The following is a 144179-nucleotide window of genomic DNA, read 5'->3' on the forward strand; positions in this document are numbered from 1 at the left end:
CATTCACCTTCCTGGGACCTGCTGGCGCTGCCGCGGCCCGTTGTAACGACCATCCTCACCGGGACCTGCTGGCGCTGCCGCGGCCTTCTGCAACCTTCATCTTCCTGGGACCTGCTGGCGCTGCCGCGGCCCGTTGTAACGACCATCCGCACCGGGACCTGCTGGCGCTGCCGCGGACCGTACATCTTCCGGGGACCTGCTGGCGCTGCCGCGGCCCGTTGTATCGACCACCCGCACCGGGACCTGCTGGCGCTGCCGCGGTCCGTACCACCTAACCACCAAGCTCGAGGATTGTGAGCTCATCATCATCTCATCCGAACTACCTGATTGGTAAATAGACTGACCCGCTACCCCCTTCCCTACCTTGCGAGACTCTAATCGAGGGGACCCCTGAGTCCAGACCTCCTTGTACCATTCAACCGTATCTTAAATAAGTGCTTATAAAGAACACTGAACCTTATCCGTGTGTGATATCTGTCTGTGGGGGGGGAAGTTACTTGTCTGTACGATCGCTGGAGACGGCTCTCCCCGGAGACCTCTCCCCCTGACACCGGCCGGCCCTCCCGGTCCGTCTACCTTTTCTAACAGGGCACTGCTGGGAGGACTCTGCACCCACCCCTCCTATGTCTGGGCACTGCTGGGAGGACTCTGCACCCACCCCTCCTATGTCTGGGCACTGCTGGGAGGACTCTGCACCCACCCCTCCTGTGTCTGGGCACTGCTGGGAGGACTCTGCACACACCCCTCCTGTGTCTGGGCACTGCTGGGAGGACTCTCCACCCACCCCTCCTGTGGCTGTGCACTGCTGGGAGTGATAGGCACCCACCCCTCCTGTGTCTGGGCACTGCTGGGAGGACTTTGCACCCACCCCTCCTGTGTCTGGGCACTGCTGGGAGTGATAGGCACCCACCCCTCCTATGTCTGGGCACTGCTGGGAGGACTCTGCAACCACCCCTTCTGTGTCTGGGCACTGCTGGGAGTGATAGGCACCCACCCCTCCTATGTCTGGGCACTGCTAGGAGGACTCTGCACACACCCCTCCTGTGTCTGGGCACTGCTGGGAGTGATAGGCATCCACCCCTCCTGTCTCTGGGCACTGCTGGGGGGACTCTGCACACACCCCTCCTGTCCCTGGGCACTGCTGGGAGAACTCTGCACACACCCCTCCTGTCTCTGGGCACTGCTGGGAGGACTCTGTACCCACCCCTCCTGTGTCTGTGCACTGCTGGGAGGACTCTGCACCCACCCCTCCTATATCTAGGCACTGCTGGGAGGACTCTGCACCCACCCCTCCTATGTCTGGGCACTGCTGGGAGGACTCTGCACACACCCCTCCTGTGTCTGGGCACTGCTGGGAGGACTCTGCACACACCCCTCCTGTGTCTGGGCACTGCATGGGAGGACTCTGCACCCACCCCTCCTGTGTCTGGGCACTGCTGGGAGTGATAGGAACCCACCCCTCCTATGTGTGGGCACTGCTGGGAGGACTCTGCACCCACCCCTCCTATGTCTGGGCACTGCTGGGAGGACTCTGCAACCACCCCTCCTGTGTCTGGGCACTGCTGGGAGTGATAGGCACCCACTCCTCCTATGTCTGGGCACTGCTGGGAGGACTCTGCACCCACCCCTCCTGTGTCTGGGCACTGCTGGGAGGACTCTGCACACACCCCTCCTGTGTCTGGGCACTGCTGGGTGGACTCTGCACACACCCCTCCTGTGTCTGGGCACTGCTGGGAGGACTCTGCACCCACCCCTCCTGTGTCTGGGCACTGCTGGGAGGACTCTGCACACACCCCTCCTATGTCTGGGCACTGCTGGGAGGACTCTGCACCCACCCCTCCTATGTCTGGGCACTGCTGGGAGGACTCTGCACACACCCCTCCTGTGTCTGGGCACTGCTGGGAGGACTCTGCACACACCCCTCCTGTGTCTGGGCACTGCTGGGAGGACTCTGCACACACCCCTCCTGTGTCTGGGCACTGCTGGGAGGACTCTGCACCCACCCCTCCTGTGTCTGGGCACTGCTGGGAGTGATAGGCACCCACCCCTCCTGTGTCTGGGCACTGCTGGGAGGACTCTGCACCCACCCCTCCTGTGTCTGGGCACTGCTGGGAGTGATAGGCACCCACCCCTCCTATGTCTGGGCACTGCTGGGAGGACTCTGCAACCACCCCTCCTGTGTCTGGGCACTGCTGGGAGTGATAGGCACCCACCCCTCCTATGTCTGGGCACTGCTGGGAGGACTCTGCACACACCCCTCCTGTGTCTGGGCACTGCCGGGAGTGATAGGCACCCACCCCTCCTATGTCTGGGCACTGCTGGGAGGACTCTGCACCCACCCCTCCTATGTCTGGGCACTGCTGGGAGGACTCTGCACCCACCCCTCCTATGTCTGGGCACTGCTGGGAGGACTCTGCACCCACCCCTCCTGTGTCTGGGCACTGCTGGGAGGACTCTGCACCCACCCCTCCTATGTCTGGGCACTGCTGGGAGGACTCTGCACCCACCCCTCCTATGTCTGGGCACTGCTGGGAGGACTCTGCACACACCCCTCCTATGTCTGGGCACTGCTGGGAGGACTCTGCGACCACCCCTCCTGTGTCTGGGCACTGCTGGGAGTGATAGGCACCCACCCTTCCTGTGTCTGGGCACTGCTGGGAGTGATAGGCACCCACCCCTCCTGTGTCTGGGCACTGCTGGGAGTGATAGGCACCCACCCCTCCTATGTCTGGGCACTGCTGGGGGGACACTGCACCCACCCCTCCTATGTCTGGGCACTGCTGGGAGGACTCTGCACCCACCCCTCCTATGTCTGGGCACTGCTGGGAGTGATAGGCACCCACCACTCCTATGTCTGGGCACTGCTGGGAGGACTCTGCACACACCCCTCCTATGTCTGGGCACTGCTGGGAGGACTCTGCACCCACCCCTCCTATGTCTGGGCACTGCTGGGAGTGATAGGCACCCACCCCTCCTGTGTCTGGGCACTGCTGGGAGTGATAGGCACCCACCCCTCCTATGTCTGGGCACTGCTGGGAGGACTCTGCAACCACCCCTCCTGTGTCTGGGCACTGCTGGGAGTGATAGGCACCCACCCCTCCTATGTCTGGGCACTGCTGGGAGGACTCTGCACCCACCCCTCCTGTGTCTGGGCACTGCTGGGAGGACTCTGCACCCACCCCTCCTATGTCTGGGCACTGCTGGGAGGACTCTGCACCCACCCCTCCTGTGTCTGGGCACTGCTGGGAGGACTCTGCACCCACCCCTCCTATGTCTGGGCACTGCAGGGAGGACTCTGCACCCACCCCTCATGTGTCTGGACACTGCTGGGAGGACTCTGCACACACCCCTCCTATGTCTGGGCACTGCTGGGAGGAGTCTGCGACCACCCCTCCTGTGTCTGGGCACTGCTGGGAGTGATAGGCACCCACCCCTCCTGTGTCTGGGCACTGCTGGGAGTGATAGGCACCCACCCCTCCTATGTCTGGCACTGCTGGGAGGACTCTGCAAACACCCCTCCTGTGTCTGGGCACTGCTGGGAGTGATAGGCACCCACCCCTCCTATGTCTGGGCACTGCTGGGAGGACTCTGCACCCACCCCTCCTATGTCCGGGCACTGCTGGGAGGACTCTGCAACCACCCCTCCTGTGTCTGGGCACTGCTGGGAGTGATAGGCACCCACCCCTCCTATGTCTGGGCACTGCTGGGAGGACTCTGCACCCACCACTCCTGTGCCTGGGCACTGCTGGGAGGACTCTGCACCCACCCCTCCTATGTCTGGGCACTGCTGGGAGGACTCTGCACCCACCCCTCCTATGTCTGGGCACTGCTGGGAGGACTCTGCAAACACCCCTCCTGTGTCTGGGCACTGCTGGGAGGACTCTGCACACACCCCTCCTGTGTCTGGGCACTGCTGGGAGGACTCTGCACCCACCCCTCCTGTGTCTGGGCACTGCTGGGAGTGATAGGCACCCACCCCTCCTATGTCTGGGCACTGCTGGGAGGACTCTGCACCCACCACACCTATGTCTGGGCACTGCTGGGAGGACTCTGCAACCACCCCTCCTGTGTCTGGGCACTGCTGGGAGTGATAGGCACCCACCCCTCCTATGTCTGGGCACTGCTGGGAGGACTCTGCACACACCCCTCCTGTGTCTGGGCACTGCTGGGAGTGATAGGCACCCACTCCTCCTATGTCTGGGCACTGCTGGGAGGACTCTGCACACACCCCTCCTGTGTCTGGGCACTGGTGGGAGTGATAGGCACCCACTCCTCCTATGTGTGGGCACTGCTGGGAGGACTCTGCACCCACCCCTCCTGTGTCTGGGCACTGCTGGGAGGACTCTGCACACACCCCTCCTGTGTCTGGGCACTGCTGGGTGGACTCTGCACACACCCCTCCTGTGTCTGGGCACTGCTGGGAGGACTCTGCACCCACCCCTCCTGTGTCTGGGCACTGCTGGGAGGACTCTGCACACACCCCTCCTATGTCTGGGCACTGCTGGGAGGACTCTGTGACCACCCCTCCTGTGTCTGGGCACTGCTGGGAGTGATAGGCACCCACCCCTCCTATGTCTGGGCACTGCTGGGAGGACTCTGCACACACCCCTCCTGTGTCTGGGCACTGCTGGGTGGACTCTGCAACCACCCCTCCTGTGTCTGGGCACTGCTGGGAGGACTCTGCAACCACCCCTCCTATGTCTGGGCACTGCTGGGAGTGATAGGCACCCACCCCTCCTGTGTCTGGGCACTGCTGGGAGTGATAGGCACCCACCCCTCCTGTGTCTGGGCACTGCTGGGAGTGATAGGCACCCACCCCTCCTATGTCTGGGCACTGCTGGGGGGACTCTGCACCCACCCCTCCTATGTCTGGGCACTGCTGGGACGACTCTGCACCCACCCCTCCTATGTCTGGGCACTGCTGGGAGTGATAGGCACCCACCACTCCTATGTCTGGGCACTGCTGGGTGGACTCTGCACACACCCCTCCTGTGTCTGGGCACTGCTGGGAGGACTCTGCATACACCCCTCCTGTGTCTGGGCACTGCTGGGAGGACTCTGCACACACCCCTCCTGTGTCTGGCCATGTACACTCCATACATACACGGGTGTGGGTACGGTCCGTACATACACTGGTGGGGTGGGGGTATGCTCCATACATACACTGTTGGGGTGGGGGTACGCTCCATACATACACTGTTGGGGTGGGGGTACGCTCCATACGTACGCGGGTGTGGGTACGGTCTGTACATATACTGGTGGGGTGGGGGTACGCTCCATTCATACACTGGTGGCGGTACGGTCCGTACATGAACTGGTGGGGTGGGGGTACGGTCCGTACATACACTGTTGGGGTGGGGGTACGCTCCATACATGCAATGTTGGGGTGGGGGTACGCTCCAGACGTACGCGGGTGTGGGTAGATTCCGTACATACACTGGTGGGGTGGGGGTACGCTCCATACATACACTGTTAGGGTGGGGGTACGCTCCATACATACACTGTTGGGGTGGGGGTACGCTCCATACGTACGCGGGTGTGGGTACGGTCCGTACATACACTGGTGGGGGTACGGTCCGTACATACACTGTTGGGGTGGGGGTACGCTCCATACATACACTGTTGGGGTGGGGGTACGCTCCATACGTGCGCGGGTGTGGGTACGGTCCGTACATACACTGGTGGGGTGGTGGTACGCTCCATTCATACACGGGTGGCGGTACGGTCCGTACATGAACTGGTGGGGTGGGGGTACGCTCCATACGTACGCGGGTGTGGGTAGGGTCCGTACATACACTGTTGGGGTGGGGGTACGCTCCATACATACACTGTTGGGGTGGGGGTACGCTCCATACATACACTGTTGGGGTGGGGGTACGCTCCATACATACACTGTTGGGGTGGGGGTACGCACCATACGTACGCGGGTGTGGGTACGGTCCGTACATACACTGGTGGGGCTACGGTCCGTACATACACTGTTGGGGTGGGGGTACGCTCCATACATACACTGTTGGGGTGGGGGTACGCTCCATACGTACGCGGGTGTGGGTACGGTCCGTACATACACTGGTGGGGTGGTGGTACGCTCCATTCATACACGGGTGGCGGTACGGTCCGTACATGAACTGGTGGGGTGGGGGTACGCTCCATACATACACTGTTGGGGTGGGGGTACGCTCCATACGTACGCGGGTGTGGGTACGGTCTGTACATATACTGGTGGGGTGGGGGTACGCTCCATTCATACACTGGTGGCGGTACGGTCCGTACATGAACTGGTGGGGTGGGGGTACGGTCCGTACATACACTGTTGGGGTGGGGGTACGCTCCATACATGCAATGTTGGGGTGGGGGTACGCTCCAGACGTACGCGGGTGTGGGTAGATTCCGTACATACACTGGTGGGGTGGGGGTACGCTCCATACATACACTGTTAGGGTGGGGGTATGCTCCATACATACACTGTTGGGGTGGGGGTACGCTCCATACGTACGCGGGTGTGGGTACGGTCCGTACATACACTGGTGGGGGTACGGTCCGTACATACACTGTTGGGGTGGGGGTACGCTCCATACATACACTGTTGGGGTGGGGGTACGCTCCATACGTGCGCGGGTGTGGGTACGGTCCGTACATACACTGGTGGGGTGGTGGTACGCTCCATTCATACACGGGTGGCGGTACGGTCCGTACATGAACTGGTGGGGTGGGGGTACGCTCCATACGTACGCGGGTGTGGGTAGGGTCCGTACATACACTGTTGGGGTGGGGGTACGCTCCATACATACACTGTTGGGGTGGGGGTACGCTCCATACATACACTGTTGGGGTGGGGGTACGCACCATACGTACGCGGGTGTGGGTACGGTCCGTACATACACTGGTGGGGCTACGGTCCGTACATACACTGTTGGGGTGGGGGTACGCTCCATACATACACTGTTGGGGTGGGGGTACGCTCCATACGTACGCGGGTGTGGGTACGGTCCGTACATACACTGGTGGGGTGGTGGTACGCTCCATTCATACACGGGTGGCGGTACGGTCCGTACATGAACTGGTGGGGTGGGGGTACGCTCCATACATACACTGTTGGGGTGGGGGTACGCTCCATACGTACGCGGGTGTGGGTACGGTCCGTACATCCACGAGTGGGGTGGGGGTACGGCCCGTACCCAGGCCTTTGGAACGTGGTTACGGGCCGTACCACCATTATTGGGGTGACGTAGGGTGGGCGTGGTACGACTCGTACCCACGCTCCTAAGGCGTGGGAACGGTACGTACCGGACTTGTAGTGTTTCTGGTTCGCGTCTACATCCACTTCCGTTGCTGGACACGCCCCCACTCCCTCGAAGTGACCAGGCCCTGAAGGTCAGGTATGTCCAGGGCATGTATGATTTGTGACTTGGGTGGGGGTTATGTGTCCTGCCCCTGCCCCCCCCCTTTGCCCCTGGGTGTTGTTCTGACCTTCTGCGGCATCTGCGTCGGTTCCTGTAGAGCAGGTGAACTGCTATGAGGGCTGGGATGACACGTAGGTTCGGGTCTATGTCTGTCCGTCGCGTACAGGTGCTCCTTCTGCGCGTCGTCCTGATTTCCTGGCAGTTTTTGGCAGGCGAAGAATTTAATCCGTGCGGGGTGACGTCGTTGCGGATCGTACTTCCTGGTTCGTGAAACGCAGCCTGCAAGCGTCCCGACATCACGTCGGTGCTTTCCCGGATCACATTTGCATGTTTATTTTCGTCGGTCGGTGATTTGTACGATTCGTACGGAAATGGTGTTTCCGTGCGAATCGTACTTGCATGTTTGTAATGTTTTTTAACCGGGTACGAGTCGGACAGGGAAAACGCTCCGACGGACGGTTCGTACCCGGTTTTTCCCGGATCGGAATCTACACCTATGTGTCTACAACCCTGGGGTGGGCAGCGATGGCCAATAGTTGTTTTAAACACAGCTGTTTGCCTACAACCTAGGGGCCGGCAGCGTTGAGAAATCTCTTTTACGAAAACAAAAGAAAAATATCAAGTTACCAACAAAAATAACTCAAAAACCTTTTACCTCCCCCAACCTCCCCTCCCTCATCTCCCCCGCACCGGCCCTGTGGTGCTTCCGTCATGTAATACGGGTCAATATATCTTATCCGAGTTTAGGGGCTAAGAATAAGTGTATGTCAAGGGTGAACTTCAGTGTCGTTCCCTCAGGGAGGAAGGAGTCGCAGGATTCCTAAGTATTGTGGGCAGGTGAGTTCCCGAAACTCAGTTGACAGTATCTGAATGAACTGCATAGTTCTCCTCTTTATGGTCTGCCACCATGGACATTCATTCCATGGCTAGAGTTAGCCAAAGCCTCTGTAACCATGCCAACTGATCCGGGACAGTTGGTGTGCCCCATCTAGCTAGAATTACTTGTAGCGCAAGGGCCATTTGCCTACCCCTCAGGGAACGCAAGGAAAATGTCAGTGAATTTGGTAGGACTAGGAGTGTATATGCCGGGAAGCGCAGGATTGACGTCTCAAATGCTTTGTCTATGTCATCCAGGACTGTCTCCCAGAAGCGTTCCCGTTTGGGGCAGTGCCATAGTAAGTGAACCAGGAAACCTGTCTGACCACACCCCCACCAGCATTTTTCAGATCGGCTCTTATCCCAGCTGTGAATTCACGCTGGGGTAAGGTACCAATAAGGTAGCACTTTGTATGCCGACTCTGACCCTGCCGTGTTATGTGCTGTGTGCCGTGCTCTGTATTGGATGTCCTCTCATTCTTTGTCGGACATAACGCGACCTAACTCTTTCTCCCATCGCCTCTGCCCCTAAATATTTTCACCCTTCTCCCCACCTGTCAGCCAAACATAAAGTTCTGATATAAGATGTTTGTCGTCCTGTTTTCGTACCAACCATTTCTCAAACCCAGTTAGTTTTCATGAGGCTGCCTCCTGGTATGTTGGCCCCATGACCCAATGACGGAGTTGCAGATATTAAAACTCATCTGTTCAGGGGAGGTCATAGTCCTGTCTTAATGAGCAAATGGGATCCGGCCCTCTGGGTCGTTTAAAGACCATATGCGTTTACAACCTTGTTCCCGCCATCTGTCAAATATTGTTGAGTTATGTCCTGGAGGGAAATCGGGATTCCCCGCAATTGGAGTCATCAGGGATGGTAATGACGTCATATTCTTGGTGCATGCCACTTTATCCCATGCTCTCATTGTAGGTTTTGTCACCAGAGAGGAATATAATCCCCAGGCCCTGTGTTTTCAGGGTAGCCATATCTCTCTCCAGATGTTGACTCCCGCAACAGTCTGATCCATAAAGGACCAATGTTTTTCTGATAATGGTTGGTTCCATTCCAGTATATACCATAAGTGTTCCGCCTGTTGAGACAAATCTGTCAATGGCCAATTGTAAGGAGGTCATTGCTTTTGGGGGCGGAGTTAGAGGCAAGGTCTGGAAGATGTATAGAATGCACTGTAAGACCGTAATTTTAACCGCCGCAATTCTCCCAAACCACGCGAGTCCCAGCAGCCCCATCCGCTCAAGACCTGTACTGTCTGATCCACAAGGGCCGTGTAGTTTTGGGCTACATTCTTAGACACAGTGGGGGCCAGTGCAATGCCTAGATGAGGTATCGACTGCTCAGCCCATGTCAGTGGGAATGATCTTTTCAACGGGTCTCTCTCTCTGGGGAGGAGCAACTGAGAGGTTTAATATCCGTGATTTATTTAGATTTACTTTAAAGTCAGACACCCTTCCAAATCCTTCTAATGCTGCCAAAAGGGTCGGAAGAGACATCTGCAGCTGCGTAAGAGAAAGGATCACGTCATCCGCGTATAGACTGATTGTTAGATGGCGACCTCAGAGGAGCCTGGAAGGGGTTCTGACTACCCTGAGACCCACCCTCGAAGTATCGTAGCCGGGCACTGGCGGAAGACTCCCCAGGGGGAAGAATCTCGTATCTAGGATCGTACTTCTGGCACCACACGACACAGAGTGACCACACCGGGTATTCTTAGAAATCAATCTTTATCAAGTAGGTTATCACTGCAAATATGTACAAGGTGAGCACGGGCTCAATGAGTCTCGGAAGGGGTAGGGGGTAGCGGGACAGTCTCTGGTAAAGGTTCAAGGCAGGGACGTATCCGGCGCACAGCTCACAATCCTCGAGCTGGGGGATACGTTGTTGTAGTCGGGGTCCGGCGGGACCATGAGAGTCTGTTGGAGCCGCGAGTCACTCAGCGGGCTCAGGTACAGGTTCGGAGGTCTTACGAGCTTCAAGGAGCCGCGAGTCACTCAGCAGGCTCAGGCACAAGTTCGGAGGTCTTACGATCTTCAGGGAGCCGCGAGTCACTCAGCAGGCTCAGGTACAAGTTCGGAGGTCTTATGATCTTCAGGGAGCCGCGAGTCACTCAGCAGGCTCAGGTACAAGTTCGGAGGTCTTACGATCTTCAGGGAGCCGCGAGTCACTCAGCAGGGCTCAGGAGGGTCCAAGTTTCAGGAGCCGCGACCACGTCGGCAGGCTCTTGTTGTTCCAGCGTCGAATCTGCGGACAGACCCAGAGCACCCCTTGTTATAGGTCGACCCCTCTTTGATGTCCGGAGTCTGTGCAGGCAGGGGTCTTGTCACCTGGGGGTCGCTTGTCGGGATTTCCTGCTATTGTCTTTTGATCCTTTCAGGGCCGGGTCGGGAGGAGTCCCAGACACCCAGCAGGCACGGAGCCAGCCCTCAGGGAGGCCGGAGGGCCGATCGAAACCCATCGTCCCAGGGGAGTTCAGAGGTGCGATAGAAACTGCTCCTCCCTCTCTCATCCCCTGGAAGCGTGATGTCCTCCAGCCGGAGTGGCGCCTCTAGGCCCGGGTCGCGCTGGGGCCGGGCGGCCATCTTGGGGCATGAAGTGGGCACGCGGGCCCGGGGTGGCCGAAAGGGGAGAGGCCATGGACGGGGATGTCCGGGTCGGTGCGTGTGTCCTGGTGGGGAGGGTCGGCTGGGCCGTGTGCTTGGGGCTGCAGGTACCAGGTTTCGGTGGTGCGGGGGCACGTCGGGCCATTCTACGAGGCCGGGTCCAACACTGATATTATGGGTCTCTGCTCAAAACCGGATGCCTTTGATCTGTGGGTCATCTCGAATGTGTGTGCAAATGGCTCGAGATATAATGCAAAGAGGAGTGGTGATAATGGACAACCCTGACGGGTGCCTCTTGCTATGGGAAATCTGTTAGAGGACACTCCATTAACTGATACAAAGGTTCATGGAGCCTTATATACACAGCTAACCCACTTAATGAAGCCCTCTCCGAACCCAGAGTGCTGTAGCATGTCAAAAAGGTAGGACCTCCGCACCCGATCGAACGCTTTTTCAGCGATAGAGAGGAATATCGCCTCTTTTTGCGATCAGTGTATGACATCCATGAGATGGAACAGCCGCTTTGTGTTGTCTCCTCCTTGTCGGATGGGAAGGAAACCGGACTGATCCGGGTCAATCAGCCCCGCCATCAGTGGGTTTAATCGGCCGCTAGTATCCCCGCAAGTATCTTGGTTTCAATATTTAATAAAGAAATATGGTGGTACAAACCACATTCATTGGATCTTTTGTTTGTTTATGGATGACTGATATCGAGGCCTCTAGCATAGTCAGTTAACGAGCCTGTATCTAGAAAGGAATTAAATAAACGAGTCATTAGAGGTGCTACCTAGAGGTGCTAGAGTGAGCTTGTTGTCAAGGAGCATGGCAGCATCTTTGTGAAGCTCCCATCAATGGCGGGACAGCTGCCCGAGGGTCCCAGCTCTTGGGGCTTTTAAGTTTGCGGCTTGTTGCAGTCCAGGATGCCGATGCCCCAACTACGGCCTAGGATGGTGGCCGATTAATTTTGGGATGCGTAGGCTTTGAGGCCCCAAGGCCTGGGACAGGGGAGGCCTGCACGCAGAGGGTTCCGCCACGGCCGCTGGTGGATTTGCGGTGTGGTACGGTTAATCCACAGTGGGGGTTTCCAAAACCCAGTCAGAACCAGCTGTAACGCTGTATTGGAAAAGTAAAGGAAACAATCCTTAGATAGGTGAACCAATCGCCCTATTAGATCTTTCAGAGCGCGATTACATCAACCCTGAGATGCCGGTTCCTCGCTCCCACCAAGGTACGGCACGAGACTCCACTTTCAGCATGGAAAGGGGAAGGAACGCAAAGCTGGAATGTTGCAGATCAAGGGGGTTCTCCGCATGAAAAAATGTTTTTTCAATAAAAAAAAGTTTTTTGCATGCAAAAACATTCATGTCTATTTTCACACCCAATAATTTATTTCACAAAGGTTTACCAGGAGTACGTTTAAAAACCTGACATATCGCTGGTCCCCATGCACTACCTGAAAATATTCTGTGGATTCCCAAAAGTTAAAAACCTGCACCCTTGTGAAGTCAAACATCTGGGTGCTGATTTCATTTAGAGGTTTTTGAGAATGTAGCCCTGCCTATGGTCACTAAGAATGCTGTCCAGGGGCAGGATGCCCCGGTCCCCCATGGACTCTTGGTTTTCTGAGCTTCATGCTGCGGTGGCAGAATACCTGTTCAACTCTCCGAATGTCAGCAAACTGAAAACAGGAAAAGGTAGAAGATACGCCGAAACCACAGGTCGACCAGGCCCCAATACTAGACAGGAACAGACAACGCCCAACCTTTTCTGAGACAACGTCCTCCCTTCCTCTGCATTACCAGCCCCATCCACCGTCTGTCTCTTGCTGGTCCGTTGGTGTCTCACTGGTCCTTGTCTAATCTGACTCGCCTCCATTCGAATCAAACATGTGCCCTGTTTGTAAAGACCCACAATCCCCACCTTCAGGACTTGTTTTCCAAAACTTTCCCAACCTTAGGAACTTAACAAATTTTACTGAGAGTTGAAAAATAATGGGAATGAAAAATCTAACATAAATAAAGTTTCCTAGATTAAAAAACCATTAGAAACGTTCTCTCTTTCTAGGAAATTTACTCATGGAAGAATTTGTAAAACTTAGAAACCTACCAAATCTGCAAATTTCGAGCAACTTTCCTAGGAGGATTTTGCATACCGAATTTAAATGTGTCTCTGCAAAGGAAATCTATCTGAACAAGATGGGGTACCAGAACTATTTTCATTAGTCTGGCATCCTTTCGGAGACCCGACCAATTTTGAATGTGTGCCCAGGATCAGAAGACCTCGCGCAGGAGCGCCTGGTTCTGGCTCCAAGCCCCCGACATCTAATCTATGGAGCCCCTGCTTCTCCGGCTCTTTAATGAGCCATCTTTGAAGAAACAGCTCAAACCCTGGTTTTTATGATTCGACACTGGGACAGCAATTAAATTCAGTAGATTCATTCAGCTCTGAGAAGTCCTGGTTGGGAGCCATGCGCTCCTTGAAATCATGAGTATATACATAGGTTGGTCACGCTACCACACCATCGGTCTGTCCTATAGACTGCTCAGTGTGGGCTCTGCTTTGTAACTGCTGTGCTTATGCTTGGCAGTATGACGTATAGAGATTACCAGGTCTATCCATGTTGACAAGACACCATGTATCTAGTCCTGGACTATCATTTAACAAATACGTGCATTCTGTGGTTTGCATTCTTCAATTACTTTGAATAAAAACCAGTTTAACACCGGCAACAGCACGAGCTGTAAAGGGAAAGCCTCTCTGGAAACCTTGGTTGGGAGCATGAGAGGTCAGAGGTCACACACACGTGTTAGGGTGGTCTTTGTCCAGTGTGAGGAGAGGCACAGGTCAATGCTACATCACTGACAGCTGTTATTGCAGTGGAGTGCAGCGCCATGGGACAGTTTTTCTACAGTGCATAGAGCAGCCCCGAAGGAGTATTGTTCTGCCACAATAAACCCTTTTTAGTATGCAAGAGCACAGTACCCTTGGTGGCCACTGCTTCACCTGGTGCGGTGTCTGCCTGGGTCATTCATTCTGCTGGGGCTCAGTCTGGCAGACTGAGCCAATATCAGACATCACCAAACAAAAACTGCAAACACTGGTTTCAGTGGGAAACTAACATGTTTTGTGGTCACAGGGGACACCGTGTGTGGGGCTTTCTTGGAAATTGTAACCTTTTAAAAGATTCCATGTGGAATTATCAAATCAAACTTTTTCACATTTTTTTCACATTTTCCTGCTCAGCGAATAGCAGACAAGGAATGTAGTATTCAAAAAGTAGTGGCAGCTGGAGCAAGATGCTGGTGGAGGTGGGCGCGGAGTGTGGGTAATTGCCACAGGAAGTCGCTGGGACAAGTGAGACGGGAGCAGGAGGCAAGCAGCTTCGGGTCCTGGAAGCACATCCCCCAAGGACTGAGTCCAAGGCTGGTGCTGCTTGAAAGCTGATGTCTCTGGTTGTAGAAGCCCAGTGCTGCAGTGTGGTCCAGACCCATGAATGTTACATTTTCTGAGCTACCTAATGAGTGGAGTAGGGGTGAATAACTTATTGAACAAAGCAGGCGGTTTTGAACTCACGCCGACCTTCAGTGGGAGACCAGCTGAACGAGAGCAGAGCCTGGCTGCTATGGTCACGACGGGACATGCTGGCGACGAGGTGGTATGCAATGGAGAGCCCTTGGATGGGGCTTCATGGACCTTGTGCATGCCTGCAAGAAGGGAGTTCCCCTAATGGCTTCTGCACAGGACTAGCGGTTAAACGTTTGTCTTGAAGTAAGTTACAGGAATTTAAGAGACTGTTTAGATCTGGACGGTGGAGTGGCTCTTTAGATCTGGACGGTGGAGTGGCTCTTTAGATCTGGACGGTGGAGTGGCTCTTTAGATCTGGACGGGCCACTCCACCTGGCGCATTTAACGGTGTCCGCATCAGTAGTGGAGTTTTTCTGACAAAAGTGCGTCCACAAACCTGTGCGGAACACTTTTGTGAGAAATGCAGTGGCAGCTGGACACCAGGCGTGGGTTTGTTTGTGAGAAACAAAAAAAACCCATGTCCATGAGGAGCACTGTGTTTTCTTCTGCTCATCAAGAACATGACTCATTTCCTCTGCTCATGGACCCAATGCCTTGCGTGGAGGACCAGGCCTGGGGAAATCTGTGTTGGCAGGACACCTTAAATAGCTCGGGGCGACCAGTGCCGTAAGCGTGGTGGCCATGCGGTATATGAGCCTTCACCTGGGATTGACCACCAGTGGAGCCGGTCAAGGCTCCATTGGCAGCCGCTCAGCAGTTTTCCCATCTCTCATAAAATGGATAGCTCTGTCAATTTATGTGGCAACCCCCTCTGCCAAACCTTAAGTGACTCCCTAAGTGTTTGATGCTCTTGAGTCTGTGAAGAGAACTGCATCTGAGAGAGCAAAGTTTCAGGCTTTTGTTCTGAAGTAAATTTTAGAAAGGGCTATTTTTATTCCGTTCTTTCGGATGGAGCGCTGGTACCATTATTCATTCTTGCTTTTCTTGTGTAGTTTACTTTGCGGAAGAGATTGCTTTGAAGGGTGAATTTGCTGTGAAATGGTGACGCTGCCCAGGTTTGTTTCAGAGAGGTGAGCTTGTGATTTTCTGTCTCTATTGCTGCTTTTGGAGAACCAGGGGGCATTCTGTCGTGGTGAGGTTGATTTTTAGGTAGGTTCTGGACATCCAGTTTGATTGAGGTTGAGGCAGGCTCTACACTGAATAGTGGAGAAAGTGTGTATTTTTTGCCAGTGTTGCGTGTCATCAGCAGCTCATTGCTAGATCTTGATGCTGCTGTCAGTGAGGACGGCCCCAAAAGGGTTCTTGTAGAGGTTTGTACAGTTTGCAGCCGGTCTCATCCAAGGACTTGGCGGTCCCAAGCAAGAAATGTTTGGAGCTCCAGTTCAGAACAACTTTGATTTTTGTTATACATATTTTTCACATATTCAAACCCCATGATGCCAAACCGCATTTACTTACAAAACAAAGCTGGCAACAGAGAAATAGAAAGAAGTGAGATAGAGAAAAGCATCCGCGTCTACAGGGGCCCCTTGGAAGATGGGGCACTGGGCAATTATCCTCTATGCCCATGTCTAAAAGACATCTCTGTATGGAGCCAAGGGGTAACGCACCGGAGACTGGGGGCAGATTTCCAAGCCCTTTGCAACATTTTTGCACTGCCCCAAAAAGCCATGTAGAACTGATGCTGTGAAATTTACATTTCACTGCGTCAAAATCTCTACGCCTGCTCAGACCAGCCGTAAGGAATGACGAATGGGACTCACCTATCTGTTGTGGTGCATTGCTGGAGTTGCGTCACTTTTATGCCAACTCCAGCAATGCTTAATTTTTGCACCAACTTATGCATCAGAAGTTCTGACGCATCTGTCAATTCTTGTACCATAGTGCGCCATATTGTAAATACGGTGATACGGTGCATCCATAGTGGCGCAAGGTTTTCGTATGGAGGCGCAGGGAAACTGAGGCATCTGTCTAGATGCGTCAGTTTCTTGTAAATCTGCCACAAGAAGTTTCTGAACTGCTCGAGTCGGTGGGGGGTTGTTAGGTCGGAGGCAAACCACAGCAGATTTAGCTGTTAGTTATAAACAGTGATTAAGACCTTTCTCTTCTCCAGTTAGAACAATAGGGCAGATTTACAAGACACTGGGGCATCTGTACAGATGTGTCAGTTTCCATGCGCCTCTATATGAAACCCTTGCGCCAGGGATAGGGATAGGCGCCCAAAAAAAATATGACTTACCTGCTGGCCGCCACCTATTTTCCCTTCTGGTCCTGACTCCCAGCAGCACACAGGCTCCCAGACTTCCCTCAATCAATCACAACGCTGCTGTCATGCTGGTAATAGTATTACCAAAATGACTGGCGCATCGTGATTGGTCTGAGCTGCCTGGTTTGTCGCTCAGATAGTGCCTGGGAGCTTGGGACTGTTCTCCACCTGGCTGTGTATCACAACCGGGTGGAGACTGGCTCTACTGAAAAATGACATGCTAACATTGTGTTATTATCATTTCATTTTTCCTTTTTGCACGGCTCAAAGAGCAGTGGGGGACGCTGCCCCGCCTTAACGGAGGAGCCGCTGCTGTACATTACACTAGGGCACATTCATTTGTGGTGGGCACGGGGAGATAACGTGATTTGCCCAGAATCAGAGGATGTTGAGCCTCCAGCCAAGACTCTAACCCGGTCCCCCAGCTTCAAAGTTGGCAGCTCTGACCTTTACGCCACATCCTCTTGTGATGGATTTAGGCCCAGATCTCTGTACTGGGGTGAATGTGTGACATTGTTCTGCATTCTGTTCATCAACTGTTGTTTTTGCATTTGTCACCCCGAGTGGGACGGGTATGCCCAGACGTGGGTCCCGTGCTCTCCGTGCCACTGGAATCAAGCTATCCTGGCTGAAGAGGGGTGAAACCCCGAAACCGGTCCCAGGATGCTTGTTTCCAGTCCAGGGAGGACCTGGCTTGGCAGTTCGGGCTGGACTGTTCCCATGAGGCACAGGGTCAAGACTGATTTGCATATGGCTGGGTTCAAACTGGAATGGCATGGTGAGCAAAAAAACGATGGATTTAGGCCCAGATCTCTGTACTGGGGTGAATGTATGACATTGTTCTGCATTCTGTCCATCAACTGTTGTGTTTGTACATTACACAAGGGCACATTCATTTATGGTAGTAGGCACGGGGAGATTACGTGATTTGCCCAGAATCAGAGGACGTTGAGCCAAAGTTCAGAGAAAAACCTGATTCCCCACTTTCAAAGTTGGCAGCTCTGACCTTTACGCCACATCCTCTTGTGATTTAGATGCACTGATGCCAGCTCGATGGGCAATGTGCTGCCTATCAATGGTGAACTGGTTATTGCCTTGTATCTCTAAAAAGCTACCGCAGCTATTGCGATGCCGACCTGTTCACAGTTTCTTGGTTTCCCCTCTCATCATCAGTTTGTGCGTCCCTTGCTTTCCTGTGCTGTATTACTCTGCCACCTGGTGGACAGTTATATATTTACAAGTTTTAATCACGATACCATTGGCTTCCTACCAACGTGTGACTATTGAAGGAGTAACTAGCAGAAGCGTTTCTAAAGCACTCACTGGCAAAGCCAATAGGTCCCTCCTTTCTATAGTGTTGCCCAACACTTGTGGGGGTGGGTTCAAGCGAGAGGGACTAGGGTAGTCTGCCAGTGTGCTCTAGACAGGGGCAGTTCCAGGGTTTGAGGGGCCCTGGGCAGAAAGGGAATGTTCAAGGCCCCTCTAATTTGCAAATGGGTGACAACCCAGAAAATGGCATCACAGGAAGTGTCATCAATTTACAATTAGTCCACTGGCATCTTGATGCAACTTTGCAAGAAGCTACTTTCCTGGTGCAGTTATAAGTAAAACCATAAGAACATAAATATTAACCCTAATAACATATATTTTCGAACTTTTTTAAGTGGAAATACATTATATTAGTGACAGTATGTGGAAATGTTTAGTTTAGGGTTTCCCAAAACTTATATCTTTAATCAAATGTTAAATTATTTCCAGATTAATGATGTTTCTCATATACCCAGCGCACGATAAGGTTTGTGGGAACAAGAGTTTTGAGCAAGAAAGATGTGATAGGAAACAACAGTTGAAAATATCTTAACTTCTATTATATCACTGAAGTCACTGTAAAATACCAGAAGCTACCAGAATATGATATGTAAGCTAAAAGAGTTGAATGGCATCACACCTTCTGCAGCCTTTAAACGTTTTGATATTAATTGTTAGCATACACATAGGCGGTTCCTTCGAGCATTTCCCTTTGTAAATTATCACAATGCCAGTTCAATTAACAGTTTTGAGATATAGCTCCTTTCACCTGCATACAATGATTTTGCATACTTTTGTAGCACACCTGGAAAGCCCACGTCCGAATGTAAGTAAATGATGCTGCCAGCCTAGGTCACTAACCCACCTGTTTCCTTTGGCCTTACAGTGTTGCACTGTGGCTGCCCTGTGCAGGGGAGCAGCGCTTTAAGTGGGCTGGGTCTCCGCACCGGCAGTTTTTTAAGGGGGCCTCAAAACGGGTCTCTTTCGAGCTCTGTTTCGTGCCCTGGCACATGCCGTTCGTTTTTTTTCGGACTGCAGTGACAGCAGAAACATCGATGTGCGCTGCTCACACTGCTCTCTTCTCACTAGTGGAGAAGTTACAGCATGACGTCATATCAGGTGAGCGTTTTAGGGGAAGGGACATCCTTTAAAGAGAGTCATTTTCTCTCTGGATTTCCCTTCTCTCTTTGAAACTCAGGAGCAGCAACATTGTGGTGGTGTCACCAGGGCTTTAAGTGGAAGCTTTTTCAATATTATATACAAGCCATAGGTGCTGCTTATGTATCTAATGCAACTAACAACCATTGACAAAGCCAATAGTCCTGTCTTGTTGTAGGTATGATGTTACTAGTTGTATCACAGATCTGGATGCAATGACAGAAATCGCAAAATACAGGTCGGGCGGCACGCTATGCTAAGAACAGATTTTTAGCTTGTGTGTTTTTAAGCCACGCCCTTAATTACATTGGCCACGCCCCTTTGAGAGACCCCCCCCCCCAGTTTTTTAATCCTACTTAAAGCCCTGCAGGGTAGGGCTATCAGATTTCTAGGTTGCCACCTGGCCAGTATTCTACCCGTATGGCCAGCATGTTCATGTCGAAACCGGTATTTCTCTGATACAAAAAATAATTGAATCTATCAGCATGGGTATCACATATAGATTTAAAATCGTCAAAACCAGGAAAAGCTTCTTCTCGGATTGTGTTTGCCGCTGTTGAAATAATGATTCCATGTTATATTCGAACTACAATCTGCTTCCGCAGCTACCTTACAACATTTCAAACAACTATGTAATAGTCTTGCTGAAGTCTTCTTCAACAAGAGTAAACAAATATGTGACAACACGCAGACAGAACAAATCCCTACACCTAATACCCTTCCTGTGAAAGCTCGCAATGTCCAAACTGGGATTACTTTAAACTCTTTCATACGGAATGATGGGGCCGATCCTGATACCACCGTTACAAGCTGTCGGCCAGCCAGTTCATGCCCAGCTAAATTCATGAAGCCTCGTTTCAGGAACATGTAAGGCCCCATCTCTGGCCCACAGTCCTTAGCCAGGGCGGCAAGGCCCAAGTGAGGAGCCCTCCAGTGGGCATCGCAAAGGTGGGCCAGCGCTGCGAGGCCAGGATTTGGCCCTCCCTCAAGCCTTGCAGCGCTTAACCATGTCTGTGAGGCCCAGGGGAGGGCCCTTCTTCCGCCAGGCCTCGCAGAGCTGGGCCATGGCTGGGGGTCTTTAATGAGAAGAAGCAGCCCCTACCTTCTGAAAGTGAAGATCTGGCACCACCATCGCCGACCCTATACATATGGCCCCCTTCATAGTATGGAGGTCAACTTTACATTTCACTTCTCAGGCCTCTTGGAGTCAATTCACACCCCTCAATGACATTACCATCCTCAACACTCTCTCAACCATTAAACCCTCAAATCACTTCAATGATCATCAACGCCTCTCTTCGTCAAGGTGATATCCAGGACAGCCTGAAGGCGGGCCTAGTGCTCCCCATTCTTAAAAAACCCTCGATTGACCCTGAAGACCTGCATAATTACAGACCAATTACAAACATTCCTACCCGGGCTAAACTACTTGAGAAATGTGTTCATTATCAACTGCGCAAACACATTGAGCAATTCCAGCTCCTCGACCAATTCCAATCGGGCTGCTGCACTGGCCACAGTACCGAAACGGCCATAACTCACATAGTGGACGACGCTCTCACTTTACTGGAACAGAATGAAGCCTGCCTACTAATTTTTCTTGATCTCTCATCTGCATTCGACACGGTCAAACATGACAATCTTCTCCACCTCCTGGAATGTAGGATGGGGCTCTCTGGCACGGTCCTTAAATAGTTTGCCTCTTTCCTCAACAATAGAACAAAGAGTCAAATCCAATCAGACTCTATCCAACCCCAGTCCCTGCACGCTGGGTGTTCCACAAGGGTCGTCACTCTCCCCCACGCTCTTTAACCTTTTCCTGGAACTACTGACGGTAATTCTTAAAGCCGCCAACATCCAAGATCACATGTATGCTGATGACACCTAACTGTACATGAAAATATCCTTCCCCAAAGACATCAATGCTCTCAATGGAACCCTGCTCAAAACCTTAAACTGGCTTACCTCCAACCATCTCAAACTAAACACCCTCAAGACGGAATTCCTCCTCATTGCACCGGCTAAGTAAACCCCCCCCCTGTTGTGAAATGTCTCTCTAATCTCACCGCGCTCAATTGCACACCACACCTCATTGACTCCACGAAATCACTTGGAATTCTGCTTGATAAGAACCTAAACATGCAAGAGCACATCAGAGCTTCTGTCAAAGGAGCGAACTTCCAACTATGCATCCTAAGAAAACTCAAACCCTACCTCCCCCAAGAGGATTTGAAATCGGCAGTGCAAGCATTGGTCATCTCCAGACTAAAATACGGCAGTGCTACTCTATGCGGACTGCCGATACTTAGTTTAGCCCCCATCAGAGCATCTCTAAATGCTGCTACGCGCTCATCACGGGTTCCAAGAAGACCAACCACATCTCGCCGGACCTGAAATCACTCAACTGGCTTCCTTTTGAGGCAAGGATCTTATTAAAGATTGCCTGTATGACCCATAGAGCTCTTCACTTTAATACCCCACTCTACCCGACAAACAAGCTGGAACTTTCTGGGGGCTCCCGGTCTACAAGGCGCACCGGCACCTTGCTGCACAAGCCAAAGAAATTCAATAAGCTTAAAACCTACAATCGTACATTCTCGGGCATTGCCCCGAGAATCTGGAACTCCCTTCCAGTGGAAACCAGACTGATTCCATCCACACTTGCCTTCAAAGGGGAAGTGAAAGCTCTACTAGTGAACAATGCGCTGATCTAGAAGCTTTGCTCCTTTTTACCTCAAGACTTTTTAGCTATCTTAACTATTACACGTCATTTGTTGCGACCCACTGTCGCCTGCCATAATATCATTTTGTTCTAGATGTGTATTGCCCTCATTTCTCTTTCTACCCGAGCCTTCTCCCATTGTCCACCACTGTGTCATTTTTTCTCTTGCTGCACTCTGTCCTACTTTTACCGTAATTTGTCTCCTTGAGCTGTGCCCCTATGTCTTCTTCAAACGTATGGAAAGCGCTCTGATACCCACTTGGGTCATGTTCGCGTTATATAAAACTTATAAATAAATTACCTCATGGGCTGGCTGGCGCCCATCGTGAACTACAAATTTCACATTGGGTGCCTCCTCGTTGATGTCTGTTTCATTCTCAGGGCCATATTTTCAACGAAGTAACGCAGTGTAGTGCTGCAAGCCATTTGGCTGTGCTGCGCTGTGTTACTTTTGGAGCATAGGGATACGTCATATTTATGCAGAAGGGTAGGGAAGATGGGACATGGAGGTAGGAGAGGTGGACCAGGAGGCTCTTAAACAGGGGGGCAAGGAGGGTGGGACAGCAGGCTCTTATGCAGGGAGGCAGGGGAGTTGGGACAGTAGGCTCTTAGGCAGGGGGCAGGGAGGTGAAACAGCAGACACTTAGGTAGGGAGCAGGGGATGTGAGACAGCAGGCTCGTATGCAGGGAGGCAGGGGAGGTAAGATAGCAGGCTCTTAGGCAGGGGAGGAGGGACAGTAGGCTCTTAGACCGGGACAGGGGAGGTGGGGCAAGAGGCTCTTAGGCAAGGGAGGTGGGGCAGCAGGCTCTTAAGCAGGGGAGGAGGAACAGCAGTCTCTTAGGCAGGGGGCAGGGGAGTTGGAGCAGCAGGCTCCTAGGCAGGGGAGGAGGGACAGCAGGCTCTTAGGCAGGGGCAGGGGAGGAGGGACATCAGGCTCTTATCCTTTATGACTATTCCACAATATAAAAAGAGTCTTCCTGAGTCGTATCTTTGGAATTAATTAAAGTTATGAGCTATATAGGTTTAATTACTCCCAAAGGTCCGGACATAGAAAGACGCTCTTATTGTGACATATCCTTAAGGCAGAAATTCCCTTGCAGGTCCTGCTGATGCAGAAACAGGGCCGTATTACATTAAGTGCCCTGGGGGTGCAGAAACAGGGCCGTATTACATAAAGTGCCCCAGGGGCGCAACAGGCATCAGGACAGTGCACCCTATACCTGCCGCTATTGGTCACCTTGCACTAACCTCTGAGCTTGGGTGGACGGAATCCAATGTCAAACTCAATAGGCCGGACTCCATGTTCTCGCAACCCCATTGTGAAGCATGCTCTGCTACTTCCTTGTACATAGCAATTTACTCGTTAGTGCCGCTGTGTTTAACTGTGGAGTATTTCAGTGTATGACTAGAGCAAAGTAATTTATAATATCTAATATAAAGCACTAGCTAGACCTTGATTTATTATTCTGTTTCACGCAGTCAGAGTTAACAGCCCTGCCACCACCTTGTGTAAGCTTTGAACGGCTCTGCGTTGTTACCATCAGAACCAAGAGTAAAGGGGGTATGCGTTGCTTCTGGAGCTCAGTTGTGGGTTCAACAGTAGGGTGATGCTGGAACATCAAAGTAAAAAAAAACACAATGAATGCAGTTAGAGCCTAGTAGCCTTAAATGGCTCTTTTGCCCCTGAACCAGTTCTCATAAAAAAGGATAGAAAGGAACCTGCAAGAGAGAAATAAGAGGAGAGGAAGTGTAGGGTCATGGGAGGAAGAGGCAATGAGGCAGAATCAACATCAGGCAGCCTTTGTATTCATGAGATAAAGAGACAGGAAGTGTAGGGTGAGGGAAGAAAGAGGCACAAGGTTGAATCAAGAACTGGCAACCGCGTTGTTCATGAGATAAAGAGACAGGAAGTGTACGGGGTGGAAGAAAGAGGCACGAGGTGGAATCAAGACCAGGCAGTCTCGGTATTCATGAGATAAAGAGACAGGAAGTGTAGGGCGGTGAAAGAAAGAGGCATGAGTTGCAATCGAGACCAGGCAGCCTCGGTATTCATGAGATAAAGAGACAGGAAGTGTAGGGCGGTGAAAGAAAGAGGCATGAGGTGCAATCGAGACCAGGCAGCCTCGGTATTCATGAGATAAAGAGACAGGAAGTGTAGGGGGTGGAAAAAAGAGGCATGGGACTGAATCAAGACCAGGCAGCCTTGTTATTGACTGAATAAAAAAAACAGGAAGTGCAGGGTGATTGAAGAACGAGGGAGGAGGTAGAAACTCGATCAGGTCAGCCTTGATATTCATGGGCTAAAGAGACAAGAAGTCTAGGGTGGTGGAAAAAAGAAGGATAAGGTGGTGTCAAGAGTAAGCTGCCTCTGTAGTCATGAGATACAGAGACAAGAAGTGTAGGGTGGTGGAAGGCAGAAGCATGAGGTGGCATCAAGACCAGGAGACAGGAAATGTAGGGTGGTGAAAGAAAAAGGCATGATGTGGAAACAAGACCAGGCTGCCTAGATATTCATGGGATGAAGAGACACGGAGTGTAGGGCGGTGAAAGAAAGAGGTATGAGTTGGAATCAAGACCAGGCAGCGTCGATCAGGCCCGGCGTCAGTGGATTAAGGCGATGTGCAAGAATTCCTGTGAATAGTTTGGCGTCGACATTAAGCAGAGAAATCGGACGGTAAGAGCTGCAAAGCTTGGGGTCTTTACCCGGTTTCGGGATCACCGAGATGGACGCCAGCAGCTTGAAATCGGTAAGTGATCCGATCTCAGCAAAAGAGTTAAAGAGGCGGGTTTAGAAGGGGGCAAGCTCAGCGCAAAAGTCTTGTAAGAGATCACACTCAAACCGTCTGGGCCCGGGGCTTTCAGTAGTTTTAATCTGGCAATTGCAGAAATCACCTCCTCAATTCTACAGGGTTGGTCAAGGGTGTCTGATTCCTGCGAGGGTAATGTGGTGACCACTGCAGCCCGGAGGTAGGGAATCGGATCGGATCGGAGGCTGCAGAGTGATCGTTCGCGTAGAAGTCTGTATAAAGTGCCTGAAACTCCGCCGCTATACCTGTGGCATCGTGCACAATCCGGCCCGAGCGTGTCTGAATGTTTTTGACTGTATTGGCATGTTGGGCGCTTTGAAGGCAGTGAGCTAGCATCCGACCCCCTGTTAGAGCCCATGTGAAATTTGTGTTTAAGGCGAAGCATGGCATACTCTGCCCTGTCGTGGTCAAGGCGTTTAAGTTGGTGCCGAGCCTGCTCTAGTTCGCACCAAACTCAGGGGGCACCAGTACGCGTGTATATGGATTCAAGCCTCCCGCTTGTCCTTTCTGATTTTATTTTCATGTTCAGATTGGGCTATGAGAGCACCCCTGGTAACTAATTTAAGAGCTTCGCAGACGGAAGACAGCGGGACTTCCCCAGTGTCATTTGCTGGTTGGTCGTCAGTGATCCCTTGGCTTATTGAAGATACTGTTTCAGAGGAGTGCAACAGGGATTCGCGGAGGCGCCAGGTGGGTCTTTGGGGGGTGTCGGTGGGGACAGAGAAAGTAAGCGTTGCAGCTGCGTGGTCGGAGAGGGAGCGGGGTTCGATGGAAGAATCTGTTGTGACCTCCCAGGCCGCTGAGGAGGCTAAGAAGTGATCTAATCATGCATAGGACTTGTGCGCTGCGGAAAAAAATGTAAAGTCCCGTTCCTTAAGGTGTTGGAGTCGCCAAACGTCATGTGAGCCGCAATCATTCAGCCATGCCAGTCCCTCCGGTGCGAATGCCCCTGTCTGTCCCACCCTCTGTGCAGAGCGATCTGATCCCCCGTCCATAAGTCAACTAAAATCCCCTCCCACGAAAAGAGCCCAGTCTGGGCACTGGAGCAACCCCGCTAGCGCCTCTGTGCAGACTTGGGGCCGCACCGGAAGGGTTGTGCACTCACCCCAGGCTATGCCAGCGTCTCCGAGGCCCACTCAGTGCACCGGGCCTCCGACGTAGTAGCCCCGATGGCGCCGTTCCCGGGTCCGGCCACCGCAGAAGATCTTCAGCTCGAGGGTAGAGCTCCCCCTCTCTTCCTCTTTTGCTTCACCGCTGGAGTGTGGGCATCAGAAGGGCGCCGGCCCTCAGTCCTGCCGTTTTCATCACCGGGATCACTCCGGCAAAGCAGCCTGGGCCGCCGCAGAGGCTGCAACAGGCGCGCCCGAGCCCGCGCGGCAGGCCTCAGCACCGGCACCTCACAGGCTGCACCGTAAGGCAGCTGCTATGCCCCGTCCGGCTTCAACGACTGCGCCGCCTGCCTTCGGAAGCAGCCGAGCCCCCTTTAGGCGCAGTGGGGACTGGGTGGGTAAGCTATATTAGGTGCTTGGAGATCGGCAGGGACGGAGCTCCAGGCAGGCCCATCCACTCACGCCACCATCTTGAACACCCCCCCCCCCATCCAGTGTGTTGTGCTCTGTACATGAAGACACTGGTAGCCATGTTGTAAGTTTCTAGGTCTTCTTTATTAGTTCCAAGTCAAGTGGTATCAATCAAGGATCAGCCATGTACCAGCTCCTACACCAGCCCCACCAGGAGCAGCCTGCCTAGCTGCTCAGCCCATCTCCAACTGTCAGCACTCATCCACACAGGCACCCGGGCATTGCACGCATCACAGTCACAGCAACATTCCGTTGCCATCTCTCACTCTGGCTGAGCAGCTAGGAAGACCTAGGCTGATTAGAATTAAATGTAATACTCGGGATATAACACAGTGTTTAATCAATGCAAAACACACCACATGCATGCACCCACCACATGCATAACCACCATGTTTTTACCCATACATACAACACATAAGCACACTTACACCAGGCCCAAACAAAGGCTGCACACAGAAACACCTACACCAGAATGTCCATGCCACACACAGGGTCAAAAACTCCGCAGGCACACACGCACACACATACAATAATCACTCAAACTGCACATGTACATACGTAGATCCCATATACTTGAGATACACAAGCACCAACTTTCACTGTTGTCAAACAGGGCCTCAGTGCCTCTCTCCCCTTAACTGACTCTGCCTAGAAGATGTATGTCACAATGACCAGTGAATGATGAATGAAGTCCAACTGTCTGAAATTTAAAACTGAGAAGACAGAAGTTGTGATCTTTGGGGAGAGCTCTTCTCCACGTGACTACACTGGTGGGCAACGGAGTTAGGACCCACCCCCACCTCCATCACCCATGGCAAGAGCCTCAGGATTGTTACAGACTGCAAACTCGACCCGAGAGCCCAAGTCAGGGCTGTCACCACCTCATGTTTCCATACCTTGAAGACACATTTCTCTAAAAGAGGACCGCCATTGATAGTCATAAGCATTTAATGGTCCTGCCCATGTGTGGGGATTCCGGAGCACTTCTTTAGAATATATCTTCTTAATTGTAGGCGATCACCTTTTTCCAGTAAGACTTGGAGAAACACTCAAGACATTAATGTTTTGCAGCTTAAAAGGAAGACTAGATTGGCCAATTGATTCAGATTGCTTTTAAAAAAGGGTAATAAATATATGTAAAAATTAGACAGATTTATTGGAATTGTGATATTTGACTGTTTAAATCTCTTTCACAAACCCTTTTTAAAGGACAAAGATGAAAAAGTCGAGGACAATGTAGCTGCATAGGATGCCATTATGTAGATGTGAAAAGAGCGTCCGTGCCTTTAAGAGCTCATTGCCCATCAGTATCCCATCATGCCCAGTAGGTGGCAGTTGCCTCAGTTCTTTTTTCCAGCTCCTAGTAACAGAATCTTGGCACACTAAGCTGGATCTTTTTGGCTTTTTTTCCTCATAAATTTCACTAGGAGATTTTTGACTACTTCACTTGAAAGATTTTATCAGTCCTTGTTTTTTTCTAACAGAATTCTTTTTTCAATTGTCAAATTAAATGCCATCTATATTTGACAAGTATCCTGCCTTCTGGAGGAAAAGCAGACCAAGTCAGACCCTCTAGACAACTGAAAGTCACATTCCTGACAGGTGTTCACGCTGCAGGAACATTTCCAGGTGCACCCTGAGGGAAAGGGAGATGATTCTCCTTCTTGGGACAGAGGAGCTACGCAGTCAGCGGCAGGCTGAGTCTGAAGGTGGTACATCATGGGTGCAAGGACAGGGTCAGTCCTCTACCAGGGCTCGTTCACCTTCCTCTGGCAACTTCAGGTGAGATAGAGACCACCGTCAAAAACAACGTTGTTCCAGGTTGACATCAAGGGCATCAACATCGAGGCAAGGTACAGTGCCTACATGTTCTAAGTGGAGAGATGGGTCAACATCAAAGAGAAGGCAGCATTCAATGTCGAAACATAGGAGGTGGAGGTCGAAGGACACCATGACATCGAGTCGTAGGACAAGAAGTCTGTTGAGGTGTAGGAAAAAATCGCAGCGAGGAGTCTGTCGACGTGGAGGCACTCTAGACCTCTAGAGAGAATCAGAAAATCAAGGCGAAGGTGGTTACCGTCAACTTCTGTTTCAGAATATTCCAAGGCATATTCTCCATTGTCACCCGTATTGCTTCCAGAATCTCCTACACATCCTTCGTCTCCGCCACCTCCGCTGCCGCCTCTGTCACAAGTGGGGTGGGCCTCTGTTGCTCTTGGGTGTAGCACTCCCTCGGTGGCTTAAGAGTGCGTCGATCGGGTGGGCCTTTTTGGCTCTTTGGTGACTATTTATAGTCCTCTTTCGGTGGCTCAAGATCCTTGAGTGGGTGGGCTTCTGTCACTCCATAAGGAGTTTATGCGGTCATCCGGTGGCATAACTGTGCTTTTAGTAGGTGTAGCCTCTGTCGCTCTTGAGTGGACTCCCTGTTGGCCTTCATATATAATGCACACTGGTGGATCCCAGTTAACTGTGTCCACAGTGAGTTCCAACTATGGAACATTCCACATCTAAAGATGGCAAGTATACACCTGCGTGACGGGGTCTGCTCTCACTCTCTCTGCCACACTGCATGCTCAAGCGCAGAGACGTCAGCCGCACTTTGTGTACAGCACATCTCAGACCTCACACACCTCCCACTACACCTCTCGTATGTATGACAAACTAAACCTAGCAACCTTTTCAACCATGCACTCTGAAAGGGCACCAGGGAGCCTGATGCAAACTGGAGCCCTCTGTGGGCTTAACAGCGGTTTAAACCCCTATTAAAAAAAAAAAGGTACTGTTGAGTACAATATAATATGGGAACTTTCATCTTCATATCAGTTGATAATGTCCACGGCTTGTCCTTGCAGTAATGTTTTCTGTACTGAGGGTGAGTCAGTAACAGGCACTAGGTGGGCCCCAAGGCTAGGAGAATTATGAGTTAGGGCCGGAGGCTTTGGATTAGGCTTCTCTATTCTTTACTGCAAGAACATAGCAGCCAATGAGATCACAACAACATTTCAGTAAACATCAAAACCTACATTTCCCATGAGCAGTCTCATGACCTCACACCGCTTCTACCAATCAGGTCTCGGGATAGTCTATGAAATTTGCTGACGCCATAATCCTTCCTCTGTCTTTGCAGCTCCAGCAGCTTTGAGCTAAGTCTGATTTCCTATCCTAATAATTATGATATTCTACTAGTTAAATATTAATAACTATTAATACAATAGCTGCCGGCTGAGATAACAGATCGGCATTTACCCGACATGTTATTGAATGCCGGTGCATTTCCTAAAATACGAAGGGTTTTTCTACTATTTTGGGATTATTAAAGGCGCTTATATTGTGCTGGTGTATTACGTGATATGCACTGTATTTTTACCTTAATTGACTAGGGGGCACATTTACAAGGGAAGTGGCGGAGTGACGCGTTAGCCTTCCTGGTTTAACGCCTCACTCCGCCACTTCAGAAATGCTGGCCTGCACCATATTTACAAGAATATGGTGCAGTCCTGGGTTTCCCCCTGCGCTGGTGCTACACTTAGCATCCTAGCACCAACGCAGGCACCCTTGCACCATAGTGCAAGGGTGTCTGCCTGCAGGGGAAGATTGTTTATGAGCAGAAAGGACCCCCTTCTTACACACAAACCGCTAACGACTTTTGGCCACTCTATCTAAAGCGCTAAGAGACCTGCCGGTGATTACTTGCTACACAAAAATCTATTAACATAACATAAACAATCTTTAAATGCTGTTTCGTAACTTCTGAGTGCTGCTTAATGCAGCACACATAGAAGCTGCAAAACCGCATTTTTTTTTTTTTATTGTTTATGTGCAGGAAGGGGGACCTTCCTGTACATGAACAATCATGGGCCTTTTGCTGTTTTCATGTGTGCTGCACAACGCACATGCGCCAGGGTAAGACCAGGGTAAGGCATTGTTAAGCCACGTTAAGTGGCTTAACGCTGCCTTGTAAATAAGGCTAGGCTCCTATCGCTACAGGAACATCATAAAAAGTGAAGTTCCCGTGGCAATAGGGACATGTAAATATGCCCTTAGGTAGTGAAGCCAAACTCTTTCCTGATCGGCTGGAGTAGGAGAGAGGAGTGAGGACGCGCGCTAGCCTAGACACGCACAGTCCTCTTTCTCTTACCGGTGGCAGATCGCACATGCGTAAGGTGCTCGCGTTGATTCAAGACCAGCTGACTCGGAGGGGAAAGAAGTTTCCGATAGCATAGTGCATTTCAAACAAGACTCCTCTACACCCTCCTGGGGCTGGAATAAACACAAAGAGCAGGGTTCCAGGGGCTCAGGCTGCTCCCTCCAGTTGAAATGTACCAATCTTCTTGGCAGAATTGTCTGTTTAAAAACGTCTGCCTGTGCCTTTTGGGGTTGCGCCCACCTTGATTTGCCTTCCACCTCATCTGTGCCTGCCTGGCTGCTACAAATCCTTCAGTATTTCATATCATGGCAGGATATTCCCAATGATGGCTTTGATGACTATGAAGACCCCTCTGAATACCAGCTAAAGGAGCAGTTAGTAAGGATCTTGATAACTCCGTTCAGGAGTCAGTGGATAAAGCGCTGGCTGTCTCTTTGCGACCTTTTTGACGCTCAGTAAAACATTATGCACTCAGAGAAATGGTTCATAGTGTGCAGGTTCCCCCAACAACTTCTGATTTGACAACCCCTTCTTTGGGGGAGCAGTCTTGAACACATAAGAAGACACCCTTCTGGATCATGGTGAGCGAGCCTCGGACCGTCCGTGTTTGTTTTCTACAGCGCCCACATCCAATGTGGTGCAAGATGATGATTTCTCAGTTTTATCCAAATCGAATTCTTCTCTGTCATCCATAAAGCGTAAAAATGCAAAAAGCATTTCTTAGAGCCTCAGAATTCACAGGACAAACATCCTGGTTTTGTACCCCGAGGAGATAATTCACCTGAGATGTTCAGAATGGTCTACTTCTGCGGCGGTAACAGATTATGTACAGGCCCGTTTACGTAAAGGGTTGGAGGAGGATGTAAGAGTCAACCTTCACAGTGAATGCCCTGTTGCAGGGATTCTGCTTATCCATCCTACAGCCCTTGCCCTTCTCTCCCCGGGAAGGTGGCAGATACCCCGGAGATCGACTAGAGCATGGCGGTCTTCAAGAGGAAGTTCTCTAAGGACCTGAAGAAGGGAATTAACTGCACTTGGTGTGGGTGCCAAGAAAATGTACTGGTCTTATCAGGTTCATTGACAGAAATTCTAGGGATGACAGTCCAAGCAAAGGAAATTAATATTCCTGTGGACACTGATGTTCTTATGGGTTAAATACAACACGCTATTTGCATTCTGGGAAATGCCAAATGTACAATTTCATCAAAGCGTTGCCGCTCCACGATTATGCGCTTGACCTTAAACTTACAGAGCTTGCTTTGGAGGAAGCGGCCCCTTGGCTAATGGACAACTTTTGGGAATTTTCACAATCATTTTGTAAAAGACCATGGGAAGTTTGTGGGTACTTTTTCCATGTTGGATATGGCTCAGACATCGCCAAAAAAGGTTTTTCACAGCTCCCTTTTTCCGAGGGCCAGGCGCTATAGGGGCTGAGAGTCAGGCCGTGGTTTCCATCATGCCTCTAGCCCAACCCAAAGGAAGAGGGAGTTGGAACAACACCTCCAACCAAGGAATCTTTTATCCAGCCAGAAATCGACAAGGTCGAGGATGATTCAACCATCAAGTTATCGTGGTGGCACAGCAGGCAACGCAGATTCCTCTTGGTTGTTGCTACTACGGAAGTCAGGACTAGTCTACGGGTGCCGTCAACAGGTTTATCACGACCTGTGTAGAAAACCAAGTTTCAAAAGACAACCCTTGTTTGGGGACAATTTTTGGGGAAAAGGAAGGAAAAAAAAGACCATGGTGAGACAACTTTAAAAGTACAAGTGGGTCCCGACATCACTGACGTTGATAGGGGTCCTTGGAAAGATAACCAGGAGCTCTGGCATTGTAGCACCTGTATATTGAGATTACTGCCAGATCGTGACTATTCGATTGGGGAATGCTCGAGGTATTAGAAAGAAATCTCTGACAAACAACATTGATCGTTTAATGCCAAGACTGATCATTGCGAACAAGAAGTGGTCGTTCACATCTGTTTTTATATATGGAAAGAGACTCCACTTTCCACTGAGCCTTGAAAAAGTCCGGATGGACGAAACACGTGTCGGCTGTTATGTGTTAGATTGAACTTTGGACAATCCAAGAAAGGAATAATAAACAAATGTTAACCAACCAAACTTTTGGATTTGTTTGTGGACTTTGAAATTCACTGTGACTTTGGTACCATATGAAATGTTTAAAAGACGAATACCCATAATGTGCCTCAACCGATGCGTAATTAGTGTGTGACCTTAGTGGGATATCCTTTTGGGCTTACCTACGGGTTTGTAGTTTTCCTTCGACAAGCAGAGGAGGAAGTTAGGTTTGAGTGCACTATAGGCAAAATAGAAAGAAAACTATATAAAATACAGACTATCAACCATTGTTAAGTTAAAAATTGACAAAAAGACTGATTTGGATGTGCATGTAACTTCTGACAAATTGCTGCTTAGGTGTATGTGTGTCAAGACGCAGATTCCTCTTATGCAGGTTACAATAATTTCTCCCGTACAAGTCACTGTGGGGGAAGGGTATGTCATTTTCTCTTGAATTGGATTACGAACGGCCCTTGGGTTTTGCAAAAGGTAAAAGGATTAGGAATAGAATTCCGTGGGACTCCCAACCAATGAGAAATTCTCCTGTAATTTTTCCAACAAGAAGCAAACTCTATCGACATGGAGATTTGGGAACTTTTGTGGAAGGAAGCAATCGTGCCAACGCATCCTCGCCTCAATCGTTTTGCGATCACAATCTTTCTGGTGCAAAAGAAAGGGGACGCGCCCCGATTGGTCCTCAAACAGTTCACCTCCTGGGTGGTCTATCACCATTCAAGATGGAGGGCATCCACTTACTTAGGGATCTTCTGCAGGTGAACGATTGGTTGGTCAGACTAGACTTGAAGGACACACATCACACTATCCCTATCTTACCTTCTCACAGACGTTTTCCTCAGCTCAATTGAGCCCATCAATGGTACAAATTTGTCGCCCTTCCCTTTGGGCTTTCTCCAGCTCCTTGGTTTTTCTCTGAGTTAATGAAGCCAGTGATGGAGACCCTCACACTCAGAGGGGGGTGCCTAATCCTTTATTTGGATGACATGATTATCATAGCTCAAAGAAGAGACGAGGTTCTTCTGCACCCAAATTGGGCTTAGCACATGCTGCTAGGCCTGGGTTTTATAATAAATGTCCCAAAATTGTGTCTTATTCCTTGCCCCGCAATGGCGTTTCTGGGGTTTTATCTACTCGATACAAACTCAATTATATCTTCCTTCTCAGAAGACTGTTTCATTCAAGAGGGAGTTGATACAGGGTCTATCCTCTTTGACGGTCTCTTTGAGATCCCTGGCAAGCAATCTTCCGGGTTCACCTTCACTACCCGGTGGGCCTCCAACAGCTGAAGATTCTTCATGTCCGGAAGAGTTTGTGCTATTCAGAATAGATAGTTTTGTCCCTGGAGGTCAAGATGGAAATTTCGTGGTGGCTGGACCACATGGAGGCCTGGAACAGCTGGGCCATTTTTGGCAGTGTTCCGGATGCGGCCTAATCTCCACAGTGGTCCCTGTCTAAACTTCAGTTACATATCAATTGTCTGGAACTCTTAGCGGGTTCTTTTGCAAGTACAATTTGCAATTTGGTACATCAACAAGTTGGGGGGAATGAGATCTCACCCTCTAGCCAAGATTGCCAAAGACTTTTGGCATTATTGTCTCCAGAACAAGATCTCTGTAACTGCGGAATACATCCAGGGCAAGTTGAATGTGGTGGCAGATTTTAACTCTTTATTCCTGAGGGATTCCAGCGATAGGAGGTTACACCCCAATGTCTTTCACTCGATCTAATAAGTGGCCTTTGCATGACGGATCTTTTTCCATCCCGGCTGAATGCCCAGGTTCTGATATTCTTCAGTTGGAGACCCAGTCCCCTGGCAGTGAGTTCAGATGCTTTCTTGCAGAACTGGCAGGGAAAGCTGCACTATGCCTTTCCCCCCTTATCTTGATTCCAAGGGTCATCTCTCAGATGTGTCAATAGGTGGTGGAACTAATTCTGGTGGTGCCCTTATGGAAAGCTTAGTCGTGGTTGCCTTTGTTATTGGATATGACATGTCAGAATTCGATTCAGATTCCAATATTCTGTGACCTTCTTACCGACCTATCGGGTCGTCCGCACCCTCTGATTCTTTCAGGCCAGCTAATTCTGATTGCTTGGTGGGTTTAGCCTTGAGGTTTAGGAAGATGCTGACAAATGCCAGGTCTTTTGGAATGGTCACTTAATACACCAGAAGGGGTAGGGAGTGGTAAAATGTATTACATGGTGGCTCATGCTGTATGTGCTTATACTGCCCTCACTCACACAGATGTGTGACATGCTTCATCATAGGGCTGTGTGAGGAGTCCCCTCTACACACTGTGACACCCGAGAAATGTATGATGGCGGCCGCGACAAGACAAACAGGAAGTCAGGTTAGCAGTCTAGTAGACCAACCGGACTTTCCTAAAGAGCCACCAATCAGAGCCAACTCGGGCGGAGCTATGGGGGATATAAAGGCGGAGCAGGGAATACCAGGAAGTACAGCAGCGAAAGAAGAAGACACAGACGCGGAGAAGGAGACGAACATCGGAGGAACAAACAAGGAAGAGGCGGAGAAGGAGACGGTGTCCGGGGACGAACAGCACCCAACCCAGGAGAAGCAGTACACCGATGGCCGCTCCAGAATCAACGCGCTTGAGTCCAGTCCTCCAACGGTTGGAGAAGAAGCTGGGACTCCCTCCCCCACGGCCCAGGAGGGTCGTGGGTTAAGGCAAGTACCCGAGGTTGGGTTCTTTTCACTGCGGGGCTGGTGGGCAGGAGTCAAGGCTCACAACCCCTTCCTACACTAAGCCTCCCCCTTGCACTTCGGCACAGCACGACAGGGACACCGGTGAAGGGTGCACTCCCCCCCCCCCCCCTAATGTTTTTGTAAACCCCTTCTCTTCTGTTGTTTCTCTACCACGCCCTGTGACGTCCACTGACAAGCCACAGTCTCCCGTCACCTCCAGAGGACGCCCAGTGATACCAGGCAACATCTCTGTAGCAAGAGAAGAAAAGAACCCCAACCGGACTTGAACTGAGCTTTACCCTGTTCATTACCCATTGCCCCAATTCAGCCCTGAATCCGGACCAGGAGGGCATTAAGCAGGACGCTATCGTTTTTTTTGTTTGTATGACTTACATCTCCTTAAAGTAAAACAGAAACCTCCTCATAGGAGACCGCAAGAAAGAAATCTCCCCAGTGTGTTTTTTTTTTTTACATAACCCTGAGTGGCCCGCCCCTACCAATAACAGTCTTACAGGCTGCTTACAAAAACACCCCAGCGTAGCCACGTGTGGGGTGGAGCAATAGTGTAGGAGAAGACAATACAACACAAAGAGACACAAAATAATTATACAGTGACTAGGAACGACGGTAGTGAAAGTGCATTATAGTGTGATTTAAAACTAGCTTGGAAGTGTTGCTGGAAATGTAAACACTTCACCTCGTTACTCCTGCTTTGAGATGGCGTTAGTTTTGGCACTACCCCAGATTTACACTATGTTGTAAATCTGGGGCAGTGTCAAAGACCATGGGTGTTTTATGGGAACACCCACATCAACATCCATGGAATGCCTCTTCCCTGCCAAGTAAGGCTAAGCTTGGCCTTGTAAATATGGGCCGGCACACTGCACCTCCGGAGCGTCACAAAGGTGATGCTCCAGCGGCGTAAAAGTGCTCCAGGGTTATTGTAAATATGCCCCATAGTTTAAAATCCCCTGCTAAAGTCTCGCAAATACTCTGCTGCCTGGAAAGGTCTTTCTAGACATGAATGTCTCCAGTGGTTAGCAAAAGAGATTGCCAGAGGTTTGCCTTTCCGAGTCACATAAGCTGCCCAAGTCAGGCCACTAAAACCAAACCCAGAGTTTGGGATGTGTGCGGAGACAATTACCATAGACCAGTTTTAAGTATTTTGATAGGTCCAGGACAGAAAATAAGTGCCCGATCAACATTTGTCATGACCTCAGCAGTGCCTCTCTCCAGTTTGGTGGCCCCATGTTTAATTATTGTTCGGCTTAAATAGATTCTGCATTTTCGGTAAAGCACACACAAGGAATACATGTGTTTTCCATTTGTATCCTTTGTGTACTTCTGCCCCCTGCACTACGTGTTGCTTTCTGTCACCCGTGTACTTTTTCCCACTACCTCCATGTTGCACATGCCATGTGCTTCTCTCCTGTTGCTCCCCCTCACTACCCCAGCCCTCCATCTTGCATTCTCCTTCACACTCCGTACTCTCCCTGATGCCTCCTTGCCTGTGTGCCCTTCCTACCTGTTGCATGGACATCGCTTCTTCTGCCCACCCACACCTTCTGTGTTGCTTCCCCAGGCCTGTGTTGCTTCCTCCCACCCACCCTCTGTGTTGCTTCCTCCCACCGACACCTTCCGTGTTGCTTCCCCCAGGCCCGTGTTGCTTCCTCCCACAGACACACCTTCTGTGTTGCTTCCCCCAGGCCCGTGTTGATTCCTCCCACCCACATCTTCCATGTTGCTTCCCCAGGCCTGTTGCTTCCTTCCATCCACACCTCATGTGTTGCTTCTTCCAGGCCTGTGTTGCTTCCACCCACCCACCCCTTCCGTGTTGCTTCCCCCAGGCCCGTGTTGCTTCCTCCCACAGACACACCTTCTGTGTTGCTTCCCCCAGGCCCGTGTTGATTCCTCCCACCCACATCTTCCATGTTGCTTCCCCAGGCCTGTTGCTTCCTTCCATCCACACCTCATGTGTTGCTTCCTCCAGGCCCGTATTGCTTCCTCCCACCCACACCTTCCGTGTTGCTTCCCCCAGGCCTGTGTTGCTTCCTCCCACAGACACACCTTCCATGTTGCTTCCCCCAGGTCTTTGTTGCTTCCTACCACCCACACCTTCCGTGTTGCTTCCCCCAAACCTGTGTTACTTCCTCCCACCCACACCTACTGTGTTGCTTCCCCAGGCCCATGTCTCTTCCTCCCACTTACCCTCTGTGTTGCTTCTATTCCTCCACCCCTTTAAAAGAAAAGCGCTTTTGCATGTCAGTGTTTTTTAATTACTGACCCAACTCTGATCGGTAACTTAAAAAGCACTCGTCATTTTGTAGGCGCGCAGATGCGTGGTGCCCGCACCTAAAAAATGGCACAAGCAGCCATGTAAAGGCTTATTTTTTAATATTGTGCTAGTGCTCAGCATTGGGAATGCTGAGCAGCATGTCTAAAAACCATTGGCAAAACCAATAGGCCCAAAGGGTGAGACCTATTGGCTTTGCCAATGCTTGTTTTCTGTAGCACCTTACTGTTTGCACTCATTTTTTTTTGTCCTTTGATTTCTGTTTCAGGGAGTTTCGGGAGGGCCTTTGGTCTGTAATGGGGTCGTGGAAGATGTGGTCTCTTTCGGCATGGACTTCCCTCCTGGTGTTTACACTCAAATTTCCAATTACCTTCCTTTGATCAAAAAGACAATGTAATAAAGACAGAGTGCTTCGAGAGGAGCATACGTCTTCACAGCGCCTATAGAGTGGATTAAAAGTGCATTGGAAACGCATAGCTATGTCCGACGAGTCTTCATTTTGGCGTTTGGTTAGCTGCTCGACTTAGAATGGTTAAAGGGGTCTTCCCGTGAGAAGATCTAAAACCAGGTCCTCTGACCCAACCTTGCTTCGTTCAACACCACAAACAATACGCGCCTCAGAGTGGTATTATCCGGGCAAAGGAGTTAGGATAGGTTGGTTTAGTAGATGGTGCTTCAGTTTAACTTATAGAATCTCTTTAAGCAGCGTGCAAGTCTAATGTCAGATGGGAGGCAGTTCCAGTTTCATGGCATGTCCTGAGTAAGAGCATTTGATGGGCGTTTTCCTGAAACCTTGGGTCCTGAGCACTTGTCGCGTGTTCTTGAGTATCTGTCTAGGCCCCTCAGGTTACTGAGAGAGGAGTGATGGTTTGGTCCGGTGGATGGCTTTCTTTGTAAGGCTGTTATTTTAGTCTGCTTATGCCTCTGGAGGAGTCAGGATAAAGAGGAAATAATTGTGGCTGTCTTATAAAATGTCCTGGTAGTTGTGATGAGCCTAGAGACAGCCTGAAGATCTGCCTTCCGAGAGACAAGGTGAGCCTTGGGAAGTCCAGTGAACAGAGAATTTCCATATTCAATATGCAAGATGTCTATTAATTGGACAACAAATATAAGACCTTGGTTATAAGGGGTCAACTTGATGACTCATGGTAGTTTCATTTGGTGTCTGACATTTCTGTGTATTTATGCAGAGTGACCACTGAGACTCTACTTAAGGTGTGGGACTCATCAAATGGCCTTGATGGCTAATTCGAGTTTGACGTGTGCATGACATCTGACAAACATTGCAGATGTCCCATCCACTCTATTCGGAGTGTACACATGTACACATTATAAATAGGGAAGCAAGGCCATTGCCCACATTTCGGGGGGTGTCTTGCTTCCACCAAACTCTAAATAACCCTTTAGGCCAAGTCCCATAGTGTGAAATCCAAGTGGAATGAGTGAGGCTTAACTTAGGAAGATTCTTAATGTGCATGAAAGAGAGGGGTACGCCAGGGACCCAGCCCAGATGTATTATTCCTGGTAACTCTTGGCCTTCAGAAAGGGAAAGCTTATTAAGGCAATGTATGTCAGCAGCTTAAGGGTGCAAATAAGTGATGGTGCCACATAACAACAAAGTGCCTGAAAAATGCTATTATAGCAGAGTATATGGGACGCTCCAGGAGGCAAAATGATATTTTTGATGGAGTGTGGAAAATCCTCATCCCTTTCCTGCCTTCATATCTAGGAGAGGCTTTGACTAGGAGGAACATAAGATTATCTGTGGAATAGGAAAAGCTCAAGCAGGTGAGATACCAGGGACAGGATTTAAAAATGAAGTCAAAGTAGCATGAAGCCGCCTCAGTGGTACTGGTCCATTAGTGTCGATGTGAACTTGCCTTGTCCAATGAGAGATTCGGTTTCAAGCAGCAGACTGCAACTGGTAGTAGATACACAGCTCAACATACATACAGGCACCACTTTTTGTCCAGGAAACCCTCAACCAGCCTGGTGGAAGGAAAAGTGGGGCCAGTACTTTCTCAGAATGTTTTATCTCGTAGGGCGAAGCTTGGTAATTGGCAGCGATGTGGGAGGGAGGGGGTTGCAATATAAAAAATCCCCCTCTTATCGTACTCCTACGTAAACTTATTATTCTCATGAGATCTAACTCTGGTCTAGTCTGTTATCTACTGATGCAACCTTATTCTCACAGTGTTTACAGAGTCACAAGTCAGGGTAGAGGAAAAGACAACACATTAGGGTAAAGTAAATTGTGTATAGGACCGATTCTCTGAAATGTATCCTTAAACATACTGAAAAGGTATGGAGTTTCACAACTATAGTGAGACTCGGCCTAGGTGCCAGTGGTGAAGTTCTGATCCTTTGATGCCTGGCCGCAAACACTTGGATTACAAGTCAGCACTTAAAGGTCTCCAAAGCTAAGTCCAGTCGCTAATGTAAGACAGGCTGCTCTGTGATACTGCCTGGCTCTCACAGGGCAGTGCCCGTCCTGTCCCTTCGGGAATCACAATACCTCCTGTCCAGTCACATCTTTTGCCGTCATAATCTAGCCCCTCAATATACTCCTAGAATGATAAACACAAACCCTTCCGGGGTGATTGCAAGCTGCATCAAGAACAAAAGCCTGAGGTTGGAAGGGAGGCCCTTTGAACCCAGGTTATTTCCCAGAACCAGGTGAGGTTGCAACGAATATGCCTCCTTATCCTGCAGTCTTTTTGTCCACAGGGAATTACAACGCGGTCGTTACAACGACCGCGTTGTGATTCTGCATACCATTACTCCGCAAGTCGGAACAATGACTTGCGGAGGGGGGGCGCTGGATGTTGGAATAGTATAATTTACTATTCCAACTCCAGTCTGTGCGGATAGTAGGGAAGGTGATGGATTATAAATCCAACACCTTCCCCCCCCCCCCCCCCCTCTGCAAGTCGTTGTTCCGACTTGCGGAGTAATGGTATGCGGAATCACAACGCGGTCGTTGTAACGACCGCGTAGTGATTCCCTGCGTACAAAAAGTTTCGTTATAAACGTTGTTTACCGGTTGCAACAGATGTCGTTTTGTGGTAGCATGAAGTAGACGCGAGTTGTGCTGTACATTGAAGACGGATCCCACTAGATCCAAACCTCGGATATTTGACTGCAGATGGTTCCCACATCCTCAGTGACTCTCCACCAATAACATCTGGATCCGTCAGCGGTACTCGTGCCCACCCATGTGTCCAGACCGCTTGTGAGTTCACGCTTCCATTGTGCCTCCATCACGGCTTCTATCAAAGACACCCGCTTCTAACGGATCAGCAAGACATAAGATATCAAACAACTTTTTAACAATGTTTCTTTATTTTCCTTTTCTTAGAACAAACACAATGTACCAAAACAGAGTGTCCCATTATGAGGGCAAAATTATGTATTCTAAAACAGATTCATTTACAAACTAGGGAAAGTCTCAGCCCACTCTGCCTTCTGTATCAGGAGTGGCGAACACAGCGACTGTTGTAAGTCGACGCCGGTGTCCATACCATATGTATGTACAGTGTAGCTGCCACCACCTTCTGCTCAGCTCTCGACTATCATTCCTGGTAAAGGTTCCTTTCCTCTTTTCTGTGATTCAATCCTTTTCTTCTGAGAACAATCTACCCACAGATGATTGACAGTCTGGATTGGATTGGATTGTAATTGCATTTATATGTCGGTTGCTGTCCCTGGCTGTCCCTGGCGAGGGGTTGAAGTGCTTTACAGCAGGCAGCAGACAACTATCATCATTTGACCATCTTCATCCTCAAAGTGCGGAAGAGTGTGAGGCCCAAACTCTCTTTCCTATTGAGACTAATCAATAGTTACTGCAAATGGAGTACAGCGAACTTCCTATCACAGTGTCTTAAAGACCAAAACCCCATTTTTAAATGTATTTCAAACAAGGCAGAAATAATGATTATTTGTCATGGAATGTTTTGCTTCGACATCTTTACAAATTAATGCGTATGACACAGACAGAGTGTTCTCAAATCAGGTTATTTCCGGAGCATACTTTAAAGTTGGAGACTCTAATAGATAATGCATCTCTTTTCAAGTCTGGCTGCCCTTGAATCTTTAATTATCTCTTAGTGAGATGTATTTATAATAAATATGAAATGTAAATTACTCTTTGGCAGGGCTGTCTTTGGGATAAAAAGGCATACAGTGTGTGTGTCTCTCTCTCTCTCTCTCTCTCTCTCTCTCTCTCTCTCTCTCTCTCTATCTCTCTCTCTAAATTACTTTTGAACTCCTACCCGAGGGCCGATAGCGTCCTTATTGAGGATTGTTGCCCTTGTGGAATATATATATAGATACATATATACATATATACATTTATACACACACAAACACTATTCAGTAAACACTGAATACACCCTAAACTGAAAGCTCTTCTTAAACACCGCTGGGACATGCAGAGGGAAAGTGGCTCACCTTTTATTACAAGTGGTCTATATGAAGTCCTTGCTTTCATACAGAGCTTCATACCATATGATGCTTTCTCTAAAGTCTCCACCTAACAGTTGCCCAGTTTCTTGGAATCCACATGGATGCCCTGGGAAGGGGTGAAAGCTGCATTGCCCTTGCTGGGATTAGAACACGGGACCTGCAGAGCATCCTATTAGTCAGCCTCGACAACCGCCTCCATTAACATGGCAGAACGCTAACATGTCAGACCAAAGTGAGGCACTGGGAGTAACAGGTACATCTGAAGAACAATGTGGAAAGGAAGTGCTGGGTGTAGCTGGAAGGCCTGGTGTGGAGGAAGTGCCAGGGGCAGCTAAAACATCAGTTCGAGAGTAAAGGCCAGGTGCAGCTTTGTCGTCAATAGTTCAAAACTCTTCAGTTCACGTGGAAAGAGGAACATTGAATCCTAGAAGAAGACCCTCGGTGGTAGTGCCATCAACGTTCCCGGTCTGAAGCGACCATACAGACCTGTGCATAGTAGTTTGATGGACCAGGAGTCAGTACTCATGAAGGCCAAACGTTATGCTTAGAGGGGAGACATGACTGGGTTCAACATGGCCTAATGTGGTGGTCAGAAGAGCCAGGAGTTGGATTCAAGATGGCCGACATGTTGGTGAGAAGGGCCACAAAGCTTGATACAAGATGGCCGAAGTGCTGGTGAGAAGGGCCACGAAGCTTGATTCAAAATGCCCAACATGCTGGTGAGAAGGGCCACGAAGCTTGATTCAAGATGGGTTAACATTCTGGTGAGAAAGCCTCGGAGGCTGGAATCCAGATGGCTAAAAGTGCTGGTCAGAAGTACTATGGGGGTCTGCCTTAAAATGACAGAAAGTATGAGTCTGTCTACATGGACCACCTGCGCTCCATTCAAACCTAGGAGACCCAATGGCTAAGGGCAACCGCCACCTACAGTAGCACAAAGTCCCTTAGGGTCTTGATGAGCAGGGCTTCCTTCAGGTCCTCAAAGACCTTACGGATATTGTCTGTGTCCGTGGCACACGTGTAGTGATGGTAGAACGTCCAGTTAGTAGTTTCCTTTTTTGTGCTTTCATCCTGCGTACATTTTTCAAATACTTCCGTGTACATCTTCAATATGAATTCCTTGGCCGCCTCGGCATCCCTTTTGGGACCTGAAATAAAATACAAATACAGTTGGTTATGTAAATAATCCAAGACTGCTCAATATCAAGTTCCGAATACAAGACCCCTCTGGCGAAAGGAAGGTTTGGAGGCGGGAGGGACTTTAAATTCCTTGGCTCTTCACTTACGAGCCAGTAAACAAATTAGGATAAGGCCAGAGAACGTGAGGGAATGGTTGTGGCTGGAGTGCACTGTGGTGTTAAAGGCAGTAAAGGGTGGATCTGTAGTGGGGCTGTGAGGGAGTTCTGTGGTGGTGGCTTGAGGGGACTGTAGGTCAGTGGCAGTAGATGGTGGCAGAGTTGTGAGGCTGTAAGGGGGTGCTAGCGGGTAATGGAGACAGCATCCTCATGGCTGTTGCACGCTGAAGCTTGAGGTCATAATGTAGTTGTGGATGGATTGACCACGATGATCTCACAGTGCTACACACCACACTGATTCTGACAGTGTTTGCCTGGTCGCAGTGAAGGGAGACTTTAAAAGTGGAAAGAGCGCTCTTTCTGGCCCTGAGATCTTTCCTTGTGTCTGTGTTTTACTTTGACAAAAACAACCAGATCAAATTATTAGTACATCCTTGGGAGTAAGAGAAACCAGTACCACCAGTCAACATTTTATTCTTTTTTTGCAGTAGATTTTTTCATGCCTCTTTAGTCGGTCTCCAGTCTCCACTTCAGTTTAGTCTTTTGGAATCCGTCCCTGGGCTCCAGCATCACCTGCCCTTCTGGATTCACCTTGGATTAGGATTCTGGATTCAGCCTCCTCATTTTATGTAGAGACAATCTTTTAGAGTCAGCCCCTTGCCCTATACCTACAACAGACTTTCAGGGACGTGCCCTGGCTCTATGCCCAAACAAGTCTTTTAGAGTCAGCCCTTCGCCCTATACCTACAACAGACGTTCAGGGACGTGCCCTGGCTCTATGCCCAAACGAGTCTTTTAGAGTCAGCCCTTCGCCCTATACCTACAACAGACTTTCAGGGACACGCCCCGGCCCTATGCCCAGATTAGTCCTTTACAGTCAGCCCCTCGTCCTACACCTACAACAGACTTTCAGGGACATGCCCTGGCCCTATGCCAAGGTTAGACTTTTAGAGTCAGCCCCTGGCTCCACTTTTAGACAATTCTTTTATACTTGTCCCCTAACGTCACTCCTAGATTAGACTTTTAGGCGTATATTTACAAAGATTTTGCATCATGTTTGCATCACAAAAGTCTAGACTAGACTTTTAGAGTCAGCCTCTGACTCCACTTCTAGACTAGTCTTTTAGAGCCGCCACTGCCTCCTCACCGGGACTATTCTTTTAGAGCCGCCACTGCCTCCTCACCGGGACTATTCTTTTAGAGTCAGCCTCTGGCTCCACTTCTAGACTAGTCTTTTAGAGCCACCACTGCCTCCTCACCGGGACTATTCTTTTAGAGCCGCCACTGCCTCCTCACCGGGACTATTCTTTTAGAGTCAGCCTCTGGCTCCACTTCTAGACTAGTCTTTTAGAGCCGCCACTGCCTCCTCACCGGGACTATTCTTTTAGAGCCGCCACTGCCTCCTCACCGGGACTATTTTTTTAGAGCCAACACTGCCTCCTCACTGGGACTATTCTTTTAGAACAGCCACTGCCTCCTCACTGGGACTATTTTGTTAGAGCCACCACTGCCTCCTCACTGGGACTATTCTTTTAGAGTCAGCCTCTGGCTCCACTTCTAGACTAGTCTTTTAGAGCCGCCACTGCCTCCTCACCGGGACTATTCTTTTAGAGTCAGCCTCTGGCTCCACTTCTAGACTAGTCTTTTAGAGCCGCCACTGCCTCCTCACCGGGACTATTCTTTTAGAGCCGCCACTGCCTCCTCACCGGGACTATTTTTTTAGAGCCAACACTGCCTCCTCACTGGGACTATTCTTTTAGAACAGCCACTGCCTCCTCAACGGGACTATTTATTTTAGAGCCACCACTGCCTCCTCACCGGGACTATTTTGTTAGAGCCACCACTGCCTCCTCACTGGGACTATTCTTTTAGAGTCAGCCTCTGGCTCCACTTCTAGACTAGTCTTTTAGAGCCGCCACTGCCTCCTCACCGGGACTATTCTTTTAGAGCCGTCACTGCCTCCTCACCGGGACTATTTTTTTAGAGCCAACACTGCCTCCTCACTGGGACTATTCTTTTAGAACAGCCACTGCCTCCTCACCGGGACTATTTGTTTTAGAGCCACCACTGCCTCCTCACTGGGACTATTTTGTTAGAGCCACCACTGCCTCCTCACTGGGACTATTCTTTTAGAGTCAGCCTCTGGCTCCACTTCTAGACTAGTCTTTTAGAGCCGCCACTGCCTCCTCACCGGGACTATTCTTTTAGAGTCAGCCTCTGGCTCCACTTCTAGACTAGTCTTTTAGAGCCGCCACTGCCTCCTCACCGGGACTATTCTTTTAGAGCCGCCACTGCCTCCTCACCGGGACTATTCTTTTAGAGCCGCCACTGCCTCCTCACCAGGACTATTTTTTAGAGCCAACACTGCCTCCTCACTGGGACTATTCTTTTAGAACAGCCACTGCCTCCTCACCGGGACTATTCTTTTAGAGCAGCCACTGCCTCCTCACCAGGACTATTCTTATAGAGCCGCCACTGCCTCCTCACCAGGACTATTCTTTTAGAGTCGGCCTCTGGCTCCACTTCTAGACTAGACTTTTAGAGCAGCCACTGCTCCTCACCAGCACTATTCTTTTAGAGTCGGCCTCTGGCTCCACTTCTAGACTAGTCTTTTAGAGCCGTCACTGCTCCTCACCAGGACTATTCTTATAGAGCCGCCACTGCCTCCTCACCAGGACTATTCTTTTAGAGCCGCCACTGCCTCCTCACCTGGACGATTCTTATAGAGTCAGTCTCTGGCTCCACTTCTAGACTAGTCTTTTAGAGCCGCCACTGCTCCTCACCAGGGCTATTCTTATAGAGCCGCCACTGCCTCCTCACCAGGACTATTCTTTTAGAGCCGCCACTGCCTCCTCACCAGGACTATTCTTATAGAGCCGCCACTGCCTCCTCACCAGGACTATTCTTATAGAGTCAGCCTCTGCCTCCTCACCTGGACGATTCTTTTAGAGCAGCCACTGCCTCCTCACCGGGACTATTCTTTCAGTCAGTCCCAAGGCTCCAAATCTTGAGTAGCCTTAGAGAGTCCGGGCCCATGGCTCATGCACATGGGTAAATATAATAAAAGACGGCGTAAGCCAGTAAAGGGCAGGCTATCATGTTCATAGTCTTTAACCAAATTAGAATATGTATCAACAGTGCCCTTCTTCGCAGGCTGGGGCCCCAATTTACTCCGATCTTGTATTTTCTGTGACTTTGTGCTCCTTTATAGCCCACATAAGTGCTACTGACCTTCTGTTTCGCTGATTGACAGAGATTTGGGAGGAAATCTGGGGGCATATTTACAAGCCCCTATCGCCACCACAACGTCACTTTTTCTAATGTTTTGGTGGCGATAGGGGCTTTGCTTTTTTCACAAGGCAGCGCTAAGCCACTTAACGTGGCTTAACCCCGCCTTGTGAATAAGACCCCTTTCACGCTATAGTTAGCGTGAAAGTGGTGGACAATGGGTGTTGCAGTGGGCATTCCACCCCAACACCCATAGATTTTGACGCTGCCCGCTATTTACAAGGGAAGGGTAAATATGGGGCAGCACCAAAATTAAGACCAAGTCAACAGGCACAACGAGGAGAAATGTTTCATTTCTCCTCATTTTTGCTGTTTCTATGTGTGCCTGGTTGTGCTGCACACATAGAACAGCAAAAGGTCATTGATTGTTTATGTGCAGGAAGGGTCAATTGAGGTGATTTGCTCTTTCCATGTGTGCTGTAGAATTCTGCAAGCATTGAAAGGTGAAAAACAACTAGGAGAAATGTAAGCTTTTCTCCTCGTTGCGCCTTGCTATGCCACCCCTGAGGTGGCGTAGCATTCTGACGCATTTCCAGGTTTAAGATTTCTCGTAAAACTGGAAATGCGTCAGAATACAAGGGTGTTGCGTGTTACCCACAGCAACACCCATAGCATGCCCCTTACACGCAAAGTGTTTCGTGAGAAGGGGCGAAATTTACAAGTTCACGTAGGGTGGCTGTACGCAGGGCCGGACTGGCCGCAGAGAGCACCGGGCGGTTCCCCAGTGGGCTGCCAGGCTGGAGGCTGGTTTTAGGCCGTTTTTGTTACGGGGGCCGGCAATATCGGCCCCCTATAACAAAATCGGCTGAAAGCAGCCCTAGCAAACAGCTCGGCCACACCCCCTTCCCCCTCCTGGGAGGAGGGGGCGGGTGGGGGGGGTGAGCAGTTTGCTAGGTCCGGTTTCTGTTCCCAAACCGGCCTTGGCTGTACGTGTCCTTGTCAATATCAGCCACAGGTTGCGCTGCTGGTGCATCACGCAACGTGACGTACCGGTGGCGCAAGGGGCTTGTAAATAACCCCTTTTACCAGCCCCTATCCCTAACTAGGTCCTAAATCTTATGCATAAATGTCCAGGCACTTATGAAGCCCTTCTTATCCGCCTTTACCCTGACTCTAAGCACGCCTTTCCAGTGTGTAAGAAATGTTTTATATGAGACTTGAAGAGGTGGAGTGAATGCCCAAGATCAAATAAAAGGGACATATGGTAAAACCAAGATTAGCAGCGTTGATTTTATAGGGGGTTGCCAGAGGTCACTGGTTTGTTTAGATTTTAATGCTTTAAGGTTTTGGGTATTTATTATGTCATGGTTTAAGGGCCTGTGTTATATCTTATTTCACTAAAACTTGTTTTCCTTCATTATCACGTATAAAAATTATTCCAGGTATACAAGTTCAGACTACCAGTTGCACAAAAACATTTAATTAAGTACTTCTTAATGCTCAAGTGCTATAATGCGCCAATTAGTGTCAAAGCTTATTTGTTAAAGATATACACTTTTTTTAATTTTGAAGAGACTTTTATCATATTTCCATGAAATAGCACAGAAGCCCATCCTTGAGTGTGTGCGGCCGCTCACCAGTGGCACGTGAAGTAACAGTAGATGTTGCAGCACCCAGGATAATGTGCTGCATGGCTAAGTATTTATAAGGTCCTAAAGGTGAGACCTATAGGCTACGCAGATGCTTGTTTTAAATGCAATCTGAAGAAATTGGCCATCATAGCCTTCCTTATATGATTCATAATGTTCTCGTCCAAAGTATTTCTACAGGCCTGCCTGAAGGAAGGCGAACATCTACACTTAAGAAGTGGAAACAGCCATTACAACGCGGCTGCTTCCCCCCAATGCCATTACATCGCAAACGTAAAAATGCATGCGATGTAACAACGCGTAGCCATTACTACGCGTATTTTTACATCTCATGCGCTGTTACAACGTATGCGATGTAATGCCGATCCACCTCGTTGTGAGGAAACAGAGGCGCTTTCTTTTCCTCACAACAACGTGCACCTCCCCACGACGTGAAGCAGGAACCAGGAGCACAGACGGCGACGCTGGAGAGGAACCACAATGAAAAAAGGGGTAAGGGTGATTGTGCTTGGGGTGGGAGTAGTGTGGGTAGTGGTTTAGGGTAGTGTTGTAGTGTTTTAGGGTTTAGGGTAGTGTTGTGGTGTCTGGGTAGTGTAGAGGGTCGTGCTAGGGGTTGTGTTGTAGTGTTTGTGTAGTGTAGTGGTTTAGGGTTTAGTGTAGTGTTTGTGTAGTGTAGTGTTTTAGAGTTTAGGGTAGTGTTGTAGTGTGTGTAGTGTTTTAGTGTTTAGGGTAGTGTTGTAGTGTGTGTAGTGTTTTAGTGTTTAGGGTAGTGTTGTAGTGTTTGTTTGTGTAGTGTTTTAGGGTTTAGGGTAGTGTTGTAGTGTTTGTTTAGTGTATTAGGTTTTAGGGTAGTGTTGTAGTGTTAGTGTAGTGTTTTAGGGTCTAGGTTAGTTTTGTAGTGTTTTTTTGTACTGTAGTGTTTTAGGGTTTAGGGTAGTGTTGCAATGTTTGTGTAGTGTAGTGTTTTAGGGTTTAGGGTTTAGGGTAGTGTTGTAGTGTTTGTGTAGTGTTTGTGTACTGGAGTATTTTAGGGTTTATGGTAGTGTTGTAGTGTTTGTGTAGTGTAGTATTTTAGGATTTAAGGTAGTGTTGTAGTGTTTGTGTAGTGTAGTGTTTTAGGGTTTAGGGTAGTGTTGTGTTTTTGTAGTGTAGTGTTTTAGGGTTGAGGGTAGTGTTTGTGTAGTGTAGTGTTTTAGGGTTTAGGGTAGTGTTGTAGTGTTTGTGTAGTGTAGTATTTTAGGGTTAGGGTAGTGTTGTAGTGTTTGTGTAGTGTTTTAGGTTTTAGGGTAGTGTTGTAGTGTTTGTGTAGTGTAGTGTTTTAGTGTTTAGGGTAATGTTGTATTGTTTGTGTAGTGTAGTGTTTTAGGGTAGTGTCGGGGGGGTTGTGCAGGGCAGTGTAGTGTAATTGTAGGGAGAGGACTGGGGGTCGGGGTAGGGTTATGCAGGGGTAGTGTAGAGTCACTTACCTTGCAAACTTTAACCACAAGTATAGCTTTACCACGCATGCCTTTGCGTTGTAATGGCATGCGTAGTAAAAGCAAACTCGTGATAATAGTTTGCGATGTAATGGCATTTCGCTGTCATTGACATCGCGTAGTAATACCCGCGTTGTAATGGCATGCGTGGTATTAGTATGCAATGTAATGACCTACATTCCCTTAAGAAAATATGTCCTGAAAAAGTGCTTTGGGATTCCCGCATGTGGGCGGGACTGTTTAGTGCTTATTACTTCAGTGGAGATTCCCCTGAGAGACAACTGGGATTACAGGTAAGAAGCCATTCCTTCCTTCATGCCCTGATTATATATCAAAAGACACACACTTGATGGACGGAATGCAGAACAAATCAAAACTTTCACCCCCAGTCAAGAGATCTGAGTTAAATCCATCATTCTTTTGCTCACCATGCCACCCCAGTTTAGACCTGGCCATATGCAAATCAGTCTTGAACCTGTGCCTCATGGGAACAGTCCAGGCCGAACTGCCAAACCAGGTCCTCTCTGGACCGGAAACAAGCTTCCTAGGACCAGTTTCGGGGTTTCCAGGGAGGACCTGGCTTGGCAGTTCAGGCTGGACTGTTCCCATGAGGCACCGGGTCAAGACTGATTTGCATATGGCTGGGTTCAAACTGGAATGGCTTGGTGAGCAAAAAAACGACGGATTTAGGCCCAGATCTCTGTACTGGGGTGAATGTATGACATTGTTCTGCATTCTGTCCATCAACTGTTGTTGTTGCTGATTATATATCAGCACCGTTGTACCCCATTCCCCTTGAAAGACTCAAATATTGTACAAAATGCTGAGGCTGCTGAATAGACTGGCAACAGATTCTGCCCTCCTTCCAGAGTAGACCTTCTACAACAAGCCCAGGAAGCCATTTACAGCAGGTGCCCCCATACCGTTTCATTTCTGTCTCTGCATTAAAAACCAAGACACAACCAATTCTTCAGTCTTCTGCCTGACATTTGAGCCAATTATACAATTCAAATGCAGAAGAGAAACCCAAAATCCAAAGTCGGAGAGAGCAAAGAGAGATCGCAGATGGCTATGAACTGGGTTTGTAAAGCATCTTGTGCCCGAGAGATGCTCTTTTTCTAGAAAGAGTCATATCCTCTTCTACCTCCCTCTGGGAAGGTAAGTTGGCGGGCGAAGGCTTTGCCACGATTTGTGAATTTATATTGTCTGGCTGGTAAAGAAAACCAGGATTTAGAAGGATGTTCTGTTCCTGACTGATGGCAGAAGGTCAGGGAAGGTTAGGAACCTGGCACATTATTGTGGAGCAGAGTGAAGGTGTTGGACGCAAGCAGTAGTAAGCACAAAGCAGACTGATGTGTATCCTAGCTGACGAGCAATACGTCTCACCTGTAAATTTTGGAAAGTAGTCCTCCAGGTCAGAGATGCAGATTTTCTCCTCCAGGATATCGGTTTTGTTCAGAAACAGGATGATGCTGCTGGTTTCTTTCCAGTATGGCAGCCGGAGAATGTTGCTGAACAAAGCCAGGCTCTCCCGCATGCGATTCTACGTGGAGAAAGCAAGATCCTATTAACAGGTTGTCTCAGAGATCAGGGGCATGCTGGATTCAATATTTGACGTCTCTACACATAGTCCTAGCTCGATGATAACTTTCAGGAAGGTCTACAAAGTTCATAAAGAGACTAATTCGAAAGAGCTTACACTGATCAAGGGATAAAAATCATGACAATTAAAAGCGTAAATTAGAAAAGACCCAGCCCAATAACCAGCTGTCAACCATCACAGGAAATGCATCCATGTTCAATTGGGACAGGAACTCCACTGTTGTAAAAGTTCTGTTTCTCACCTTTTTTGATAGAACTCACATTTTAAAGGCCGTTCTGCCAAAGTCCCTCCAAGGACCAGCACAGAATACCCCATGATTAGTAAACCCCTTGTTTTGGCACGGCGTTTCTCCCAGGGACCCAAGATGTCAGATGCTGGAGATGTATAAACACACGCTGTGTGCGTGGGTAGGAAAAACAGGAAAGGGAGAAAATTGGAGAGCACTGCTCTAGGTACGAGAACCTTCACTCACCCACAGGTGACATGCTTCATCATAGGGTCCCCTCCTCACACTGGGCCCGCAAGGCACCCAGCGTGGGCTACGACTCCCCCGCAGGAGAGGAGCAGGGGTGTTCTGCAGCACGATGAGTACTACCTACGTGGGGAGGGAGGGGCAGAGTGCGAATGTAGTTCAAGAAAAAAGTCAGTAAAACTATCTCCTGGTAGGCGAAAAAGTCTTTATTCTTGTGCGCCCAGTGGATAGGGTTAAACAAGCTAAGTGAATAGGGATTCTGGATATTACCCTATTAGATGATCAATGTGTTTCTGCTCTGCAGGACGTAAAACGTTCTAGGCATTCCTCAGGACCAAAATATATGTGTCACTCTGCTGTTTAGAGTATGCATAAAAGTAATAACAAAAAAGCCATACAGTCAGGTCAGTGGCTATTCTTGTGACACCATCGTCTGATAAAGTCCAGTAGATGCATCGACATATATGTAAGGATCCGCTGAACCGTCAACACTCCCTTCACAGCGTGCAGAGCTTGTAAGCTTCAACACGCCTCGTCTTTCGAAGGTTCCATAAGCAAAAATCTGAAATTTGGACTTGGGAAGACTTGGATGCAGATTCAAAGGCCAAGAGTAATTCCTAATAATTTGTGTCTATGCAGCAATGTTGTATTTCTTGACAAACTAATGGGAAATTCAAGTGAACATTGGCATATTCCAGCCAAATGACCCCTTGATTTACAGTGCCATTTGAAATTCTGACTGGTGATTGGTCGGCTGAGCTCCAAACGCTCCTCTAACTTGCACTCCAGGTTGCTTTGCAAAGCCTGTTTATTGGACGGGCAGAATTCAGAGCAATCAAGCCGAGCTCAGTCTAGAACCCTGAAAACATTTGGCGGCCACTTGAGTTGAGCTTTCGCATCCGTATTTGCACACTTCAAACAGATCAAGGGCTGGCTATAACTGCTCTAGCAGTCAGCCTCTGAGGGTGCCTTCTACATTTCTGCAAGGAGTGGATCATATGTTGACCACATATAATACACAAAGGGGCTTATATACAAGCCCCTCGTGCCGCCTTTACGTCACTTTTTCCCACATTAAAAGTGACGCGGCGCAAGGGGCTTGTAAATAGGCCCCTAAGTATTTATTCCAACTTCCTAGATGACATCTGGAAACCTTGTCTACCTTTGAATATCCACTGCCTTTGGTACAAAGCCCTGTAACTGGGAGTCCTCCTAAGTAGCCCGATGCAACGCCACCCTATGATCTTTTTTATTGCAATTTGTATGTTTCATGATGTTACTTAAAAGGGTAAGGAAATCCACATTGTAAGTTACTAACCAAGTACATAAGGCACTCGCTGTCATTTGTAAATGGTGCAGCAGGTGGCAGAAACAGTGCACAGTTTTGTAGACGTGACAATGTGTGCACAGCCAGGTGACATAACAAATCATATCTGAGATATGGGTGCCCTGAGATAGCCCACAAATGACTCAGTCTTTCTTACCCACAGGTTTCCCGCAGGCTGACCCATATAGGACACAATTAGATCCCGGCACGTTCTCTGCATGGCCACTCACTCACCTCCTTGTTGTTCTCTTCTAGGCGCTGGTCGTACTCGCTAAGAGAGGCTAGAAACATCAGGGAGTTCACGTTCTGGAAGGCGTGGATCCACTTCCTGCGTTCAGACTTCTGTCCCCCGACGTCAACGATCCTGTGGACAGCAAAAGGATTTAGGAGAGCCTGTTGGTGCCGCATCATGTTGTACCCAGAACCAGGGGCTATCTAGTACCAAGGCTTCCCAGAACCAGGACTACCCAAAACTAGGGCTATCCAGTGACCAGGCTACCAAAAGACCATGCCTCCAAGAGACCATGCCACCAAGAGACCATGCCACCAAGAACCATGGGTCTCCAAAGTCGTGGACCTCCATGGTTATGCAGAACTGTGGCTACCCAGAGACAAGGCTACAACGAGCCATTACTAGCCATAACCATGACTAGCTAGAACTATGGCTTAGCTAGAGACCAGGCTTTCCAGAACCGTGCCTACCCAGAATCATGGCTACCAAGGACCACAGCTCCTCGAACTATAGCTATTCAGAATCATAACTACCCAGTGACCATCCTAACCAGAATCATAGCTAGTCAGAGGCTTTGAGTACCAAGAGTCTGGGCAACACAGAACCATGATTATCCAGAACTATGGGTTCCTAGAGCCACGGATTCCAAGCGCCATGGATTTCCAGAACCATGGCTACCAAGTGAACATGTTACTCAGAGCCATGGCTACCCAGAGGAAAAGCTAGCCGAGTAATAGGCTTCCTGGAAACATGGATAACTAGAACTATGGCCAACACAACCATAATTGCACAGAGCTATGGCTACCGAACACCATGGCTACTCAGAACCATGGCTCTAGAGAGACAAGTCTTACCTGACACCAGGCTGACCAGAACAAATGGCTTCCCCACAGAGCACACTACCCAGAACGGTCTACCCAGAGATGTGCCTACCCAGATCCATAATTACCAAGAACCATGAGTACCCAGAAACCATGGCTAATTAGAGCACAGTCACATTGATGACATGAGGAAGCATGAGATCTGTGATAATAATAACTATAGATTCAAAGGCCCAAAGTGTGCTATCTAGAACTATAATGAACTGGAGACAGTCCGGATAGTCCTTAAGATGGGTGCGCTGCACCCTTCAGCTTTGGAGCTGTTCCTCACACTGGGCCACACGGCACCCTCGGACTCTAGAGCTGTTCATCACACAGGGGTGCACTGAACCCTTGTACTCTGGAGCTCCTCACACAGGGCCACACTGCACCCTTGGACTCTGGAGCTACTCCTCACACAGCCACGCTGCCTTGGACTCTGGAGCTCCTCCTCACACAGCCATGCTGCACCCTTGGACTCTGGAGCTCCTCACACAGGGCCACACTGCACTCTTTGACTCTGGAGCTCCTCCTCACACAGCCACGCTGCACCCTTGGACTCTGGAGCACTTCCTCACATAGGAGCGCACTGCAGCCTTCGACTCTGAAGCTCCCCCTCACATGGGGCCACACTGCACCCTTGGACTTTGAAGCTCCTCCACACACAGGGGTGCACTGGGCCCTTGCACTTTGGAGCTCCTCCTCACACGGGGGCACTGCACACTAGGACTCTCAAGCTCCTCCTCACACAGGTCCACACTGCACCCTTGTACTCTGAAGCACCTTCTCACACAGGGCCATGCTGCACCCTTGTACTCTGGAGCTCCTCCTCACACAGGGGTGCAGTGCAGCCATAGATTCTGGAGCTCCCCCTCGCACAGATCCACACTTCAGCCTTGCACTCTGGAGCTCCTCCTCATACAGGTCCACACTTCAGCCTTGCACTCTGGAGCTCCTCTTCACACAGGGGTGCACTGCAGCCTTGCACTCTGTATCTCTTCCTCACACAGGTCCACACTGCAGCCTTGCACTCTGGGGTTCCTCCTCACACAGGGCCATGCTGCACCCTTGGACTCTGGAGCGCCACCTCACACAGGGGTGCACTGCAGCCATGAATTCTGGAGCTCCCCTGGGCCCTCGCACAGGTGCACACTGCAGTCTTGCACTCTGGAGCTCCTCCTCACACGGGTGCCCTGTAGCCTTGCACTGTGGAGCTCCTCCGCACACAGGGGTTCACTGCAGCCTGGCACCCTGGAGCTCCCCCTCGCTCATGTCCACACTGCACCCTTGCACTCTGGAACTCCTCCTCACACAGGTCCACACTTCATCCTTGCACCTGGAGCTCCTTCTCACACAGAAGTGCACTGCAGCCTTGCACTCTGGAGCTCCTCCTCACACAGGGGCGCACTGCAGCCTTGCACTCTGGAGCTCCTCCTCATTCAGGAGTGCAGTGCACCCTTGGACTCTAGAGCTCCTCTTCACACAGGGGCGCACTGCAGCCTTGCACTCTGGCGCTCCCCCCCACACAGGTCCACACTGCAGCCTTGCACTCTGGAGCTGCTCTTCACACAGGGGTTTCACTGCAGCCTTGCACTCTGGATCGCCTGCTTGCACAGCAATGTGTGTGGCTTTGCACTCTTTGTTCTGAGGAAATATGAATTTTGTGATCAGTTATGTCCCCTATCGTAGACCCCAACGGCTCCATGTGCATGCTATACGTACATGTATGTTCCCTCCAGTTCCAGTTTTGAAGACGCAAATATATGTGCGTCCACCGTCAACATGTCCTCTTTCAGATCCGCCATGAATGGGTCAGATATTCCATTCCTAAGTATGAAAGGCCACCGACTTTATATGGTTCACTTTCCACATTTTACAGATTCAGGCGAGTAGGCCCTGAATTCTGTCATCAAGCCTTTTCCTGCCTTCTGCCTCTGAAAGCTCCAGTCTGAGCCTGCATCTGCATCCATGAACTTTGTCCTACTCCCTGCGCGGCTAACGGTGCCTGATCCAGCATATTGCCTGCCAAAAACTGTATTTCACCTTCAAGATTATCTACTCCGCTCCTCATCCGATGCATTCCTGTCTAGTAGTTTAGGTAAACATTCCTCCAGCTACCGTGCAAAGGGCCAGGCCTCGCTGTCCACATGCAAGTAATTCATAGGCCCCGTTACCATGGAATATTCCTACTCCCTCGCATCTCATGTAGACACTTAGACGCTTGTACACGCACTAACAGTCAGTATAGAATAGATTCTATCCTAGAGACCTTTCCTTTTGGATAACACAGTTCTTTAAACATAGGATATTAGATATGATTTGGGATTAGGTTGACATGACCCCCAGACTTCTGTCTCCACATGTAGAGCTAAATGTCAAGTCCCCTTCACCCTCTAGTTGCACGTCAATCACACGTCATGCGGCTACGCACGCATCTCTGCCAAATATTTCTGCTGACATTGCAGGATTCTTTCATGGATCCACCCACTTGTGACATCATGTATAATGACGTTTATTAAATTACGCCCATATGACCGCCTCTATTAGTTACGTATGCACAGTTTATCTGTATTATCAGCTGTTACGCCTCTTGCATCTGTTTCACTGTAATGCATTTTCCTATAAAACCGATTATCTGTCAATAATGTATGCCCTTCCTTCCTGAACTTTCGTGGTGATGGAATAGAAAGCCTACAATTCGAATTGTATTCCTTTGTATAGGAATAAAGCCTTTTAAAACCTCTAATACCACGGATTCTGCCTCTTATATTTACTGAGTTATTCTTACTAGACTTTACCGCATAAAAAATAGTACCGGTAATGAAATATTTACCACATAAATTGGCGCCCGAACAGGGACACTTTCTCATCTCACGCGCCGGAGGTGCGTTGCAGGCCCGGTCTCCTGCCACAGCTGAACGGACAAAAACGCGTACCTGCAGGATTTCCTGTATCTCCCTCCGGCCAAGCGGGGGCGACTGAGGCTGCGATCAACACCCAGACGAGGCGGTGAGAAGTGCGAAGTATCCCGACCAGAGCCTAGCTGAGAGAGCAAGATCCGAGGTATACAGAGGCCCACCAGGTTCCGAAGTTCCGAGTCCAATCAAGTCGAGTCCAGTCCGGTCCAGTTTCAGTTCCGTTCCGAGGCCTTCCGTTCCGAGCTACCCGGTGAGTACCATTACCGGGGAGGCATTTTACGTGCACATAGTCTGTGCCGGTCAAGACGGGTTTGGGTACACAAATCCGGTCTGCACTGTTTCAGCAGTGTATCTGTACTGTTTAGCAGTATATATAGTATGCCTTGCATTTAAATAAGTATTATCTAGTGTCAGTATTATGTCAGTAACTAGTTTTCTATTAGTTATCATTGTTCGTTAAAACTGTTAAATGTTAAATGTTTTAATACGTTCTATACATTGTGGTGTGAATGACTGTTCATTATTGTGTTCATTGTATAAAGTGTGTTCTAGTAATAAGGTCTAAAAAATGCCGCTCTTTTCGAAATTAAGACAGATCAAAACTAGAAAAGGGGTACTCGAAGAAGCTGTTCCCATCCCACCTAGGGACACTCCAGGGTACTTTATGTATCATAAGCATGGCCTAGATGCCGTATTATTTCTTGATTTATGGGTGGACTACACCAAGGATTTGCCAGAAAGTCAGAGATGGCCCGCAGCAGGGACCTGGGATACAGATTGCATCATGAGAGTAGAAGAAGAATTATGGAAAAAGAAAGCCAGACAGTCACAGAAAGATGCCATTGAATTATGGCGTAAAGAATCATACAGACGTACAGAAAAAGCACTCAGACAGGAAGAGAAAGGTAGAGAGAATTCAAATAAAACTCGAGAAAATCTATTACTTGAGGAAGGTACCCGAGTAAACTCAGAACAAGTAGATAGACAAAGAAACACTCTTATGAATGGTATGTATCCTCTTCTGGCCGAAGGGTTACCTAAGGCTATCCCGGAAATACCAAAAGACTTAACTCCTCCATTACTCCCGATGAAAGCACATCCCAAAACACATCCCAAAACAGCAAAGGACGTTTTCCTTTCCTCCTATTTAGATGACGTAGCTCCCGAGTATGCTAATGCCATACCACCCACACCGCTTGCCGATGGTGTTCAACACCAAGATCATCCGCCTGTAACCCCGCAACTACAAACTCCTACACAAGTTCCCACAGGTCCGTCCGTTTCTACAGTTTTTCCCGCATCCACAATCTCTATCCTACGTCCAACGAATCCTTTCGTGCCTAGCGCCTCAGATGGTGCTGCAGGAGGTACGACAGACATGTTTGCCACCCCGCCGCGAAATAAACAGACCCTTAGAGATTTAGCACTCCAACGTACACCCCAATTAGCGACATCCGACATGTTTAAAGAACAGCTTGTGGATTGCAGATACGATCCAGTGCCAGGTAGACAGGACAAATTGCTCATATCATCACTACGTATACGACGAGCTACATTATATTTAATGACAATACCAGGAATGGGTGAACACCTAGACGAAATATATCGCTTTGTCCAAACAGGGCGAGGTTCAGAAAGTATTAATGAAGCTATGGAATATCAGAAAGTGGATGTACAAAGACAACTACTACGTTTTTTCATAAATTGTGTAATTAGGAATCAAGACAGGCCCGGGGCAGATCACGATACCATGCAAAGACTTGTCAAATGGGGTCAGAACATATCAGAAGAGAAACATGATAGACAGGCGTGTATAATCGCCATGTGTCGAAAAATCCGCAAGGAAGTAGAACGAATACATAAAGAAAGACGAGAAACAGACAGAGTAGAATCAGAAGAGGAGGAGGAGCAAGAATCAGAACAACTAGAAACAATAGCTTATGTAGGTAGAGGAAGACCCCATAATAATACTAGAGGTTTTAATGACCCGATACGTCCGATACGTCCAGAATATAATCGACATTTTCAAACCCCTATGATAAATACAAAATCCCCTGAACACCTATTCCAAACCGTTGATAAATTACTCCGAGATCGAAGGGGGTATCATATGCTCGATTCCATGGACGAACAAGAATTAGCCAGGTCCGCAGTACAATGGGCTGACAGTCCCAGCGAATACAATGATGATGCACTAGCGCACACATTTCTGAATCTTGACCCATACGAACAGCGTTTAGCTAGTATATACATGATTCAACACCTCCTTATATTATATAAAAGCCAACACTCCGATCCAGGACCCTTACCTGACATATTGACAGAACTACTCACGAATATATGGAGAGGGTCAGGTACTGATTTGATTAAAGAAATTCTAGAATTTCGAAACCAATATTTAACTTTCGTATGCCCAGAACACGTTCCAGTCCCCATTATGGGAAGAAAATTGTATCACATAGATAGACAGAACCCGTTACGCGAAGTACACCCAATCAGAGGTGACGGTAATAACTTTACATGCGTGTTTGTGTACACGCCTATAACTAAACTGGAATTATTAGAAATGAAGAAAGTAGTACCCAGCCATGACAAGGATCCAGCAGGTTTCCACCGTGAAATAAAAGACATGTTGCTCATGGGAGAGTATACCTACCCCGACATTATGAAAATATTAAAAGTCCTATTACCCGCCGGTGTTTACGAGAAACTCAAAGAAAAGGAATGGGAGGTGGGAGACCAAAAGATAGATTGGACAGCATTAGAAAACGAAGAAAGGGCCCGAGCTGCAGGAGCAGGACTTGGGGAAAAGACTACAGCACTAGCAGGACTACTAGTGCAGGTACTGCCACGTTTATTAACTACGAAAAAGGAAGACTGGGGTGCAATATCAGCCTGTAAACAAAAGCCAGATGAAGACACTAGTGACTTCTATTCCCGATTTGAAAAATGTTTTGGTATAAATAGTGGTATAAAAGCCAGTAGTGAGTCATATCCACATCTGTTCGTGACAAAATTAGTTGAAAATTCTCTGCTACAAGTCAAGAATAGAGTATTGAAATTCGAAAGTACCTGGCAAGGTAATACCCCATCACAGATGTTACAGATGTTACAATATCACCACAATAGAATTAGAGAAGAACAAGAACACGAACAAAGACGTATGAAAGATACGAAAATGAAAATGCTTGTTGCCCAGTCAGTTCCAGCTGATGGTCATCAAAAGGGTGATTCCGCAGGTCCTACGAAAGGGACATGCAACTATTGTAAACAACCAGGTCATTATATACACGATTGTCCAGTCCTGAAACATAATATTGCTACAGGTAGAACCCAGGAGAGACCACGTCCACCTAGACAGGATCAGAATCAACAACAAATCCCTCAGCATGCACAACCTAGGTTAGCTCCGCAACAACTAGCTCCGCAACAGGGAGCTCCACAACAGACCGTAGCACCACCACAAGCGCAGCCTATTGCTGCAACACAAGCAACAACACAACAGATGTATCAGTATGCACAAGCAGATTATCCCGATTATCAGCGATATACATGACATAGCCTAGAGAGGGAAGTTGGCTTACCCCTTATTGAGGTTCCTGTAGACCAAGAGGGACCTTATGTACATAGTGAACTATTAGGGGAAGACAGAAAGTTTTTACTTGATACAGGGGCAAGCAGAACAACTATAAGACGCAGTGAAGTTCCAGGGGCACCCCTCTCAGGCTCACAAAATATTTCCCTTGGATTCTCAGGAAAACCTATAATAAATGACGTAACACAACCTCTTCCACTCACGATTGGTCCATTGACACGTACTACAGATTTATTGCTTACTAAATCCTGTCCAGAAAACTTGTTAGGTATAAAAACATTGAAAGCTCTAGGAGCTATAATATGTTGTTCTCCGGAAGGAGTACGACTATTTCTACGTGACTTCAAAGGTCACTACGTGTCCAGAGATATGGATCACCGACTGCAGAATTTACCTACGCATTTATGGGCACAAGGCCCCACTGATGTTGGTTGCATGAATATTACACCATATCGTGTCACACTAAAAACAGGAGTAATACTACCACGAATGCGACAATACAAGTTACCACCCGATGCTGTTGTGGCTTTGCTGCAAATCATTGACGAGCTCATTGCACAAGGAGTGGTTGTCGAAACCGACTCCAATGTATGTAATTCCCCGATAATTCCGATTCTTAAAAGAACGGATCCAAAAGCATCACCAGTATATCGATTAGTTATTGATCTGCGCGAATTAAATAAATGTATTGTACCACAATACCCTGTGGTCCCAGATATCTCTTCATTATTAACCGCTATTGACTCAGAAGCAACGTTCTTCACTGTAATTGATCTCAAGAATGCTTTCTTTAGCGTCCCAATAGATCCGGAAAGTCAATATCTGTTCGGATTCAGTTTAAATGGACGAAGTTTTAAATTCACACGCGCACCTCAAGGATTTACAGAAAGCCCCAGCATCTATAGCCAAGCACTGAAACGAGAACTTGACAGTATCCACATGCCAGTTAACACTGCCTTGCTTCAATATGTCGATGATCTGCTGATCACCGCCCGAAGCGAACATGAATGTGAAAAAGCGTCACTGACGGTTTTAAAATTTTTGGCTGACAAGGGACACAAGGTGTCCCCTTCTAAGCTGCAATTCTGTGTCCAGCAAGTTGTTTACCTTGGGCACTCGCTGTCCAAGGAGGGAGGGCAGCTTACACCCGACCGTATCCAGTTAATCGCTAACATGCCACCACCCAAGACACAAAAGGAGGTGCGGGCTTTTATAGGCCTCACTTCATACTGTAGGCAGTGGATCCCTCAATATGCATTTCTAGCAAAACCACTCATCCAGTTAACAACACAGGAGGCAGCCACATCGACTGTCCTCCCTTGGACTCAAGAACATACACACGCCTTTGAAAGCTTAAAGAAAGCTTTATGCCAAGCACCTGTTTTAGCAACACCATGTTACAGTAAACGGTTTACACTCTTTGTTACAGAACGCAAAGGTACTGCCTTGTCAGTACTCACTCAGGAACAAGCAGGATCACACAAACCATGTGCTTATTTCTCTAGTACATTAGATCCAGTAGCTCAGGCTCTTCCTGCGTGCCTGAAATCGGTGGCAGCAACAGCTTTAGCAATCAGACAAAGCGATGCCATAGTGTTAGGACATCAATTGACAGTACAAGTACCACACGCAGTAGAGGTTCTTTTGAACCGCACACAAACACAACACTTGACTATAGCGAGACTCACCGGTTACGAATTGACATTATTCCAGCCACACATAGAAATCAGACGTTGTAATACGTTAAATCCTGCCACACTGTTACCAGTGGGCGGAACAGATCCATTGGCACATGATTGTGTCGAAGTCATTACTATCACGACGAAACCCAGACAAGACTTGACAGATATCCCTTTGTCAGATCCAGACTTGACATTGTATGTAGATGGGTCATGTATGAGAACAAGTACAGGAGAATTAGTGGCCGCTTACGCAGTCACAACAGACACTGAAGTCATTGAAACAAATTGTATTAACACTTTGTCAGCTCAAGCAGCAGAGCTCATCGCTCTGACACAAGCCTGTATTCAAGCCAAAAATAAGACAGTCAACATATACACAGATTCACGTTATGCATTCGGAGTCGTCCATGACTTCGGCGTACTGTGGCGAGAGAGAGGTTATTTAACTTCTCACGGTGCCCACATCCAGCACGGACCCCTCATTCAAACCCTATTAGACGCGATTCATCTACCTACTGCAATATCGATTATGAAATGCAAAGCCCATACAAAAGTTACCGATATCATTTCTCAGGGTAATGACCTAGCTGACAGAACAGCTAAACAGACTGCTCAGAATCAGACTCACACAACTGACATGACAAAGACAATAGTTCAGACACTAACACATTGCATGACAGTTAAGGATCCCGCCCTTGATGTAATTGACATACAGACACATGCTACACCAGAAGAAATAAAGAAATGGACTGAATTAGGAGGGATCCAAACGGATCAAGGATGGATGACGAAGGAAAAATCTATATGGTTTCTTCCCGACTCTATGGTTCAAGTCATCATTAACACAATACATAGTCCAGCGCACCTAGGAGAAAAAGCTATGCTAGACAGCATTCAACACATTTGGTTCAACAAACACTTGCGAGCAGCAGCTAAACAGAAAGTTCGTACCTGTATGATATGTTGTCAGTTTAATCCAGGTAAAAGCATCCCCGTAGAGCAGGGTGGATTTCAACCTCCCGATCATGCTTTTGAAGTCCTCCAGATGGATTATATCCAGATGGAACGATGTCGAGGATTCAAATATGTTCTCGTAGTTGTCTGTGCTCTTTCCCGTTGGACAGAAGCCTACCCGGTTTCAGATTACACTGCCCCGACTACTGCCAAACAGTTAGTTCGAGAATTCTTCCCACGGTACGGTTTACCACGTGTTGTCTACTCAGATAACGGCCAGCCGTTCTCATCCGAACTAATGAAACACGTTTCCCTTTTGTTAGGCTACCAATGGAAATTCCACTGTGTCCGACATCCCGAGGCAGCAGGTCTCGTGGAACGCCATAATCAAACCCTGAAAATTAGATTGTCCAAAATATGTAGGGAAAAAGGTGTCGATTGGATAGTAGCCTTACCAGTTGCGCTCTTTTACATGAGAATGGTAGCACATTCTCGAACAGGGCTATCCCCGTACGAGGTGATCTTCGGTAGACCACCAAATATGTGGGGGACGCCTATACCTCGCAAAATCACTGATGTTGACTGTAATATGCTGACAGATTACCTGGCTTCCTTGATGTCTGCACTACAATCTTGTCGTTCACAGGTAGCCGCAGCTTTTCCCGATAATACTGAGGTGAAGCCCCATGACGTGGTTCCTGGTGACCTGGTTCTGGTCCGGAATTTCGACCGGAAGACCCAACTGGAGCCTAGGTGGAAGTCGCCGAAGCTAGTTCTACTAACCACAAGGACAGCCGTGAAGATCGAGGGACGCAAAGGGTGGTTGCACTCGAGTCATATCAAGAAATTTTATGGACTACCATCCAGTGTGAATACTCAACCTTGTATTCCCTCACAGACAGACTCAAAGCTCCCCTTGGTTGAGCAGTCAAAACCAGAACTTTACAAACTAAAATTGAGGTCTAGCAAGTCAGACAATTTGATTGTTTAAGTCCTCTCCAAGGTGAATCGGTTGAATTTGTCTCTGACATGTATCCTCTAGACCGGAATAGAGAAAGAAATCAACAGATGCAGCTTAAAAAACATGCGTATTGTAAATCACTTCGTAGTCACTGCATAGTAACATTATTAATTTTGTTTTTTCTAAGTCTTCTGATCATTATTTTCAGCATACTATTGCATATGTATTACCCTATTCTTAAGCGTGCTTACAATGTAACTGCAGAACATTCTTTTAGCGAATTACCTCCGCATGAGTTGTCCTATAGATTTGCGCTGCGCAACAACACATTCATTAGTATGTTACATCATTCCCATCAGACCAGCAATGCCACAAATTGTTGGATATGTGGCCGACTCCCTCCCTATCAGAACTATAAGGGAGTTTTGCCCCTCTTTCCCTATCCGTTCACACACAATGGCTCCTGTGGAGCATGGTTTAGTTTGATTAATTCCCTAGATTCAAATTCCGCAGTTTATCAAGACAACTGGGTATGGGGAAACCTGAACCTAGTTTTGCTTAAAGTCTGCTACCCTAACAAGGAGGGACTCCCCAAAAGAACAGGAACTGATCTAGAAAATGAAGTATATGGATTAGGTAATTTTACACTTAACCTCATGATCCTGAACGTTGAATCTGAAGCTACACCAATCTTGCCCGCCATGTCAGTATTCCCAGTAAAAGGGGAATTATGTGTAAGAAAGAATGGTTCCATACACATGGGCCATAGTAAATGCACCACTGTAATAACATTCAGTGATCAAGGCAAGTCTACATTTAGAGCTTCCCATCATTCCTACTTCATATGTGGCCAGACCGCATATATATGTCTACCTTTAGATTGGGATGGTACCTGTTACATAGCATTCCTTCTGCCACCTGTTTTCCTAGCTCCTCCTGATTATCATAGAAATACCCATTTAGTACACAATAGACAACAGAGAGATCTCCCAATTGTCGATTACACAGAAACAGCATGGGAAAAATACACAGATTTCAATAAAGGTTTCTTTCCCTATATAGGTTGTCACGATCCGGCTGGATATCTGCACGAGTGGCGATCCCGCCAGACACCTGGAAGAACTACAAGTCCCAGGTACCCCGGCAGTCCACGAGTCACGTTGTGGGTGTGTCCCGAGAGTATAACTACACGTCCTCTCCTTCACGTCCTGGCCGATTATTCCCGGACGTATCCTGAAGAGCTACGACAGAAGAGTTCACGGTGAACCCGTACTGTCACCCGTCTACAGAGATACGACCTCTCGACCCCTGTTGAATCTCCGCCTTTCCCGGCGACCGCCAACGTCCCTCGGAACTGGCCGGGGAAAGGTTTCCTGTTCCTGGCTCCCGTCTCCCCTGTGAGACCGGAGTGGAGGCACCTTCCTACGGTGCCCTTCATCACCAGTGGAGTACCGGAACGGGTACTTCCACCTTGGCTCTCCACGCCTCTCGACTCCTCCGAGAGAAGAGGCGTAGCGCCGAGAGACCACCACGCCCAAGGATTTCCGGCGAAGCAGCCAAAAAGGTAATTCTCGTTCACAGACCTGCCCAAGGATTTCCGGGCATTCACGGTCGGTAGGTGTTGCGCTCCTCGGCTCAAGGATTCGGAGCCTGGCAGTAGTAGCGCCTTCACCTACCTACACATCTCACCGCGCCAATTGGGCGTCGTTCAGTGAGCTGGAAGACAGACTCTTGGGAACTACCAGAGGCCTCTTGGTCCAGCTCACCTCACTCACCGAGCACTCATTTCCCCCTGGGGTTTGTCCCCGCTAAACGGAACTTACCGGACTCCAGTGTTGGAGATACTTAGCCTACGCAAACGCCCAGTCACTTCACCGCCCCGCACCTCAGTAGGTGGGAGGAGACAGCAGGTAAGCGACTCACACTTAGGGGAAACACGGTAGGGGGAGTTCGTGTCAGTCGACTATCGCTCATTGTGTGTTTGTTTCCTTCTAGGTTTCCGTCCCCACCGTTCCTGTCTCACTTCCCTCACTCACCTGCCTCCTCCGTCCGCGTGTGTTACACGTCCTCCGGACTAGGGGCAGATGGGAGGTGGAACCCATATAGCATCAGCGTCATTCCGAGGAGAGGAAACCCGCGGTGACGCGACATAGGTACAGTCACTAATAGTAAGCTGATACGTAGATTAACCAGAACCCTTGAAGCAGTAGTGAACGAAACTATTTCCGCCTTAGGCAATTTAACAGAAGAGCAGTCTGCTATGCGGATTGTTGTGCTTCAAAATCGTCTTGTCCTTGACGTCATCCTGGCCGATAGGGGCGGAGCTTGTAGGGTCATCGGATCAAGTTGCTGCATTTTCATACCAGAAAATTCGCCGTCAGTATATAAAGCCATAACCCGCCTTCATAAAATTATAAGCCAGATACACCAGAGTCCAGGCACCTGGACTTGGTCCGGTTGGTTCTGGGGCGTGTTGTCAGCCTGGGGATGGAGAATCCTATCCTTCCTAGGTATTGGCTTTCTCATACTATTCAGTTGCTGCTTATGTCTACAATGTGGGCCAGCGATTTGTGGTCTGTGTGCCACATCGTGTATCCCACATCCACGTTTTCGTTCAAGATCCCGGAAGAAGAAAGAAGAACAAATGATGCTATATGAACAGATCGATGGATTGATGAAGATCGATATCTCCTGAGGGTCCGTAGGGGACAAGGAGGGAATGAGGAAATATGAATTTTGTGATCAGTTATGTCCCCTATCGTAGACCCCAACGGCTCCATGTGCATGCTATACGTACATGTATGTTCCCTCCAGTTCCAGTTTTGAAGACGCAAATATATGTGCGTCCACCGTCAACATGTCCTCTTTCAGATCCGCCATGAATGGGTCAGATATTCCATTCCTAAGTATGAAAGGCCACCGACTTTATATGGTTCACTTTCCACATTTTACAGATTCAGGCGAGTAGGCCCTGAATTCTGTCATCAAGCCTTTTCCTGCCTTCTGCCTCTGAAAGCTCCAGTCTGAGCCTGCATCTGCATCCATGAACTTTGTCCTACTCCCTGCGCGGCTAACGGTGCCTGATCCAGCATATTGCCTGCCAAAAACTGTATTTCACCTTCAAGATTATCTACTCCGCTCCTCATCCGATGCATTCCTGTCTAGTAGTTTAGGTAAACATTCCTCCAGCTACCGTGCAAAGGGCCAGGCCTCGCTGTCCACATGCAAGTAATTCATAGGCCCCGTTACCATGGAATATTCCTACTCCCTCGCATCTCATGTAGACACTTAGACGCTTGTACACGCACTAACAGTCAGTATAGAATAGATTCTATCCTAGAGACCTTTCCTTTTGGATAACACAGTTCTTTAAACATAGGATATTAGATATGATTTGGGATTAGGTTGACATGACCCCCAGACTTCTGTCTCCACATGTAGAGCTAAATGTCAAGTCCCCTTCACCCTCTAGTTGCACGTCAATCACACGTCATGCGGCTGCGCACGCATCTCTGCCAAATATTTCTGCTGACATTGCAGGATTCTTTCATGGATCCACCCACTTGTGACATCATGTATAATGACGTTTATTAAATTACGCCCATATGACCGCCTCTATTAGTTACGTATGCACAGTTTATCTGTATTATCAGCTGTTACGCCTCTTGCATCTGTTTCACTGTAATGCATTTTCCTATAAAACCGATTATCTGTCAATAATGTATGCCCTTCCTTCCTGAACTTTCGTGGTGATGGAATAGAAAGCCTACAATTCGAATTGTATTCCTTTGTATAGGAATAAAGCCTTTTAAAACCTCTAATACCACGGATTCTGCCTCTTATATTTACTGAGTTATTCTTACTAGACTTTACCGCATAAAAAATAGTACCGGTAATGAAATATTTACCACAGTTCACCCACCTAAGGTCGGTCTTATTCATGGAGAAGCAGTACTCGTTGATGCCCGTGGTGGGCATGCGTATCTTCAGGATGTCCTCTTTCGTGGGCACGTAGCCGTCTTCTGCGACGCGGTTCAGGTTGGACAGGTAACTGCAGGTGGAAAGAGAGAGTCAGTGAGCCTCTGACAAACATCTAAAGGGCCCCACCCATGCTCATCTGTTTGGATGGTGGCCCAAGCCAGTCACATGGCCCTCCCTGGCTAACTTTAGACAAATAATGTGCACCCAATGTCCATCAACTTAGAAGAAGGAAGGCCACGTTCACATAACCAATCCCACGTCTGCCAGGCACTGTGAGGGGAGGCTGTTGGGACGCAGTGCCACCTCCAGGCGAGGGCTGAGCCATGCCCAGTCCTCAAGGGGTGCCATGAAGCTTTTTGGTTTTTCAAGTTCTTTCTGAATTTAAACAACAGGTTGGGTTCTTCTGAAGGTCTGGGGTGTCTGCCACCCCAGAGAAAGACAAAGTCACCCTTTTCACTGTATGTCAAAGCCATCATGTCCCTTTAAATCGCCATCCCACCTCTAAAGAGCAGCAAAGAAGGACTACACAGCGTGAAAACATCCAGGACATGGTTTTGGGAGTTTTCATTCCCTGGCCGCCTCTTTGTTTGCTGCTCTTCTGTCCAGCTAAGTGCTGTTTCTTATAAATCACAAATATATTTTTTAAGAAATTGTCGGACGAGGCCTTTCATGTCACAAAATACAAAAAAGGCAACCATGCTTCAAACAGCAACGTCATTTGAAATTTGTAGCAGTGCTGTAAATGAAAATAAAAGCATTACTAGCGGTGCACATTGGAGTAAAGGCGTAAGAGAGTATTTCTTACATGCAAAGTATTATTATGCCTTTAAAGTGTAAATCCTAGGAAATGTGTTTGTTTTCTTGTTTTTTTAACCTTGATCTTGGATGCTGTGCTTTTTATTCCTTGGGTGGTGATTTGGGCCGGGTGCCACTTTTTTCAGAGGTGTGACGACAGTGAGGGTCTGCGGGCGAGAGGTACGTCAGAGAAGCAGAGGCCCAAGGTGTCTGTGTGAGGGTGCGAGATCTTAGATGTTGTCTACAAATACTGCAAGAAAGTGCCTTCTAGACTGCTCTTGCTTGGTTCCCATTAAAGGAGTCAATGGGTCTCAGACTGACGGGGCCGGCTCGCAGTTTCATGTCTCCCACCCACCACCTTGCAAAAACCTTATGCCTCATTGCAGAGAAGTGGGCTACTATGAGGCTACGCGAGAGAGGGCTCAGGGCTCCACATTCATCCTGTAGGATCATGGTGGCATCTTCAAGGCTTTGGTTGAGTTTCAGTGGTTCTGTGGTGGTTGCAGATCCCTAAGTCTCTGGATCCGGAGTAGGGGCGGCTCCCTACATGAGCGCTGGTGCTCCTCCCCTCACATTTTTTCACACAATTGAAAATCATACTACAAAATAAATAATTAAAAAAGAAACACACAAGTTCACAGGCGCTGACTAAGGGCTGCCCTCACTCTTTGACGCACTTACTTTCGTGTGACTATTGGGCTGTCATTCAGATCACATCGACCATTTTAGGTGTGCAGTTTTTCACCATTTTTTGATTTTCCACAAAATTGTTAATGTTATTTGACTGTAATAAAATTTTGCTTTTTAAATTATTTCAAATTATAACTTGGTCAGATATCTGAGAAAATAGACTCAATTTATTTTTCTGATGCAGTTGACAAGTGTCTTTTTACTGCAATAGTACCTGTTAATCGACTTCTTCGGTTACTTTGATGAATGCAAAAGAGTTGAAAAAGGCACTCTAAGCACAGACCAGGTTGCAAACAGTCTGGGATTTTGTCTCCCTGATCACAATAGATCAAGTACACATTGTAATGTTTCCAGTAGGGTTTATTGTCATTTGTGTAATGAATTTATCGTCTCTCTCTGAACACCAGTGAAGATATGAATTCAGATTTAATCAAATCAGATCATTTCACATTATCATATTCTATTTTGATGATTTGTGTTCGAAACCCATTAAACCCATTACTCCAAATTTGAGTATATGTCCCCAGGGTCTCCAATACGTTTCGGTCTAACGTGAGCCCTTCGTCAGGGTTTACAGATTGTAAATCATCTTCAGATGACAATGAAGCCATCGTTCCAAGTATTGCTGTGGACAGTGGCAGGGTTTAGATCCGTGGAGAGAATTGTTCACCTTCCAAATTGCATTAAAAAAAACTGGTATTAATCTGTCCAAGTGACGGCTGCAGACCGGCCATTCTAGTGCCTTGAAAACCTCAGCTCTTGGAATATCCACAGGAAAATTCTCAAGGAATTATTCTGATAGGTCATTTGAGTCTTATGACATGGAGGTTTTTTAGGAGGGTTCTAGCCTTTCGCAACTTCCATGAACATGCACATTACTTTAGCCTCCGGCTTTTAACCACCCTCCGTCTCTACATGCATTTCGTTACAATGCATTTGCTAGGTCAGCTCTCCACCTGTACATTATTCAGACCTCCAGTCTGGGCTGCAATGGCAACTGCATAAAAGACAAGGAGGTAGGTGCTATCAGCTCCCAGATTCCCACTCATGGAGGATTCAGCCACTTCTTACTATAATGACGGATGTCTAGGAGTAGATGCGATTTTAAGTGTGCTTTAAGAGGACTTTGTGAAATTGTTCTCTTCCTGACTTTAGGCCATGCGCTTATGTACTGAATGATCTTCATTCCAGCTTCAATGTTCCAGCCAAAATGAACTGAAAATACCCCTAATCCCACACAAACTATCCACCTCACACCAGGCTGGTACTTGAAAAACACACTTCGGGTAGCAAGAGGCCCAAGAAACAGTGAGCGAAGATCTCACGTTCTCCTCGAAACCTGAAGCATACAGTAATCTGGAGCTCTGAACCAAGCGGTGTCCTGTCTGGTTTTTGAATCCTGAAATCCCCTCCATGAAGAATGAGGGCCGGCACCAGAACCAATGCTCTCTAGAAAACAAGATTCCCAGGACTTACCTGGACAATTAGCCACTTCCTCGGCCACATGACACCTGTTTCTATTTCAGTTTTATGAAGGCATTCCCTTGTTGCCTGAAGTAGGGCACAGTGTTTCATGTTACTACAATGGATTTATTTGACCTCCTGCTCTTCCTGAGAACAGAAATAGATTATTAATAAATGGCTACGGGTTTTAGTTTCAAAAACAACCTCCAGGATTCCCTTACAGTGTCCTACATTGCACTTTTGCTGCCTTTTGGAGGTGGCAACGGAAGAGAGATGTGCGTCACACGCCTCCACGTGCTCGGTGCGGTCTTCATTGACCTGCATGTGAAGCCGTCCACCTGGTGAGTCAGATTGTGGTGTGATTTTTGGCTGACAGTGGTCCAGGCATCTTAAATATGATCTGCGCATAGAGAGCAGAGAGCAAAAGCGAGGGAATCCCAAATCTGAGTGCCTGTGATAATCCAACAGCTGTGTTGCATCGTATTATGGCACTTACATAGGGGCATATCAGCAACAACCGGCAATAATTATCGCTAAGCGCACTTAGCGCTAGGATAATTATCGCCGGCTAGTGTGGATTTTTATCGCTGAGATAGCGTGCTATTAGCAACGCTTATCTCAAAAGCGATAAAAATCCTCACGCTAACTGCTTAACGTGAGATTATCGCTGGAAACCCAGTGAGAATCTCACGCAATGTGGCGTTAGCTTTATGATAGGGACTCACAAACTTAGCCATGATATCCACCTTCCATAGGATATCATGGCTAAGTCAGTCCTGAAGCAGGCGTAAGGAAAATAACGATAACAGGGGTTATCGCTACTTTTCTTGCCGCTATGCTTCATAGCGTGGGGCTTGATGATAGGAGAAATGTCGCTTAGTGACATTTCTCCTGTCATGTCAGGTCAGGAACGCCCACTTTGCATCTCATTAGAGATGCAAAGCTGGGCGTTAGGAATTCCTACGCTAACGCAAGTTTTCACGCAGTTAGTGTGAGCTTGCTAATTAGGCGATAAAATTATTGCCGCTTTTCTGCCTAAAACGGACGCAAAAGCTGCGATAATTCTATCGCCTCGCCTTGCTGATATGCCCCATAGTGCTTTAATCCCACGACATGGTGCAAAATCGCATTACAAGATGGTTGGCAAGTCACACCGTAGGTGCTGCTTAGGAGGAAGAAAGATGGCTTGTAGTTTGCTAATAAGCTTTACGGCCGGAGTGGTGCTCTCAGTCTCATTTCTTCACACACCAGGAATAGGACTCGTGAGCTGTATGTTCTTTTATTTCAGTATTGTGTTTGTTTGGGAAGGCTGTGAGTGTGGGCTCCATGAGAACTGTTGTGCTGTCAGGAGTGATAAGTCGCAGATTTTGCCTCTCATGTCAATGCTGTTATATAGCTGTGCTTATAACTAGCTGCTTGCAGGTCTGACCTTCTGACTGCTTTGGTGACCTGGTTGACCGGGAGATCCAGTGTAACTTGTGTGCCCAGAAGAAAGGTAAGAGACAAGACATATCTGACTGGCTCTGGTCTCAAGATAGCTATCCCACCCAGCAATACTCTTGACGGACAGCCTTTATACGGAGAAGAGGAGGAATTCGTTTTTTTAAATAATGTGTTTTAGAAAAGATTAGGTAAGGATACCCGTATGCAAATATGTCTTAGCTCCACCCCAAATGGGACAGCTCGGTCGAAACGACTTGGCGACATCTTGTCTGAATGAGAATGGACATGTGTCCAGCATATTTCAGCCTCGTCTGTCTCCATCGGTGGTGCTTATCAAGAACTGCATTGATGGGCAAACAGACTAGTTAGGGAATTGTTCCAGCCTAAACGACAGTGATGGAGGAAAAGACTAGTCAAGAACTGGGTCCAGGTGAATCAGCACTGATGGACCAAGAGACTAGTCAAGAACTGGATCAAGCTGAAACTGCATTGATGTAGTGACCAAGTGATTAGCCAAGACTCCTGTTAACAGATGCTATTTACAATGCTCAACATTTGGCAGAAGGACATGGAAAAGGAAGATTGGAGCCCAGAGCTCCATTAAGGGTGCTAAACCCTCCATTGTTGGTCTGGTGCTTTCCGGGATAACTGCTGGTGTTGTTAGAAATGGAGGGAGGCGAGTTATCAGCAAGCACATTTCACGCACTAATATGTCGCACTCCTTATAAGCTGTCACTACTTTCTTTTCTCTCGCCCCCCCCCACCCCCCCCTTTCTTGGCAATGCCCTGGTGTTTTATAGATATATCTGGTGCGCCAAATGCATATTAAACCTTGAAACTGACATTGGTTTGGAGAGCTGTTGAAGACAAAAGTGCAAAAATCCACCTTTTTAAGGTGAATTGTATACCCTATAAAGGCCTGTGTGTTTATGGGAGTGTATATGTATGGATTGGTGGCTGTGTGCTTCTGTGTGGAACTTTGTATGTGTGGAGCATTTATTTCATATGTGTTGTGCCTGTGTGTATCTGTGGACTTGTTTCTGTGTCTTACCCTATGTGTCGTGTGTGTTTTTATCGAAAGTCTGTGTTGGTGTCTGTTTCTGTGTGCGTGTGTGTGTGTATTCTATATCTTTCTGTTTGTTGTCTATGCTTGGGTGTACATTTTTATGCTTGTGCTTGTAAAATGCACATGGCAAACGCATTGCTGCTGTACAAAAAGTCCCATCTACGCCGGAAGGTCCCTCCTGTACTATTGTGATCCTTTTCATTTCCTGGAAGGAGGAAAGCGGGGGGGGGTTACTACTTAAAGCGCCCCCGTCCATCCCTGTTACTTACTAGTTTGCGGAGTCCAAGAGTTGGAACTCTCTCCTCCTCTTGTAACAGGCCAGGATCCCCGGATCCTTCCACAGCCTCCTGATGGCCTCCACGTAAGGTCTCTCCAGCGACACTACGTTGTACACGTCCACTTCTTGCACCAACCTTGCACACTCCTGGATAGAAAAAGGAAGGAACACTGGTGGTTAGTGTGTGGGGTGGTGCTACGGCAACCATCAAGTGTTGTGCCACTGGTTGAATGCAGAGCGAGGACGGAGCTCAACTATTGGCCAACAAGTTGGATGTCGTCCTAACTTTGGTTGAACACTACTGGATGCTCATTCCACAGGCGTGCAGGGTGAACGGATGCGGCCAAATCACAGAGGGCAGGCTGCACTTGGAGAATATTTGGAGCGAAGATGAGAAGTGTCAGAGCAGAGAATACCAAGATCACAAGTAAAAAAATCTGAGGTGTTAGACCCGGGCACTGTAGCTTGATTTTGACATGACGTTTTGGCCTTACATATTTAGCCCCACCCCGTACACCTCCATCTACGGTCAAGAAAGCACAACAACCGACATACCCCAGAATACGCCAGACCACCCAGGAGGAACAGTGGTCCTAAATCCAGGGCCCCAGCGTTGCAATGACTTCTACTCTCAACATGCTCTCAACAAAACTTTCTGAAACAACCCTATGAGCGGTCTATTCAGGTTCTCTGGTCTCCAGAAAGTGCCTGGGAATAATAGAGTCTGCAGTGTTGAGAAACAAAAGTCATCCACCAACTAATTTTAACACTCCCTCATCAATGCACAGATGAATGAGCAGGAGGAGAGACCCACCCACTGTAGGCGGCATCCGCAAAATAGAGACACGGAAGAAGCACACTGGTGAACACGGCGGCTCACGCGTCACAGCCGAAACACTGCTGTCACAAGACATTACCCCTGCATTAAGCTATCCAGTTGTAACCATTAAAAGAGCGTCAGGGTGCCAGGTTCAGTGGTGTAGAAAGGATGCCATGGGCCCTTCTGAAAACAAGGCAATGACACAAAACAGCTGCCTGTGTAAGTAAAATACAGCAATCATTGGGGCTAGGTGGGCTCCCCAGGCCTATGAATCCAGGAGCAACTGCACCTACTTCTCCAGTGAGAGCTCCACACCACCGAGTTACACACCTTAAGATTTGGCCTTTTGTTTAAATATACCTGCTGAAAAAAATGGAATGAAGCAATGAAGGTGGATTGCCCACTGCAGTGTGAATGGTCCCTCTGCCGCAGAGGTGCCCGCTTCTGCAGAAGAACCAGAGAGCACTTTGCGTTCAACAACCAAGATGATGGTCCTACAGATACTCAACACAGATGGTCCACGCAACAAATCCCAGAGGCGGTGCTAGGTACATCATAAGGCGAGATAAAACCAGAAGAACCAGGGAAGAGCACATGAGACTTAGAGAGGAGATCAGAACGGGAGAGCATGGGTAGGGGCAAGAGGGCGAGGAAGGGAGTGGAAGTGAGGAGAAAGAGAAGGACGTGAGAACTATAGAGGAGAACAGAATGGGAGAGCGTGGGTAGGGGAAAGACGGCGAGGAAGGGAGTGGAAGTGAGGAGAAAGAGAAGGATGTCAGAACTAGAGAGGAGATCAGAATGGGAGCGCGTGAGTAGGGGCAAGAGGGCAAGGAAGGGAGTGGAAGTGAGGAGAAAGAGAAGGACGTGAGAACTAGAGAGGAGATCAGAATGGGAGAGCGTGATTAGGGGCAAGAGGGCGAGGAAGGGAGTGGAAGTGAGGAGAAAGAGAAGGACGTCAGAACTAGAGAAGATCAGAATAGGAGAGCGTGGGTAGGGGCAAGAGGGCGAGGAAGGGAGTGGAAGTGAGAAAAAAGAGGAGGAAGTTGAGGACTAGAGGAGAACAGAATGGGAGAGTGTGGGTAGGGGCAAGAGGGCGAGGAAGGGAGTGGAAGTGAGTAAAAAGAGGAGGAAGTGAGAACTAGAGAGAAGAATAGAATGGGAGAGCGTGGGTAGGGGCAAGAGGGCGAGAAAGGGAGTGAAAGTGAGGAGAAAGAGAAGGACGTCAGAACTAGAGAAGATCAGAATGGCAGAGCATGGGTAGGGGCAAGAGGGCGAGGAAGGGAGTGGAAGTGAGTAAAAAAGAGGAGGAAGTGAGAACTAGAGAAGATCAGAATAGGAGAGCGTGGGTAGGGGCAAGAGGGCGAGGAAGGGAGTGGAAGTGAGAAAAAAGAGGAGGAAGTTGGGGACTAGAGAGGAGAACAGAATGGAAGAGCGTGGGTAGGGGCAAGAGGGCGAGGAAGGGAGTGAAAGTGAGGAGAAAGAGAAGGACGTGAGAACTATAGAGGAGAACAGAATGGGAGAGCGTGGGTTGGGGCAAGAGTGCGAGGAAGGGAGTGAAAGTGAGGAGAAAGAGAAGGACGTGAGAACTAGAGAGAAGAACAGAATGGGAGAGCGTGGGTAGGGGCAAGAGGGCGAGGGAGGAAGTGAAAGTGAGGAAAAAGAGGAGGAAGTTGAGGACTAGAGAGGAGAACAGAATGGGAGAGCGTGGGTAGGGGCAAGAGGGCGAGGAACAGAGTGAAAGTGAGGAGGAAGTGAGAACTAGAGAGGAGGAGCAAGGGAAAGAACCAGCATAGAGGTGGAGAGGGGAGAAATAAAGTTAGAGAACAGTCGGAGATGGTGGGAGAGGGAGGAATGGACTGGCTTCTCATGGTATGACCAGAATACAAACATACCTCCAGATTTGTGTCTTGTGCTCGTTCATGCAGTGAGTGTGAACAAATACAGGGGGGAGCGTCACGCCACTGGTTTAAGGCAGTCCAGACGAAAAAGATAATAGCGAAACACGCTATTATCATTTTATTTTTCCTTCCTAGGTACAGGGAGGGGCGGGGCTGGCCAGAGTAGGGGCCAGGGGAGGAGTGGTTTGCCCACCAAAAGTGTACAATAATTTTTGACCAGCCATCTTGGAACGGGCAAACATTCATGCACACTTGCATGTTCCCCACCAGGCTGCATTACACAGCCTGGTGAGGAACATGCACAGGTTCCCTGTACCCATCTGAGCACCGAACCACGGCGCTCAGCCCAATCACAATGCTGCAATGCAGCATTGTCACTTGCTATGGGGAACTTAGGGGAACCAATCACAACACTGCATATTGTAGCGTTGTCATTGGCTTAGGGAGCCTGGGAGCCCGGGTGCTTCCCCTGCGATGAGGAGAGGCTGCAGAGAGGTGATGGCGTGAGCAGCACATACGTTTTAAACAAATGTGCATATATTTTTTAAATTTCTACCCCCTACCTCCCCCTGCCCCCGCCACCGTTCCCTACCAGCCACCACTGTGAACAAAATACTTTGGTTAAAATGCTGGCAAAGAATGGTCTTCCCCGGCTGTCCAGGGATGCCAGAATTTCAAACACTGTTGCTGGCAGACAGTGCTCACTTTGGCTGCCCACACCTTTCAGCAACAAAAGCAGTGGTTAGTGTGAGCCGGTGGGGCACACCGGCACCTTTTTTTGGGTGCTGGCACTTATTTTTCCACATCAGACCCTGACTGTGAGCAAGAGAGGAAAACTAAGTGGAAAGAAAGAGAAAGATGGAAAAAACATCACAAAGGGAGAAAGCAGGAACCTGTAAGGATGAGATAAAGGGGCAGGGAGTGTCTGGTGATGGATTAACGAGGAATGAGAAAGAATCAAAACTGCACACCAGCACTAATTATTTTACAAATTAAACCCCAAACAAAACTGGAGATGATTGGATGCTAAAGAGAGAGCGTAGTACCATGAAATTCAAAGACTAAAATGCATTAGAGTAATAAAGAAACACAGAAAAGCATTCATGGGGCCCTGGGCCCACATTTAGAATGTACTCTGTTGACACAGCACTCCCTCACACTGTATGCACTGTCCTCCCTTGTGCTATACCGACACAGTACCATCGCTTGCACGCTTCACAGTGCCCTCCTTCACACTACGCACACTGCCATTCCCACACACTTCATACGTTGCTTTCAGTCACATGGATTCAAACCCTCTGGGGCAGGTAACAAAAAAGTAGTAACTCTGCATCCATAAAAGTGATCATACGAACTTGTGCCGATTTACTACTCAGGAACCCTTCCAGTGGTACAACTGGACAGATGCACCGGGCACGGGTTTCGGTATACTACTGGGAAGATCACGTGCCATAATTCCCCCGATCTCATCTCCTCAGAGCATAGTTCTAAATAGCGTAGACTTCCGCGCTGGAAAAATGATTCCCGATGTGTAAAGACACATTTTATTTCTTCTCCGTCGAAGGATAAGGGTTGGTTCAATAAACAGGGTTGGTCAAGTTTGACCATGAACAGGGGCTGAGAAAGTATCACGACTGGACAAGACATCACCCTCCGGCCTGGCAGTGACTCTGGACCGCAGTCATGTCTTTCCTGTAGATCGCCCCCACTGCGATGGTTGTCTCTCACCATTTGTTGCCTGGGTTTAAGCCGGTGAATCTTTTCTCCATCATCAGGCTTTTCAAGTGTCACACATCACGTGTGACACTAACACAAAATTGGATACTGAAATTGAACTGGAAAATCATCTTACATTCCACAGAGTGGTGGATAGTCAAGCATAAGTTTTATGTTTATGAGACTTGTGTCAGCTTTGAAGAGAACTTGAAGCAATAAATCTACCAGACGAATGGAGTTTCAGCAGCTGCAAAAATGCTTCTTGGCTGCCATTCCTGACATTGAGCTCTTCTTTTTCAAGGATATTCAAAGCTTAAGTATTTCCCTGGTTGATCCAACACTTAAAGTCAATGCCACGAACACTGCACATGAATCAAGTTATTCCAACGCTCACTGTTCACAGAGATTGCAACCGGTATCTGATTCAGGGGCAGGAGTGATGCCAACCCGGGTTTATTAAGGCCTCATGGTCTGACTTGTGGATAGCAACTCCTGTAGTCAATGGTTCACCAAGGAGATTGCTGACAATTGTACCTACATTCTTCTGCTCTGCCACCCGGAATGATCTATGAATCCATAATAGACCCAAGTTGGACTCCGACAATGAATACTTGTGGGGGTAGGAAATCTCTTTCACCACGTGAGGGTGAACAGATTAGTGTCTTACAAGGGAATCTCCTGACGAATGACCCTGAACAATGTTCTGGCCAGGAATGGGCATAAGCATGTTGACTGTATGGTGGATGAAAGGGTCATTATACCTATAACCATCCACCACATCTTAATCATACCTAGGGAATGAAGGTAAATCCTTTAAGGTTACCACAAGGTATTTTCACAATCATCTGGACCCATTAATGATTGTTTATGTGCAGGAAGCGGTCCCTTCCTGCACATAAACAATCATTCCCTGCAATGCAGGCATCCTTGCACTATGGCACAAGAATGTCTGTGTTGGGGCTAGGCAGCTATTTTTAACACCAGCGCAAGGGAAAATACAGGGTTGCACCGTATTGTTGTAATATGGCGCATCTCTGTGTTTTAGAAATGGCGGAGCATGTCACTGCAAAATTGGCTACAGCCCTGCGCTCCGTCATTTCCTTGTCAATATGCCCCTTTGTACGGTGAGAACACACCACCAGTAAGTAGAGCAAGAAAGTGAGAAACATTTACAGCAAGCAGAGACAGCACCCGTGCCCTCGCCCTTTACTTTATCTGATTTTGATCTCACGACTACCAACTGTGATGTTTCGAGCGCCTGATAAGTAAAAGTTGGCGCTCACTCAGGAAAGACCCAGCAGAGACGAGACTGTCACTTTCCACCCAACATCCTCCACACAAAAAGTAACTACTCTCATCGAAGAATTATGGGTTGTGAAATGTTTCCAGACAATCATTAAGCTTACTGGTATTTTTTAGATAAGGCTACATACAGCTTTAGATTTTTTGAACCTCATGTAATCAATTCTTCAAAATATAGAATAGTACAGAAAGAAAGGGCTGGCTTTGAGTCAGCCCCCTTCATCCATTGGCTTTCACGTGTGTTCATGGATTTCCACTGCTTGATGTCCAATGAACATTGTATGAATGGTTGTAGTGTCCTGTCTTTCCATTAGGCCATGTAATGCATGTAATGTAATGTCATTAGAACTTGTATGACGTTCTTCTAGCTTGTAAGGTGTCCTGACTCGTTCTTGAAACTTAAAGTGAGGGCAGAAATCAGCTCCATTAAAAATAACCAACTTTTCAGGGCTCTACTTTTTTTTTTTTTTTTTTTTTTGCAGAGTTTTATATAGCATGAACTTGACCCGAATCCAATCAGGTATCAGAGCGCTTTACATAGCACCAGTTACATGAGGTCACACATTCATTCTTTGTTAGGCACAGGGAGATTAAGTGATTTGCCCAGAATCACAGGTTGTTCAGTGTCATTGCCGAGACTCGAACCCAGCTCCCCAGGGTCGAGGTCAAGCGCCCTAGCCGTTAGGCCAACTCCCCTCCCCACGACACGACACGGAAGCAATAGATTAATTATCATAAGGTGAGCAGGCAATAAATTACAAATCTTAGCTTTGCAAATGGAGAAGGTTCTACCCCTTGAGTGAGTCCGGGGGACCTTGGGGACTACCAGCAGGTGAGCATCTGTAAATATAAGATGGGGGACTGCTGCGATGAAGGGCACGGAAGACGATGCACACGGCTTTGAATACATTGTGTTGGGAGACTGGTGTCTGCCAGCGCAAAGCTTTTAAGGCTTGAGAGATGAAAGACCATTCTGAATGTGCAAAAGATGGGGTACCAGATTCAGGGAAGCCCCGAAACTAGGAGTTGCGATAGTCGCGGCATCGCAACATTGTGGCCTGGACCACCAAAGGCCTGGAGTGTGCTGGCAAAAAAAGGCAGATTGTCGAAGCACTTTCAGCATTCCAAAACATAAGCATGATAGGTAGCTGACCAGACTATAGGTCAGAGACCAATCTGGATCAGGCTGGAAGCCAAGGTCTCGGTTGCCCGACACAGGAGTGGGAGCAGGTCACATGTATACAGACCAACAGCCTGGCGCAAGAGATCTTGGACAGCGGCTGCCTGAATTCACTAGTATATCCATTTTATTGAAATTTGATTTCAGTGAATTAGCACTCATCCAGTTCACACGGAGCCAGTGTGCTCACTGGTGTATTTACTTTCCTGACACAACAACAATTTAATTGCTGGTTTATGGGTTTGTTGTGTGACTGCTTTGTCCTGAGATTAAGAGGTTGTCTATTTCCTGAAGATTGCTGCCATGATAACATGTTGATTTTTTTTGTTCGCCGAATAAAGACGCGGGCATTCATAGTCTTTCCTGGAGGTGCAAAAAAAAAATCAAATTTGTCAAAAGTATCCCAGAATCAATATTTTGCTGGGTGTGGCTTTTACGTTCAGCACTTACAATCAAAACTTCTTGTCCTGACTTCTTTTTGTAGCCCTCTTCTTGCGTACAGCTTAACTCTGCTAACACAGTCAGCAAAGGGTCACTACACCCAGCTTTCATATTGTTGTAGCCCAAGATGTTGTTTCATTAGGGGGGTTTCCTTCTAGGACAGCTGGGGACAACATACATAGTCACTCAGCTATTACCAATGCCTCCCCCTAACAAAAGACCAGACATTTTGGCTTAGCCAATGCTGGTTATACTTGCAACAAATGAAAACAAAAGTGGTTTTTTCCCAAATGTCCAGCAAGATTATAATGTCGCTCAAAGAGGACTGTTTTTTGTATTCTCCCTACACAGATAGTCATTTTAATGAGTCTCAAGGACAGACTATGGATTCCTAAAACTACTCACTGGCTCCTCTCAGCACAAGGGTGATTTAGGAGAAGAAACTTCATATCGTATGGACTCGATTCCAAGCAGGAGTGCACAAAACAACAGCAGCAAAGGAAAGCGGTAGGTTGAAAACTTGTTCGCTCTTATCTTGCAAGGAAAACTGGGGCACCACCAGGCCCGGTTACAGGAATTTTCATCTGGATAGGCCACGGGTATGTTCGGGTGGGCCAATGTGGGACCAAAGTTGTCAATTCTGGAGGTAGCCTACAACCCCAAGATTACATCATATCTTCTTCCAAACAGTCAAACAGAGCAGCTAGAGAGTTATTTGAGAGTAAGAGCTGATGTCTATACACAACAGCCCCAACTCTTAACATTTCCAGCAGGCCAGGCTTCAGCACAAGCACCTGGATTCCAAGCAGATTCTAGTAGCAGTTCAAGGAGGTCCCTGTTACACACCTAAGCCTTGACATTTCGCACTAGGACTGGCTACTTACTCCTTGAAATTTGCCCAACACCTATTTCTTTGCATACTTTGAACTTTGTAACTGTTTATTTTCATGTCATTCTTTTGTGGTGTTCTTTCATTGATAAAAAAAAGTTTAAAAACACAGGAACACCTTTAGAAAAAAAGAACGCCGGGTTGTTGACAGCTAAGAGCAGTTTTCATGCCTGATAAGTGTACAACCATTGATTGCAGTCAGGTGACCATCTGGGGCCGTATTACTCTGAGTGCCCTGGTTACAGAGAGGGCCACAGATGCTTGTGCAGCCCCTTCTGTATACTGAATGCTGAAGTGCTGGCACGCATGTACAGCCAGTGCTGTATTCAGAGGACGTTCCCTCCTTTGCAGGGGCATGGCCACACGCAAATAAGGGAGTCGTTTTGCCCCTTAGCCCATACATATTATGGAGGTGGGCGTTGAGGCAAACAGACGCACTACATGGGAAAGAAAACCAATCATCCAGACTAACAGAATACTCCAGCCAAGGCTCAGATTTGTACCAGTCTGAACTGAATGCTCCATAAAGTGCATTTGCTTCTCTCGGGTCACGCCATGTCATGTTATGTTGGTTTGTGAAGCGCACTCTCACCCAGGAGGGTATCCTGGCGCTGAGCAGGTGTGAGATTAGACCGAACCTAGCGCCTTATGTGATTACGTGAAAAGCCCGGTCTTCAGCTTCTTGTGAAATTCAAAAAATGAAGAGGAGGCTCGGATATTAGCTGCACGTCATTTCATTCTTTAGGAGCGATGTAGGAGAAGGCTCGACCGCTGGATCTGCTTTTCTATAGGTGTGGGTTGTAAACAAGTAGGAGTCGTGCCAGATGTCTGGTAACTTTGTGAAAGCATATGGTATTGAGCTATGCTGGGCCAGAGTGCCTTAAAGCTTTATATGAGGAGTTTGAAATGTGCTCGTATGGGTAGTCAGTGTAGCTCCTTGAGGTGAGGTGAGATGTGTGAGTGCCGTGGGAGGGTGGGAGTGATTCTGGCTGCCGTGGTCTGGATGTTCAGCAGCCTCCCCATGAGATGCTTGTTTATCCCAGCGTAGAGAGTGTTCTTGTAGTCTAGGTTGCTGGTGGCAAGAGTGTAGGTGATGATTTTCTGCATTATTACTGGAAGACGTTTGAAATCGTCCTCAGCATCTTCAGTCTGTGGAGGCAGAAGGCACTGATGCCAACGACTGGGGCTGTGATACTGTGTTTGCATTCATGGATTAATCAACGGTTCTTGGCCAGGGTTTTTAATTTCTGAGGGAAGTCTAATTAATTAGCATTAATGCCACTGTGCATAGATCATCCCACATTGCTTAACCCGTGGTAGCCCTTTATTGAAATGAATTGTGATCTGTCCCAGTGTGACTAGATGTGGTAGACAGAGGATCACCAGGGCCACTGCATTGATGTGGTAGGGGAGGACCAAAGCTGCAGCACAGCTGACTACATTATGCACCCAGAGAAAGTAAATTATGTGTTGTAATGCAGCAACACTGTGTGATGATATTACTTCATTATTTTGTTGTTTTTATGCACTTGTTAACACTCTCTGGGCCTGGGTTGCACCTCATTATTACAAGTTTAACACGCAAGTATAGCAATAAGCAACAGAAAGGGGACCAGTCAGCCTCTTCAAAGGGTCTTCAACTGCACCACAACAGGTATTGCAGCATTTTTTAGTAACCTTTGAACCCTGTGAGCTAGGACTTTCTTTTTTAATTTTGCGGAAAATACCACAGCCATAAACCTGCATGATTCCAATGGCGTTGACTATAACCAGAGAATGTGCAATGTACTGTAATAAGATATCAGAATATGAAATGCTCATATTTGTAACTCTGCCACACTGGTGAGAACAAATTCAGCCCAACATAATATCTTACTTGAGATAACAGTTATTTACTTCACCTCGGCATCTGGCAGAAAACAGACAGGCACGCTTAGCACCTGATTCAAAAGGTAAATAAACTTTTGTGTAAGTTTACTATTTTTTGGTATTCATAAACTACAAGTTTCATTTCACGAATAGTAATTTTACGACTGTGGAGACTGCGCACGCGTGGCTGATGCTCTGCACATTAAAAGTTAGGCGTGTCCTACATTTGTATGTGCAGAGCTCTCCACCACAACTGAGGCATCTCCAGAGTCGGGGAAATCCTGTTATACATAAAAATCGTAATTTGTGAATACAAAAAATAGTAAACTTACACACAAGGGTGCATAAACCTTTGTGAATGAGAAGCCGACTCTTTTAGGCATTGTAATTCCACATTGATTGCTGGGGGAAATGTATGATTCCCTCTCCCCGGTGGTTGCTCATCCCACGAGGCATGCACTGCTACTATCTGAATAGTATAACGCATGCCCCATCTTACAGTATATTACTGCGTGCATCTTACTCAAGCTAAAATACATAAACACTGTCAGAACCCCCACACAGATCATATAAGGTGCAGAAGGCTGTTCAGAGGGCCGTGGCCCTAGTCTCACTGTTCCTGCTTGTGCTGAAGCCTGGCTCGGCTTGGGGTGCTCCTGGAACTTTGAGCCCATGACGAGCCGAGCTTTCATGTACCTTCTGCCTGCCACCTTCAGTCTACCCAGGATGTGGCGTTAAGGAGAGAGCCTCCAACTTTGGAACTGAACAAGCTAGGTTTGAGTCTCGCTGTTGGCTCAACATCCTGTCATTCTGAGTAAATCTCCAGCGCTTAAAAGAAATGAATGTGACTCAGTGTAATGTAACTGGTGTTCATGTAAAGCGCTTCAATACCTTTAGGTCGAGTTTGTACTAAATAAAAACTGCAGAAAACTACACAGTGAGGTAAAAACAAAGAATTAACATAAAAAGGAGAGACAGAGAGCTGTTTAGTGGCTGATTTGTACAACGTGAGAACATAAAACAAGGGAAAATTGCAACTTCCTCACTTAAATTGTGTGATTTTGGGCAAATATTTTATTTCACCAAAATTAATTTTTCTTCATATTTTATATATTCATGTTTAAATATATGAATCAGAAACCCAACTATACAAAAACCTACTGTGTTTGATTTAATAGACGAATGTTACTCTATAATAATCTGGGCCACAGACAGGGTCCACGAGACACGTGTCTTGCCTCTTGGTTCACTAATGGCGCTGTCACTAGTGTGAGGACGTGGCAGGAATGACTCTCAACTCATGTTTAAAAGCTATCACTTTTAATAAGTACTTCTCAGTGCAGCGATCTATTGAAACATATTAATGTCAAAGCTTCCAAGTGTTAAAGAAATACACGTCTGAGTTTTGAAGAGACTGTATCATATTTCACGTGATGTTTGTTGTATGTTTTACTTAGCAAGCATTTTCAGGGCTCGGCTCGTGCACGGGCTCTTGGAGCCAAGCCAGATCTTAGCTCGGCTCTGGGGCTCTCTCTGGTAATTTGTTGGCTCGCCCACCTCTTACCCCAACACACACCGCCCAATTTCAGTTTTAAAACAAGCATTTGCAATGCAATAGGTCAAAGTTACAGTGTTTGGTGTTGAAAATGACAATGTTTTTACTTTTTAATTTTTATTTGCAGTTGAGTATTTATATTTGTATAGTGCTATTGCCATTGGTTTAAAAAAGCAAAAGTCAAAAACATTGACAGTTTTAACTCCAATAGCTCTAACTTTAACAAATGTGAGACCTATTGCAGTGCAAATGCTTCTTTTGCAAGCCATGCTGCAGGGTGCAGTACCATAGGTGGCTAAAAGATTCATATGGATTTGCAACATAAATATGTTATAGGTGTTGAAGTATAAAAAATAATGTAACTGCATATTTATAAAACGCTTCAAAGAAAAGCAATATATAATGTAACCTAAATGGTTAGTATAACGCAGATGACTTTTAGTACTGAGTGTTCTAAAAGACAAACCGCATATTACAGAACACGTACATTATACAGTACGCCTAAAACCAACATTGTGCAGAATAAAGAAAAAAAGTATTAAATATATATATATATATATAGCTAAGCTAGAGTAGAAATACATTTTATTTTAGCAAAGAAACAGTATATTACTGAACTAGGACGAAAAAACGTTGGCAAAAATAAAGGGAGAAGGGTGCCAACTTTGAAGCTGGGGATTAGTTCGAGTATTAGCGTGGTCCCAACACCCTATGATCCTGGGCAAATAAATATGTTTCCTTATATGTAAAAACATATGTTATGGCCTTTACTGCTGCTATTTGAATTCACTTTACTATGTTTGGGTGAATTGTTTGCTATAAAAACAGGTGTTAATAATGAATTGCCATGGTGTGCACCAGACACCCCGGCTCAAATTGAGCACTAATTTAAAGGCTAAAATTGTTTAAAACACACAGCATGTTACACAGCTCTAAATATAAAAAAATACCTACTCTGCAGCATCACGGGTTGCACAAGCAAAACACATGTTGTGCAGCCTATAACAACAAACGTGGCGTGGCCTAACAGCATGTATGTTTGGGAAAATCCTGTAATGTATTTGTCTGTGTGAATAAAGTGCAATTGTGTTTTGAAAGCAGGATGTTAATGTATCCAGCAAGTAAATAATATAGCCCATTGGCTGAAAGTTCACAACAAACTGTGAAATGAAACAGCATGTGGTAAAGTACATGTTCTGTTTACTATCTGGGTGCAAATTAACCATATAGAAAAGATGGAGATGCTGACAATCATCAAAAGGCCTTGGGATGCAAGTGGGAAACAGGATGCTTAATGGCTCGGGTTTCGAAAACAAAAGAAAGAATGCCATGTGTGCACTGTTGACTTAAAAGGCCATCCAAGCCAAAAAAAAGAGTGTTGTACATTAAATATGAAAGAAAACATTATTTAACCAAAGAGACAGAATATTTATTTATTTTGTATGTAGGAAAATTTATTATAGTATTAAGTAGTGTTATTTAAAATTACTTTCAATACTTTTGGGTGATCTTTTCGGTATGAAGTGCCGCAGTGCGCACTGGAAAGCCCAGGCTAAAATTAAGGACTAATTTAAATACAGTTAATTTCACTGTGAAATTAGACCTAGGGAGAGAAGTGTAAGAGAGGCATGGGGTAAAACAGATGAGAAGGGAAGAGCAGGAGAATGGGAGAAGGAGAGAAAGTGTGGAGGGAGTGGCTAAGAGGCAGACGAAATAGGAGTAAGCGAGGGCGAGAGTGGGGAGAAATTAGGAAAGGAGCGGAAGAAAGAAGGAGAAAATGTTAAAAGGAAAAAAGTGTGAAGGGGTAAGAGCAGAAAAGAAGGAATGGATCAGGTGAGATAGGTAAATGAATGTGCTGTAAATAGGAAGAGAATGTGTGAGTGAAAGGTCATTGTGGAGTGGATGTGGCGTGAGGGAGAAAGATGACAATTCTATGGTTGAGGACTAAAGTTTAAGTGGACCCAAAAATGTTATTTACTTTGTATGTACGTAAATATATTATGTAATTAAGTGGTGTTATTTAAAATCACTTAAATACCTTGGGGTAATATTTTTTTATTGGAGTATGTGTTAATTATTAAGTGTGGTGGTGCACACCGGAAAACCCTGGTTTAAATTAAGCACTAGTTTAAAGGCTAATATTGTTTACATAAATAACAGTACACACATTTACCCCCAATACGTACTAAAAATAAATTTACAAAAGCTTGGAGTAAAGCAGAGAGGCCTTGAGTGGGGTTAAGTAGAGTGGAGTAAAGTGGAGTGGAGAAAAGCAGAGTGGCATGGAGTAAAGTAGAATGGTGTTAAAGGAAGTGGTGTGGAGTAAAGCAGAGTGGCTTGGAGTAGAGCTGAGTGGTATTGGCATGAGTGGAGTGGAGTAAAGCAGAGTGAAGTGGAGTAAAGCAGAGTGGAGTGGAGTAAGCAGAGTGACATTGAGTGGCGTGGAGCAAAGCAGAGTGGCGTGGAGTAAAGCAGAGTGGCGTGGAGTAAAGCAAAGTGGCATGGAGTAAAGCAGAATGGGGTGGAGTAAAGTAGAGTGGATTGGAGTGGAGTAAAGTAGTGTGGAATTGAGCAAAGCAGAGTGGTGTAAAGCAGAGTGGCATAAAGCAGAGCGGCGTTGAGCATCAGTAGAGTGGAGTGGAGTGGAGTAAAGCAGAGTTGAGTAACGCAGAGTGGTGTTCAGTGTAGTGGAGCAAAGCAGAGTGGCATGGAGCAAAGCAGAGTGGCATGGAGCAAAGCAGAGTGGCATGGAGCAAAGCAGAGTGGCATGGAGCAAAGCAGAGTGGCATGGAGTAAAGGAGAGCGGTGTGGAGTAAAGGAGAGCGGTGTGGAGTAAAGCAGAGTAGAGTCGAGTGGAGTAATGTAGAGTGGCGTGGAGCAAAGCACAGTGGCGTGGAGCAGAGCAGAGTGGCATTGAGTGGAGTGGAGTAAAGTATTGTATTGTAATTGCATTTATATAGCGCACACTACCCCTGACGAGGATTCAAAGAGCTTTTTCGGCGATTAACACACTACTCCAGTACCCATAAACTATTAGTGGTGAATTAGTACAGTGTAATATGAAAGTAATCTGAGTGGTGGATATATTAGTCACTTATTTGGATTGAGAAAGGATAGTGGAGGGATAAAAGAGGAAAAATGTTTGCATATATATAGCGCTTGCTACCCATGATGAGGTGTTGAAGCATTTTTTCCGTGAGTAACACGCTACTCCTGAATCCATAAAGCATAGTGGCGTGGAGTAAAGCGGAGTGGAGTAAAGCAGAGTGGAGTGGAGTAAAGTAGAGTGCCGTGGAGTAAAGCAAAATGGAGTGGAATAAAGTGGAGTGAGTAAAGCAAAGTGGAGTGAAATAAAGTGGATTAGAGTAAAGGAGAGTGGAGTAAAGTAGAGTTGATTTAAGCAAAGCAGAATGCTGTTGATAGGAGTGGAGTACATTAGAGTGGCGTGGAGTAGAGTAAAGCAGATTTGCATTGAGTGAAGTGGAGTAAAGCAGAGAAGTGTTGAGAAGAGTGGAATAAAGCAGAGGGGGATTGAGCAGAGTGGAATAAAGCAGAGAGGAGTAAAGGAGAGTAGATTAAAGCAGAGTGGAGTGCAGTAACGGAGAGTGGTGTGGAGTAAAGCAGAGTGGAGTAGAGTAAAGTAGAGTGGCGTTGAGTGGAATTGTGTAAAGCAGAGTGGTGTTGCACAGAGTGGAATGGAGTGGAGTAAAGGAGAGTGGAGTGGAGTAAAGAAGAGTGCTGTCCATTGTAGAAAAGTAAATTAGAGTGGTGTGGAGTGGAGTAAAGCTGAGTGGAGTAAAGCAGAGCAGTGTGGAGTAAAGCAGAGTAGAGTAAAGCGGAGTAGAGTAAAGTGGAGTAGAGTAAAGCAGAATAGAGTAAAGCAAAGTGTAGTGTAGTAAGGCTGAGTGGGTAAGTAGAGTGTAGTTGATAAGATTGGAGTAAGCAGAGTGGAGTTGAGTGGATTGGAGTAAGCAGACTTGAGTTGAGTGGATTGGAGTAAACAGAGTGGAGTTGAGTGGATTGGAGTAAGCAGAGTGGAGTTGAGTGGATTGCAGTAAAGCAGAGTGGAGTTGAGTGGATTGGAGTAAGCAGAGTGGAGTTGATAGGATTGGAGTAAGCAGAGTGGTATTGAGTGGATAAGAGTAAAACAGAGTGTTGAGTGGAGTAAAGCAGAGTTTTGATTGGAGTAAGGCAGAGTGGCCTTGAGTGGAGTACAGCAGCGTGGAATGGAGTAAAGCAGAGTGGTGTGGAGTAAAGCTGAGTGGCATGGAGTGTAAAGCTGAGTGGCATGGAGTGGAGCAAAGCAGTGTTGTGTTGCATGGCGTGGCGCTGCATATAATGCAGTTGTGGTGCGTATAATGGAGTGGTGTTGCATAGAGTGGCGTGGCGGTGCATAGAGTGGTTTGGTGTTGCATTTGGGTTTGCGTTTGGTGGGGCATTGTATGAGAGAGGGTGGGTGTAAAACAGATGTGAAGAGGAGGAGAATGGGAGAAGGAGAGAAAGTGTGGAGAGAGTGGCTAAGAGACAGTATAGGAGTATGTGAGGGCGAGTGTGGGGAGAAATTAGGACAGGAGTGGAAGCGAGAAGGAGAAAATGTTAAAAGGAAAAAAGTGTAAGAGGGAGTAAGAGAAGAAAAGAAGGAAGGGATCAAGTGAGAATGAATGTGCTATACAGAAGGAACAGAATTTGTGAGAGAAAGGTCATTGTGGAGTGGATGTTGCATAAGGGAGAAAGGTGTCGAATTTGAGGTTGGGGATTAAAGTTTAAGTTTTGCTGTGGCCCCAATATCCTGTGATCTGGGCAAATATTTTATTTACTTTGTGTGTACGTAAATGCATTATGGATTTAAGTGGTGTTATTTAAAAGCACTTCAATCAATACTTTTGGATGATTTTTGCATTATTAGACCATGTATTACTTATCAAGTGCTGTGGTGTGTACAGGAAAACCCCAGCTGAAATTAAGCAGTAGTTTTAAGTCTAAAATTGTTCATATAAATAAGTGAGCGCACATTTACACACTGTACGTAGTAACAAAAAAAAAATTAAGGCAGATATACAGTGTGGATGGCAAAAAATACATGCAACACAAGTTTGTTTTAGGTATTAAAGTGTAAAAATAATGTTAACTGCATATTTAGGACACCGCTAAGAAAAGTATTATAGTGTAACCTAAATAGTAAATACAACACAGATGACTTTTAGTACTGGGTGTTATAAAAGACAAACTGCATATTACAGAACACACACCTTATACAGCACGCACAAAACCAACATTGCGCAGAAGAATATATATATCCTACGCCAGTAGGTAGTTATAGTTAGAACCTAGTTTCCATAGGAAAAGCATTTTTTGATTTGCTAATAACTTTGGCGTCGTATGATGAATCTTCAGGAAATTCACAAAAAAAAGGTATATCCAGGTCAGCTCCTATCCTGAAAGTTTATGGGTAATTCCTCAAGCGGGGGCTGAGAAAAAAAGGGGGTCCCAAAACGTGTTTTTCATGTGCTAATTTCCATAGGAAATTTTTAGACAGGCTACAGCCCGAACTGCTGGACGGAATTACACCAAATTTGGTAGAAAGGTAGCTCTTGGTTCAGAAAGCAACTTTTTTTTTAAAACGGTGTAAATCCGTTCAGTAGTTTGTGAGAAATTCAAAAAATAAAAATATCAATATCTAGGGGTGCAGTGGGTTCGCAACTCCTCCCGAGCACAAGCTCAATTCTTATTGGCTGACAACACTCCAAACTAGAATGTGTTGGCAGCCATTTTGTGACTCGGTAACCCAGTCACAAGAAATGAAGGAAAAATAAAGATGAAAATGTAGAAAGGGGGGCAGGGTACTCCCTAGGCTTGTTCAGGGAGTCTCACAAGGCCCCCAGGGCAAAAAGAGCATTTTTTTTCTAAACAGCAGAGGTCGCACTGGGGTCGCAGAGTCTGCCGAGAACTTTTTTTTCAAATGAGGCATTTCGTATAAAAAAAAACCCCGGGTGGGCCAGGTCTTGGGGGCACTCCGAAATTAATTTGCGGGGGCCCTTGGGGGCCCCCGCTGCCCCGGGGTCTGCCACCTCCCCGGGGCACAAATAGAAATTAGTGGGGGGGCCTTGCGGGACCCCCCAAGCCCCGGGGACCGCCACCTCTTCGGGCTATAAATCAAAATTAGTGTGGGGGGCTTAAACCCCCCACACACTGCCCCGGGGACCACCAGCTCCCCGGGGCACTTAATATCTAAATTTGGGGGTCCGTTATGGACCCCCGTGCCCCGGGGATCACCACCTCCCCGGGGCTTTAGATCTTTTGGGATTGGGGCCACGTGGCCCTCCTCCTGGAGCTCTTGATGGCCCTGGGGACCGCCACCCCCAGGCCCGGCTCCTGCAATGTCCCAGGGTGCCTGCCCCCGGGACATTGCTGTTTGCTATGAGAGGGTGGGAACAGAGCTCCCGCCCTGTCATAGCAACCCTGGTTTGCTTCGTTGCAGTGAGAGTAGGAAAACCTCTTCTCACTTCAAGGAAGCAAAGCAGAATTGCTTTTGGACAAGGGGAGCTGCATGTTAGCATCTCCCATTGTCCAAAAGCAATTTCAGTGAATATATATTATCTACTGGCGGTCGCCAGTAGATAGTTATAGTTAGGACCGCATTTCCATAGGAAATCTGAAAATTCTATTTTGAATAACTTTGGCGCCGGTTGACGAATCCTCGTGAAATTTTCAAAACTAATGGGGCGCTCCGCTCAGCTCCTACCCTGAAAGTCTCGGGGTGATTCGTCAAGCGGGGGCTGAGAAAAATGGGGGGTCCCAAAACGCGTTTTCCCCATGCATTTTCCCATAGGACCTTTAGTCGAAGGTACAGCCCGAACGGCTGAACAGAATTACTTGAAATTTGGCAAAGAGGTAGTCCTCAGGTCAGGCATGTGCCTTTTGCATATATGGAGTCAATCTGTTCAGTATTTCCTGAGAAAATTGCAGTTAAAAGTACATAAATATCTATAGGCGTGCACAGTGCGCGCACCCTAACGTGCGCGAGCGTAATTGTGATTGGTGGTTACATGTCAGTCAACGTTCGAATCGGTCGAAATCAGCAAGTGTCGTCCGCCATTTTGTTTGTTTTGGGTGCGACAGTGAAAAAGAGAGGTGGCGAACGTGAAAAGGGGGCAGGGTAGAGAGTTCCTGACCCCCTAGCCTTTGTCAGGGGGTCCCTGAAGGACCCCGAAGGGTGAAAAAAACATTTTATTTTTTGTAAAAAAAATCGCGGGGTGCGCGCACGGTGCCCGCACGGTGAAAAACCTTTAAAAAAAATATATAATAATACATACGTAACTTAGCATTTAAAAAAACCATACAAATTCACATAAAAAACCATAGGTTTCACATACGTTATAGTTAGGAATTAGCATTTAAAAAACCTTGCAAATTCACTTAAAAACCATAGGTTTCACACATGTTATAGTTAGGTGGACATTTCACTCGTAAAAAACCAATGAAATTCCCCCGTTATAGTTAGTTGAGATAACTATAACTCGCGCGACCGCCACTCTATCACAAGGATGATGTCATCAGTGATGCCACTGACCATGTCATGAGTGATGTAATATGTGACGTCATGAGCAGAGGATTGCGGGCGCGCAAGTTATAGTTATCTCAACTAACTATAACAGGGGAATTTCATTGGTTTTTTACGAGTGAAATGTCCACCTAACTATAACATGTGTGAAACCTATGGTTTTTTAAGTGAATATATACATATATATATATATATATATATATATATATATATATATATATATCTCTAAACTAGAGTAGAAATATGTTTTATTTTAGCAAAAAAACAGTATATGCTAGATCTAGGATGCAAAATAATCGGCAAAATATAGGGAGAAAGGTGCTGACTTTGAAGCTAGGGATCAAAGTTCAAGTGCCTATAACTGTACATAGTTAAAAAAAAATGCACACCGTCAAAAGTAAATTTTAGCCACAATACATTGACACCCGGTACACTGAAAAAATCAATTCACAGCATATTTATTACACATCGCGAACAAAAGCAATATTGTGGAAAATAACTAAAAAATATAAGACAGATAACTTTCACTTTCGCATGTTATAGAAGACAAACAGCATATTACATAACACGCCCGTTACAAACCACAGTCTCAAAAAACAGTGCGCAAAATAAAGAAAATGTATGAAAACTACAACAGAAATACGTTTTAATTTAGCAAACAAACAGCATGTTAGCAACAGAAATACATAATTGCGAATAAAATCCAAATTGAGATTGCCTAGAAAAGGAGTCTTTTGAAGAAAAAAAAATAGGAGGGAAGTTATGTATATTAAGTGTGGTTACATCACGTTGACTCCAAAGCAGGGGAAGCATAGTGTGTACTTTCCATACCTACTTTCTACTCTTGTCTGAGTATAAATGTCAAAGTGCATTGGGGCCTCTAATTAGTGCCACAGAATATTTTAGCCCTTCATCTCCTCCACCGGGCTCCTCTGTGAAGCAGGCCCCATGACCCACTGGAAGGGAGGGGGAGGGAGAGCAGAGAGAGTGGGCAGAAGAGCAGGGGTGCGGGGGAGACAGGAGAGGGAAAGCTAACCAGCGTGGTGCTTTGAAAGGGCGCTGCACTGATAGAAACCTAGGGGCATATTAACAAGGGCTTTATCTCCGCTTTTTTGGCTTTAAAAGCCAAAGAAGCGGAGATAAAAATATCGCCCTATCAACAGGGTGCTAACATGCAAAATCGCATGTTAGCACCCTTTTTCACTACGCTTCCCTTTGCATCTCTAATGAGATGCAAAGTGGGCGTTCCAGAGCAAAATAATAGGAAAAATGTCGCTAAGCGACATTTCTCCTATTATCAAGCTTCACGCTAACCCTGTTAGAGACAAAAAAAGCAGCGCTAACCACGGTTAACGCTGCTTTTTTACATCTGCTAATTTTCAGACTTAGCCATTTATCCAATGGGAGGTGGATTACATGGCTAAGTCCACCATGGGCTATCAACAAGGATATCCCTATCCTTGTAGTTTTATCGCTGCATTTCCAGCGATAACCTCCCAAAATGCTGCTATCGCTGGATTTTTTATCGCCTAGTCGGTTAGCGTTGTTAATAACGCGATAACCAGGCGATATTATCCAGCGATAGCGGGTGTTAAAAAAATTTACGCTAAGCGCCCTTAGGGTTAATTTTCCCTGTTCCTTGTTAATATGCCCCCTAGCGCTCAAGGAATGAGCTCATGCCCTCCTGTTCTTCCCGGAGACCAGAGGCAGTCCACAGCTGGGGCAGCTGCAAGGAGCAGGGCAGGCACAGACAGCAGTGCCCCACGCTCTGAGGTCTGGCTCTGCTGTGAGGCATGCTGGAGCCTTCTGACTGATTGGGAGGGGGAGAGAGAGCACAGGGGAGGGGGGAGAGAGAGCACAGAAAGTGAGACAGAAGAGCTGGGAAATACACAACCATAAAAGTGAAACCAGCGCAGCACTAATAAAGTATGTCAACAATTATTAAAACATGCAGGGTGGGGGGCAGGAGGAGTTAAGTGCAGGGAACAGAGCAGGCGCCCAGCAGACGCTCTGATGAGCAGGATACAAACACTGTGTGTTAACTAGGAAGCAAAAAGTGTGCCTGGAACAGCAGGTAGGAGACTCTTGTTTAAGAAAATATTGCAGACAGATCGTAAATTAAACTTACTGAGTAACAACACATGAGAAAGAGCCAGTCCTCGTAGGAGGTGACAATAGGAGACAGGGAGGTACTAAGGAGGGACTACAAGCCTATTAACAAATGAAAAGCCAACATTTAAAAGGACAGTGACAGCAGCCAATTGAAAAGGAGGGCGGAGAGTGTGTGGAGCTTCAAGTACGTACCTCAATACAGCATGTCTCAAAGAGACAGGGCAAGCGCTGTCTATCTGAGACGTAAACAGTGAAAAAACATCAGAGGTTGAGATGAAGGAAGCACTGAACATATGCCTTCTCCATGGCCTCTTCTGCCATGACTCAGTGGGCCAAAGGTCATGTTTGGGTGAGCCTGGCCCACCCGGCGCCCCTACTAGAACAGGGCCTGGGTACCACATGACTCCCACAAGAAGCTGATGTCCACTCACCCTCAGCCGCTAGCGCCAGATTCCAAATACTGAAAGTTGGTGGGGCTCACCCTCTCACACACGCAATCACCTCAGATCCCTCATAAAAACCCTGGTCCTCTTAGAAGTGTAACAGTTCCTTATTCAAGCTGCCAAAAGACGCCTTGCAGGGAGGTCCATGCATGCAGCTCAGCTGACAGCACACACTGCCCCTCGTGCAGTTGACCCCCTCCTGCAGGTTTGCAACACTCCTCAGCCCTGATCTGCAGCAGAAACCGCAGCTTTTCATAGATGAGACTGTACAGAGATGTGCAGAGGAGATGCTGGGAAAGAAAGTCAAACATTATTGAGAAAGGGTATGCAGTTCCTTAAGAGGATGATTAGTTGGTGAGGTCAATTCTTAAATCCGTCGGTATTGATTGGACTCAAAGAACCATGAAACATGTCGACCACTAGAGTAGGAGACAGTTAGAGACAAATACAAGTCACACTAACTGACCATCTTCCTCTAAACTTTTTAATGAGGTGGACAGCTGTCCTAAATAAACACATTTAACAGACTATCCAACCTTTTTTAATTCACTCTACTCATCTACACTCCTTTAGGCCCCTCACACCCACGCACTCATCGGCAAGGAACAAAAGATCTCCGCTAAAGAGCCCCTTCACGGGTGCCCGTCGGGCATTGCACCGCCGGCCCGACGAGGAGCAGGCCCAGATGATGAAGCATGACACCTAGCTTGCTGGGTGTGTGAGGGCATTAGTTCCGAATATGGGAACTCCCCTTTCCTACCTATAGGTTCTTTGAGTCTTATCAATACCGACGGATTTAAGAATTGACCTCACCAACTAATCATCCTCTTAAGGAACTGCATACCCTTTCTCAATATAGTCTATCCGGGGCATGTATGCTGGACCTCATGTACAAGCCCTTCTGTCCTCCCCCCTTTTGTTAATAAAGAAAGTCAAACACACAGTTCTGCCAAGACACCTCATTCCTACCTTGCAACAACTCGCTGCTCCACAGCCTGGACTCACACACAGCTCTGCCAACACACCTCAGTCCTACAGCAACTCTGCTGCTCCACAGCAGAGACTCACACACAGCTCCGCCAACACACCTCAGTCCTACAGCAACTAACACACCTCAGTCCTACAGCAACTCTGCTGCTCCACAGCAGAGACTCACACACAGCTCCGCCAACACACCTCAGTCCTACAGCAACTCTGCTGCTCTACAGCAGAAACTCACACACAGCTCCGCCAACACACCTCAGTCCTACAGCAACTCTGCTGCTCTACAGCAGAAACTCACACACAGCTCCGCCAACACACCTCAGTCCTACAGCAACTCTTCTGCTCCACTGCATAGACACACACAGCTCCGCCAACACACCTCAGTCCTACCCTGCAGCAACTCTGCTGCTCCACAGCAGAGACTCACACACAGCTCTGCCTACACACCTCAGTCCTACCCTGCAGCAACTCTGCTGCTCCACAGCAGAAACTCACACACAGCTCTGCCTACACACCTCAGTCCTACAGCAACTCTTCTGCTCCACTGCATAGACACACACAGCTCCGCCAACACATCTCAGTCCTACCCTGCAGCAACCCTGCTGCTCCACATCAGACTCACACACAGCTCTGCCAACACACCTACACCCTGGCCTGTGGCGTTTCCTGTTATGTTTGCATCAAACACCACAAATAAAAGAAATAAATGATGTAAGCTTGGAACCGGCACGATCAGGCCTATTTTGGATACAGAGAAGGCTCAATGTCAACAAAACAAAGTCCTGGTGCATGAGTATTTAATGAATGTATCGACAAGTGGGTGTACATTTCGGAAGATAAGAGGGACACAGTACTTGTTAGTTCATAGGTAATACTATTCAGAGAAATGTAAGTGGCAAAGGAAACCAGTCCAGTGCTTCCCACCCAGGGCCTAACCTGATCTTAGCCGATCACAAAAGTGCTTTTTAAGAAGTTTTATTCGGGGCAACGAGGAGTCAAAGGTGCTCGAAAGGGTGTGCACCGGAGACTACAACACACACAGTAATAGCTCACAGCCCTACTGTTGCTTTCAACTACTACACAATGGAAGTTCTGGTCCGGCCCGCCCATGGAGCACCAGACCTATCACAAGGCTGTCTCGGCCACCCCAAGAGTCCCAGGGCCACCGTGCCCACGCCTGGATCACTAGACCCACCCCAAGACTGTCACATCAACTCCAAGAGCACCAAGGTCGTGCCACGGCCATGAAGCCCATATCAGCGGCACCAGGCGTATTCCACAGCCATGAGGCCCATATCTGCAGCACCACGCTTATCATACAGCCATGAGGCCCATATCCGTAGCACCAGGCGTACCCCACAGCCATGAGGCCAACCTCCAGACCATATTATTCCAGGGCTTGCCGGGGCCATTAAACTCACCTCCAGATCGCTTAGCCCTTCTGCTGCCAGCAGGACAACCAAGGACTGCCAGACTGCCCCGCAGCCATCTGGCAACCCCGTGGACGGCTTGGCTCCTCCAAAACGCCTCTTATAATCAAATGAGGGAGGGAGAAGCTGAGACTCTTTCGGCTTCTATCCGGTAAGCAAGTAATCAAAGGAGAATGAATCACTTGTCCTGTTTCTAACCGGGGTCTTGGGTTCTTACTGTCTTTAAAAACCCTCATTCACGTTGAAGCCGTTGGTGCGGTATATCTTGATTTTCCGCAAGCTTTATTACGTGAAAAGCACCATCATCGGGTCTTTTGTTATGCTTTCCTCCGCCTGGAGGGAGACCAACTGGTATTCACAGTAGTGGTCAGTGATGGAGAGAGTGAGAGTGAAGTGTGTCTTAAATTACCTCCATCTATCAGAACTATTTCTATTGTGTTGATGATGGGGTAAAGCTCTAAAGAGAGAGGTGGTGCGTAAATAGAAGAGCCACTGTTCTATTGCACCCATTTAAAAACGGGAGTGGTCGACATGTTTCAGCCCTTGGGTGCCCTGTCTGGTCGTTGGGCTTTCTTCAGGACTGTGTGGTTGTACACTTACTGTTTTGTAGTCTGCATAGGTAAGTAATGCACTTACCCTTCTTCTTGCGTGTGCTAATTAGCACTCTGACCTGTTATAGGTGAATTGTACCTGTAACTTATGTTTATGACAAGAAGCTCCGTCGGGGGACGGGCAGAGTGAGACCTTCTCTACTTTGAGACGTCCTACTGGTGACTTGCGCTAGCTCCATCTGCCGTGCCCCGGTGCCAGAAGAAGGGTAAGTGCATTACTTACCTACGCACACTACAAAACAGTAAGTGTGCAACCACACCGTCCTGAAGAAAGCCCAATGACCCAACACGGCTCTCAAGGGCTGAAACATGTCGACCACTCACGTTTTTGAATGGGTGCAATAGAACAGTGACTCTTCTATTTACGCACCACCTCTCTTTTTTTAGCTTCACCCCATCATCAACACAATAAAAATAGTCCTGATAGATGGAGGTAATTTAAGACACACTTCACTCTCACTCTCACCATCACCATCACTGATCAGTACTGTGAATACCAGTTGGTCTCCCTCCAGGTGGAGGAAAGCATAACAAAAGACCCGATGATGCTTTTCACGTAATAACGCTTGCAGAAAATCAAGATATACCGCACCAACGGCTTCAACGTGAATGAGGGTTTTTAAAGACAGTAAGAACCCAAGACCCTGGTTAAAAACAGGTAAAGTGATTCATTCTCCTCCAAAAAGTCATCAGACCCACCCACAGATGGATAGGACGATCCCCAGGCTGTTACTCCCTCCTCCAGCCGCTAAGCCCAACCCAGAGCCATCAGGCCCACCAGAGAACGCAAGGCCATGCCACGGCCATCAAGTCCATCTCTGGATGACCAGGCCGCTCCAAGCTGACATCAAGCCCAGCCGTGGATGACTAGGCCCATCTCAAGATTGCCACACCCCCTCCAGACAGCTAACTCCTACCTGCGGTCATCAGGCCCACCTAAGAATGCTAGATCCATCTCATGTCCATAAAGCCCAACCTTGGATGACCAGCTCCCCCAAGACTATGAGACCGACCCCTAGATGGGTGGGCCCAACCCAAAGCCATCAAGCCAACCCTCGGAGCGCCCTCTTAGATAACTTACTCTGTTACCCTTGTCTTCGTACAGGATCTTGAGGGCCTCCATGGCCCCCGTTAAAGACTGCATGGACGTGAAGATGTTCTGATACACCAACTTAGCGAAAGGCTTCCGCTCCTCCTCTTCCGAGTAGCCGTCCTTATGAATGATGTGCATCTGTTTAATGAACGTTGTTTTCCCGCTCTCCCCAGTACCTGTTGAAGTCAAGAGTCAAACAATAAACCGGGTCAGATAGAAGGTTCTAAGGTACAGTGACGAGCAAAGGCAGCTTTCAGGGGATGAAGGCAAATACATCATTCCAAGGTGGCTGACTCTGTAAGGATGGCAATGAGGACTGAGGAGGAATGGGCTGCAGTAGGAGACACGGTATGATATAAGAAATAGAGAGAGGAGTCATCCAAAGGGTGACACGGCAGAGCAAGGCACCTCTTGAGTGAGTCCAGGGCAGGACTAGAGAAGTGTGCCCTACTCAGCACCATATTAAGTGATAGGATCAGCACACATGCCAGTCTATTGGAATTGGCAAACAAGGGCTACACACTTTCCAAAGGTATAAAGGGCTGAGGATAACAAATTGTACACTATAGGCTGACGTCAAGTCTTCAGTGCTTCATTCGACTCAGGGTGCTGATTGTATATGCTGGAAAATCAAACCTCCCTCATGGTGATTTGGGAGGAAAGGAGCTGAGATCTCATGCAGCCCGTTGTGTCCAGGCCCTAGGTGCAGGGGGAAATATCGCCCACACTGCTGATGTCATGTCCTCAGAGTCGTGCTCTCACACACCTGCTGATTTCAGACCTCAGCGACAAGATACTACCCAGCTACCTGGATTTAGTGCACAGGAGGCGCAATATCATCAATGTTTGCTGATTTCAGCTCTGAGGGGCTCGAAACGCACTGATCATTTCAGAGCCTGAAGGTTGACATCTTGTTCTTGACTTGATCCTTGGTAGCTAGGTGTTCAGGATCTGGGATCCTACCTATCCTGCTCCGATCGCATCCGTCCCGTTGATTCCATCCCTCTGGTACTAAGAGCTCCCTCGTCCTACTTATTCCAGTACTTGTCAGTGTTGTTGCCTCTATCTGCAAGCTTCAACAGCACACATTCTGTTAAGTTTAATATCAAGGAGAGGAGTCAGCACCTATATTCTGATTAAAGTACTGACAAAGACTATATCGCCCCCCCTTCTGACTGTAGCACATAGAAGGGGTGATATCCCCATCTCAGGATTATAGTGACTCACCTAACTACAGACAGGGAAACCTAGAATGGGGTTATCCCTCATCCACTGATTACAGAAGCAGGAGGGGGCGATGTCACCCTTGTGCAGATTGTTTTTCCTGGAAGAGGTCATGTAGCCTGTCTGCTGATCACAGTGCTTAGTCTCCGTGATATAACACACCTGCTGATCCCAGTATCTAAACGAGGAGATGTGAATCCGATTATTGCAGTATGAAGGTGTGATATCACACATCTGGCAACTCGCGCCCTTGCCCTGCAGTGTTGACATCAATTACATCATTTCAGGTGTCGCACTGATGCCATCCGTGATGTCATACAACACGTCACGAATGATGTAATATTTGCGGTCATAAGCAGTGCATGGGGATACTTTAGTTAACTACAACTGGTGAATTCCAGTGTTTTTGTGTTTAAAATGTAACGTCTGATAGAGATTTCTAGCTGCAGATTCCTTACATTACAATTTCCTATGTGTCAGACTGGATCAGGAATATTTTTCGTGAGCAGGACCCCTGAGCGCCAGTAGGGTTGCGTCGTTTGGCTCCACATGCATCGTCAGTGTCATCAGCACTGGAAGTGACTTCCGCGGCTCCCATATAGGTGCCACCTAGGCATGCTGATGTCAGTTCATTTATTTCTGTGCCAGCCAGCACTGATCTGCAGAAGGGCTATCCCTTCAGTCACTGACTGAATTTTTTTGTCTTTTTGTCAACTCTTTTGAGATATTTTTCCTCCTGGTGTGGCAGGGATGTCCTCCAGGGAATCCCACTTCAAGCCCTGCAGAGCCCGTCATCGACTGATGTCCTTGACGGATCTCCATGTTGTATGCCTGTGGTGTCTGAAGCGCCACCACAACCCGAAGTTGTACTCCGACTGCCACGCCATGAATCCTAAGGACTTGAGAAAGTGAACCCTCAAGCTCGAGGTCCCGGTGAAGGTGAAGATCCTGGGAAGCGTTTGTGGAGTCCAAGATCCTTGTCCCACTCCAAATCCTCGGGACATTTGGGTGAGTCTTGGAACAAGAAGAAGAAGTCGAAGAGGTCTTTTACTTCTGCTCATCTGTCGGTGGATTGGACGAGGAAGTTTTGGCATTCAAAGCCTAGCTCCCCAGTAGAGCCTGTGCCTGGGCTGACTCCACACCTTGCGGACTTTCCAGAAGCCGTAGCCACCTCAGCCCAGCTGAAAGAGATTTATGAGGCCATGCACCTCATATTTGGATGGCCAGACTCCACTGGCGTGCCTTCGGGCCCACGGGGTTGGAAGGGTCCCCAACTGGTTCCGTGCAGGCTGCTCTAGCCCTGGTTCCAGTCGGGTCCCAAAGATCCGTCCTGGATCCGGACCAGCACCGGTAGTACCATTTCGACATTCCCTTATGCCTGTCCCAATGCCGTGGCACCATCCCCATTCTGATCACTGATTCCAGTATGGAGCTGAGGGCCATAGCCCGATGCTAAATCCGGCCCGACTTGAGCCTTGTCTCCTAGATTGTAGATTGAGCTCTATGCCATTCAGTTAGAACTCGGGGAGGAGTGAGAGGGGTCTCTGTACCCTGAGGAACTCCAGTGATATGAAGAGAACCCTAACATGGACTGGAGGGAGGAAATGGGTTACGCCAGCAGACTGGATACTTTTGCAGATACTGGTATGCTTTCTCCGCCTGCCGTGGCTATGGAGGACGGAGCTTCTTATGCAATGGCGGTGCCAAGGGTGGCTGAGGTTCTCGACCTTCAGTTGCCCTCAGTGGCAGTCAAGACTAATGTGTTGACAGAGCTGCTGCAAAAGGGGGTTCTCCCATCAGAACTGACACTCTCATCCAATGACGCTATCACTGACATCCTTTCGGGGACCTGGTCCAAACACAACACAGGGGCTACTGTGAATAGGATGGTTGCCCGCTACCACCGCCCTGCCCCAGGGGACCTAAGCTTCCTCCCCCAACACCCTACCCTAGAGGGCTTGGTGGTCCCACCCTCGACATCCCACGGCACATTCCCTACAGCTCCCCTGGATAGGGAATCCAAGAGGCTGGACTCTATGGAGAAGAAGATGTATTCCTCTGCCAGCTTGCCATTGCGGTCTCTGAACACCACGTGCCTTTTGGGCCATTTTTCCCTTGCTCTGTGGGCAACAATTGTGCAGGTGCTGCCAACATTCCAGGAGGAGGCCTGGGCTGTACTCTATCAGGCTATAGCCGATGGGAGAGATGTAGTGAAGTCCACTATCTGTTGTGGACTTGACAAGACCAGCTCTCTAAGCAGGGTGGTTTCGTTGACAGTGGCCTTGACACGCCACACCTGATTGATGATGACTGACTTTTTGGGGGATGTCCAAACCTTTCTTATGTACGTGTCTTTTGATGGCACCCGTTTCTTCGGAGACAAGGTGGATCCGTCGCTGGAGCACTTCAAGGAGAGTCAGGCTACGGCCTGCTTCTTGCGCCTTTCTATGGCCCCACATCACCCTCAATCTGCCTTTTGTGGCTATGGAAGGGGCTTCCAGCTGTGCCAATTCCCTCCCAGCCAATGAGCCGCGCATGCTCCCCAGCTCTGCGTGGCCGAGGGCACAGTACCCACAGGCCTCGTGGGTCCGGCAGCCAGAGGTCTTGGCAGGTATTTGTGGCATGGTGTGCAGAAAAATACATTGATCCCCTTTCTGACCCTCTTTCTAAAGTTAAACTCTTCATTATTTCCCTTGCCCATCAGGGCTCTACTCTAGGCACTCATAAAGGCTGGGTATCTTCTCTTTCTGCCTTTTTACAGCTGCCTGACCAACCCTCTCAGTTCAAATCCCCTATTGTACATAGGTTTCCAAAAGGTCTTGTTCATCTCTCTCCTCGTTCACCATGAATCATGCCTCAGTGGGCCCTTAATCTGGTGTTAACTTTCTTGATGTGTGCTCCTTTCGAGCCTCTCCATAATTGTCCCCTCAGGCTTCTAATGATGATTAAAACAGTAACCTTGTGGTTATTACATCTGCCCATGGAGTATGTGAGCTGCAGGCTTTGTCATCTACGCCGCCTTACTTATCAGTCTATCCTGACAAACTGGTGCTTCGCACAAGGGCCTCCTTTCTAGTGAAAGGGGTCACCCCCTTCACATAGGCCAATCCATCACACTGCCTAAATTTACGCCCCTCCACATCCCTTTGAAGAAGAGGAGCGACTCTACTGCCTGGACTCAAACAGAGCGTTGTCGTTCCACCTCTACCTCACATGCAAATTCCAGGTGGACGACTAGCTCTTCGTGGGGTATGTTGGGGCGAAAAAAAGGCCGAGCTGTGCAGAAGCGGATCATCTCCAGATGGGTTGTGCTTTGCTTTGAAATCTGCTATGCGTTGGCCAAGAAGCAACTTCCAGAAGGATTGCAAACTCCTTCCAACAGAGCTAAAGCTGGAATCACTGCATTAGCTTGCGGAATTCAGGTCCTGGATATCAGACAACCAGCAACATGGGCTTCCCTGCACACCAAACATTACTAACTAGACAGTCAGGACCGTAGGGATGGGCACTTTGCTTGTTCGGTCCTGAAGGACTTGCTTGTTTGAAATTGGTCCTCAGACCCACCACCGTATGGTATTGCTTGGATATCTATTCTAAGGTAAAGAATCTGCGGCTAGAAGTTTCTGTCAGATGAACAAGTTACTTACCTTTCGTAACGTCTTATCTGATAGGGACTAAATCTAGCCGCAGATTCCTTACCGACCCACCCATCCTCCCCACTCTATGAACGGATTTCTAGGGGCAGGGCTAATCCCTTTCTGGTCCCTAGTTTCTACACCAATGGTCAGTGTTCTTAATGGCTCTGTGCTTCTGGCGTGGAAAGTCGTGATAAGAAAAGGACTTAAGCACGCCTAGGTGGCGCCTATATCTGTGCCTCGAACATCATTTCCAGTGCAGATGATGCACACAGAGCTGAATGACACCACCTATTGGCGCACAGTGGTACTGCTCATATTACAGATCCAATCTGATGCCTGGGAAATTTTAAGTTTAGGAATCTGGCGCTACATATAGTCTCCACCAGATAAGGCGTTACCGAAGGCAAGTAACTTGTTCATTGCAGGGCAAAGGGTGTGTGTAGTAGGGTTTGGGGAGGGACTGGCCTCTCCGAAAGACTTCTATGTAGGGTGAAGACTGTGCCTGGTATCGTTTTGCATTTTATTTATCTATTTATGTATTTATTTTTGTCCCCAAGACCACACAGGGGCCCTGCTGAGTCCCACAGGACTTCCACAGAACCATGATGACAATTTATTTATGTTTTTAAAAGAAAATTGATTAAGGGCATGCCCTCTTCTCCCCCACAGAGAGCTAGAGGGACACTGTGCCTCCTTATATCCCATCTTAAAAAATGTTCATGACTCACAGCCTTGTAGTGGCGGGCACAACATTTTTCTCCGATGCGGCCAACCAGTCACAGTCCCGCAGGACCAGCCAATCAAATTGCGCTTTTGCAGGCGGACCCGTGGAAGTCTAAGTCTCGCCAGAGTACCACAACAGTACTACGTCGATAGATATTTATCAATTTTTAACCCTAATTTCTCAAAAACTACTGAACAGATTTACACCAAAATACAAAAAGTACACTTTCTTGGTCAAGATCTAGTTTCTGCCAAATTTGATATTATTCTGTTCAGCTGTTTTGTGACCACTCCTCCCCTCTCCCCTTTTTCTCGGTTCCCACTTAACAGACCACCCTGGAAGATGAGGTGAATGAACCTTTTTTTTAAAACATGTCATGAAGTTTTGTGGAACAGTGCCAAAGTTATAAGCAAACAAAAGAATCTTTTTCGTATGGAAACATAGTTCTAACTATTACTACATTGTGTCAACTGGCGCTGGAACAATACAGAGAAGGACGGAACCTGTATGAAAAGAGAACTAACTCTTGAAAAGCTAGGCCTTCAAGGCTTTCCTGAAGTGTAATAAAGAGGGGGCCTTTCGGAGAGTGCAGGGGAGCTCATTCCAAAGTTTAGCTGCCCTGACCAAGAAACTTCTGCCGCCAGACCAAACCCACCTAAATGTTCGCATTCTAAGCAATGAGTCCTCTGAGGAAAGGAGGCAGCAGAAGAAACGAGGACCTCCCATTTTAAATTGAATTAAATGATTAATTATTGTGAGTGCAGGGCAAGTTTGCAAATTATAGTTACATTGAGGCATGAGTTATAGGTATTTGAGATGACTATAACTGGTGAATTTCAATGTTTTTTTAAGTTTAAAACGGTACATTGTCGAAGAAATTTTCACTGCACTATAACATAACTTTAACATTTCGTGGTTTTAGTAAATCTCTAGGATATATTCTATGTAAACCAATATTTTATTACCATACGTAAATGGTATAGGGGTGGGCTCCCCGGGACAAAATGAAAGAGCTGGCCCTGGGGTTTGGGATCCAGAGGCCTCTTATGGCTTGGGGAGGGGGGACGTGAAACTCTCTCACCTAAAGTACTCTTTGGCCCCAGGGCCCATTGGGGTTTGAAGGGTTGGGGACTGCGCGCTCCCCTCCCCTGATATAAATGTTGCCTGCCCCGGGAGGGGGCCGCATTCCTCCTTCTCCTTAAATATATATTATTTTAAATGCTGGCAGGCAGTTTTTTTTTTTTAAAGAAAATTATGATCCCGGGGGAGCCCCCTGAGAGATCAGTGGTATCATAAACTTTATTTTTTTTAAATCCCTGAGTCATATAATGGCTGCCAGCAACATTTTTCCTCATGTAACTGGCAGCCGATGAGAGCCTTACTCTTGCGGGAGCAAGATGGCCCAAGGGTAAAAAAACTCTCTGGGCTAATCAGAGGCTCTATTTTTTTAAAACTGGGTTCGAGGGACTTTCGCGAGAGCCCCTCGAACCCAACAGTTCAGATATACAAATATTTTTTTGCGTCTTTTCTCAGAAACTACTGAACGGATTTACACCAAATCACAATAAGACGCTTTTTTAGCCAGGATCTAGTTTACTGCAAAATTTGGTGTAATTCTTTTTTACAGTTTTTGCGATAGTGCTTCTTATAGAAATCTATGGAAAATGCATGTGGATTTTGCATTTTAGGGCCCCCTCCTTTTCAGGGCCCATGCCTAATGTATCGCCCCATACACACACTAGGCAAAAAAGAGCACGTGTTTGGTAATCTTTGAGCAGATTCGTCAAACTGCACAAAACTTATAAGTGAAACAAAAAAAGCATTTCTTAGGGAAACAGTGACCTAACTATAACTACTCTGTGGTATATATTTATATATATCTCACAGTGGCGGAAGCCACTGTGTAGTTATACTTCGGTCCGGGCGACATTGAAATTACTCTGGCGTAATTTGTGTAATTCAGGAATTTTGCATTACACTTGCTACACAAAATTTACGAACTCATGCCATTACGTTGCTTGTATTCTGTTGTTACTTTGCGTTTACAGTAAACATTTACCACAAATGCATCATCTGCGGTGAAAATGTGCCTGGGATGCGCGGGAACCACAGTATGCAAGTGGCTGCTGTTTACGATGCTTTTATTTTTGCACTATTTTTTAAAGAGAAATGCGCCCTTGCTTCAAACATTGACACGAGGTCAGACCTTCCTCTAAAATAAAGGATTTGCTACAGTATTACAGAATCACATTTTGCATAGTTATGCATAATTTTGATGAAATTTCCTGTACTTACTTGGAAGCAAATTATGCACATTTCATAAACCCCTAGTTATAGTTAGGTCATTGTTTCCATCAGAAAGGCATTTCTAAGTTCTAAAACTGAAATCTACATCTCATTTGAATACAATGCTTATTTTATAAAGCTCATGCCTGGCAATTATTTCGCCCCTTAGAGCTTAAAAGCGAGAACTTCACTGCCGGTCCCGCAGAAAAAGTTCCTTACGACTACATATCCCTCTAAAATGGACGAACGTTAGCTCAAAGGCTGTTGAAATTAAAAACAGGAATGGATGGGGTTACATAATAGTGTGCAGTCCCATGTGTGCTATCATTAACAACACGTGCTGGCCGCGCCCCACTGTTTAATTTGTGCCGGTGGTTTGACATGGTGATCACCCACACTCATAGTGTTTATAGGAGTTATTTTTCATTATCAGACTTTGACCGGGGCAAGAGATTCAGAAAAGAGAGAAAAGAAAAACAGAACGAAAACAAGGATGAATGAACCTGTAACACTGAGTCAAAGATGCAGGAAATGTAGGGAGGCAGAAGAGAGGCATGAAGTGGATTCAAGACCAGGCAGCTTCAGTATTCATGAGATAAAGAGACAAGAAGTGTAGGGGTGGAAGAAATAGGCGTGAGGTGGATTCAAGACCAGGCCACCTCTGTATTCATGAGATAAAGAGACAGGAAGTGTAATGTGGAACAGTCATGAGGTGGAATCAAGACAAGACAGCCTTGGTATTCATGACATAAAGAGAGAAGAAGTGAAGGGTGGTGGAAGAAAGAGGCACGAATCAAGACCAGGCAGCCTCGGTATTCATGAGATAAAGAGACAGGCAGTGTAGGGGGTGGAAGAAAGAGTCATGAGGTGGAATCAAGACGAAGCAGCCTCGGTATTCAAGAGATAAAGAGACAGGAATTGTAGGGTGGTGGAGGAAAGAGGCATGAAGTGGATTTAAGACGAGGTGGATTTAAGACGAGGCAGCATCGGTATTCATGAAATAAAGAGACAAGAAGTGAAGGGTGGTGGCAGAAAGAGGCACGAATCAAGACCAGGCAGCATCGGTATTCATGAGATAAAGAGACATGAAGTGTAGGAAAGTGGAAGAAAGAAGCATGGGGTAGAATCAAGACTAGGCAGCCTCGGTATTCATGAAAAAAGAGACAGGAAGTTTGAGGTGATGGAAGAAAGAGGCGTGAGGTGGATCATCAGTAGGAAGCCATGGTTTTTGACAATCCAAGCATACGGTTCATCAACAGATGCTCCTACGAAAAACTTTGTGTCCCTGTACTTATTACGGTTTTTTTTCCATGCGAGAACCTCTTCTGATATACCCTCGTGGACAGTGATTCGCCGACGCTTGGGAGGCTGCAGTTCTAATCATACAAACAACCCCATCCTCCCCCAACTCACCCCTTGTACCAGTTCCAGCCCCTGATAAAAAGAGATGTTTGAGAGACACAGATCTGGGAAAGGGAAGAGTCTGTGTGAAGCTGGGGAGGAGAGATGAGACATCGAGGTGGTCTGCATGAGCGGAAACCATCAAACATCAGCACCGGGCGCGTGGTCGGATTGAGGCTCGTGTCCGTGTCTGCCGAGGCCTTCTTCCAGTCTCCCTCACTCACTGTCCTGCTCTCACCAATGCAGCTCTCCAAAATGGTTTTGTACATACGTGCCTCAAAGCTGCACATGCACAGGGTGCCATAACATACGTACTTTAACCCTTCCACTGTCTCCTCTCAAGCATAACCTCTCTAGCTAAATTTATTGATAAACATGGATCCTCCCAATCGATAAACCAGTTTGGGTCCAGTCTGCAGCACTCCTGGTGATCAGTGATGTCCTTCTCCTCCCCGCCTCGGCTTCCTACTGGATTCAACCTTCAGTGCAGCCCAACATCAAATTCACCCTCACACTCAGAAACAGGGCGCGCCCTGGGGGGACTGGCCTTCAGAGGGTCCACTCTAGTCTATCCGAGCGCCTCAAAATGCAAAAATAAACATGTTCTTTGCTCCCCCCTATAATACGCAGGGCCCTTCAGGCTCCATCCTAGCCCCCACTCTCTTAGACATGAATGTTGAACCCCTGGGTGGGCCCTGCAGGATCCTGGTGCCCTGTTCCTGTCTAAAACTGGACTCAATTGACTCTTTCTCCAAAACAAAACCCTCACAAATGGATGGAGCAAAACAAAAGTACCTCAAATTCAAGGACTGAGTGTTCTCTTCCTCACACACCAACCCACCCAGCAACAGATCTTCTCAGGTTTGAATCTCTAAACTCGGCAGATTTCCCCCCAAAATGGACCTCTTCCACTAAATCCTCGGGCTTCCTACTGGACTCCAATCTTCACTTTGCCATGCGTATCCAGACCATGTCCAGGTGGCCATGTCCCACCCCCACAAACTCAAGAAACGTAACCACATCCTCTCCGTTCTGTATCTGAATTAAGCAGTGGATGCAATGGTAATCTCCTGTCTCGGTTATGGTAATCTCCTGTCTCGGTTATGGTAATCTCCTGTCTCGGTTATGGTAATCTCCTGTCTTGGTTATGATAATCGCCTGTCTCGGTTATGGTAATCTCCTGTCACTGTTATGGTAACCAGCTGTATCAGCTATGATAGTCTCCCATCCCGGGTATAGTAATCTCCTACCTCGGTTTTGGTAATCTCCCATGCAAGATATGGTAATCTCCTATCTTGTCTATGGTAATCTCCTGTCTCAGCTATAGCATCTTCCACCTCGGTTATGGTAATCTCCAATTTTAGCTATGGTAATCTCCCATTTTGGCTATAGTAATCTCCTGTCTTGGTTATGGTAATCACCTGTCTCGGTTATGGTAATTTTGTGTCTTGGTTATGATAATTGCCTGTCTCAGTTATGGTAACCTACCATCCCAGCTATGATAGTCTCCCATCTCGGGAATAGTAATCTCCTACCTCGGTTATGGTAATCTCCCATGCAAGATATTGTAATCTCCTATCTTGTCTATGGTAATCTCCTGTCTCATCTATAGTATCTTCCACCTTGGTTATGGTAATCTCCAATTTTAGCTATGGTAATATCCAATTTTGGCTATGGTAATCTCCCACCTTGGTTAAGGTAATCTCCCATCTCAGCTATGTAATTTTTGATTTTGGCTATGGTAATCCCCCATCTCGGCTATAGTAATCTCCTACCTCGGTTATGGTAATCTCCCATTTCAGTTAGGGTAATCTTCCATCTCGGCTACGGGAATCCTCCATCTCAGCTATAGTAATCTCTCATGTTGGCTTTGGCTCCTCTTAAGTGGTGGCAGGACACAAGTCCTACAAAAAGAAGTAGGGGTACTAACCAAGGTAGGCAGTATGCAGGTGACATCATGGCGTACGACATCACAGCATGTGACATCATGAAGCGTGACACTACATGTGGTATCACAACCCTGAACCTCACAGGAAGTGACATGACTAGAAGTGACATCAGATCGTAAGACCTCACACATATGTTTAGCAGGTCTATCATCAATACATTTGAGCGCATTACAATATTAAGCAAATGAGATTGTGCGTCTGAGTTGAGCCAAAAAAATGGCGCAACCCTGATGCAAAATCTGAGCCTCAATTTATACATTTAATGACGTATTTATCAAATTATCACGAGTTGCGCTGCGTTGTGTCACTGTGGATTAATGAAGCTACTCAGGGCAACGCAAGCTGGTCTTGCGTGGCTTGATAAAGCAAACTTAAGGTTTGCGCGCTTTTTCGACCCGTTACATGGCACACAAGCGGTGCAACCCTTTGATAGATATGACCCTTATTTATTTTTTTAACTCTGCCACAATGAAATTGTCAACAAGGTGACATGTTGCTGTGAATCTGTTGTGCTTGATTGATTCCAAAGTCTGCATTTTAACATATCTTATGGAGTTAAGGCATCTGCTGCATAGATTGCTGTGTGCCCAGTAACTCTCAGGGTCGGATAATAATAGTAAGATAACTCTGGAGGTTGATGCACTTGCTGGAGAGATCTGTGTTCTGTCTAGTCCCAGTTTTGAATGAAAGTAGCATAGAGGGTTAATATATCCTGCAAAGTACATCATATGCCACTTAAATGCCAGATTTTTATTTTATGTAGCTGGGTAAGTGGGTTACTGCTTTTAACACATAAATCTTCTTGTTACTTGCAGTTCATAAAATATAATCCTTTTAATATTGCTCAGTGAGCTATGAAGGACATGTGACTCCTACGCCTTGTAACCCTCACTGTCTTATGTAACACATCCTGTACATTGATTTACACACACGTGATTTATTTGTCAATGTATGGTGTGTAGGTGTAACTTTAAGTGCTTAGGATGAGTAGCGCTATAGAAGGAATAAAACAAAAGAGTGGCATTTAAACTGGTATTTGTGTAAATACTGGGACAGACCAACTCCTCTGGCACTCTTAAGGTGCGTGCACTTATATACAGGGACTCGACAAAGTCAAAAGCACGCCTCTCTCAAGTACACGTGAAGTAATAACCCGTGAGCCTTTGTTTCCCCTCCACTGCATCTGCAGCTGGGAGTGAGGTGCTCAATAGCTCCCAGCAGGATGCTCCTGATGGCCCCTTAACTTTAGCCTTTTTTTGGGCTCAGCTGGAATTTAAGACCCTCCCCTGCACTTTGCTGCTCAAAATGAAAGCAGATAACGCGCAGGCGCTGCTAAATGTGTCCTGGTGTCAGAAAATGACACCAGGAGGTGCTCAGCTTGTTTCTGTGGGGCCCAACCTCTTGACAGGGGAGACGAGCCCTCGACTTGTGCCCTGGGTGGTGGAATAGTTCCACTGACCCTTCCCCAGCCCTGCCAGCTCATCACAGAGCAGTGGACTGGTTCCACTGAAACTGCCCCAGCCATGCTGGCTCTTCACTGACAGCAGCTTAGTTCTCCTGACCTTGTCCCAGCCATGCCAGCTCCTCAGACAGCAGTGGACTGGTTCCACTGACACCGCCCCAGCCATGCTAGCTCTTCACTGACAGCAGCTTAGTTCTCCTGACCTTGTCCCACCCATGTTGGCTCCTTTAACAGCAGCAGCCCCTTCCACCGACCTTTCCCCAGCTCCGCTGGACTCATTTCAGTAACAACAGCCCGCTTCCACAGATGCACTGAGGGCCCGGAGCCCAACAGCCCGCCTCCACAGATGCGCTGGGGGTCCGGAGCCCAACAGCCCGCCTCCACAGATGCGCTGGGGGCCCAGAGCCCTCCAGAGGGGGCCCCTAGCGGTCACTCACCCAGCAGCAGCAGCTTGCGCTCCCTCCTGTCCTTCTTCTTCTGCTTCAGGAGCATTAGGTTAATTCTTTGGTCGACGTCCAGGGCCACCTTCTCGTCCTCCGACAGGTACCAGGAGCACCGGCCGCAGAACCAGCTGTAGCAGCAGCGGTCCATGGCGGCGGGGGCTGGCCTCGTGCCAAAGAGGTCACGCGAGTGTGCAAACCACCTGCTCACAGGACGAGGCCCTGCTGATGAGGTCACTGTGCCCTCATATTGACAGCTCCTCCTCAGGGCATTGGGCCTTCACAACACCAGACTCCTGAGGTCACTGGACCCTGTTATCACAGCCCCTGAGGTCACTGGTCCATCATAACAACACCCTCCTGAGGACACTGGGTCCTCGTATCACCAGACCCCTAAGGTCACTGTTCTCTTATGATGACTGATTCCTGAGCTCACTGGTCCTAATGATGATCGACCCCTGAGGTCACTGGTCCTAATGATGATCGACCCCTGAGGTCACTGGTCCTGGTGATGATCGACCCCTGAGGTCACTGGTCCTGGTGATGATCGACCCCTGAGGTCACTGGTCCTAATGATGATCGACTCCTGAGGTCACTGGTCCTGATGATGATCGACTCCTGAGGTCACTGGTCCTGGTGATGATCGACTCCCGAGCTCACTGGTCCTATTGATGATCGAATCCTGAGGTCACTGGTCCTGATGATGATCAACCCCTGAGGTCACTGGTCCTGATGATGATCGACTCCCGAGCTCACTGGTCCTAATGATGATCGAATCCTGAGGTCACTGGTCCTGATGATGATCGACTCCCGAGCTCACTGGTCCTGATGATGATCGACTCCCGAGCTCACTGGTCTTAATGATGATCGACTCCTGAGGTCACTGGTCTTGATGATGATCGACTCCTGAGGTCACTGGTCCTGATGATGATCGACTCCTGAGGTCACTGGTCTTAATGATGATGACTCCCGAACCTGAGGTCACTGGTCCTGATGATGATCGACTTCTGAGGTCACTGGTCCTGATGATGATCGACCCCTGAGGTCACTGGTCCTAATGATGATTGACTCCTGAGGTCACTGGTCCTGATGATGATTGACTCCCATAGGACGACCAACCCCAAGTAACCCGGTGTAGGTGCCGCGAAGGCTTGAAGTCTTGCCTTCTGGTGGTGTTTGGGGGTGCAATGTGACACGTGCACGTGGTGGGGCAGATATCTCTGTCCAAAAGACCCCCGTGCTGGTACCCACAGGACCAGGGTACGTCGAATTCCGAAGTACTTGGGAGCCAGAACTCACTCTTGTGGGCTGAGAATGTGGTTGTGTTCTGAAGGCTTCAATGTCAACAAACCACAAAACCCAGTGACCACGACCACCACCTCACCTGCACGTAGGAAGACAGTCAACCGGCAGTGCATCCAGTCTATGAATCCAGTCTTTGAGCTTCAGTGACCTAGTAAATGTCCAGCAGTGTCCATCGAGCGCCTACTTGCAGCATCAGACCTTGCTCCCCAGATGTCCCCCGGCGGGCAGAAAGCAGGTGGACCACCAACAAGTGTCACCCTGGATAGATGGCACCCAAGGTGCATGGGGAAACCAAGGTCCGCAGTGAGGCAGCCTTTCATATCCAAGGGCATGGGCAGAAGGATCTGGTCACAAGACCAACCAGAGAGACATGTCGCTGCCGGACCCTGGTATCAGAGGCTGGAGGAGCTTCCGGCCTGTGGCTCCCGCGCCCCGGGGAGGCGGCGGATGAAGCGGGGCTGGCCCGAGGAGGAAGATACGCCAAGTTCAGGAGAATTTATTCCAATCCAAAGGGCTGTCTCTCAGTGACTGTGCCAGGGAGGCGTCTGTGGACCCCTCTTCACCGAGGCATGGACGGGTCACTGCCTGGCCCCCGTGCCATCCTTTCGGACTTCCCAAGGTCTCCGGACCCCCCTCCAGGTAAGAGCCGAGGATGAGCCCTCGCCGCGCGCGATCCGGGACGCGTCCTCTGGGTAACCGCGAAGACTGGGACGCCCCTGAGGCAGGAGGCGTCTCTCGGAGCAGCTGCAGAACAGGTTTGAGGTTCCCCGACACTCTGCTGTAAACCGCCCAGAGAAACTCCGCACTCCCTGCACCGAGCGGCAGAGGCTCGAGAACAAAACATGTGCCACAAAACCCCTGGTGTCCATTCTCTTCCTCATTCCTGGGGCTCGAGGAGTCTCCACAGAGCAGAGGAAAAACTCCCGAAAACACGTGTGATGTCACTTCCTCTCAACCGAGTCCTGAGAGGAGGGGGACAGTGAAGGGGGCAGGAGGTCAGAATATGACTTAGAGACCGAGACAAGGGAAAAGAGACTAGAATATGACTCAAGAACAGCAAAGGGAGACAAGCACACAGAACATGACCCAAGAACAGCAAAGAGAGACAAGCAGACAGAACATGACTTAAAAACAGCAAAGAGAGACAAGCAGACAGAATATGACTTTAAAAGAGTCAAGAGAGACAAGCTGACAGAGTATGACTTAAGAACAGGAAAGAGAGACAAGCTGGCAGAGTATGACTTAAGAACAGGAAAGGGAGACAAGCTGACAGAGCATGAATTAAGAACAGGAAAGAGAGACAAGCAGACAGAATATGACTTAAGAAGAGGAAGGCGAGACAAGCTGACAGAATATGACTTTAAAAGAGCAAAGAGAGACAAGCTGACAGAGTATGACTATAGAAGAGCAAAGAGAGACAAGCTGACAGAGTATGACTTAAGAACAGGAAAGAGAGACAAGCTGACAGAGTATGACTTAAGAACAGGAAAGAGAGACAAGCAGACAGAATATGACTTAAGAAGAGGAAGGCGAGACAAGCTGACAGAATATGACTTTAAAAGAGCAAAGAGAGACAAGCTGACAGAATATGACTTTAAAAGAGCCAAGAGAGACAAGCTGACAGAGTATGACTTAAGAACAGGAAAGAGAGACAAGCTGACAGAGTATGACTTAAGAACAGGAAAGAGAGACAAGCTGACAGAGTGTGACTTAAGAACAGGAAAGAGAGACAAGCAGATAGAATATGACTTTAGAAGAGGAAGGCGAGACAAGCTGACAGAATATGACTTTAAAAGAGCCAAGAGAGACAAGCTGACAGAGTATGACTTAAGAACAGGAAAGAGAGACAAGCTGGCAGAGTATGACTTAAGAACAGGAAAGGGAGACAAGCTGACAGAGCATGAATTAAGAACAGGAAAGAGAGACAAGCAGACAGAATATGACTTAAGAAGAGGAAGGCGAGACAAGCTGACAGAATATGACTTTAAAAGAGCAAAGAGAGACAAGCTGACAGAGTATGACTATAGAAGAGCAAAGAGAGACAAGCTGACAGAGTGTGACTTAAGAACAGGAAAGAGAGACAAGCAGATAGAATATGACTTAAGAAGAGGAAGGCGAGACAAGCTGACAGAATATGACTTTAAAAGAGCCAAGAGAGACAAGCTGACAGAGTATGACTTAAGAACAGGAAAGAGAGACAAGCTGGCAGAGTATGACTTAAGAACAGGAAAGGGAGACAAGCTGACAGAGCATGAATTAAGAACAGGAAAGAGAGACAAGCAGACAGAATATGACTTAAGAAGAGGAAGGCGAGACAAGCTGACAGAATATGACTTTAAAAGAGCAAAGAGAGACAAGCTGACAGAGTATGACTATAGAAGAGCAAAGAGAGACAAGCTGACAGAGTGTGACTTAAGAACAGGAAAGAGAGACAAGCAGATAGAATATGACTTAAGAAGAGGAAGGCGAGACAAGCTGACAGAATATGACTTTAAAAGAGCCAAGAGAGACAAGCTGACAGAGTATGACTTAAGAACAGGAAAGAGAGACAAGCTGACAGAGTATGACTTAAGAACAGGAAAGAGAGACAAGCAGACAGAGTATGACTTAAGAACAGGTAGGAGAGACAAGCTGACAAAATATGACTATAGAAGAGCAAAGAGAGACAAGCTGACAGAGTATGACTTAAGAACAGCAAAGAGAGACAAGCTGACAGAGTATGACTTAAGAACAGCAAAGAGAGACAAGCTGACAGAGTATGACTTAAGAACAGGAAACAGAGACAAGCTGACAGAGTATGAATTAAGAACAGGAAAGAGAGACAAGCTGACAGAATATGACTATAGAAGAACAAAGAGAGACAAGCAGACAGAACATGACTTAAAAACAGCAAAGAGAGACAAGCAGACAGAATATGACTTTAAAAGAGCCAAGAGAGACAAGCTGACAGAGTATGACTTAAGAACAGGAAAGAGAGACAAGCTGGCAGAGTATGACTTAAGAACAGGAAAGGGAGACAAGCTGACAGAGCATGAATTAAGAACAGGAAAGAGAGACAAGCAGACAGAATATGACTTAAGAAGAGGAAGGCGAGACAAGCTGACAGAATATGACTTTAAAAGAGCAAAGAGAGACAAGCTGACAGAGTATGACTTAAGAACAGGAAAGAGAGACAAGCTGGCAGAGTATGACTTAAGAACAGGAAAGGGAGACAAGCTGACAGAGCATGAATTAAGAACAGGAAAGAGAGACAAGCAGACAGAATATGACTTAAGAAGAGGAAGGCGAGACAAGCTGACAGAATATGACTTTAAAAGAGCAAAGAGAGACAAGCTGACAGAGTATGACTATAGAAGAGCAAAGAGAGACAAGCTGACAGAGTGTGACTTAAGAACAGGAAAGAGAGACAAGCAGATAGAATATGACTTAAGAAGAGGAAGGCGAGACAAGCTGACAGAATATGACTTTAAAAGAGCCAAGAGAGACAAGCTGACAGAGTATGACTTAAGAACAGGAAAGAGAGACAAGCTGGCAGAGTATGACTTAAGAACAGGAAAGGGAGACAAGCTGACAGAGCATGAATTAAGAACAGGAAAGAGAGACAAGCAGACAGAATATGACTTAAGAAGAGGAAGGCGAGACAAGCTGACAGAATATGACTTTAAAAGAGCAAAGAGAGACAAGCTGACAGAGTATGACTATAGAAGAGCAAAGAGAGACAAGCTGACAGAGTGTGACTTAAGAACAGGAAAGAGAGACAAGCAGATAGAATATGACTTAAGAAGAGGAAGGCGAGACAAGCTGACAGAATATGACTTTAAAAGAGCCAAGAGAGACAAGCTGACAGAGTATGACTTAAGAACAGGAAAGAGAGACAAGCTGACAGAGTATGACTTAAGAACAGGAAAGAGAGACAAGCAGACAGAGTATGACTTAAGAACAGGTAGGAGAGACAAGCTGACAAAATATGACTATAGAAGAGCAAAGAGAGACAAGCTGACAGAGTATGACTTAAGAACAGCAAAGAGAGACAAGCTGACAGAGTATGACTTAAGAACAGCAAAGAGAGACAAGCTGACAGAGTATGACTTAAGAACAGGAAACAGAGACAAGCTGACAGAGTATGAATTAAGAACTGGAAAGAGAGACAAGCTGACAGAATATGACTATAGAAGAACAAAGAGAGACAAGCAGACAGAATATGATTTAAGAACAGGAAAGAAAGACAAGCTGACAGAGTGTGACTTAAGAACAGGAAAGAGAGACAAGCAGACAGAATATGACTTAAGAACAGGAAAGAGAGACAAGCTGACAGAACATGACTTAAAAACAAGAAAGAGAGACAAGCTGGCAGAGTATGACTTAAGAACAGGAAAGGGAGACAAGCTGACAGAGTATGAATTAAGAACAGGAAAGAGAGACAAGCTGACAGAATATGACTATAGAAGAGCAAAAAGAGACAAGCTGACAGAACATGACTTAAAAACAGGAAAGAGAGACAAGCTGGCAGAATATGACTGAAGAACAGGAAAGAGAGACAAGCTGACAGAGTATGACTTCAGAACAGCAAAGAGAGACAAGCAGACAGAATATGACTTAAGAACAGGAAAGAGAGACAATCTGACAGAGTATGACTTAAGAACAGCAAATAGGGACCAGAGCCCAGAAAGGGACTCTCAGTGTCAGCTCTCAAACAGCTTCAGCCTCCATTGTAGTGCAGCTGCAATTGTATAGTGCTTCGTAGCACTGTCGAGGCGCCAATGTGAACTAGCAGATGAGTGGCACGCAGTGGAGGGCTTGGTAGAAAGGAAGACCCCAGAGAGAGAATCATGTTACACCCTGACCGCACCAGCAACATCATGCACAACTTCTCATTTCAAGAGCTTCACACACCCCAATACAATCACCACAGATGCAAAACCACAAACTACACCGCACCAACCACAGCTTAACTAGGGACATGCTGCCTCTGCATGCACAATACAAGATATGAACAACTCAAGGCAGCAATACATCACACAGTTACTGACCACCAGGCGCGCAAAACCCATTGGACTCACAGGGCTTCAGCCCCCCCCCCCCCCCCCCCCCCCCCCCCCCCCCGTCGTGTGTGGCAGCCCGGGATGAGACAGCTTCCCGGGCAAAAAAGCAGCCGCACCCGAGCACTTCACAGGTCTTTAAAAGACCATTTGCATGTTAATGAGGCCTCGCTGTTGTTTCACCCCTTCTAAGAGCCCCTGCAGCTCCACTCTGCCTATTGCTTAAAGTTCAGCCCCCCCCCGAAATTTTTGCTCAGCCCCCCCCGAAATTTGGCTCTAGTTGCGCCTCTGGGTGACCACAGTCCTAAGCATTTCTCACCCGGAATCCACATACACAGATAATTCTCCATTCCAAGCATACTGACAACAGACCAAAATCATCAACATACCCACACCATGCCGCACCAACCATTGCGCCAATTATATTTAGTCTCGAAGCACGTAAGACTTCAACATATCACACTGACCACAGTCCGAAGAACATCACACAACGGAAATGCATTCACAGGAGAGCCGAAAAGTAGACCAACACCTACCACTGGCACAAGCCTTACACAACACACCGACAACAGCACTAACACCTCCAATATACCACAGCACACCAACCAAAGTCCTACCTACTGTCACATATCTTATCCTTAGACAGCACATCACTGCACGACCTAGACCCAAAACCTCCAGTATACCACAGTACACCAACCACAGACACATCTAGTATCACAAGGCATCTGCACGCACAGCACCCCAAGAGCTCAGCTCATCACACACTGTGGTTCCCTCTGTAGCACACCATCAATGAGGCCAAGAGCCACCACTGGCAAAACATCACACACCACACTAACCATCTCCAATGCATCACACTAGCCACAGGCCCACAAAGTGACAGAGCCCCTCTGCATGCTCAGCACCCCAACACAAAACCTCAACACATCACACCACATTACCCGCTGAAGCTGTATACACAGAACAGCCAAAAATAAGACCAACACCTACCACCAGGACAAGCTTACACACACCACACCGACCACAGGAATAACCACTGCTTTAACCACAGCCCCAACTACATGCCACTGCTTCTCTGCAGACAAAATATTCCAATAGAAAGCCTAAAAACCCACGAAGAACTCTTAGAGTACACAGTGGCGGCTGGCAGGGAACGGTGGTGAGAGAAAGTGGGACGGGGGTCAGGAAAAATAAAGAGAGAAAACTGATCTGGTAGTCATTGTCGCCAGCCACCACCTCTCCTCCAGAAGGATCCAGGAAGCAGACCGCCTCCCAGAATCCCCTTAGCAATCACAGTGCTGCCTTACAGCAGCGTTGTGATTGGTCTGAATGCCGTAGGTCGGCGCTCAGAGAGGGACTAAGAGGCTGGGGATGTTCTCCATGCAGGCTGTGGAGAACATGGAAAGTGCGCATGATGGTTTGGCTGGCCCGAGACGGCTGGCCAAACCGTCATGCGCACTTAAGGTGCTGCCAGCTTGAACGTCAGGGCAGCCGGCCCTCCCCACCCTAGCAACCTGGTTGCAGTGCGAATGCAACGCTCAAAATAAAAGGATACGGTTCCGTTCTGATTTTATTTTTCCTTTGCACGGCTTTAAAGCAGCGGGGCGACGCTCCTCCCCCTTAGCAGAGAAGCCGTCACTAAGGGTACAACACACCACACAGACAACAGCCCTGGCAAGTCACACACTCTGACACTGAACCTCACAAGGCCAGTCTGACCAGAGGCACGGCAAATACACCAAGCGCCTTTTCATACATGAGAGACCCAAATAAAAAGCCAACATGCAACACTGACAAGACCCAAGCACAGCACCATATGAATCAAGTAAATAACATAACAAATGAAGTGCATTTACATACCAGTGAGTCCAACACCCCTTCATAACAAGACTGCACTGCATATTCCCCATACATGTGAGGAAATATGAATTTTTATGATCAATTATGTCCCCTATCTTAGACCCCAACGGCTCCATGTACATGCTACAAGTACATGTATGTTCCCTCCACTTCTACCTATGAAGACGCAAATACATATGTGTCCAACGTCAACATGTCCTCTTTCAGATCCGCCATGAATGGGTCGAATATTCCGTTCCTAAGTATGCCTTGCCACCGTCTTTATATGGTATACTTTTCACGTTTTCCAGCTCTGGCAAGGTAGGCCCTGAATTCTGCCATCGAGCTTTTCCTGCCTTCTGCCTCTGAATGCTCCAGCCTGGACCTGTATCTGTATCCATGACCTTTGTCTTACTTCCTGCGCGGCTAACGGTGCCTGGCCCGGCCTGTTGCCTGCCAAGACTGTATTCAGCCTTCAAGTTATCTGCTCCGCTCCTCGAGAAATGCATTCCTGTCTAGTAGTTTAGGTAAACATCCTTCCAGCTACAGAGCAAAGGGCCCGGCCTTACTGTCTCCGTGCAAGTAATTCATGGCTTCTGTTGCCATGGTAGGCCCATGCCCCCTCGCATCTCATGTAGACACGTAGACGCTTATACACGCACTAGTAGTTAGTATAGGATAGCCTCTGCCTGAGAGACCTTTCCTTCCAGATAATACAGTTCCTTAAACACAAGATATTAGATACGATTTGGGATTAGGTTGTTCTGACATCCCAGACTTCTGTCTCCTCATGTAGGGCTAAATGCCAAGTCCCCTTCACCCTCCAGTTACACGTCAAACACACGTCATGCTACTGTGCGCGCATATTTGGCATGTATTTCTGCTGATTTTGCAGGATTCTCTTATGGATCCACCCACCTGTGTCATCATTATAATGACGTTTCTAGTACATGCCCTCATGCACGCCTATTGTAACGCCTTTTCATTACGTATGTGTATTCTTTTCTCTCTTTCTCAGCTGTCACGCCTTCTGCATATGTCTTCACTGTAATGCATTTACTATATATATGATAACCTGTCAATAAAGTATTGCTCTATCCCTTCCTGAACCTTAGTGGTGACGGAATACGATTGCCTGGTTCGAACCAATTCCTTTGTAAGGAATAAACCCATTTTAAAACCTCAAATACCACGGATTCTGCCTCTTATTTTTACTGAGTTATTCTTATTGAATTTTACCGCATAAATTAAGTCTAGGTAATTAAATTTACCACATAATTGGCGCCCGAATAGGGACACCTCCCACACCCCACGCGCCGGAGGTGCGTTGCAGACCCGGTCTCCTGCCACAGCCGGACGGACAACTACGCGTACCCGCAGGATTTCCTGTATCTCCCTCAGGCCAACGGGGGTGACTGAGGCTGCGATCAACACCCAGACGAGGCGGTGAGGAGTGCGGAGGATCCCGACCAGAGCCTAGCTGAGAGAGCAAGATCCGAGGTATACAGAGGCCCACCAGATTCCGAAGTTTCCGAGTCGAGTCGAGTCCAGTCTGGTCTAGTCCAGTCCAGACTTCCGAGGCCTTCTGTTCCGTTCCGTGCTTCCCGGTGAGTACCGTTGCTGGGGACGCATCTAGACGTGCACATTGGTTTGTGCCGGTCAAGACGGGTTTGGGTACACAGACCTGGTCTGCACTGTTTCAGCAGTGTATCTGTGCTGTTTAGCAGTACATCTAGTATTATGCAGTTAACTAGTTTTATTCTAATTATTATTGTTCGTTCTAAAATGTTTTAATATGTTTTAAATGTCGTGGTATGAGTGATTGTTCGATCTTCATTACTGTGTTTATTGTATTAAGTGTGTTCAAATCCGAGTAAGAACCAAGTAGCAAGGTTTAAGATGCCGTTATTTTCAAAATTAAGACAGATAAAAACTAGAAAAGGGATACTCGAGGAAGCTGTTCCCATTCCACCTAGGGACACTCCAGGGTACTTTATGTACCATAAGCATGGCCTAGATGCCGTATTATATCTCGAATTGTGGGTAGACTACACCAAGGATTTAGCAGAGAATCAGAGATGGCCCACTACTGGGACATGGGATGCAGATTGCATCATGAGAGTAGAAGAAGCATTATGGAAAAAGAAAGCCAGACAGTCACAGAAAGATGCCATTGAATTATGGCATAAAGAATCGCATAGACGCACAGAGAAAGCGCTCAGAAAAGAAGAGAAAAGTAGGGAGGATTCAGAAAAAGCCCGAGAAAATGTATTAATTGAGGAAGGTATCCGAGTAAAAGCAGAACAAGTAGACAGACAACGAAACACTCTTATGAATGGTATGTATCCTCTTCTGGCCGAGGGTTTACCTAAGGCCACCCTGGAAGTACCGAAAGATCTGCCACCTCCATTGCTTCCGACTAAATCGCACCCCAAGACCGCAAAGGACATTTTCCTTTCTTCCTATTTAGATGATGTAGCCCCCGAATACGTTAATGCTCCGCCGCCACGCACTCCACCTGCTAATGGTGCTCGACCCCGAGATAATCCGCCCCCGCTTCTGCAGCAACATACTCCTCCGTCCGTTCAAAACCTTCCGCCCGTTCCTTCACTTCTCCCTGCATCTATTCTTCCTACCTTACACCCAACAAATCCTTTTGGACCTAGCACCTCAGGAGGTGCGACAGGAAGTTTTCATACGCCGCCATCAGTGCGTCGATTGACTTATAGGGATCTAGCACACCAACGTACACCTCAAACAGCGAATTATGACATACTTAAAGAGCCTCTTACAGATTGTAGATATGATCCAGTACCAGGAAAAGACGACAGAATGATGCTATCATCAGTACGTCTACGACGAGTTGCGAACTATTTAATGATACTACCAGGAATGATTGAACATCTAGACAAAATATATCACTTTGTCCAAACAGGGCAAGGTCCTGAAAGTATTGGCGAAGCCATGGCATACCAGAAAGTGGACACGCAAAAACTGTTGTTACGCTTCTTTATAAACTGCCTGATAAGACACAGAGATAGGCCAGGTGTAGACGCGGAAGAAATGAGAGCCCTTAACAAATGGGGCCAGAATATAGCAGACGGAAAACATGATAAACAGAATAGTATAGAAAGTATGTACCGAAGGATCAGGAAAAAAGTAGAACAAATATGTGAAAAAGAACAGCCTGAAAGAGAAACAGATGCAGATAAAACCGAGTCCTCAGGGGATGAGGAACAGCTAGAAATGACAACAGGACAATTACAATTACCAGCTAGAGAAATGATAGCTTATGTAGGAAAAGGAAGATCCTTCAATGATTCAATACGTCCGATACGTCCAGAAAGTAAGAGAATTTTTCAAGCAGCTATGTCAAACCCAAAGACCCCTGAACATTTGTTTCAGGCTACTGATAAAATACTTCAAGAACGAATGGGGTACCATGTACTCGATTCTATGGATGAACAAGAATTAGCCAGGTCAGCAGTACAATGGGCTGACAGTTCTGATAAATATAGTGATGACGCGCTAGTACATACGTTTTTGAATCTTTCACCAGACGAACAGCGTTTAGCTGGTATATACATGATACAACATCTCCTTATATTATATAAAGGCCAACACTCCGATCCTGGTCCCCTACCTGATATACTGATAGAACTACTCATGAATAAATGGAGAGGTCTGGGTACCGATCTAATTAAAGTAATTCTAGAATATCGGCACAGATATAGTGCCTTTCTGTGTCCAGAACATGATCCAGCTCCCTCCATGGAAAGAAAGACGTATTACATAGACAGACAGAATCCCTTACGCGAAGTGCACCTAGTTAGAAATGATGATAATACTTTTAGACGCGTGTTCGTGTACACGCCTATAACTAAAATAGAACTATTGGAAATGAAAAAATTAGTGCCCAGCCATGACAGAGATCCAGCAGGTTTTCACCGTGAAATAAAAGACATGTTACTCATGGGTGATTATACCTATCCTGACATTATGAAAATATTGAAAGTATTATTGCCTGCCGGTATTTACGAGAAACTCAAAGAAAAAGAATGGGAGGTGGGAGAACAAAAGATTGATTGGACAGCATTAGAAAACGAAGAAAATGCCCGAACTGCAGGCGTAGGGCTTGGGGACAAAACTAAAGCATTACCAGGATTATTAGTACAAGTATTGCCACGTTTATTAACTACGAAAAAGGAAGACTGGGGAGCAATATCAGCTTGCAAACAGAAACCGGATGAAGACACTAGTGATTTTTATTCCCGATTTGAAAAATGTTTTGGTATTAATAGCGGCCTGAAAGCAAGTAGCGATTCATATCCACATCTTTTTGTAACGAAACTAGTCGAAAATTCCTTGCCTCAGTTTAAGAACAGAGTATTGAAAGTAGAGAGCTCTTGGCAAGCTAATACCCCATCACAAATGTTACAAATGTTACAGTACCACCAGAATAGAATTAGAGAAGAACAAGAACACGAACAGAGACGTATGAAAGACACGAAAATGAAAATGCTCGTCGCCCAGTCAGTTCCAGCTGACAGTCATAAAAAGGGTGCGACACAGTCCAATAATTCAGCGGTTCCTGTTAAAGGGACATGCAACTATTGTAAACAGCCAGGTCATTATATAAACGATTGTGCAGTTCTGAAACATAATATCTCTACGGGTAAAACCAAGGAGAGACCACGTCCGCCCAGACAGGATCAGATCCAACAACAAGTACCTCAGAATGTACAGCCTATGCAAGCTGCACAACAGACCGTAGCGGTACCACAGTCACAGCCTATTGCCGCAACACAAAACACGACACAACAGATGTACCAGTATGCACAAAATGACTATCCTGATTATCAGCGATACACATGAAACAGCCTAGAGAGGGAAGTTGGCTTACCCCTTATTGAGGTTCCCGTAGATCAAGAGGGTCCTTATGTACATAGTCAAGTATTAGGGAAAGACAGAAAGTTCTTAATTGATACAGGGGCAAGCAGAACAACTATAAGTCACGACGAGGTTCCAGGGGCACCCCTCTCAGGCTCACAGAATATTTCCCTTGGATTTTCAGGAAAACCTATTGTTAACGAAGTATCGCAACCTCTTCCTCTTGCAGTCGGTCCGTTGACACGGACTACAGATCTATTGCTTACAAAATCATGCCCAGAAAACTTGTTAGGTATAAAGACACTGAAAGCTCTAGGAGCTGTAATATGTTGTTCCCCGGAGGGGGTACGACTATTTTTGCGCGACTTTAAAGGTCACTATGTATTTAGAGACATGGATCACCGGTTACAGAATGTCCCTGCACATTTATGGGCACAAGGCCCCACTGATGTAGGTTGTATGCACATTACACCATATCGAGTCACACTCAAAACAGGAGTGGTATTACCACGAATTCGACAATACAAGTTACCCCCAGATGCTGTAGTGGTTTTGCTGCAAATCATTGACGAGCTCATTGCACAAGGAGTGGTTGTGGAAACCGACTCCAATGTGTGTAATTCTCCTATAATTCCGGTTCTTAAACGAACTGATCCAAAAGCACCCCCAGTTTATCGATTAATTATTGATCTGCGCGAATTGAATAAATGCATTGTACCACAATATCCCGTGGTTCCAGATATCTCTTCATTATTGACAGCTATTGATTCAGAAGCAACGTTCTTTACTGTAATTGATCTCAAGAACGCCTTCTTTAGCGTTCCAATCGATCCGGAAAGCCAATATTTGTTTGGATTTAGTTTAAATGGACGAAGCTTTAAATTTGCACGCGCACCTCAAGGATTTACAGAAAGCCCCAGCATCTATAGCCAAGCACTGAAAAGACAACTTGACAGTATCCACATGCCTGTTAACACTGCACTGCTTCAGTATGTCGATGATCTGCTGATCACCGCCCGAAGCGAACCCGAATGTGAAAAAGCATCACTGACGGTTTTACATTTTTCTGGCCGACAAGGGGCACAAGGTGTCCCCTTCGAAGCTGCAATTCTGTGTTCAGCAAGTTGTGTACCTTGGGCACTTGCTGTCCAAGGGGGGAAGACAGCTCACACCTGACCGCATCCAGTTAATTGTAAACATGCCACCACCCAAGACACAAAAGGAGGTGCGGGCCTTCATAGGTCTCACTTCGTACTGTAGACAATGGATTCCCCAATATGCATTTTTAGTAAAACCACTCATTCAGTTGACAACCCAGGAGGCAGCGACTTCGACTGTCCTCCCTTGGACTCAGGCACATACACAAGCTTTTGAAGACTTAAAGAAAGCCTTATGTCAAGCACCTGTTTTAGCGACACCATGTTACAGTAAGCCTTTTACACTCTTCGTTACAGAACGTGAAGGTACTGCCTTGTCAGTACTCACTCAGGAACAAGCAGGTTCACACAAGCCGTGTGCTTACTTTTCTAGCACATTAGATCCAGTAGCTCAGGCTCTGCCTACGTGCCTGAAATCAGTCGCAGCAACAGCTTTAGCGATCAGACAAAGCGATTCCATAGTATTAGGACACCAATTGACAGTGCAAGTTCCACACTCCGTGGAAGTTCTTTTAAACAGAACTCAGACTCAGCACTTGACTATAGCACGACTGACAGGTTATGAATTAACATTGTTTCAGCCACACATAGAAATCAGACGCTGTAGTACATTAAATCCTGCCACACTTTTGCCATTAAGTGGAACAGACCCATTGGCACATGATTGCATTGAAGTCATTACTATTACAACGAAACCCAGACAAGACTTGACAGATGTTCCATTATCAGATCCAGACCTGACACTTTATGTGGATGGTTCATGCATGAGAACAAGTACAGGAGAATTAGTGGCCGCTTACGCAGTCACGACAGACACCGAAGTTATTGAAACGAATTGTATTGACACATTGTCAGCTCAAGCAGCAGAGCTTATCGCTCTGACACAAGCCTGTATTCAAGCCAAAAATAAGAGAGTTAACATATACACAGATTCACGTTATGCATTCGGAGTTGTACACGACTTCGGAGTCCTTTGGCGAGAGAGAGGTTATTTGACTTCTCACGGTGCCAACATTCAACACGGTCCCCTCATTCAAGCTCTGTTAGATGCAATACATCTGCCTACTTCGATATCTATCATGAAGTGCAAGGCTCATACAAAAGTCACCGATATCATTTCCCAGGGTAACGACCTAGCAGACCGAACAGCTAAGCAAACGGCACAGAATAGGATTCATGTAACTGACTTGACAAAGACAATAGCTCCGACCTCGACACAATGCATGACGGTTAGGGATCCCGCCCTTGATGTAATTGACATACAGACACATGCTACGCCAGAGGAAATCAAGAAATGGACTGAACTAGGAGGGATCCAAACAGATCAGGGATGGATGACGAAGGGAAAATCTACATGGTTTCTCCCCGACTCAATGGTTCAAGTTATCATTAACACAATACATAGTCCAGCACATCTAGGAGAAAAAGCTATGTTAGACAGTATTCAAAACATTTGGTTTAATAAACACTTACGAGCTGCAGCCAAACAGAAAGTCCGTACTTGTATGATTTGTTGTCAGTTCAACCCAGGTAAAGGTGTTCCTGTAGAGCAAGGTGGATTTCAACCTCCTGATCACCCTTTTGAAGTCCTCCAGATGGATTATATCCAGATGGAACGTTGTCGAGGATTCAAATATGTCCTCGTAGTTGTATGCGCTCTTTCCCGTTGGACAGAAGCATATCCAGTCTCAGATTACACTGCCCCGACCACTGCCAAGCAGCTGGTTCGTGAATTCTTCCCACGGTATGGTTTGCCCCGTATCGTGTACTCAGATAATGGCCAACCGTTCTCATCCGAGCTGATGAAACACATTTCACTCCTGTTAGGCTATCAATGGAAATTCCACTGTGTCCGGCATCCCGAGGCAGCAGGTCTCGTGGAACGTCATAATCAGACTCTAAAAATTCGACTTTCTAAAATCTGTAGAGAGAAAGGCGTCGACTGGATAGTAGCCTTACCAGTTGCACTATTTTACATGAGAATGATAGCACACTCTCGAACAGGGCTATCCCCGTACGAGGTGGTCTTCGGTAGGCCACCAAATATGTGGGGGACGCCTATACCTCGTAAAATCACTGATGTTGATTGTAATATGCTGACAGATTACCTTGCTTCCTTGATGTCTGCACTACAATCTTGCCGTTCACAGGTAGCTGCAGCCTTTCCCGACAACACCGAGGTGAAGCCCCATGAAGTGGTTCCCGGAGATTTTGTTTTTATAAGAAACTTCGACAGGAGGAGCCCGCTGGAGCCTCGCTGGCAAACGCCGAAATTAGTACTCCTGACTACGAGGACAGCAGTAAAGGTCGAGGGTCGCAAGGGTTGGCTACACTCGAGCCACATCAAGAAATTTCATGGACTACCTTCTGATTTGAACTCTCAGCCCTGCCCCCCTCCACAGACTGATTCAAAACTCCCCCTGGTCGAGAACACTGCTGCCCAAAACTATAAACTGAAACTAAGGTCTAGCAAGTCAGACAATTTGATTGTTTAAGTCCTCTCCTAGGTGAATCGGTTAAATTAGTCTCTGACATGTATCCTCTAGACCGAAATCGAGAGAGAGATAGACAGAAACAGCTCAAGAAACGTGCATATTGTAAATCACTTCATAGTCACTGTATAGTGACATTGTTGATTATGTTTTTTCTAAATCTGCTGATTATTGCTGCAAGTATACTGTTGCACATATACTATCCTATTTTCAAGCGTGCTCATTCTGCTTACAATGTTACTGCCGAACATTCTTTTAGTGAATTACCTCCACATGAGTTGCCCTATAGACTTGCGCTGCGCAACAACACATTCATTAGTATGTTACATCACTCCCATCAGGCCAACAACGTTACTAATTGTTGGATATGTGGCCGACTCCCTCCCTATCAGAAATACAAGGGAGTTCTGCCTCTCTTTCCGTATCCATTCACACACAATGGTTCCTGTGGTGCATGGTTTAGTATGATTAATTCTTTAGATTCAAATACCGTAGTTTACCAGAGCAACTGGGTATGGGGAAACCTGAACTTAGTTTTGCTTAAAGCCTGCTACCCTAACAAGGAGGGACTTCCCAAAAGGACAGGAACTGACCTAGAAAATGAAGTACATGGATTAGGTAATTTTACACTTAACCTCATGATTCTGAATGTTGAATCTGAAACTGCACTAGTCTTGCCTGCTATGTCCGTATTACCAGTCAAAGGTGAATTATGTGTAAGAAAGAATGGTTCAGTACACCTGGGTCATAGTAAATGTACTACTGTGATCGAATTCATTGATAAAGGCAAGTCTACATTTAGAGCTTCCCGTCATTCCTACTTCATTTGTGGTCATACCGCATATATACACTTACCTCTAGATTGGGATGGTACCTGTTACATTGCATTCCTTCTGCCACCTGTTTTCCTAGCCCCTCCTGATTATCATAGAAACACCCATCTAGTACACAATAGACCCCAGAGAGATCTCCCGATTGTCGACTACACTGAAACAGCATGGGAACAATATACAGACTTCAATAAAGGTCTCTTTCCCTACATAGGTGTTGTCTCTAATAGTAAACTGATACGTAGATTAACCAGAACCCTTGAAGCAGTAGTGAATGAAACTACCTCTGCCCTAGGCAACTTAACAGAGGAGCAGTCTGCGATGCGGATTGTTGTTCTCCAAAATCGTCTCGTCCTTGACGTCATCCTGGCCGATAGGGGCGGAGCCTGTAGAGTCATCGGATCAAGTTGTTGTGTTTTCATTCCAGAAAACGCGCCATCCGTATATAAAGCCATAACCCGTCTTCACAAGATTGCAAGCCAGATACATCAGAATCCAGGCACTTGGACATGGTCCGGTTGGTTCTGGAGCGTGTTGTCAGCCTGGGGATGGAAAGTCCTATCCTTCCTAGGTATTGGCCTTCTCATAGTATTCAGTTGCTGCCTGTGTCTACAATGTGGACCAGCGATTTGCGGCCTGTGTGCCACATCATGTATTCCACGTTCAAGTTCTCGTTCAAAATCCCGGAAGAAGAAAGAAGAGCAAATGATGTTACATGAACAGATTGATGGATTCCTGAGGATCGATATCTCATGAAGGGTCCGTAGGGGACAAGGAGGGAATGAGGAAATATGAATTTTTATGATCAATTATGTCCCCTATCTTAGACCCCAACGGCTCCATGTACATGCTACAAGTACATGTATGTTCCCTCCACTTCTACCTATGAAGACGCAAATACATATGTGTCCAACGTCAACATGTCCTCTTTCAGATCCGCCATGAATGGGTCGAATATTCCGTTCCTAAGTATGCCTTGCCACCGTCTTTATATGGTATACTTTTCACGTTTTCCAGCTCTGGCAAGGTAGGCCCTGAATTCTGCCATCGAGCTTTTCCTGCCTTCTGCCTCTGAATGCTCCAGCCTGGACCTGTATCTGTATCCATGACCTTTGTCTTACTTCCTGCGCGGCTAACGGTGCCTGGCCCGGCCTGTTGCCTGCCAAGACTGTATTCAGCCTTCAAGTTATCTGCTCCGCTCCTCGAGAAATGCATTCCTGTCTAGTAGTTTAGGTAAACATCCTTCCAGCTACAGAGCAAAGGGCCCGGCCTTACTGTCTCCGTGCAAGTAATTCATGGCTTCTGTTGCCATGGTAGGCCCATGCCCCCTCGCATCTCATGTAGACACGTAGACGCTTATACACGCACTAGTAGTTAGTATAGGATAGCCTCTGCCTGAGAGACCTTTCCTTCCAGATAATACAGTTCCTTAAACACAAGATATTAGATACGATTTGGGATTAGGTTGTTCTGACATCCCAGACTTCTGTCTCCTCATGTAGGGCTAAATGTCAAGTCCCCTTCACCCTCCAGTTACACGTCAAACACACGTCATGCTACTGTGCGCGCATGTTTGGCATGTATTTCTGCTGATTTTGCAGGATTCTCTTATGGATCCACCCACCTGTGTCATCATTATAATGACGTTTCTAGTACATGCCCTCATGCACGCCTATTGTAACGCCTTTTCATTACGTATGTGTATTCTTATCTCTCTTTCTCAGCTGTCACGCCTTCTGCATATGTCTTCACTGTAATGCATTTACTATATATATGATAACCTGTCAATAAAGTATTGCTCTATCCCTTCCCGAACCTTAGTGGTGACGGAATACGATTGCCTGGTTCGAACCAATTCCTTTGTAAGGAATAAACCCATTTTAAAACCTCAAATACCACGGATTCTGCCTCTTATTTTTACTGAGTTATTCTTATTGAATTTTACCGCATAAATTAAGTCTAGGTAATTAAATTTCCGCTGACGCCCCCCTATAAGATCACACTTATTTTCATATAGAACCCACCCTCCTGGTCATCACCACCTCTCTCAACACGTCAAACAACCTCTATAGACACCTCCTACCAGTAGTGTCCGTCACTCCCATAATGCACTAATGCAGAACACACAGAGCCCAAAATCCACCTCAACGACAAATCATAAACTTGGCACGCACAGGGCACCCCAACGTAAGACACACTAGGAGCAATGTGGGTACACACGGTCCTGGAAACTCCTATCCAGCCAGCATCACCCAGCTAAAAACAACCACTATGTGATTTAGTTCCAGGAATGGGGAATAATTGTGCACCCAAAAACACCGGGTGAAAATACACATTCTCGCTAATTCAGCTGATATTTACCACATGCTCTGGGCAGGTGGTAAACATCAGTGGTGGGGTGGGGGCTGGTACGTTTGGTGAGTGTTGGGCAGGGAGGGGCCTGGGGTGAAGGGAGCATGTGACTGCGGAGGGGGGCTTGTCTACTCCCCTTGTGCTGTTGCAGGGGATTGGCGAGGTCTAGGCTGCACCTGTGCAGACAGCCCCTGCCCCTCTTTATGTGGACTATTCATCAGGTCCAGATACACTGGAAAACATAAGATTAGATATGTTGACGCTGGGATTCGAACATGTGACCTGCTGCCGGTGTATCAATGAACTCGGCGGCTTGCCTCCTGAACACACATGTATATTTATATTGATAGTTTTTTATAGCGCGAACATGAACCCAAATGGTTATCAGTGCGCTTTACAAATGTACACAGAGCAAAGCAAAAATAATAATAATATCATATTCGATAAAAATACATGATAAAGTAGTACCCAGAAAAGGAAGGGTATGCTTCACAATGTGCAGAGAGCAGAGGAGATAAACCAATGAAAACAAAAATATCATAGTCAAGAAAAATGCATGATCAGGCAGTGTCGAGAAAAGAGAGGCTATTGTCAGGGCTGATAAGCCGAAAACACGAAGATAGCCGGTGAGAAGTAGTCATGAGTGTGATTGAGGAATCAGGAGGGTATCTTAGGATCTAGGGAAGAAATTTGTTCATAAGGAGTATTTTGACTTCTTTTTTTAAGGATACAGTTGAGGGATTCACTCTGATTTCAGGGGGCAAGGTGTTCCAAATTCTAGGGGCAATCCCAGGGAAAGATCGGTTGTAAGTTTTCTTCTTGTGGAACCTCTCTGGTTTCAGAAGTGAGGTGTGGGAGCTTCTGGGTGATCTGGAGCCACCAGAAAGTTTGAGCTTCTGAGCAAGATACAGAGGGGCATATTATCAAGCTCAATTTCACCACTTTAGTAGCCGTTTTCGGCCGAAAAGCGGCGATTTAAATATCGCTCCATTATCAAGGACACGCTAGCGCGTGTTTCCTTGAGTTAGCAGCCGTCTTTTCTACAGTTTGCATGTCAGCGATTATTATCGCTAATGACATGCAAAGTGGGTGTTCCTCACAGAACAACATGGGTAAACATCGCTAAAACAGCATCGCGATATTTACAAGGATGCCCCACGTCCGTGAATCGATTATCAAAGTCGCGCTAAGGCCCCTTTATCGCAGGATTTTAACTCCTGCTATTAATCCGACTTAGCCATCTTTATCATGGGAGGTGGCTCTCAGGGCTAAATCCACACCTGCCTATTATCAAGGTTTACATTATCGCAGGTCATTTTTCGCTGCTTTTCTCACACTAATGCATGTTATCACCCTCTATCGCTGGATTTCACATCACCTGGGTGAAAAGCGTTAATAATACATCGCTTACCCGGCGCTGAAATCCAGCGATAGATGGCGATAATGAAAATCGCGCCAAGCGCGATTTGCAATAATTATCGCATGTGCTTGATAATATGCCCCCTAGGGTTTTGAAGTGGAGGGCTTTATGTGTTATGCGGGCAATGCTTGGCTGGATTCCAGTTCATAAGGGAGCCAGTTGAGGGATTTCAGGTCAGGGGGGAAGTGGTTGTTTCTTTTTGTGCCAGTGATGAGCCTTGCAGCAGAGATGAGCACGGCCCTTAGAGGAGCCAGTTTGGATCTGGGCAGTCCAGCGACAGTTGCATTTCCATATTACAACTTGGGAATCACTAGGGCTTGCACTGAATGCTTGAAGCTGGGGGGAGGAAGGGTTTTAATTTTCTTAGAATGTCATTTGGTGATTTGCTCCTTTGGTGCCGGCACTGATGTGTTTCTGCACGTTGATCCCAGTGATCTCGCTGAGTCCGTGACTTGTGGAGTGCAGTTGAGGGCTGGAGATGTTTCAACCATTCTTCAATGAAAGGTGACTGGTTGGGTGGGGCAATTAGGTGGAATTTGGTTTTTGAGTATTCAGTTTGAGGAGGTAATTGAATGCTAGCCAATTTTGAGTTTTCTGTAGAGTTGTGTTGAGGGTGCTGGTATTTTCTGGGGTGGAGACTATTAAGTATAGGTGGGTATCGCCAGCGTACATCTGGTAGTGGATGTTGGATGAACTCAGAATTTCCGGTGGAGGCTCCATGAACAGGTGTGAGGAGCCCTGTGGGACCCCTCATGTGACCGCAGTGGTCTGCGATAGTTAGTGATTCACCTTGACTCTCTGAGTCCTGTTGTGGAGATAGGAGGCAAACCAGTTAAGGACTGATTCGGTTAGCCCCATACGGTTTTTCAAAAGGTCTAGTAGGTTGTCATGCTTAACCGTATCGAATGCCGATGATGGGTCAAGGAGAATTAAAAGGGAAGATCGGTTCTGATCCGGTATTTTTAGTGCATCGTCCACTATGTGTGTCATAGCTGATTCGCTGCTGTGCCCTGGACAGAAGCTGGATTGAAATTGGTCTAATTGTCAGAAATGATTGATATGGTTATAGAGTTGGATGTGGACACATTTTTCATGGAACTTCGACAGGGTAGGAGTATTGGAGATAGGTCGGAAGTTGTTTAAGTTAGTTTGATCTGCTTTCGTTTTTTTAGACTGGGGAAACTTTAGGCAGTCAGGGATAGTGCCTTGAAGGAGGGAGGCATTAACAATCTTGGTCCAAAGGGGGAGTTTCGTAGGTATGATCTCCTTGAAGTTGGGCAGTAGAGGGTCATTGAAGTGGTTTGAGGGTTTCAGTGTTGTTAGAATCTTGTGAATGACACTTTACTCAAAGGTTTTGAAAGAGTTCCATGAGGCCTCGTTTTGGGGGAAGTGCCCAGGGGGACAGGAGGGAACATTAGTCCAGGAGGCAGGGAGGATAGTTTGAGGTGGGAGAGGACGTTGTTCCAAGGCTGTCTGGAGATCATTTATTTTGCTGTCTGTGTTCTGAAGAAAGAAGAAGGCTAATTTCTCACTGGATCCAGCAAGGGACGCAAAGGGCACAGTTCAACTGTACTTTTATGAGTTAAAATTTTTTTTTGGGGTCAGTTACTCGCTTGATCCAGCTGGTTTCTGAAGAAATGTGCTTTCGAAATTCTGATGCTTTTGTAGTATTGCCAATAAAAACAGCATAACTATTGTAAGCTTGGAGCAGGCACCGCAGAAGTATATTTGGCCACAGGGCACACAAGCCCATAAACCGACATGACCCCAGTAGGTCAAGGGCTGTGGCCTGAGAAAACTAGCACGGTGCATATGTCTCGTTCACTAATCTGCCCAAACCATGGCATAGTAAACTTCAGTATTGTAAATATATGGATATATAAATGACTATTACATAAGAGCGACAGCCTTGCTCAGCAATGAAGAACGGGGGCAGGCCTCACAGTCCGGGAAGCCTGACTCATCTGCTTTGGGAGGGGTGCACACAGTATTGCTTTCTGCTTTATTGCAGAGATATTGAGTCATGCAAGGTGCCCTCTCCCCGAGAGAATGAGTCAGGCTTTGGGTCAGCTCCAGAAGCTTCCACATGGGCCAGCACTCTCCCTCCTTCAGCATCTGCCACAATGGCCTTCACTGGCCCTGTCCCAACATCTGCCACAAAGGCCTTCACTGGCCCTGTCCCACCATCTGCCACAATGGCCTTAACTGGCCCTGTCCCAACATCTGCCACAATGTGCTTAACTGGCCCTGTGCCAACATCTGCTACAATGGCCTTAACTGGCCCTGTCCCAACATCAGCCACAATGGCCTTCACTGGCCCTGTCCCAACATCTGCCACAATGGCCTTCACTGGCCCAGGTCCAACATGTGCCACAATGGTCACTGGCCCCGGCCCAACATCTGCCACAATGGCCTTCACTGGCCCTGGCCCAACATCTGCCACAATGGTCTTAACTGGCCCTGTCCCAACATCTGCCACAACGGCCTTCACTGGCCCTGGTCCAACATCTGCCACAATGGCCTTAACTGGCCCTGTCCCAAAATCTGCCACAATGGCCTTCACTGGCCCTGTCCCAACATCTGCCACAATGGCCTTAACTGGCCCTGGCCCAACATCTGCCACAATGGCCTTAACTGGCCCTGGCCGAACATCTGCTACAATGGCCTTAACTGGCCCTGGCCCAACATCTGCTACAATGGCCTTAACTGGCCCTGGCCCAACATCTGCCACAATGCCCTTCACTGACCCTGCTCTAAAAATCTCCTTCGCTGGTCCTGAGCCAACAAGATTCATACCTCGTCCTTTTCCAACAAGATCTTTCTCTGTCCCTTCTCCAGCGAGATCCTTCATTGACCCTTCTCCAACGAGATCCTTCACTGGGTCTGTTCCGATAGCCATCACAAAGGACTAGTTCAGCCAACTTCCTGCAGTCACCACACTAGCCCTGAACTGTTTCTGTTGCAAAAGAAGGCGTGCAGCTTCCAAGAGCGTGTGCACTGTCCCTCTTCCAAGAGCCGCCAGTGCAGTCTGTAGTTGCCCAGCATCAGTAGCTGCTCCAAGAGCCTAACTAACCCTGCTCCAAAAGCTGCCACAAGGGCCTGCACTCGCCGTGATCCAACAGCTGCCACAAGGGCCCGCACTCGCCGTGATCCAACAGGAGTCAGAAAGGCCAGCACTATCCTATCCTGCAGTTGCCACAAGAGCCTGCTTATCCTTGTTCCACAGTAGCGGCAGAGGTCTGCAGTGGTACCTTTCAAACAGAAGCCATAAGGGCCTGCAGTGGTAGACGCCGTATGTGAAGAACAGACTCCACTGACTTTGGCTTAATTTCCCTTAGCAGAACGCGTTACAGTACCCTTGGGTATTCCTCAAAGTTTCATCCTACTGCCAGGAATGCTTCACCTTTACATGAAGTACCACTGTGTCCTGCTGGCCACAATAAATGTTAATATCCATCAGTACGTGTGCGACGCTCTACCTGAAGACAACTTCTGGACATGCCGTTGACCATCTGAAGGTCTGCTAAGGCATATATTAACACAATGGGGTGACCCTGTGTCCCTAGGGACCTGGGTATTTAACGTATAAAGAACAATGGTTCCCTTGGGTAGAAACAATGCGTATTGTAGTTAGCCGTAGTTACTTCAGCATAACATATAATACATTTCTGAAAGCAAAAACATTTCTTGAACAAAATGGGAAAAAGGAACAAGAACACAGAGAAAGGATTTTCATTGATTTATGTATCAGAATTGATAACATTTGATAAACAGAAACACATTGCAGAATTTTATACTTCCAAATTCATACAGTGATACAAAATAGTGAGATAGTGGTGCTCAGTAATGATATAAATACATAGTGCAGTGAGGTGAGGGTGGGAGGATGTGGTTTGTTTTTTAAAGGCCAGATTCAAAATGCAGTAACAAGTAAGTTAAACAAATTAAATAGTTGGTAACAACTATGTCCTGCAATCTGTGCCACAATACATCGTCGACGTTTCAACCCTATGGGCACTTGGTGGAGTGTCACAAGCGGGTCTTCATCAGGACTGTGGAGGAGGAGGCCCTAGGATTTCAAGGGCGGTCAAGGCAAATTGATTGGAGGGGTATGGTTATTCTAACAGGATGTCAACTGTGAAATGAATTGCACAGAAGATCAAAGAATGATTGTTTTCTTGGGCTGGTAACACGGAGTCCTCACGAAACACTGCTTCCTGGTCTGCCAAGGCAAGCATCATTCAAGGATGATATCAGAGGCCTACCTATAGCTCAATCCTACAAAGATGGAATGTGTGTCTCCACCCGGAGGAACAAGTGCAGGATTGTCTCTCAGCGACGAACAGGGGTGTATTCTCTCCACAACTTGCCAAACCACTGGGATCCTACAAAGGATATTGTCTCAGAGTTTAATGCACATCACCTACAAGATTAAATCTGCTTGGTAGAAACCAGGTCTGTCCCACAAGGTGAATGCACAGCTACCAGAACTGGACTTTAGGACAGTCATCCAGGAGCTAATTCTGTCCTATCTCGATGGAGGCAACTCCATGGAGGTCGATGCCCTGAGGCACGGTTACCCCCTAAAATGCATGCTTCATGCGGTGTGATAATAGGCCTTTGGAAATGGGATTCAGGCTTACCTATCCTCAAAGAACCTCAGTTGGCCCTTAATGCCCGTAAAATGTAATGTATTCTTGTATACAAGGCACTCAACTAGGCACCTAAATGTGGCTGGCGACTGGATAGCACAACTCCCACAGCAGCAATATTATCAAGGTTCAGACCAAAGAGTGTAGAAGTGATGAGATGGGATCGCACACTTTCTGCTATACACTGAGGGTCTAGCACTTCTTTGTAGGCCAGATTGATTCATCCTTCAACACTTCAGAAACGAGCTAAAGACCTTTTCTCAAACAATACCATGTGACATTGTGACTGGCCTGCTACCAGGCTCCCTTGTTACCTACAGGAAAACCTCTGACCGAAGTTGGGGTTTAGAGTGAAGAAACGACTCCTTTCTTTCAGCACACACTGACATGGTAGCTTGGGGGTGAATGTGCATGGTTTAGGGTTTTACAAAGCGCACATATTTGGGTGAAGGATTGTGCTATCCAAAGTGCAACCCAGGACAATGTCTCAGAAAACATTTTGTCATACGGTTCCTATGAATGAAGTAGGACTGTGTATCTGGACAACATAACCATCGCAATATGGGGAACGATTCCACAGATGTTATAGTAGTATGTTGGCCTAATTGCTAGCTAGCTCACAGTGCGCCATCTCGACTTCTAACCTTACAGGGTTCCAGATGGTATCTACGATCTCACAACTTGACCACTCTAATTCCCCGAGTAAATCGTGGAAACAGATCTACCCTTTCGTTGTTATTCAGCGATACCCAAAGGGAGGCAAAAGAAAGATACCAATTGGTTTTCAAATATTTATTGAAGCAATTATATTCTTGTGTTAAAAGTGTGAGCTGCAATTATTAGTAGGATGAAACAAAGCATTGTAACCAGCATTACAAGAATGATGAAAAAGATAAACAGTTCAACCATTATAACACCACAGTGTTATTATGATGATGAATATACTCCTATCCTAATACTACCTACACCATTGAGAGCATAGTGAGAGTACCCTCTGCCAGAACCCTTGGAACAAGGCAACCCCCACATACCTGTTTATAATGCAACAGGAAGCCGGTCTAGTGTAGATCAGGCTACTGTCTTCTGCCGGATGAAAAGTAGAGTCAGCAGGGCTGCATCTCAGGCACAGCGTTCCAAGATAATCTTAGCTTAAGTGCTTCTCTGACTAAGTTAGTTCAGAGGCAATTTATAAAAGAAAGCACAGTTCTCAATCGCACTGTGTCAAAGGTGCAGCTACGCTGTAATTGCTTGTCTTAAGACTTAGACCTGTCTCCAACTGGACAACTAAAGTGAAACGCATAGTGTGCAGTGTTCCTTAGCCTTGGACAGAATGTACGAACAACATGATAATATGCTTCCTAAGAAATGTGCTGCCTGCAGAATAATTTCTAAGTTATCATATAAGCGCAAGACATGTAAAATGCAGAAAGTCACAGTTTAGAAAAAGATGTCAAGTTAAAAATGTTTAACTAAAATGGAGATTTGTGCACGGGCCCTTTTGTACCTCACAACAATTTTGTGAAGGTGGTAGAAGAGTCGGACGTAGGCAGACAAATTCAGAAAAGGTGAAAGACATACAACCAAGGACTCTCACTTCAGAGTGGAGTAATCATGTAAGATGAAGGTTGGTAATTAGTTTTTGTTTTAGAATACCTGTATTCCCTCACCACATGGTTTAATGAGGAACTTCTGCTTCTATAGAAGGTTTGCAAATGCCTAGAGCACCTGTGGCACAGGGAATATAGCATTATAGATAACAATAACTACAATAGGCAGCAGAAGATATATCACAAACAGATTAGGCTCATGTGGAGTCAGTACTACGCTCATAAGATAGAGCACTCTCAGAACTCTTTTCGTAAACTCTTCCTTATAGTGAAATCTGTGTCCTCTCTGGAGCATCTTTCTCCCCATATGACTCCGTCAGTGGACAACTGCATGCTATCGTCCAATATTTTTCAGACAAAGTTGCTAAGATTTATGAGACTTTTCCCAAGGAAGCTGTGGTAAATAAAATATCACGCTGTCATAATTTTTCAGATATCAATAAGATCATGCATAAAGCAAGAGGCTGAGTCTGTGGTATCAGATACATAAAGGGCTTTATTCCAATAACTCGAGTCAAAGGGAGAATATCTCCATCACCAAAAAGGATCTGGACGGGGCTGAAAAGTATTCTCAATATTCTCAAAACATTATTCACAGAGTACAGTATATATACATTTCTCAATTGTACGTAAGCAAGAGAGCAAGAGAGAATGAGATAAGAGCATGTGGGCGTGTAAGTAGGCGTGAAGGTGGGCGTCCATGTGGGCGTCCACTTGATGATAATGGGTAAATTGTCATGTGTGGGTGGATACCTGGAGATGATTTCGCAATGTCAGCAGAAATACTTGGCAGAGATGCGCGCGCAGCAGCATGACGTGTGATTGACGCGCAACTAGAGGGTGAAGGGGACTTGACATTTAGCTCTACATGTGGAGACAAAAAGTCTGGGGTTATGTCAACCTAATCCCAAATCATATCTAATATCCTATGTTTAAAGAACTGTGTTATCCACAAGGAAGGACTCTCGGACAGAATCTATTCTATACTGACTGTGCGTGTACAAGCGTCTAAGTGTCTATATGAGATGCAAGGGGCAGAAACTTTCCATGGTAACAGGGCTATGAATTACTTGCATGAAGACAGAGAAGCCGGGCCTTTTGCTTGGTAACTGGAAGAATGTTTACTTAAACTACTAGGCAGGAATGCATCGGCTGAGGGGGAAGCAGATAATTCGAAGGTGAAATACAGTTTCTTGGCAGGCAGGCAAAACTGGCCGAGGCAGGCACCGTTAGCCGCACAGGGAGTAGGACAAAGTTCATGGATACAGATGCGAGCTCAAGTTGAAGCTGTCAGAGGCAGAGAGCAGGGAAAGGCTTGAGGACAGAATCGGGCCTACTCGCCTGAACTGTAAAAATGGAGTAACTGAGCCATATAAAGTCGGTGGCCTTTCATACTTAGGAAGCGAATATCCAGCCCATTCATGGCGGATCTGACAGAGGACATGTTGACGGTGGACGCACATGTGTTTGCGTCATCAAAACTGGAACTGGAGGGAACATACATGTACTTGTGACATGCACATAGAACCGTTGGGGTCCAAGATAGGGGACATAACTTGACCAGGAAAATCCACATTTCCACATTCCCTCCTTGTCCCCTACTTGCCCTTCAAGAGATATCAATCTTCATCAATTCATTGATCTGTTCATATAGCATCATTTGTTCTTCTTTCTTCTTCCGTGATCTTGAATGAAATCTTGGTGGTGGAATACACGATGTGGCACACAGACCACAGATCGCTGGTCCACATTGTAGACATAGACAGCAACTGAATAGTATGAGAAGGCCAATACCTAGGAAGGATAGGACCCTCCATCCAAAGGTAGATAATACACTCCAAAACCAACCGGACCAAGTCCAGGTGCCTGGATTCTGGTGTATCTGGCTTACAATCTTATGAAGGCGAGTTATGGCTTTATATACAGATGGCGAATTTTCTGGTATGAAAAATGCAATAGCTTGATCCGATGACCCTACAAGCTCCGCCCCTATCGGCCAGGATAACGTCAAGGACAAGACTATTTTGAAGCACAACAATCCGCATAGCAGACTGCTCTTCTGTTAAATTGCCTAAGGCGGAAATAGTTTCGTTCACTACTGCTTCAAGGGTTCTGGTTAATCTACGTATCAGCTTACTATTGGTAACTGTACCTATATAGGGAAAGAAACCTTTATTGAAATCTGTGTATTTTTCCCATGCTGCTTCAGTGTAATTGACAATTGGGAGATCTCTCTGCTGTCTATTGTGTACTAAATGAGTATTTTTATGATAATCAGGAGGAGCTAGGAAAACAGGTGGTAGGAGGAATGCTATGTAACAGGTACCATCCCAATCTAGAGGTAGGCGTATATATGCGGTCTGGCCACATATAAAGTAGGAATGACGAGAAGCTCTAAATGTAGACTTGCCTTGATCACTGAATTTTATTACAGTGGTGCATTTACTATGGCCCATGTGTATGGAGCCATTCTTTCTTATACATAATTCCTCTTTTACTGGGAATACGGACATGGCGGGCAAGATTGGTGTAGTTTCAGATTCAACGTTCAGGATCATGAGGTTAAGTGTAAAATTACCTAATCCATATACTTCATTTCTTAGATCAGTTCCTGTTCTTTTGGGAAGTCCCTCCTTGTTAGGGTAGCAGACTTTAAGCAAAACTAAGTTCAGGTTTCCCCATACCCAGTTGTCTTGATAAACTGCGGAATTCGAATCTAGGGAATTAATCAAACTAAACCATGCTCCACAGGAGCCATTGTGTGTGAACGGATAGAGAATAAAGGGGCAAAACTCCCTTATAGTTCTGATAGGGGGGGAGTCGGCCACAGACCCAGCAGTCTGTAGCATTGCTAGTCTGATGTGAATGGTGCAGCATCTGAATAAAGGTATTGTTGCGTAAGGCAAGTCGATATGATAGCTCATAGGATGGCAGATCACTAAATGTGTGCTTTATGGTGTGCTTTATGGTATCATTAGTGGAGGAGTATAAGAGTGAGGCAATAGGAGGAAAAATAGCATGTAGTATTAAGCTGATACATATTATCGTGATGCTCTTAAGATATTGAAAAATTACAGTCACTATACATCTATTTGCTTCTTATCTAGCTCTCTTATTTTTGCTTTGTTATTGTCCAAGATCTTATGCGAGCCAGAATACATGTTCAACCGCTTCACCACCTAGTGGACTTAATTGATCAAACGGGTTCTGACTTTTTGAATCAAGGTTTAGCTTTGTGGAAACTTCTGGGCATTCTCCTCTAGAAAATGTTGTTCAAAATCCAAGTTCAAAGTTTTTTTTTTCCTTTGTAAAAGAGTGGTGAAGGTGCACTTTGACTTTAACGGCCGTCCCCGTGGTCCAGAGCACTGACTTTGGCGCCTGTCATCCAGGAGCGATGGAGTATTCTTTGACCTGGGTGTTGTCAGGGAAGGCGGCAGCAACCTGCGAACAACAAGAGAGTAGTGCAGACATCAAGGAAGCCAGGTAATCTGTCAGCATGTTACTGTCAACATAAGTAATCTTTTAGGCATTGTAGTGCCCACATATTTTGGTGGTCTACCAAAGACCACTTCATAGGGAGATAAGCCTGTTCTAGAATGAGCTACCATTCGCATGTAAAAGAGGGCAACCGG

The 144179-nt window shown here is 47.1% G+C and overlaps 1 protein-coding gene across 1 annotated transcript; it reads right to left on the reverse strand.

The window, feature by feature from the left end:
- Window positions 1-40822: 40822 nt before the first annotated feature.
- GNA15 (G protein subunit alpha 15) lies at window positions 40823-115197 on the reverse strand. Its single transcript, XM_085636945.1, has 7 exons — window positions 112959-115197; window positions 99826-100013; window positions 73926-74080; window positions 68140-68268; window positions 53250-53379; window positions 51000-51156; window positions 40823-43114 (listed from the first exon to the last, which is right to left on the reverse strand). The coding sequence occupies exons 1-7, from the start codon at window positions 113110-113112 to the stop codon at window positions 42891-42893; spliced, it is 1137 nt and encodes a 378-aa protein (XP_085493071.1). The 5' UTR covers window positions 113113-115197; the 3' UTR covers window positions 40823-42890.
- Window positions 115198-144179: the final 28982 nt, after the last annotated feature.

Source organism: Triturus cristatus, chromosome 12 (assembly GCF_964204655.1).
Source record: "Triturus cristatus chromosome 12, aTriCri1.1, whole genome shotgun sequence".
Taxonomy (NCBI): Eukaryota; Metazoa; Chordata; class Amphibia; order Caudata; family Salamandridae; genus Triturus; species Triturus cristatus.

Excerpts from the sequence above, each read along its gene's own strand:
- GNA15 (XM_085636945.1), bottom strand. The coding sequence starts at position 113,112 with ATGGACCGCTGCTGCTACAGCTGGTTCTGCGGCCGGTGCTCCTGGTAC. Across the intron at positions 53,380-68,139 it reads ATGAATAAGACCGACCTTAG|GATCGTTGACGTCGGGGGAC; the intron begins GTGGGTGAACTG and ends TGCTGTCCACAG. Across the intron at positions 43,115-50,999 it reads CTACTTTCCAAAATTTACAG|GTCCCAAAAGGGATGCCGAG; the intron begins GTGAGACGTATT and ends ATTTTATTTCAG.